At 38.1% G+C, this 144179-nt stretch overlaps 5 protein-coding genes, 1 long non-coding RNA gene and 1 other non-coding gene across 11 annotated transcripts in view; 3 read left to right on the top strand and 4 right to left on the bottom strand.

The window, feature by feature from the left end:
• The first annotated feature begins 14127 nt into the window (after positions 1-14127).
• Positions 14128-17219, top strand: LOC149011574 (fanconi anemia group E protein FANCE protein). The gene is made up of 2 exons (XM_089164106.1): positions 14128-14399; positions 14508-17219. The coding sequence occupies exons 1-2, from the start codon at positions 14191-14193 to the stop codon at positions 15808-15810; spliced, it is 1512 nt and encodes a 503-aa protein (XP_089020232.1). The 5' UTR covers positions 14128-14190; the 3' UTR covers positions 15811-17219.
• Positions 17220-17222: 3 nt separating this feature from the next.
• Positions 17223-19066, bottom strand: ACO1 (ACC oxidase 1). Its single transcript, XM_089164107.1, has 3 exons — positions 18964-19066; positions 18648-18871; positions 17223-17998 (listed from the first exon to the last, which is right to left on the bottom strand). Exons 1-3 carry the CDS (start codon positions 19063-19065, stop codon positions 17404-17406), a joined length of 921 nt encoding a protein of 306 aa, XP_089020233.1. The 5' UTR covers position 19066; the 3' UTR covers positions 17223-17403.
• Positions 19067-37158: 18092 nt separating this feature from the next.
• On the top strand, positions 37159-37239 carry TRNAL-AAG (transfer RNA leucine (anticodon AAG)). The gene has a single exon. It is a non-coding gene; the product is annotated as a tRNA-Leu (tRNA).
• Positions 37240-50025: 12786 nt separating this feature from the next.
• LOC149011571 (K(+) efflux antiporter 4-like) lies at positions 50026-96070 on the top strand. Of its 4 annotated transcripts, none has more exons than XM_089161090.1 (20): positions 50026-50518; positions 53036-53079; positions 64038-64096; positions 64262-64340; positions 64485-64546; positions 64637-64712; positions 64903-64977; positions 69318-69389; positions 69500-69583; positions 83986-84054; positions 86316-86393; positions 87305-87393; positions 88194-88290; positions 88425-88478; positions 89151-89246; positions 92620-92808; positions 92907-92984; positions 93608-93652; positions 94441-94533; positions 94851-96061. In XM_089161090.1, the coding sequence occupies exons 1-20, from the start codon at positions 50284-50286 to the stop codon at positions 94974-94976; spliced, it is 1800 nt and encodes a 599-aa protein (XP_089017216.1). In that variant the 5' UTR covers positions 50026-50283; the 3' UTR covers positions 94977-96061. The 4 variants fall into 4 exon arrangements, with proteins under 4 accessions (XP_089017216.1, XP_089017218.1, XP_089017217.1 ...); XM_089161092.1 differs by having other exon boundaries at positions 94798-94943; XM_089161091.1 differs by having other exon boundaries at positions 94621-94943.
• Positions 96071-100173: 4103 nt separating this feature from the next.
• Positions 100174-103014, bottom strand: LOC149011570 (transcription factor KUA1-like). The gene is made up of 3 exons (XM_089164111.1): positions 102545-103014; positions 101479-101675; positions 100174-101393 (listed from the first exon to the last, which is right to left on the bottom strand). Exons 1-3 carry the CDS (start codon positions 102846-102848, stop codon positions 100977-100979), a joined length of 918 nt encoding a protein of 305 aa, XP_089020237.1. The 5' UTR covers positions 102849-103014; the 3' UTR covers positions 100174-100976.
• An 8769-nt stretch (positions 103015-111783) lies between these two features.
• Positions 111784-118860, bottom strand: LOC149011569 (inactive protein kinase SELMODRAFT_444075-like). Its single transcript, XM_089162317.1, has 9 exons — positions 117111-118860; positions 116745-116887; positions 116531-116625; positions 115341-116377; positions 114744-114904; positions 113429-113505; positions 113198-113345; positions 112870-113019; positions 111784-112547 (listed from the first exon to the last, which is right to left on the bottom strand). Exons 1-9 carry the CDS (start codon positions 117289-117291, stop codon positions 112293-112295), a joined length of 2247 nt encoding a protein of 748 aa, XP_089018443.1. The 5' UTR covers positions 117292-118860; the 3' UTR covers positions 111784-112292.
• A 24408-nt stretch (positions 118861-143268) lies between these two features.
• The window catches only part of LOC149011568 (uncharacterized), a 6182-nt gene continuing 5271 nt past the window's right edge, over positions 143269-144179 (bottom strand). For both annotated transcript variants that reach the window (XR_016174748.1, XR_016174749.1), the window contains one exon: positions 143269-144179. This exon is cut by the window's right edge. This is a non-coding gene — a long non-coding RNA (uncharacterized LOC149011568).

Below are 144179 nucleotides of genomic sequence, written 5' to 3'. Positions count from 1 at the left end.
TGGACCTAAAATAAGAACTTCGGGTTGGAATTTTGGGGGATTTCACAGGACCCCTAACCTACTCTCTTTTTCTTTTTTTTTTCTTTTTTTTTGGGTGGGTGTGTGTGTGATGTTTATATTATGTTGACTATGATGCCTAATCCATACACCAATTCAGGAAAAATAAAATAAAATAAAATAAGAAAAAGTAACTTTCATTTGGACACTCTTAGTTTTGACCCAAGTCATTGTTAATTCAAAAAACATGACGTTTTTCATTTCCCTCCCTTGTATCCGAAGCCCAATTAAGGACACATTGTCATTTTTGTATGGATTGGTGTATGGATGAGGCATCATAGTCGGCATTAAATAAACAACATCACATAAAAATTATCCAAAGATTGAGAGTAGTTTGGGATCAGTATTTCTTATCCCAGTTTATTAGGGTCATGTTGGGCTACGGTTGAGCCATTGGATGCAAAGCTCTACCCGTTACATTTCCCTATGATATCACATGGTTACGAGCAATTACATTTCCCTATCATATCACATGGTTAAGAGCAATTAGGATTAGTTCGACCCAACACCGGCAACGAGGGCATTAAGGTTGGATTATGTTGACTATGACGTGGTTCCAATCTCCATTTCTTGGCATGATGGACACAATGAAAAATGCAAAAGAAGGCTAAATAAAATAACCAAAATGCAAAAGAAGAACCAAAAAGAAAAGCAAAATAACAAGTGAAAATGTAGTGAACAACGTCAGAATGCATAACCATCCAAGTTCTTATTCTTACTCTAAGATGTGCTCTGTATAAGTTATGCCAACAACAATTGCTAAATCTCTCTGAATTATTTTTTTTTAAATAACAAAATACCAAGAAAAACATTACCCATCCTCTCCAACATCCACACCAAGGAATTTTTGTAAGGATACAATGGTTTGATCCCATCGAGATTCATATATTATTGTTATACATGTACTTTTGTTATATCCAGAAAAGGTGACATTGTCATTTTTATGATTAAAATACCCTTTTAATACCCTTTATTCAACTTACCTAGATCTTGAACAAAGGAATGGAATGTCAACAACTTGATATTCGAGTAATCTTGTAGCTAAATATACTACCAAATGGTAAAGTGGTTAGGTGCACTACTTTGCCTATGATTTTCTTTGCCAAGTTTCATGATAAAATGCAGCACATGAAACTCAAGCAGACAACTCTGACTCAGGCACATGGTCTCCTCATCAACAACTTCACCACCACTATTCTGATTCTTTAGGCTGCATTTGTTTGCTGGAATAAAAGTGGGGTGGGAAAATTCTTGAAAAAAGTGTAAATTTCTTGTTTTTCCCTTAAATCCCAAAATTGTAAATTGTTTGGTTGCTTGGGATGGGAAAGTGAGAGATAAGCTTTCTTGAATCAAGGAAATTTGTCTGGTGACGTGGCAGCCGAACTTTCCTACCCCAAGCCATTTTAAAACCCCCACCAATTTGGTGGGATTTTGTGGAAAAGTTTGGAACAGTAAAAAGTGGGACCCACCACTACCACCTTTCCACAAAACTCTTTTTTTCCCTTTTCTTCTCCCTCACCCCACTACACATGGGGCCCACATTTTATTTTTTTTCCCACCTCTCTTTTTTTTTTTTTTTTTTTTTTTTTTTTTGATAGTAAAAAAAATTTTATAAAACTTACCACGTTACTACATACATGCATACTATAGTTTGTATGGGCTAAATTGGCTATGTATGTAAATGTTTTCTGGAGGGTAGGGGATTTAAACATGGTAATATGGGTCTTAATACAATCTTTTAGAACAAGCAACAAAGGTATAAGATTTAGAGGCCAATTTAAAGTCTTCATCTTAGGGTAGAAGTTGATTAAGTTTTCTTCATTGCACCAAATCTCCTTCAATTTGACTTTGTGTTGATCCGCCACCTTGAGTCCTTCTAGTATCCCCTGTATTGTGGCTTGTACCTTTGTCCCTTTGTGGATAATTCTTTTATTTAGATATTGTATTTTCCCATTCCAGTGTCCCTACACTCCACGCCGCCCTATCTGTTTGGTTGCTCGCCCGCATGTACTGGGTATACAGTATTATTGTATTCAATCCTGTACTTTCATGAGTCCGTTCTATCTGTGGGTTGGGTTGGATCCGCCCTCCGAGGTGGTTCTTGGGCTCCCGATCCATTTAGAAGTTGCTTGAAGTACATTTTCACAATTTGGCCCTTTCTTCGGAGTAGCACTATTCATTTCCTTCCATAGAAAGTAGCATGTGATGATGAAGACCGACATTGTCCATCTTGTTGTTGCTTTATCCATTCCCCACGCTCGAGTCATCGTTTCCATGGCCGGATGGATTCTGATTGTGTTGTGATATTTGTTGTTCCGGTCCCAACAATCCCGCGCCCATACTCTTTTAGTCCATTCACAAGAAATGAATAAGTGCCAATAAGTTTCATTAGTCTGTTGCACAACCTACACGTGTGGTATCCATCCAGGTGTTATGTTGTGGCTAGAGGTAACCCTTCGTTTAATAATCTCCAGAAGAATATCTTAAACTTTAGGTGTATTGGTAATTTCCATAGAAGTTTCCACCAAGTCTTGCTCCCTAGAATATTTGTGGTTGGGCTCATATTCTGTAGTGCTTCTCCCGCCAATTTGGTTGTTAGGACCCGCTAGGCCACAAGTGAGATCCGGTATCTTGTTCGGGTTAACATTAGTTAGGAGAAAGAGCAAGATGGATAGAGTACTCCCTGTTTTTGTAGGCCTGTGAGTTGAGTACACTCTCTACTGATGTGCTTGGCCAGGGACCTAGCTCCGGATCCCCTACAAGATGATTTGTGGTGTTTGTAATCCATGGGTCAAACCAAAAGGAAGTGTTTTGCCCATTGTTCACCCTCTCATCACCATCTCGTTGTAGGTTGGCAATGGCACATATCTGTTCCACGTCCACGATCCTTTATTCTTTTTTGTTTTTGGATCAAGGGAATGTTTTTGGGGTATTTTGCCTTCAACCCCCCACGACTCTTCTTCTACTAACATTCTCCACCCTTGTTTGAGCAATAATGCTTTATTCATGTTGGCACTTTTTTTGAACCCACGCCCTCCTTGGTCTTTTGGTTTCGATCGATTCCATGATTAGGGTCTTGCTTTTTCTGCCGGGTTTGCCGCTTGGTGATGCTCATTTGGGCCGGTTTGTGGTTTGAGGCTTCTGTGGTTTGGTTGTGGTTGAATGCCGTTTGATTGGACTTCCTTCCGAAGAGAGTTAGCGCTTTTCACTGGATAATTTTCTCATCATTCTATCCAATATAAATTGGAGATTCTTTACTTTTGATCTCCCATGGAATAAGTTTGTACCAAGATACATAGCATCTTTTCTCATTTCACTTATTCCGATAATCCCCAGCAGCGCAGCTTTTTTCTCTCTCGGCACATTTCTACTGAAATAGGCTGCACTTTTTTGCAAATTGATCTCTTGTCCTGTGAGATCAAAAAAGAGTTCCATTGCTGCTTTAATTGCAAGCACATCCTCCTTTTCAGCTCGATGGAGATATATCATCTGCAAGAAGATGAGAATTTCTGAGCTGTTCTGCCACCTTTATTCCTTGGAACATGTTGAGTTGCCTATATTCAGCAAGAAGTTTTGAAAACACTTCCATGATGATTAGGACCAGGTATGGGCTAAGAGGACACCCTTGACGTAGCCCCCTCGAAGCCGAACCGGTGATAGGGAGATCCATTAACTTGATTGAGAAGAGCGGCTATTAGGGATTGAATCATCCTTATCCAATGGAGTCAAATCCCCAAGAGCCATGCTTTGTTAGGATTCCCCATTCCACATTATCATAGGCCTTGGACATATCTAGTTTAAGGCCAAAAAACCTATCTTTGATTTTGTTTTTCCCATGAAGTGAAAAATTTCTTGCGCTACCATAATATTGTTCGTGATCCGCGTTGGGAACAAGCTGCCGGCTGGGGATATACATCGTGGATTGGCCTTACCTTCGTGCGTGTTTTGCGGTTTTGTTGATCTCGCCGGCTGTTGGTCCGTATCCCACATCATGGTTGTTCAATCTTGGGTTGGCGGCGGTGTGTTTGTTCCTGGGGGTAGGACTGGATTAATAAAGAAGCCGGTAACAAACTTGATTACATCGGTCTTTATTAGGTCCCGTGCCTGTGGTGGAAAAAAACATTGACCCATCCATACCCGGTGCTTTGTGAGGGGCTAATGAGAACACAATTTGTTTGATCTCATTAGGTTGTGGGATGGAAGAAATTCCTTGAAGCTGATGGTGATCAGAGATAGATGGAAAAAGGCTTTCAACAAATTCAGGATCAAGTGGGTTCGAAGAGACAGAGTTCTGCATGAATCTCAAACCTTTTGCAATTTCATTTGGCTGAAACACCGTTACCCCATTGATGTCTAAAGACATAATTTTGTTCCTATGGATGTTGATTTTAGATGAGAGATGGTAATACCTAGTGTTTCTGTCTCCATCTGAAATGTACATACTTTTGGATTTCTGAAACCATAATTGCTCTTCAGCAGCCAGGGCCCACATTAGAGCTTTTCTTTTTTCTTGAATTTTCTCCTCATCCGGACTTTTTTTAGAAGAGAGAGCTTCTATTTCAGCCGACGGATTATGAAAAATATTATCAATGTTCCCAAACACCTTCTTGTTCCAAATTTGTAGAGATCTTGAAAGGCCCGCCAATTTTGTTCCTAGGTTGGCATGTCCTATCCCTTCCCATGCTTGGTTAACAATTTCCGAGAAATCCGGATGGAAGTTCCAAGCTTTTTGAAAATGAAAGAGTTTCCGCTCTCTGAATGTTTTTTTTTTCTATACAAAACATGATTGGATTATGATCCGATCCCACTCTTGGGAGCCTTCGAATTTGAGCATGGGGGAATAAGGCATTCCAAGTGGGGCACGCAAAACATAGGTCCAATTTTTCTTTGGTTAGGTTTGGTGGTTTCTGTTTGTTAGACCAGGTAAAGTAATCCCCATGTCCGCAGTTCTTTGAAAGAGAATGATGAGATAAGATTTTTGAGAAAGGGTAAAGCAGGAGATGGCTTGAAAGGATTACCAATTTTGTATGATTGGGAAATTACCTCATTGAAATCGCCACTCAAGGTAATCGGTTTATCCAGCATCCCGATTTGGAAATGAAGTTTGTGCCAAAAATCAATTCGTTCAGCATACGAGGGTGGAGCATAAATACGGACGATACCGGATGATGAATTAGCGACAATGAGGATAAAAACCTTATCGGAGAGAGATAAATTTTGGTTCATTAGTGAGCACACAAATACCCCCCTTAAGACCCTTCGCCCCTTCAGTGTCAATGAAGCACAACAGTTCATACCCTTTGAACCTTTTTTTGTGGGTTTCCATAAATGTAAGATGATTCAAACATTTGGTTTCACAGAGGAAAGCGATGTAAGGGCGGAATTTTTTGAGAACTTTGGATAAACACTGTTGTGTAAACCTTCCATTCATACTTCGAACATTCCAAGACAAGATATTCATTTTATCTCCACCTAGTACCTTATTTAAAAACTATAGAACAAACCCGAGCACCAATTCAAAAGAAAAGAGCCCTACCACAAATATGGTTCAAAGGAAGAGTTTATACACAACAAGAGCGTACAACACAAACCACCTAAAAAACCAATAGCTGATAAACAAAGCAGAAATGTCTCCCACTTAGAAAAGTAAGTGCAATCCTAGGCATAAAAACTATTTCTAGACATAAAAGAAATATTTTTACTCCAACAATAAAGGATAGTGAGCAGGGGAAAAAAGAAAACCAAACAAAAATCAAAGAAAAAGGAGTAGTGGTGATAGGGGAAAACTTGAGGGGCGTGTGGAGCTGTTGCTGTCATCCCATCGTGAGCATTGTAGCCATGGACCATAGAGTTTGTAATGTCCTGAGCAACGATATTACCATATTTAAGGTGGACCCCACTAACAAACCTATTAAGGATAGCTACTGGTTCAGAGCGATTCATCAGAGTTGTTTCCAGATTGCAAAGGAGAGTGTCCACAGGATCAAGATTAGGAAGGGCATCCTGTACCGATGGTAAGGGTTCGGTAACTCTTCGGGGCTTGCGATGAGAAGGCCCAAAGCTCTCCGTTTCCCCACCTCCATCTCCAGTCATCCGTTCTTCCTGCCCCTTATTTGCCTTTCTAAACTTATTCCCGCTGTGCGAACAGTAGGTAATCGATTTAAAGATTACTGTATTTGCCCTAATTGAATAGATAACATCTTTCCCTTCCAGCTCGAATTTACTCATCATTTCTTGTACCTTTGGTTGAGTCCGGACTTCCACCTGAGAGGATTCGTCAACTTTTTTATCAATTTTTTCCTTAATACCATCTGGCAGCGGAATAAGGCCCGATATTGCCTCATCCGGTTTTCCTTTTAGGCTTGAAGCATCCTTCGGTTGACCAGGATCACAATTTTTTTGAACCAGATTAGCCATCTCAGTCACTTCCATACTTTTAGCACGGTCTTTTTCATTCATGGAATCATTCTTGTAGTAGATGTTCTTCCCTTTGTTGATTTCTGCATCAGGGCCTTGGTTCGAGGGATGGGATGTGTCCAAAATATGGACAGTGTTGCATATTGTTTGGTTATGCTTCAGCCCTTCTTCATCAGCTGGTAGTACATACATTTATCCCAGGCTCCTAGTTGAATGAAGCCTAGCCACCCCTGCAAGAAGAGGCTCGGTTGAAAGGCCAGCAAAAGGACCAGCATCAATCGAGTTAGGTACCTGCTCATCAGCTCCTCTCCCACCACCATCTTCCCCTTGATCTTCACTAGACTTGCAATACCTTGTTTGATGTATTTTTTTTCCACATCTGGAACATAACACTTTAAGTTCATACAGGACCTGAAGTGAAAGTTCTTCATCCTGAGCATTTCTTATAGAGACCGTAGGAATGACTGATTCATTGATGTTGACCATTATTTTCACCCTAGCCGCATCAACCGAAAGTCTAGCCACATAAGGTTGCATCTGGATGTCAATAACTTTGCCTAAAGTTGCTGCCGCCTTCCTGATCCTCTCATAGTTGTAGCAGTCAAAACTTATGCCGTTGAGCTGAACCCATAAAGCAATTGGTGGAAGATAGGTATTTCTCCTGCCTTCAGGTAGAGGCTCTAAGGCGAGATGGAGAAGGTAATGCTCCAACCACCAAGGAGAAAGTGAAGCAACTCCGTTTCTCATGTCTTCAGAATGAAACGCAGCTATGAAGGTATCTCTCCCAACACTAACCACCTCCACAGCTCCCAGAGGGATCCATGCCTCAGCGAGTCTTTGGCAAGTAATAGTGATGTGTTCACGAGGGTATCCAATCGCATATCCATACAGAGAATGATAGAGAGGCCTTCTACGATGGGAAGATTCACCAGCAAGCTTAGGATGGATACTTGAAGGATGCAGTGCCTTCGAAGTATCCGGAGCAGGGGAGTCTTTATCCACACGACTCGCCAGATTTCAGTTCTGAACATAGTGAGTATTGGAAGAGTTCGTGTGTTTGTGAAGTCTGCTACCATGATGTGGGGAAATGCGATTGCTTTGCCTTCCCATACTCACTGCAAGCAGAGCTAAAAACAAGCAAACACTCGACAGGACAAACGTTAGAGCAGATCTAGAAAAGGAAAAACTCAGTTCCAGGTAGTACCGAATCGGACTGGGGATAAGGGGTTTAAACAAAAAGAATTTAGAAGAGTTCGCCATAAATCCTACTGAAGTGGTGGTTGGTTGCGGTTTGACTTCGTACAAATCATTAGTCCTCAATAAATTCATTTGCAGTTCAGGTCGAGTTCTACATCAAGGCAAGAAAGAACAGAGTATAATCGGCTTCCACAGGCAGAAGGACAATGCTCAAGACATTAGATCGTAGGCTTGCCGCCGCTCACGATGGTAGACAGCTCCAGCTCGACGCCCCTCAGGTAGAGATTTACGCTAGGTTACCGAATTGAGCCGAGGAGAAGAGAGAGAAGACAGCAAAGGAAAAGGAAGAAAAGAAAAAATAAAGAGATAGGGCTTTGGGTCGGTGCATCGTGGCTACTTGACAACTCTCTTTGAAATGCTAAAGAAAATTACGTTGGTTCCTCAGCATTTCCCACCTCTTTTTTCTCACCTCACCTTTGCAAACAAATGCAGCCTTAGTGATTGGTTTTACGTTCCATTAATTAAACCTATGTTTCAAACCACATAATCATATCTCCATCTATCAGCTCCTTTTTTGTATACAGAGTACTTGTTCTAATAAACCCAATGTAAAGAAATAGAAATAAATTCTCAAAGCAGAATTCGAGAAGGTAAATAAGCAAAAATCATTGTAAGATACACGACAAAATCAAAAGAGGTAATAAAGAAAAATCCTTACCTCCAACGAAAAGCTGGGAACTGATTCCTTTATTACAGATGAAAAGCGAAGGACAAAGAGATGATAAGCTATTAAATTATGATGGAGAGACACCTAAAAAAATGTGGTATTCATCTAGTGCCTGAGTGGGAACAATAAATAAGGATCTCAACAACAAGGAAACAAAGCAAGCCTAATATCCTTTTCGAGTGTCTATTGGATTAGTTTTTCCTGACCTTTATTGGATTTCAAGTTTCAACTTTAGTTCAGCATGATCGTTACTGGAATCCAGCTTTGCCGGTGAATATGAAAGAAAGATAAAATCGATCTTAGATGGAGAAAATTAGATGCAGAGTGAAGGCAACAAAAAACATAAGCAATACAGGTAAGCCCAATAGAACTTGTAAGTTTAAAACACAGTTTTCAAAGAGACATTAGTCCCTTCCTCTAACTGCCTTCGAGAATCTTGAGTGAAGGTTTTCCTTTTTTTTCTTCTTCATTTTGAGAATTTAATGCCGTTTAAATGGCAACCAGCTATAGAAGGTTAAAATAACTAATAAATAAGTATGGGGAAAAATTAAAAGATGTATTGGACGAATCTAAATTTAACTCACAAAATGTGATGGTAGATATTTAGAAATGTTCAACTAAAAAATTCTCACGTAGGTTGGACTTTGAGGGTGTAAATGGATAACCGAAATCCGCTCTCGAATTCACATCCATGGTCCGATTATTAATAGGATGCAGATATGTATTCGTCCGATAAAATTATCCAATTAAGTTACTTATTTGAATTTATTTTTGTTGATTTTATAGGTTTTTACTTGAAATATGTGATTATTTTTATTATTTTTTTCTAAAATAACTACCAAATTTGTTAAATTCTTAAATTTCAAACCTAACCTCACAAATAAAATGGTAAAATTTCAACAGGTAATCGAAAACTTATATTTAATCTGTATACACGGTCATTTAGAAGAATCTATTTTAAAAAAATAGGGTAATTTTCATCTGGACCCCCTGAGGTTTGGTCCAGGTCACTTTTAGTCCAGTTTAAGTTTTCTTTTGCATATGGCTCCCTTGTGGTTTTATAAAATGATTAAATAAGGACACACTTAACAAAAATAGTTAGTTTAATAAATTTTGTGACAAAAATACCCTTGTGTCTGTTGGACTTCTTTTTATTATATTAGTTTTAATTTATTAAAATAGATAATATCAAATTACCCTTCCATTCACCCTCTTCACCTCTTAGCTTCTCATCTTCTCCTCCACCACCACCACCGGCATCACTTGCGACTGCAATTGATCAACCGACAACACCAGAATCGCCTTCATGGTTCCCGGGTAGCACCACTTGAATTCCCGACGAATCGAAACCCCCACCATGCCGAACTTCGCCAGAGAATTCGCTGAAAAATTTTCTGCTTGAAGACGTGGGTGAATTTAAATGGGTTTCTTCTGCGGTGGATAGCCGGGAGGGTGAATTCTCCGGAGTCGTCTTAGGTGGGGCTCCCCTTTCCCTCCCTTTGCTCAATCTTAGAGTTTTTGTCTTTCAGTAATCGAATCTTCAATCCCGACTTGTTTCTTTTTGTGTAATAACACAGGAACATCAACTTGGATTCTCTTAGTTGTTAGTAATAATAATAACAAGGACAAGCAGCCATTGAGAGATAAATAGCTTCCGATCCCGAGGGGTCTTCACTCTCAACGATAAACCAAAAGTCAAAGATTCTGCAGGTTTTTCCCCCCAATTTGCATTCCTAAAGAATGATTTAGTTGTTGCAATGAAGTGCAAAACGATAGCATAAATGTAGAATCTAACCACCATGTGTAATAACGTTGAACCCCTTCTTCTCTGATGGGAAGAATATCAAACCAAGAATACAAATTAATACACAAACCTCTCTCTTTCTCTCTCACCGAATGTGTTTTTCTCCCATTTTCCTTCTGGGTTTGGGGTTGAGGTTGAACGACCGTGGTGGGTGTTGGCGTCAGAGATGGGTTTTGATTTGAGTTTAGGCTTTGAGACAGATGTGGAGCCGATGAGGATGAATACGAAAAGGAAGGAGAAGGACCAGATTAAAATCGAGCATGGCCGATTCAATTTAGAAGCGGAATCACCTTCTTAATCTTGGAAACTGTGAAATCTGTGATTTCTTTGCATTCTAACCGGTTCCACCGCTACGGGTTTTGAGAATTTTGATGGGAGAGTATAGGAATCAAATGTTCCAACTCCATTAGCAAGTTAAGAGAGCTCAAACCTTAACTACTGCACCAGTTCTTTTCCCAAGATGCAACTATCACCAGGTTAAGAGAGCTCAAATCTCTGTTTCAAGTAATAAATTAAAATTAAAATAATAAAAAGAAGTCAAACAGACATAAGGGTATTTTTGTCACAAAATTTATTAAAATAACTATTTTTGTTAAGTGTGTCCTTATTTAATCATTTTTTAAAACCACAGGGGAGCCATATGCAAAAGAAAACTTAAACTGGACTAAAAGTGACCTGGACCAAACCTCAGGGGGTCCAGATGAAAATTACCCAAAAAAATAAGAGTAATTTTCATCTGGACCCCCTGAGGTTTGACCTATATCATTTTTAGTCCAAATAAATGGACACTTTGCATCTGTCTCCCCTGAGGTATCCAATAAGTTCAATTAAGGACACATTATGATTTTTATGACCAAAATACCCTCATATTAATTTGTATCTTATAAATTTATGAATTATTAAATCTTTGAATATAAAAATTTAACGATTTAAAATTTGTTAATTTTCTTCCCAATTCTTACTTCTTCATCTTGGACCCTTCATCTTCTTTGATCTCAATTTCTCTCTGTTTCCATAGCCACAGATCTTTAAACCCTAAATGTTTCAACTTCAAGCGTCCCCACCACTACAGCCACCCACCGGCACCATCACTGCCACCTCCAAAGCCCAGGAAGCAGAACAGATTATACACCACCACCACCATTGCCGGCGCCGAGGACCCAACTAAGCCACTTCTACTGCCATTGTTGTTCATAGCATTCTCTTTCTTGGCAAAACTTTGCTTGTTTTATACATCCACACCTTCAAAACGCCCTTTGATTAATGACACTGAAAATCCCGCAGCTGAACCCACCTACCTGGAGGAGGAATCTGTTCTCCATTGGTTCACGATGACCTGAGAAGTTTCTTACAGATAATGAATTGGAAAGATCATCTTGAGTCTATCCCACTGCACCCGATCGAATTTGCTCTTAGCTACATTTTTATATAGCTAGACAACAGAAATTCAATCAGTTCCTCTTCACAAATCGACCCTGTCAAGAGAAAGGAATCACAATATCACATATACAAGTCAAAATCAACAAATATACAAGAAGGGAGATGGATGAGTTGTTTTGAATCGATCAACTGGCTGTGAAACAAACTAAGTTACCTTCATCCGAGGTCGCTTCTCAGCATTGAGCTTACGAACTTCGTATCTGTTACGCTTGGAGAAAAGTCTACTTTTATTCTTCCAAGGCACACGGAAGTTGGACGGTGCCCAACTTCGGAATCGCCGATTCGAGATTGAATTTACACTGTCAACGATTGGGCGGGATAAATCCAAACACAACATTTTTTTCTTCCCACAACCTTTTAATTGCGGTAGAAGTGGCTTAGTTGGTCGTCGGCGCCGCTGCGTGGTGGTGTGTATAATCTGCTCGCTTCGGCTTTGGAGGTAGTTGGTCGTCCGGTGGTGGTGGTGGTCGTTAACTGCTCGCTTCCCGGGCTTTGGAGGTGGCGGTGGCGGTGCGTGGGTTTGTGGTGGAGATGCGTAAAGTTCATGGTTGAGGTTGAAACATTTAGGGTTTAAAGATCTGTGGTTATGGAAACAGAGAGAAATAGAGATCAAAGAAGATGAAGGGTCCAAGATGAAGAAGACGTAGGAATTGGGAAGAAAATTAACAAATTTTAAATCGTTAAATTTTTATATTCAAAGATTTAATAATTCATATATTTATAAGATACAAATTAATATGAGGGTATTTTGGTCATAAAAATCATAATTTGTCCTTAATTGAACTTATTGGATACCTCAGGGGAGGCAGATGCAAAGTGTCCATTTATTTGGACTAAAAATGACATAGGTCAAACCTCAGGGGGTCCAGATGAAAATTACCCAAAAAATAATTATCCGATTATCATCCGAATCTAACTAATCCATCCGTTAGGATATTATCTGGATCCGTCGGAATATAATAAGATGTAGATATGGTATTACCACTATCCGATTTGAATCCGATCCATGTATCGGACTCCCACCTTCTCCTTGTTATTATTATTAAAAAAAGAGTAATTTTCACCTGGACCCCTTGAGGTTTAATACAAGTCACTTTTAGTCAAAAAAAAAAAAAGGAACTTTGCGTTTGCCTCTCCTGTGGTATTCAAAAAACCCCAATTCAGGACATATTTATTTTTTCATGACTAAATTACCCTTATACATTTTTAAGCCCATAAGTATACTTGTATTTATATTTTTTTTGTTTTACATTCGAGGGTTTCTTAAATTTCAAATTTACAGGATTGAGTCCTTGACTAAAACTAGATGGAAACCCAGTGAAAAAATGTTCGTCTATACCATTACATCCACCAATTTGCCAAGAACAATGAACTGGGAACAAAACCCCAAAAGAAGAAAAACAGGGGAAGGGAGTGTGAAACAAAATCTTTTCCTTTCGACCTTTTTGGGCAAAAACGAAACTTTCTTGTATGCCCTTTTCTCGTTTAGTTGTTTGTGAGGTTTTACCATATGTGAGATCTGATGAGTTTTATGGGTTTCTTCGATTGAGTTTGGTTTGATTTTCTTCCGGTAGTTGAAGGTGGAAGATTAACAAATGGAACTAGAAATTGTCCGTGGCTGAAAATTCTGACCTAATCATTTTCGATCCAACTCGGATGAATTTGAAATATGATTTTGGTGTCGTCAAGTGTTCACTTATTTGTAGGGGCTTAGATGGTAGTGAAAATCATACCTCAAATGGTGCACACAAAGCTTTCTGGTTCAGATGAAGGATTTGGTAATCTCATAAAATAACTTGAAGATCTGCAAAAGAAAAGGGTGCTGAAGCAATCGAACCACATTGGTTAGTCAATGCACCATAGTTCATGCTAAGGAGAAACCCTTATATAACCCAATTTTTGAATTAAAAAAAAAAGAGAGAAAGAAAGTGAATAACGGTGTCTTCATAGATTCAAATGACACAGAAAATATTGCGGGCTCTTCACTAAGCCAATGCACCATATTAAGAGAAACCATTCATTATTTGCAGGAAGGAGGTTTGAAGGACAGGAGCTGGATTCCTGTACATACTGCTGCAAAAGTGAAGGGTGCATCGTAGATTCAAATGACACACCAACAACCATTTCATTTTCCCCTCTTTTTATTCTTTAGGGCTTTTTTTCGCAGCTTCCTGTCCTTTAAATCGGTGAATGTAATAGGAATGAACAGGACAAAAGATATAATTGAACATTTTTTCACATTTTAAGGTTTCCATCTAGTTTCAGTCAAGGACTCAATCCTGTAAATTTGAAATCTAAGAAACTCTTGAATGTAAAATAGAAAAAAGTTTAAATATAGTATACTTATGGGCTTAAATAAAATGTATAAGAGTAATTTGGTCATGAAAAAATCAATATGTCCTTTATTGGGGTTTTTTGGGTCCAGATGAAAATTACCCTTAATTTTTTTTAAGAAGAAGAAAGAAGGAGAGGAAGAAAAGAAAGAAATAACCCTTTAAGCCTCTCGCAGGCTCTCTGGGTCTGGCAGCTTGAGGGGAATCCGAAGAAGATGACAATGGAGAAGTGGGTTCCTCTATTTGACATCTTCCTTAACTCACCTTCTCCTGAAGGAGGGGCGTCTCTTTGGCTACAACACTCTTTCGATGCCTCCGCACCCACCTCCACCATCACCGCCAACTCTTTCCTTTCGCTGCTTTCCAGGTCCTGCGACACTGCCGTCGTCGACCCTTCTCCTTCCTCTTCCTTACCCACCAAGAGGTAAAACCCTTTCAACCATTTCTCTTTTTTTTCTTTCTTCCTCATTGTTTTCATCCATTACCCACAAACCTATGTTCCGTCAATACTAATCGTGTTCGTTTGCCACAGTGTTATGTGGATTCAGACTCTCCCAAATGCGGTTCAATCTCGAATCCTTTCTTTCCTTGCAGTCGAGAAGCAGAGATTCTGCACCCGAGACCTAAATGCATTGGCCACCAACATTTTGAAAGCAAACTCAGAACTGGACTTTTGGGTCAAGAGAGCTGCCCTCAACCTGCTCGATTCAATAACTAACTTCAACTCCAGCTCTAGTTTGGGTTCTCTTAGCGATACACAAGAAGAAAAGGAGTTCCAGGCTTTACCCGATTGGCTTCAAGATATGACGAATACTACTAGTTCAATTCTTCCATGGCTCCCTCTATCTCCTGATTTCAATTCGACAACGTTGCCCGGTTGTTTTGCTGATGCTAGTCCAAACCAGGATGAAGATTCGTTCGTTGAAGGTGGTGAAAGAATGGAAGAGGATGGTTCGAATGTGATCCAAAATTCGGCGGAACCCAAGATTGTTAGTCCAGCAGATACACCTCTAGACCCTGAAATTCAAAAGAAAGCAGCTTTTTTTAAAGCTCGGCTCTTAAACTTTGAGTCTACTTCCAAGACTGTGAACCTTGCTGACGAAATTCGTCTACTCTGTTTTGACCAAGGGGTTGGAGGAGTTTCTTTAATGGTTTTGGGTTTGATTGAACCTTGGGAAGCTGATGAAGAGACTGCTTCCATCTTGTTATCCCACCTTTCAAAAGGGGTGGATGAAGACTTTGCTTGGTCTGGCCAGGTTCTTTGCTCTGTTATTCTTCCAAAGTTGTTGATTCTCAAGGAGCCTGCTTCTCGTGTGCTGTTAACTGCAACAATTGAGTATTGCAAGCTCCACCAGAGGGCTGCTGTTGATGCACTCTTATTTCCGTTGATCCTTTGCAAGCAGGGAATCAATATCCCTCTCTGTGATGTGGTCACAAGAATCATCAGAGAGTGTCTGCACCCAGTTCATGCATCTGCCTTCTGCCAGAAGCTCCTCTGTGGAGAAGTGGAAGCAAGACGTTTTGTCTGTCTGCCTTGCCATCGTAGTCTAATATCCAACAAATTGGTATGGACTGAACCATTGTTTGCTCTGTTCCATAACATTTTGAATCGGAATGTTCATCTAACACAGGATTCTATTGATCATCTTGTTTCTATGGTTGCGGAATTGTCTAATGGATTTTCAAATTCTTTGAAGTTCGGGAACTTCTTGTTATGTTTGGTTACCAAATGTGCTCATTTAGTGAAGCCTCATAAGGATTTGTTGATTGAAGTAGTTGAATGTACCAACACTTTCATGACCAAGTCTTTATTGTCAAAATTGGCAGCACTGTGACTTTGATATATTTACTAGACTTCTATTTCATTGTTTTCTGACTTTCTGAATTAGTTACAGATAATCAAAAACTGGTTTTGTGCTTCTAAACAAATATCCATTCCGAAATAGCTCAGGGCACTACTGGAGTCATTGTCTTAGATATTCTTTCAGAGCATGGTTGTGTACCCCTCTTAAGTGGTTGCTAAATTCTCTTTCACATCCCTTGATTTAAAAGGTTTTACATATGGTCCTAAAACTATATTCCATTCTTAGAATGGCAAACCATTTTTTTTATCTTTACCATAGAATTAAGCAAAGATTGTATAGCCTGTTGCGTGCTTCCAGGCAGTTGAACCGTGGTGGTTAGTTGGTGACCAGCTCAGCCCATACTTCACATATGTTAGTTCAGATCTTGACTTTATTTGAGAGTCTTTCAACATATTAGATTCTTTCTTTCCTTAACAGACTGAAATTACACTCTAGCAATACAACAACAAAGAGGACTGTTAAAATTTTTTTACAAATATACTTTCCAAGAGTCTTTGATTGGAATAAAGTTGATGTAAAAGTTACTTGAAAAAATATCATTCAGAAAGGAGGAAAAGAACCAACTCACAGAACACACAACTTTGCATGGCATCCTAGCACATAGAAATTTTTAATGTAAAATTTATTGATTTTATTTCATTTATGGTCAATTTCACTTGCTGACTTTGTTTCATCCACTTTTCCTTTTTCATTGTAACAACTATCATTTTGTTCTAGTTTCATTATATACATAGCAGAACCTAAAAGTTACTTTAACTAATTTGGGGTTGGAATTTTTGGTACCGGTGGGTAATATATACACCAACCATGACCATATGACTTCTCCAACTTATGTTGGGTGAATCCTGTGGATTTTATATATTTTCTTTAATAAAGTTTATCTTGTTTGCCTTGAAAGCAAACTCTGGATATATAGAGAGAGAGCCAGGCTTGGCAATCCATGAGGAAGAAAAGATTCTTTTGAGCTTTTCCTTGAATTACTTCATCTAAGAATCTCGAGAATCTGTTTCAGATTTTTACTAATTGAGGTCATCCTTCCCGTCTTTGTTCTTTTGGATGTTCTCATAGACTACTACATATAAACAGCTTGAAACTAAAATAGAAGATTACGTGTTCACTCCAACAAGATCAGGCAGAATAGTATTATGGGAAGGAGAGGGCTGGGGAAGGAAGAGACAAAATATTATTTACCTTTCTGATGTAATGAAAGCAGTCACAACACTAAGAAGCAAAGTAATACATATATGTTGGAACAAAGGACAAGTTCTATCAATACCCTCTGAAGTGAAGCCTATCATCCATGATATATAAGTTTTTGCCTCCGAGTTTTCTAGGTGTATAATTCAGCAAATTCCAAGTTAGGCTAACTGTGTAGTCTAGCTCTATACTCGGTCTTAGGAGGCCCAATTCTTTGAGTGATAAGACCATTTAGTCAAATTCCATTCCTTGGCTTCACAATCTGTGAAGTGAAGCCTTATGTCTCAATCCTCAATAGATTTCTTCCTATCAAAGAAAAAGGGGGAAAAAAAAACATACATATACGTAGGAAATTTCTGAATTACTTTAGGCAAGAAAACCATTGTTCCCATTGGCCATCTTCTTCATGGATTCCATTCTGGGGCCCTTATCTGTGAACTTGGTCTTGGCATAAAGATTGAGATAGTCTTGAAAACGGTAGTGGCCAGGATATTGAAGCCTAAGAGCTGGAGAAATTATCGCATCGCCAGCAGGGTTGTAGAAAGAAGCAATGGAGAGTCTACTGCCATTCTTGTTGGCCATGACACGGTGCAAGGCACTCTTGTATCTGCCATTGGTCAACACTTCCACCTGATCACCTGTGTTTACAAACATGGTATTGTTCTTTGAAGGTGGAATTGCTACCCATTCTCCATCTTTCAAGAATTCAAGACCTGGAACTTGGTCATCTTGGAGTAGGAGAATGATCCCTCCTGCATCTGTGTGCTCACGGAGTCCCCTCACAAGTTCAGGTCTAGGACATTCAGGATACTTTGCTACCTTCGTCCCCACTGAAGGACCTGCAGCTCCTGAGAATGCCTTCTTAATGTAGTTGCTTTCCAATCCCAGATTCTCGCACATGAGCTCTGAAAGTTTCTCTGCAAACTTAATCAGCTGGTTTATGTATTCATCCATTGCTTCACTGCAGATATGCATCATTAATCTGTCAGCATGTTGCGTGCATCCATAACCCAGAAGTATATTGTGTGTGTAGAAGACTATGATCATGCAAGTGAAGTTATGCTGAAAAAGAAGTTTGCCCATCAACAGATTACTGAAAATACAGCTAACAACCAAGGCAAAGATATTCTTCATATCTTTCTCATGCTGCAAATAAGTTGCAACAGAGAAAATAGATAGCACTAGCATTTAGATTTAGATGAACCAGATAAATTATTTCTGGCAGTAAAAAGTCATTGTTAAGTGTAAAGTTTTGGGAATAGTAGTACCAAAGATGTCTTGTTATACCAGTTGGGTGTTTCCACCTGCCAAATTAAGGTTTTGGGTTGGACATTTCAACCAGGTCTACCATTAATGATATGTCCGTCGCATGCCACTTGTGCTGCCACCCGAAAGATGGGCAACATGTAAAGTGTCAGGAACAGTAGGACTTTATATGTCTCATACATTCAGCCACTCCATCTGATAGCTTAAGCTTTTAAGTTGACGTTTTAAAATATCATATGCTCCATTTTATACTCGCTCAGCAGGCACAGAATATGGAACTAAAGTATGAAACTATTCATTGTCACCTAGATGATAAAGAAAATCCTGATGGATAAACGTCTCACCAAAGTTCCTTTGAGATGTTCGGAAACTCATCCATGTTTGATTTGGGTCTATGCCAAATGAAGAAGCTGCTTTCCCAGTCTATTTCTGATGCTGTGCTTTGGTTGTCCAAGACCTTAGTTATCTCTGTGTTATAGAAGCTGTTCTTCATACAGTTTTCATAGTGCAAGTTTACTAATTGCTTCACCTTCAGCATCAGTTCCTTGTCTATTCCATGGTTTGTAACCTGCACATATTTAAAAATAGTTTGCTGAATGAAAATTGAAAGTTCAAATGAATTAAACCAAGCAATTGAACAAAGAAAACCACAAGCCTTACCATGAAGAACCCAAACTTCTCGCAAGCCTGGTCCAGTAATGCCATTGTTTCGCTCCTCTTCTCTCCATCTAACCCGTTAAAGTCTATCATAGGAACCTCCATGTCTTCTTTCCCTTGATTAGAATGATAAGCATGTAAACCAAGTGGAGTATATATAGACTTCCTAACATGGGTAGTGGTTTTCTTTTCCAAGAAAACTGTCATTGCAGCAAGTAAAACCATAGACTTCTGGGTGACTTCTGGGGTGTGGTGGAAGCATAGTAGGGCCGATTAGATCTTGAAAAGTAGCAGTCCTGGATAAGAAAATGGGTCCAAGTTGGTTCTTGCTTATTCATTTGTTTTTTTGAAACACCTCTTTTATTTTATCAATTCTTCTTTGATACACTCTGTAAAGGTTGACAGTCTCAATCCTTGCCTTCGGATTTCCATTCTTTTTTTATTTACTTTTTTTTTGGGGAAGTATTGCATAATGCTTCCAAGCAACCTAGCAAGACCTGTGAGGGAGGAATCTCACCTTCTTCCAATGGGCGCCTCTGGATTGTAAATTCTAGTCAAAACAAGTGAAATCTTGCAGTGGGCGGAGAACAGAGTTTTTTAATAGTTCCATAGACGATGCATGTGATTGGTCAATTGCAGGAAGTTTCCTATTGGAATACTTGGATCAATTTGGTGTTGGAAAAGAAAGAAACAAAGATTTGGAAGTTTCTGGGTTCTTGATTCAGTTGATATAGGTGTCAACTTCATTGAATTTATGCTATCGTAGTGACTAAAAAATTTCTGTAGATCAAATCTTTTGTTGCGTGGCTCTGCTAATGGGGGAGAGAGAAATGAATATGAGAGAATTTTTTACCAAGTCCTGATTATGTTGTTTGTTTTCTAAAACCATGCATTGTTTGAAATACATGGCAAGGTCAATTTTCTTACATCTGGTGGCCTTAAAGATCAATGAGTAATATTCAAGTTCTATTAATGTGAACTACAAGCCTTGGATGGAAATTTTAGCTATTGGAAATAAATAATTCCTTTCTGAATCGTAATTCCAAGGAAGAAGTGTCCATGAATACTTGATCCGTCCCAAGGGCATCCAACACATGCTCAAAAGCTTCTAAGGGCCTGTTTGGTTACATGAATCCAAGGATGAGATTTTAAATGTACGGATTCGTTGTTCAAAAATTAACTATTTGGTTAGCCTCAAATCTATCGAAGTTCATAGAGTTCCGTTGGGTTACCCATGTAATCTGCAAATTTTCATCAATTTTATACTTATGGTGGAATCTTTGGATTTCACCCCAATACCTAAAAATGGCTTAATTCACATTTTTAGGCAAAAAATTGAAATCCTTGGGTTTCATGAATCCAGGGATGTTTTACAACAGATCAAATAAGTCTCCTATTCATGAATACTGGGATTTGAAATCACAGGATTCAGATAACCAAACAGGCCCTTAAAGAAATTAGTTTTATCAAAACCCAAGACCATCAACATTACTTAGCATTGGAGATGATTGTGCCAAGGCATGATGTAGCAATCAAATTAAGAAATTACTTACTAATGAGCACTGGGTAAGATTTGTGGACATGTTTATAACACGATAGTAGCAAGCTCTTGTAGATATAGCAAGATTAAGGAGATTTCAAATTTCGGGCCTTTGTCCTTCTACACCATTCAAAATTGGTGTACTTCTAATATAATGGTGGCAATCTCTTATGTATTATAATACAAACTCTTTGTTTAAAAACTAGAATCAGATATTAATCTTGATTTTCTTTGGTTCTCGACCACAACACCCAAAAACATAATAAGATGATGATGGATCCAAAGCTGAAAGTGAATACAGATTGTATTGAGACGGCTATTAGTCTCATGAATTCCAACTTTTTTTTTATTAAATTTTGGCAATCTATGTGGTTTTTGGTAGATGAAATTTTAATATGTTAATAGTAATCCAAATACTCTAGGATTAAGATGGTTTACTTTGATGTGATGCTTCAGCGGCCTCATAACTATGAGCATACGCTTTATTTTCAACAACTTTTAGTTAGTGATTCTTTTTCAGTCAAGATCATTGGAAATAATTAATAAATATAACTTTTCCCAACAAATATAATTAACAAAACTTTCCCATAACAGTGAAGGCAAAATAATTTGCATGGCAAGATACTTGTTTTACTTTTAGCAGATATTTTGTAATTCTTATTGAAGAGTTTGAATCCTCCACTCATATGAATTTGAATATTCTAATTCATGCCAAGAGTCAATTTGAAAAACATGATCCATCTTTTAAGCAAAATTAACATAAATAGGTTTGTTGTTATATTAGAAAACATATTTAACGGTGATTTAACACTAGCAAGTTTGTTTATGTTAATCTTGCTTAAAAGAAAGATTGTGTTTTTCGAATTGACACTTGGCAGCCATCCACCCATGTGGATTGGAATTCCAATCCATCTGGTTGGAGGATCCGGACTTCTTATTGAATGTGGTAACCAAGTTAGGATTAGCTCCCTTAGGAGAGTGAGGGGCATTGATCCATGTTGACCATGGGGTCTAAACCCTAGGGGTGCAAGTTTGGCTAACAGACCAAACTTGTCCTAAGCTCATATAGGGCGTGGGCTCAAAATTCTAGCTCTCGTGGTAGGTCCAGTTGGTCTTAGATTAGGATTAAGGTCGGATTAAGATTGCAGGTTTGACTTGGTTTTCCTTGACTCTACTCTATCACCATGTAGGATATCTTTCGTAAGGTACCAATATGGAATTATGAATTCTTTTATTGTTTTGTGGTCAGGGTTGAGTGTTTCACTTAACTTTGACTCAACCCGTTAATTTATATTTAATAAGTATATTTATTTATTATATATTTAATCACATTTTTATAGAATTGATTGTGTGTACTTCAATGAATCTTTAGGTTGACCTCCCCCCCCAAAAAAAAATCTTCAGGGATTGGCAATCATTAATTTTGAAGTTTTTTAGCAAGTATGTTGTGGGGGAATCATTATTTTTTTAGGCAAAGGGTAGGAGTGAATAATCTTCCAAATGGTAATGTTATGTGTGATCCGAATTCTTGTTTCCGGTTTAGAAGATGGGTCCACCCCAAATATTTTGATGATCCAAATTGACTGGATTGTGAGATTTATGATAAAAGCAAAGCACTTGAGCCGACACGACTCAACCCAACCCAATGAGTTGATTCATTTTTCCGATTAACTTCTATAAATATGTACCTTAAATCATTATGATATTTGAGATTTTTGTCTTAGAGTTTTGAGTGAGAGTTTGTGTAACTTCGTTGGGTTTGAGATCTCCATTGTAATCTTCTTCATACATTGTAAAAGTTCTTCTTCTACACCCATGAATATATCACAGCACTTTAGTATGTGAACCATGTTAAATTTCTATGTTCCTTCAATTTGTTTTTGTTCTTTTTCGTACTTTATTGATATTCGTTCAAACATATAATAATAAAGAAAAATTATACCTGGAGAAAGATGTCTATTGCGTATATAAGAGACCAATGGAAGAGCAAATGGTGACATCAACAAAGTAATTAAAATTGTCATTTATGGGAATGAAGAGACCATTTTGCCCTCCTATGTGTTTGGTACATGAAAAAAACATTTTCCAACTCTTCCTTGATTCCAAGCATCCATTCATCATTCCTAGGTGTTAGCATAGAAACTACCCACAAGGATGGAGAATTGTATTCCCCTCATGCCTATCTACTACATATTTAGGAGAATGGTTCACATCAAATTTACCTTGTCAATACTCAAAGATAAACCCCTTTCTTAAAGTTGTGATAGAAAAATATATTTGAGAGGTACAAAATTTTTATCCTTAAAAATAGAAAATCTCATAGGAGGTCAGAATTCGAATCCCCTCAAGGCCAGGGGCGAAGCCTCTTCTATATTAATTATATAAAAGTTCCCTTGAGGATGTGAGGATGTAGTCGTGGTTCCCACAAGCTGGCCTGGATGAACCTCAGATCCAAAAAAAAATTAGAAAATCTGGACGTAGTTGACAATGGTGCACTTTCCTTTCTAGATAATGAGAAAGAACCAAGTAGGTCCACCATCATGTATCTTCTCTCTTTATCCTCTGAAAATCCCTCATGGATAATACCTCTCTTCATACATCTCATCTTTCTATATACAGCACTACCAAAAGAGAAAAAACTGTACGCCTCTCTTGATGCTGCTAGCTATCTTCTCCTCAATAATAACATTATATTTAAAAAATAAAATCTCTAATAATATGAAGAACAAAAGAATGAAAGTGGACAATATTTTATTTTAATTATAATTTTTTATTTTTTTGGTTTTTGGTGCAAGGTTCATGGGGCTGCTTATGCGTATCTCGACCATTTTCTCAGGGAAGTTTTTATAATTAATGTAGGCAGGGGCTTCGCTTATGGATCGAAGAGATTTGAACTCTGACGTCCTATGTGGAAGCATTGGTCTTTTTCAAACTGAACCACTAAGCATTGGCCCTTTAGGTAATATATTTCAAAGCATTGCATCTCAAACTGATTCTCTTGGGTTGGACCACAAGAACTGGCCCTGGAAATCCAATATGCACTTAGGTGCGAACTTAAATGGCGAACTGACGAATTTTGCCGATATTTTGGGCGACATTTTTCCTATAATATTGTTCAATTCGCCCCTTTACTCCTTTGTTTTATTATTTCTAATATTTCAAACATGGATTTTCAACGTTTCATGCATGGTCGTGTTCATGTATGGCTTAAATGGGCGGTTGCTAAAAATGATGGGATTGTATTTTAAAAGGATTTAATTGGATAATTCACTTAATTGAAGAATCTTCTGGTTCTTCAATGGATAACAAATGAATTTTCAATAAAAAATTGTTTGCTTCATACTTGATCCAGGATGGTCCAACCGATCATGTCAAATAATAAAACTATTGGAATCAATGTTATTTTTATTTACTCAAGCATGTGTTTCAATCATGCAAATATTCGTGTAGTACAAACTGGGAGAAAATATCTAATACTTTTGTAGTAATGCATAAATATTTACTTGTACCATCATTTGTACTCTTTATCATTTTGACATATATTTTAGAAACTTAATAAGTTTCTTTGAAACTTATTACAAAATAATGCATTATCTATAACTAATTGATCTCCTAGGTAATAATAGATTAGCTCTTCTAGAGCATTCAATCAATGTTGTACTATCAATTCTTGTATGAACATTGACTTCTGCGTCATCAAATAAGATAAATAATTTTTTTTCTTAGTATAATATGTGTCATAACATATTAGAGAATATTTACAATATTCATCAAAATGAAACAAAATACATCAAAAAGATATATAGAAATCAATAAAAAAAAATTAGAAATGAAAAAGATTAAATTTAAGATAAATTAACATATGAGATAAGATTTGAATGGAAAAGAATTACAAGAGTAACATAATATTATTTTTATTTTTATTTGAACTCTAGTAACATAATCAAATCTTCAATTATTATATTTAAAAGAGTCTGCAGCATTTAGATGTGTAGTATCTGTAAGGTCGTTAAAATCATCCGCGTTATGAACAAAATTTGTTTCAGTGTCATTATTTTGAAAAGTCATATTTATCTCCATATTATCTTCATTCATTTTGATTGAAGCTTGACAAAACTTAATAAAATATTGTGGAGTATGACAAATACGTGCCCAATAACATTTCATACCACATCAATGACATATATTATCTTTACTCTTTGAAAAGTTATATTAAAAATCTTTATTATTCTTTTATTTATTTTCATTATAAAAACGGTAATATTTCCGTCTTTTGCCTCTTCCACTTCCACAGTCATGACTATAGTTATAATTTTGTCTTCTTTTAAGCATTATCATGAATTGCTACATTTACTTCAGGGAATGAAGCAGTACTAATAAGACGAGCTTCATGACTTTTCATTAACAGTCCATTATTTTACTCAACCACAAATAAGCATGATATCATTTAAAGTATTTCTTAAAATTCATTTTACAATATTGCTAGTGTAACAACAAATCTGAAGCTTAAAAATTTGCTGTCATATTTTTATCAATAATATTTTCTCCACATAATTTCAATGGAGAATTAATTTCAAAAACTGTAGAACTGTATTTATTAACAGTTTCTGTTAATGACTAAAATGGTCATTCTATATCCCCCGGTCTGAACCAGCGGTTGCACGGTCCGACCAGGACTACAACCTAACAAGATCCGGCCAGGCGGTTCATGGTAGGACCGACCACACTAAAAAGTCCATCTTTATAGCAATATGAGATGGCCTCATGAAGGTAGACTCCTACCACCCAACAACTGGAAAAGAGAGTTAGTTAGGTGAAAGGACTCTTCTAAAAGAGTTACTCTCCTACAACAACTCATAGCAGGGTTATTCCGAATATAACTCTATCACCATACACTATATAAAGACCTCTGGTAAACACTAGAGGGGAGGTAATCATACTTCTTGTGATCAATTACTTGAATTTTCTATTGAGTAGTTGAGATCAGATTATTGGTACTGACTTGTTCGTCGGAGACCTACCTCGACCCTCCAAGGTCGAGCTCGTATCTTGCAGGTTCTTGACAGGGAAGGACGAGCGAGATTCCGTATCAACAATTGGCGCCGTCTGTGGGAATTGCATCAAAAAGTCATGGTGCGATCGAAAGTGAAGGTCAGTAAATCGAAGGAGGTGGAGGATGATGCTTCGAAGGGAATTCCTCAACCTGAAAAATCGGTAATTCCCGACCAGGTGGAAATTAATTCCGACCATGTGGAGAAAAATACCGATCAAGGGGAGAAAAACCCCGAACACCCGAATCATGGGGCATTAGCAAATCAAGTTGAGACACTCCAGAAGGAACAAACAAAGCTTCGGGAGGAATTATCCTCCATGAATGAACTACTCAGGATGGCCGTGGGTCATATAATTGCCCCTAATGCAGATCCTAAAAATACTCAAAAAATATTTGAGGGAAGCAAGAATAACCACTTGGTCCTTCCTGACCGAACGCCTCGACCATCTCTAGAAGACGGACAGAAGTCAAAAGAGAAGGTAGGCGAAAAATCCCGGGCATCTGAGAAAGAAATTCCAAATAAAGATCCTCTGTTCAATGAAGATCATGATCGAGGAAGTAGCAACGATCCTCTCAAAGAACCAAAAAACAAGAGGGTTGAGTCCGGACCGAACAAGCGGGAAGATCGTTTGAGCAAACAAATCAAAGAGTTAGACAAGAAGGTAAACAAGTTAAACGATCCAAAGAAAGAAGAGCTATATGCTTTTCTAAAAGAGGATCCTTTCATCCAAGCTATCTCTGAGGCGGAAATACCAAAGAGTTTCAAATGCCCAACTTTCATACTGTTTGATGGATCACAATGTCCAAAACATCACATCACTCGCTACAGATCGACCATGTCAATTTATAAGCATAATGAGGCAGCCATGTGCCAAAGTTTTGCAGCCTCTTTAACCGGTTCCGCATTGGACTGGTTCTTGGCACTGCCAAGCGGTTCGATTATGAGTTTTGATCAACTAGGACGAGTGTTTGTGCTGCGCTTCCAGGGAGGAGTCGGATTGAAGAAAAGAGAAGATACTTTGTTTTCTATAAAACAAGGTAGAACGGAATCTATCCGAAGTTTCCTTCAGAGATTCAATAATCTTACCATGCAAATTGAAAGCATGGACGAGAAAATTGCCTTTCATGCGTTATACCAAGGAATTACTCATGAAGGATTGCTAGAGCGACTGCTCCAAGATATGCCAAAAACATATGCGGAACTGAATGAAAGATGTCACAAACAAGCAGAGATTTCGGAAACCATAGAATCTCGAAAAAGAGAACCAAGGGCCGAAAGAAGAAGCAGTCGAGAAAGGGCTCAACCGACCAGGATGTTAGGGATAAGCTCGACCAAGAAAGGTCGAGCAGAATCTCCAAAAAAAGCAGGAGATTAGTAATCTTCCACCACTGAATACAAGAATATCCGAAATCTTGATGCAAATCAAAAATCAAGGGCATATGAAGTGGCCGGATAAAATCCGGGCACCGCCAGGAAAACGTGATAAACGAAAATATTGTGAATATCACAAAGATCACGGCCATTGGATGGACGATTGCAAAAATCTAAAGACGGAGATAGAAAACTTAATCTCCCGAGGACACTTAAAAAAGTATATCCAATCTAAAGAAGATGGCCGACCACAGGACAACCCTATCCCGAAGAGAGAAAGGTCGAGCCACAGAGAAGAAAGAAGAAGTCCGGCCAAACGCCGACCTGAGGCGGATGAAAAACAAAGAAAAAGATCTCCATTCTATACTGTATTTGGTGGTCCGACAGAAGAATCAAATCGACAAGCAAAAAGAAAAGTACGATATATTGGGAATACTAAAACCCATAAAAATATATCTACTGAGCCAATAATTTTCTCTTCCGAGGATCTACGGGATATCGCAATCCCTCATGATGATGCATTGGTAGTCAAAATTCTCCTGGAAGGAACTGAAATTCATAGAGTGCTGGTGGATACTGGATCGTCAGCGGACATATTATCTTTAGATGCGTTCAAAAAGATGAAGCTAAAAGAAAGCATGCTCGTCCCATGCGAAACCCAGCTTTATGGTTTCACGGGATCATCAACCCGAGCAGAAGGAACGATCCGATTAGAGCTACGGATTGGAGAACACCCACGAGATAGAATCATACAGACTAATTTTATGGTCGTACGAGATTTATCAGCATACAATGCAATCATAGGACGACCAACCCTCTGTGCACTTGAAGCAGTGGTCTCCTCGCTACACATGAAAATGAAATTCCCGACCACTGAGGAAATTGGAGAATGTGTAGCCGACCAGAAAAGCAGTCGACAAAGTTATAACGACTACATGCGGAAAAAGAAAAGGACGAAGTCGACCATGACCATTGAAGTTAGGGACGACCGCGATGAAGAAACCTTGCAAAGAGCTGAACCAGTGGAAGAACTAGAAAGAATCCACTTCAATCCCGACCAGAAGGAGCAAGGTACCATGATCGGTTCCGAGCAAGAAACAGAATTCAAATCAGAGCTCACTGAGTTTCTAAAAAAGAATTCTGATGTTTTCGCTTGGTCGGCTGAAGACATGCCAGGGATCGACAGGGAGGTGGCTGAGCATAAACTCTATATTGATCCACAGGCAATCCCGGTTGTTCAGAAAAGAAGAAACTTCGCCATTGAAAAACATGAAGCCATTCGAACTGAAGTGCAAAAGCTAAAACAATCTGGCTTTATAAAACGCACAGACCACCCGCAATGGCTAGCTAATGTTGTAATGGTCAAAAAAGCAAACGGGAAATGGCGGATGTGTACTGATTACACAGATCTCAACAAAGCCTGCCCAAAGGACCACTATCCACTACCAAGAATCGACCTCCTTATAGATGCAACGGCAGGACACGAAATGCTCAGTTTCATGGATGCATATTCGGGATACAATCGGATCCTTATGCATCCCGATGACGAAAAAGCATACGGCATTCATGACTGATAGGGACAGCTATTACTATAAAGTAATGCCTTTCGGTCTAAAAAATGCGGGAGCGACATACCAAAGAGCGGTAAATAAAATTTTCAAACATCAAATTGGTCGGAATATGGAAGTGTATGTGGACGACATGCTGGTGAAAAGCATCTCAAAAGAAAATCATCTAACTGATTTGGCAGAAGTATTCAAAGTACTCCGAAAATACAAGATGAAGCTCAATCCTGAAAAATGTACTTTCGAGGTATCTTCCGGTAAATTCCTCGGGTTCATGGTATCTCAAAGAGGAATCGAAGCCAATCCTGAGAAAATCAGGGCAATTTTGGATATGAAAGCACCCAAAACCATTAGGGAAATCCAATGCCTAACTGGTAGGGTGGCAGCTCTAAATAGATTTATTTCTAGATCAGGGGAGAAATGTCTGCCATTTTTCAAAATTTTAAAGCAGGTAGCAGGTCAGAAAGGAAACATCTGGAATGATGAATGCCAGGGAGCATTCGAAGACCTAAAAGACAAACTATCCCGACCACCCTTGCTTGTTATGCCGACCAGAAAGAAGGAGCTACAACTATATTTAGCTGCTTCGTCGGTAGCGGTTAGTGTAGTCCTCGTACAAGAAGAGGGTAACATACAACAACCTGTCTACTATGTCAGTCATGTCTTGAATGATGCCGAAACTCGTTACCCAGAAGTGGACAAACAAGCCCTGGCACTGGTTATAGCGGCCAGAAAACTCCGTCCGTATTTCCAATCTCATCCCATTACAGTGCTGACGAATTTACCACTCAAAAAAATCCTTCACCGACTAGACCTAGCAGGAAGGATGGTGACATGGGCAGTGGAATTGAGCGAACATCAAATAGAATTCAAACCCCGACCAAGCATCAAAGCTCAATCCCTGGCAGACTTCATTGTTGAAAAACAAGAAACAAGTCAGGAAGAAGACGAGCAACGGGTAGAATCTATCAAAAGATGGACTCTGTTCGTGGACGGATCGAGCAACTCGCAAGGAAGTGGAGCAGGCCTATTAATGAAGAGTCCTGGGGGATTTGAAATAAAATATGCCCTTCGCTTCAAGTTCAAAGCATCCAACAACGAGGCTGAATATGAAGCTATGTTAGCAGGACTCAGGATGGCAAAAGCTCTAAGCATTCAACATCTAGAAATCAAAAGTGATTCACAGCTGATTGTAAATCAGGTGAAGGGAGTTTATGGAGCCAAAGAAAGAAGGATGGAGAAATACCTGAACCTGGTCAACAATTACAAACAGTACTTTAAAGAACTAGAAATAACTCAAGTACCAAGGGTTGAAAACGACCAGGCTGATTCATTATCCCGCTTGGCTATGGAAGGAATGAATGTCCAAGCACCAGTGATCTACCTTGAAGAACTGGATAGCCCTAGCATAAACAAGGTCGACCACATGCAAATTTCAACCGACCTGGGTTGGATGGAGCCGATCATACATTATCTTGACAACGACCAACTCCCAGATGACCAAAAAAGTGCTCGGGCAATAAGACAAAGAGCAGCCAGGTTCACCATCAGGGACGAACTTTTATACAAAATATCATTCACTCGACCACTTCTAAGATGTTTGGGACTAGTAGAAGCTACAAATGTGTTAAGAGAAGTTCATGAAGGAACCTGTGGATCTCACGTAGGATCCCGAACACTCTCTAATACAATTATACGCCAAGGATTCTATTGGCCGACCTTAGAAGAAGATGCCAAAGACTTCGTCAAGAAATGTGACAAGTGCCAGGCACATGCAAAGATCTCCCATATCCCCGCAGTCCCTTTAACATCAACTCTATCCCCAATACCTTTTGCAAGATGGGGAATAGACCTGGTAGGGAAATTACCTAATGCATCGGGAGCAAGAGAATACTTGGTAGTAGCAATAGACTACTTTACAAAGTGGGTGGAAGCTGAACCCCTTGCAAGTATCGATGCTTGAAGCGAGATGAAGTGTTTTGTCAAGAATAACATATCGTACGAGATATGGAGTTCCAAAAATATTAGTAACCGACCATGGAAAGCGATTCGAGAATGCAAGCATTCTCAACATTCTCGCAAAGAACAAGGGATCGAGCATAGATTTTCTTCAGTAGCTTATCCCCAAAGTAACGGCCAGGTCGAGGTTACTAATAGAACCATGCTCGACGGACTCAAGAAAAGGCTCGACCAGCTAAAAGGGAGATGGGTAGATGAACTACCTAGTGTACTGTGGTCGTACCGAACAACTCCAAGGACGACCACAGGAGAATCTCCATTCCGACTAGCATATGGAGCAGAAGCTAGAGTCCCAGTAGAAATCCAAATTGGATCACTTCGAGAAATAGAATTCGAAGAAGAGGCAAACATCGAAGGAATGCGAACCAATCTGGATCTGATTGACGAAGTAAGGGACAAAGCTCAGTTCCGTCTTGAAGAATATCAAAGAAGAATAGCGACATATTATAATGCCAAGGTTCGAAATGAACAATACTTGCCAGGCGAACTAGTACTTCGCCGAACAGCTACTTCAGATCCGACCAATCAAGGAAAGTTGTCCCCCAATTGGGAAGGACCATACATAGTCATACGACAAGTCGCTCCCGGAGCATATCATTTACAAGATTCGGAGACGAGCAACAAGATCCCTCGATCATGGAATTCGTACAATCTCAGGAAATACTATCAATAAGAATAGCATCTGAGAAAGTCGTAAACACGACAAATTTTGAGCGTTTTATTCCAGTTTTGTCATTTATTTCAGTATGTAGACAACATGGGAGATTCATAATCCCAAGAAGTCATATTAGTTTTTATATATAAATAAAGACATTCATACAAATTATTACTCGACTTCAACATGAAAATCTCAGGCAAAAAAGACCTGAAAATCTCAGACAGAAAAGACCCGAAAATCTCAGGCAGAAAAGACCTGAAAATCTCAGGTAGAAAATACCCGAAAATCTCAGTAGAAAATACCCGAAAATCTCAGCAAGAAAAGACCGAAAATCTCAGGCGAAAAGACCCGAAAATCTCAGGCAAAAAAAATCCTGAAAATCTCAGGCAGAAAAGACCTGAAAATCTCAGGCAGAAAAGACCTGAAAATCTCATGCAGAAAAGACCTGAGATTCCAAGGAAGGCCCTACGAATCTTAAGGCACAGAAGACCTAAGATATCACTTAGGCAGAAAAAGACCTACACTCAATAGGCAATAAAGACCTAACATTCCTTAGGCACGAATACTCCAAAAAGACATACCAAGTTATCATGCCCGGGAGGTAGGGGTTATGGACGAACAGCTGTTGACGAACACCTATTTAGTTCATGGCCGAACAAACCCTACTATACCGAACAGCATGGCTTGGAATGATACAAGCACATGACAAGAACTAGCACATATACCGAACACAGATACTCTCACGACCAAGTAAACTTGTACAAAGGAGGGGAATATGCCAGAAATGATATATAGACCGAACAAGTACACTTGGAAGAAAATACAAGTTGACTAACAAAAATGTACATAGGCAAAATAACCTATGATAAATTATCTATTACAAAATCATCATTGTTTAAAGATGAACAGCAACAACAGATTGCACAAAGTAAAAATAAAGCTATTCAGCAATTACATCATCCGAGGTGGTTTGCTTGGCAGGCTCGGTGCTCGGCTCGGCACTCGGCTCGGCAGGCTCGGTGCTCGGCATGGAAGGCTCGGTGATCGGCGTGAGACCGGCTTCATCCTCCTCCTCAGGGGCCGGCTCCCAGTCGGAGTCAAGAAAATCCTGAACGGGCACATCCTTGGGCAAACCGAATGGTTCTTTCCCCACCGCCCAAGAAGGTCGAGGGATTTTCAAATCATCATAGATGGCCGGATCGACGAACTTCTCAAACTTAGATAAATCAAGATCCTTGAACTCCCCAATGATGCTCGAGAAAGCCGCACGCCGACCATACCTGAATCCAGGGGCAGCCACTCTTGCAACAAATTGTTGGCACCCCTTAGTCCGAACCCACCTACGGATGACTTCATGCCGTAAATCATTTGAAAGATCAGCAAAGGTGGCCGGAGAAGCTCGAGCAAGTTGATCGGTCAGATCTTTGATAAACTGATCTTTCTCCAACTTCTCTGCTCGGCGGCGAGAAGAGACTCGGATCTTTGCTCTCCAAAGATCCCTTGAGAAAGTCAATCTGATGTTTTGCAGATTCAGCCCGAGCATCTACTTTCAACTTCTCACTGGTCAAGCTCTCCACCTGAAGGCTCAACTCCTTGACCTTGTCTTCCAGCATACGAATGGCAGACAAGTCTCTCCGGGTAACCTCTAAATTTCCCGCCCATGCCTGTGTTAAAGCACAGACCAACCTGAACGGCAAAGGAAGTTAAAAACAAAACACAATAAATGTGGAAAAAGGAAGATCTTGATCGGGAAGAAGATACCTTGTCATCATATCTTGAGTGCCAGAGGAGCCAACACCAAGCAAAAATTTCTGGTCGGCAGGAAGAGTGACTCCCGGCAACCAATCCTTAGCCACCTCAGTTCCATTCTTGTGATTGCTTAAAACATGTGAGGATGAAGTAAGCGACCAAGAAGGTCTAAGCACGGGAGAGGATACTGTAGCAGCCTCAGAAGCAGAGGGTAATACATCCCCCTCAAGTGAGCCGGCCATAAATGACATGGGAGCTTTCTTCTTCGCCGCCCGAGGAGGCAGATCGGATTCACTTGAGGGCCTTTTTTGGGCTGCAGAAACAGAAGTCTGCTTCCCTTTTGAACGATTCCGATCAACCTTGGTCGGAACCTTGTCCTCGGCCTCAGCAGCATCTTTCTCAGCAGCCTCGGCAACATTGCGGTTAAGCCTCACTGCACAAAAAAAGAAAGAACATGTACACACTGTCAATCCCGAACTGAATGACTTGGTCTATAAACCAAATAAAAAGAAGTACCACTCACCGGGAAGGAACCCCCAATGACGCAAAATATTGGGGTATTCCGGACAGTACCCGTGAACGGCAAACATGTTTTTATCTTCGGAGGGAAGATTGCAAATCTTCTCCCTAGCACGCTCCTCGGCCGAAGTCGGCAAAGGAATGTCATTTGAGCCCCAAGCGGTCCTCGGACCCGATAGATTGGAAAAGAAGGTTTGGAAGGAGGTCGGACAAAAAAGTATTTGGGACGCCACCCTCTAGTGTTGGACGGGAGGGTTCCAGTCCCGACGAAATTACCTTCCCAACCACATTGGGAGGTTGTTCGTTTTGACAAATAAAACCACCCATCCTGCTCTTGCTTTTTGGTCATAAAAAAATGAAGGAAAAGAGCAAGAGATGGTCGGACATTAACATTCCTCCCCTGGCAAAAACCCCAAAAACAAATGACATTTCTCCAACTGTTCGGTACGAACATTCCAGGACACATACCGAAATGGACACTAATTTCTCTGAGGAGAGGGTGGACGGGAAGACGAAATCCACTCCTTAAAGCATCTTCATAAAGAGCAAATTCTCCAGGCCTTGGAGAATTTGCCCGTTAATCAGGGCTCGGGACACGAATGATATGATCGGAGGGGATGTCATATTTTTGACGCAGGTACTCTAACCTCTCTTCGGTCATAGATGATGGAAGGAAGTCAGGACCCGAAGAGTATAGATCATAGTCTATGTGATCGGGAGTGAGATCTTTATTCTTCTCAATTGTGTACTCTTCTAGGGATAAACTATCTTTCCAACGTCATCTATCAGCCTTAAAACGAGCTCGGGCACTTTGAGCTGCACCTGGACGGGATTCTACATCTCCTTCACCATCATTACCGGGAGGTTCTCGACCACAGAAAACCTCTTGGGTTTCTTCGGTCCTGGCATCATTACTCTGGTCGGGCTCTGATGACAGCTCGGGCTCATCAGAGGGCTCTGCTTCTAAGTCTCTCCTACGTCTCAAAGACGAGGACCCCTTCCTTACTATAACCATGGACCTCTATGGGACTAAAACGAAGGACCCTAAGCAGAAAGAAGAACGTGCCAAAGACAAAAGAAAAGAGGGACAAAAAAAAGCAAAAACACAAGCTTTTAAACCTCAGCTTTAACTACCGCAAAAACAGAAGAAGAACAGAGAGACAAGGTGCTAGGGACTTACTTGTTGATGATCGTACAAAGAAGAAGAAGAAGAAAACAGGTAATACAGCTCCCTTAAGCACAAAACCCAAGCTTGAAAGCACAGCAAAGTCACACGTCCTCAACACGAAGCTCACAGTGGCAGAAACGAAATGAAATGCAGAAGACGAAGTGAAATGTAGAAGATGAAGTGAAATGCGAAGATGATATTATATATATATATATATATATATATATTTATATATATATATATATATATATATATATATATATATATATATATATATATATATATATATAAGGGTTTAGATGCTAATCTAAGGGATAATACAGAAATGAAATCAACGGTTGGAGCTTACCATCACTACATATCCTTATCTAACGGCCAAGATGGATAGTAGAAGATGAAAAGTCTATCCATCAACTCATCATACCTGTATCCAACGGCTACGATCTCACATAGGTGGACGGTGAGAGATGAACGATCACATCATCATAATGGCAGACATTTATGATGAAGTGACAAGTGTGACACGTGTCAATCACGCACGAGCTTCTAAGGACTTGTTTCGATAGTCGTGCGAAATTGACGGCTACTCATGAGTGGGACGTTACAGATTTCAAGAAAGAGGGTATTGGTCGGTTCGACCAACCCCCAAAAAAGAAAATATATTCCCTTTAGCCGATCACAAAGTTCTCGACCACAAGGGACTAGGGGGCTTATGTTAATGACTAAAATGGTCATTCTATATCCCCCGGTCTGAACCAGCGGTTGCACGGTCCAACCAGGACTACAACCTAACAAGATCCGGCCAGGCGGTTCATGGTAGGACCGACCACACTAAAAAGTCCATCTTTATAGCAATATGAGATGGCCTCATGAAGGTAGACTCCTACCACCCAACAACTGGAAAAGAGAGTTAGTTAGGTGAAAGGACTCTTCTAAAAGAGTTACTCTCCTACAACAACTCATAGCAGGGTTATTCCGAATATAACTCTATCACCATACACTATATAAAGACCTCTGGTAAACACTAGAGGGGAGGTAATCATACTTCTTGTGATCAATTACTTGAATTCTCTATTGAGTAGTTGAGATCAGATTATTGGTACTGACTTGTTCGTCGGAGACGTACCTCGACCCTCCAAGGTCGAGCTCGTATCTTGCAGGTTCTTGACAGGGAAGGACGAGCGAGATTCCGTATCAACAGTTTCAAATCTTACAACTTTATGTGCATCTGTAGAACTGTATTCATTTATAGTTTCAAATCTTACAACTTCATGTGCATCTGCAAAACTGTACTCATTTCCAGTTTCAAATCTTGCAACTTCAAGGACATCTACAGAACTGTACTCATTTACAGTTTCAAATCTTGCAACTTCAAGTGCATCTGCAGAACCTGTACTCATTTACAGTTTCAAATCTTACTATTTCATGTGCATCTGTAGAACTGTATTCATTTACAGTTTCAAATTCTACAACTTCATGTGCATTTAACAATATTTGTGTTGCAAGACTAATAACCACTATATACAATAAATAAAAGAGAAAATTGCACTGACACCCCAAGATGGAAGCCTTAAAGCACTGACATCACACTTTATGTTTAAAAAACACAAAGACCCCAAAATTGGATTTTCATTTGATATATTTGTCTAATTTATCACTAAAAACAATCCAAATATTGTTTATTATACATATATTTTTGAATTGAAACAAAATAAATATTGATTTAAGTTTTTAGTGATAAAATTGGACAAATATATCCAAATAAAAATTCAATTTTGGGTCTTTGTGTTTTTTAAACATAAAGTGGGGTGTTAGTGCTTTAAAGCCTCCATTTTGAGGTGTCGGTGCAATTTGCTCTAAATAAAACCATTATGTTTAGATTGGTTAATAACAAACCACAATTGTTAAGACAACCTAATATATTATTTGATTCTTATATTCAATAAAGTATGTGTTTTTTTATCACGATGCACTTACATTTCAACATCAGATAAGGTAAACTCCATTATTTACAAAAACGCGCGAGGAGGTCGATCATTCTTTTCACTTTAGAATAGAAAACATAATGATACATAGTCTGGTGTCTTTCTTCTCAAAACGTAATACTTTGAGCAGAGTCGTTCACAATTACTTTGAGCGAAATCGTACTGATAACGTGTTATAAAATAAAGAAATATTAAATACAAAAAAGAAAAACAAGATGAGTTCAACTCTTCTATTGAGTTAGTCATTACATATTTATAATAAAACTAACATCTTCTCTGATATAGTAATATCATAGTCTACAAAGAAATACAATATATGATTCTCACACAAAATAAGATGATCTTAGATTGCAATCCAAGATAGAAAGTGCATAGAATGGAAATATTGACTGTCAACATTGTATGTTAAGATCACTGTGATCTTCAATTAAGATGGGAATGTGAATCACTAAGATTGCATGCAGAGATAGTTAAGATCTTCAATTGAAAATATTGTCTATTTGGCGGTGATAGATATCCACAATCAATATATATATATACATATATATACACATGCAAATGGGGTAACCTGTTGAGATGGCCGAGTTGGTCTAAGGCGCCAGATTAAGGTTCTGGTCCGAAAGGGCGTGGGTTCAAATCCCACTCTCAACATTTAAATTTTAATTTATGTTCGACCGATTAAAATTTTATTTTACTACTTGCATGCAGTTGCGGACTATCACCTTTTTGTTTCCCTGAATGTGCACTAAAAACATATTGGAAAGATTACATGATTAGTCACTTTAATATACCCTAGATAGCATTGATAAGGAGAGAACTTGATTTAAAGGTTGTCACCTTTTTGTTTCCCTTAATGCGCACTAAAAACATCTTGGAAAAATTACATGATTAGTCACTTTTAACAATAGTTTATGCTATTAGAGCAAACTGATGTTAATATACCCTAGATAGCATTGATAAGGAGAGAACTTGATTTAAAGGTTGTTGGTCGCTCTCGTTTCATATTATGTTTCATTATCTATGATTATTTGAATTGGATCCAGTGAGGTTGGGTGTATTTGGGGGCAACTGATGTTGCGAGTTTGAGGGATGACACTTTGATATTATGTTTGTCATTTTTCTTTTCGCTTTTAATACTGGCCCTTCTTAATGGTTTTTTTGGGCCCGGGTGGGGGGGTGGGGGGGCCTTTTTTTTTTTTTTTTTTTTTTTTTTTTTTTTTTTTTTGCGGGGGGGGGGGGGTTTTTGGGGGCGTGTGGGGGTTGGGGGGCTTTTTTTTTTTTTTTTTTTTTTTTTTTCTTTTTATGACCCTTTTAGTGAAAAAAAAATTGAACATGGGGGACTGCGACTTTAATGAATCAACTAATTTTAAAGCCTCCATTACCAAGCTGTCAAATCAAAATGCATTTTTATTGAAATTTTGAAAAGAGGCTGTGTTTTCAAAAAATATTAATAATTAAAATTGAAACTCACATTGACATGACGTATAAAGTAATGAAATGCATTTCAATTTTTAAAAATTACACTTCTTCGGGAAAATATGCAAGTGTATCGACGATATAAAGTTTTTCTTGTGATATATGCCAAAAATTCAGCGGTTTTTTTTTGTATTTTTCGTTTTCGCCTCGTGAAATGTTGCTATTACCACCAAATCGGTCAAAATTCACTGCAAAATGTTGTACTATGTATGCGCTTGTTTAAGGAAGAAAAACAATGAGGGCAAGTCGACCATGTTGGCCAGGTAGCCACCTCCCACAGTCAAATAAGAATGTAAAGCAATACCTTCCTCAACAGATTATATGTTGAGAAAAAACAAGCTTGTTTGGTGACATGACATCCCACTTTTCTCATCCCCATATCTTTTGATACAAATTCCACTAAAAAGTGGGACTTGAGAGACTTGCGAATGGAAATTGGTTGTACTACTACCCAAACAACAATCAGGCTCTATCCGATTTGAAGCATCACAACGGTTTTGGGCGGGAATAATAAAAAACATTGTTGGAAAAGGAGAGAAGTGATAAAAATGAAATCCATATTTCCAACCTTTTCATAAAATCCTTTATTTTCTTCCTGTACCTCACTGACAAACATGCATTTATTATTATTTATTTGAATTAAATTCCCATACTTAGTTAATTAAAATAGAACTAATTGAGTATTTTTGTGTCTTTTTTAGGAATAAGGTGATTTTGGTGATTACAGATAACGTGGAATAAAGTTAGCAAATATATTAGATATTGGAGGATTTTAATCAAAATAAAATAATTACTTTATTCATTTATTTGATTACTCCTTTTGAGACATTGGATTTATGTAATTTCCTTTTACTTAATTATCTAAATTATTCAGGCTCTTGATTTATTGCTATGTGTATGTATTGTCATTGATGAGTAAACCGTGGATTTTGTGATTGTGAATTGCACCAAAGGGTTATTGGGCGGCTTGATACCAGTGGGTGGGGTGTGACATAAAGACTCATGCTTCTTAGTAAAGAGGTTTTGTGTTCAACTTTTGCAAACAACCATGTAATACTCTCATCCCTATATATAAGAAAAAAATCTCTTGTTATCCAAAAAAGAAGAAGTCTTCAGTGCTATATTGACAAATGTTTTTTAAAATGTAAGATCTAGATGACACATGTTTACTATTTTTTCAACACTATTGAATTTGTAATTTTCAAGGTGTTAGACGTTTCAAAAGTTGAAAAACCCAATCTCCCCGGCGTTGGCTTTTGTGTTAGAATTTTAGAATACTTCTTGTTGGATAAACCCGAATCTAAGACCTCTCGGTGAGCGTACAAATTTACCATATGTCTTTAGTGCACATTAATTGGGAGCTAACCAAAGACTTCTAACTTATCAGAAAAGAAAAATAAAAATGAAAAGACTCCGTGTGTGGTGGTTCAAGTGGCAGCTCTAGCTTTTAAATTGTTGCTACTTGCTAATTATGAAATGCCACCTCCCTTTAGGAATCCTTGTCGGGAGGTGACATTGACAGACACAACCCAACCCATCCGTGGGCTATAGAGGTGTCCATACAAGTTTCAAGTTTAATTGGATTTACTTTATCCTTAAAATTACTTAAGTAGCAATTATACAGGCTATTAGTGTCTAGCACTGTTAAACCATATTTGTATTCTACGGAGGATTTAGAAGCAAAATATATGAATCATTGTAGGAGTGTGGGATGGTTAAACCTGCTAAGGTTAATAGTGTTTATACAAAAAGTTAGGTGTAGCAAAATCAGGACATAATCTATCGGTCATTTCTTGTGTTTCAATGGTGAGAGTAGATCAAGTGTTTCTTCCTCATTGCACCAAATCTCATAAATTTGGATATTGGGGACTTTAGCTTGCTCTAATCCGTTTTGTAAACCCAACAAAAGTGCCTCCATGATATTCATTTTCCCTATTCCTCTTGTGCTGATGTATTTTAGTTGTCCACCCCAAATCAGCCCCACACTCCATTTGATGCTACTGAAATATGAGTTAAGTACCCTTGCACACATCAGAACTGGTAATTTCTTTAAGTAAGTAATACTTTCACAAAAGCAAATATAAGGTTTATAACATTGTGCTTGTGTCATTTTGTGTGTGGATAGTTGTGTTTCCTGTGTTATGAGCTTTAAGTCGTTAATCCAAGACATTACTTAAAACTCTTAGGGGATTGGGGGGTTGCTTATTAAAGACTTTGTTATTTCTTTCTTTTCAAACAAAGTAACATGTGAGTATGAAAACAGACACCAACCATCGTTTAGATTTTTTGTCCAAATCCGTATTTGTTATGAAAGAGTGGCATAAATCAATGATGGATGTCTCTGTAATTCCTTCTGTTTGAAGTCCAAGAGGACTTGCCGCCCATATTCTCTTTGTCCATTCACACGAGAGAAAAATGTGCCAAAGGGATTCTACACTATTCCGCAAAATTCACATTCTAATGGTCTTGGTGTCCATTAAGCAAGTGTTGCCTTGACTGGTAGCCTTGCATTCAGAAGATGCTAGAAGAAAACCTTAAATTTAGGGTGGAAAGGTAATTTTCAAAAATATTTTCACCATATGGTGTGAGTAGCAAGTTGAGATGTTATCCTTATTTGTAACAAGGATTTCCCAGCCATTTTGACTGAGAATTCTCCATTGTTTGAAATAAAAGACATCCAAGAGTCATCATCATCTGAGATATTCAAATTAAAAAGATGAGAAAGATGTAAGTTTAGGGGAGAAGTTAACTCCCTGTGAAGGTTTAGACTTGATATAGCCACTTGTGCTCTTGGGATTGCCACTTGTGTTGTTGACGCTGCCATTGATGCTACTGTTGCATGTCTTTCCCATATATCAAATTTGCGTTGTGATGTTGAACGATTATCTAGGCATTTAATCCATAGGTCGTACCATAATGATGTAGTTCTTCCGTTGCCTATCTTTCTCCACACCATCTTTTTCAATTTTGTGATGATACTACAAATGCTATTCCATGTCCATGATCCCTTCTGCATCTTGACTTTTGGATCAAACAGTGTAGTATTGGGGAAATATTTAGCCTTCATGGTTTGTACCCACAGTGCATCAGAATTTTTGAGAATTTGCCATCCCTGCTTGAGAAGTAGTGCCACATTAATGTCCTCCATTTTCTTTCGGTAGGCAGCATTAGTCCCAAGAGATAAGTGTAAGTTGTTTTGCCTTTGATGGATTCCCCAACCAGAATTTCTGGCATAAGGAATCAATTTTTTTACGCATTGTTCTTGGAATTTGAAGCATTGCATATGATACAGTGATTGTGATTGGAGAACTGACTGAAGTAATACCCCTCTTCCTACAAAAGAAAGATTTGAGGCCTTCCAACTAGCCATTTTTTGCTTCATCTTGCATATAATGAATTGTAAGTTCTTCACTTTGGATTGGCCCTAGAACATGTTAGTACCAAGATATATTGCATCTTTCTTCATTTCACTGATTCCCATAATGGACAAGATCGCATTTTTTTCACATTGGGGGACATTTCTGTTGAAGAAAAGCCCCACTTTTCTCAAAATTAATTTCCTAACCCGTTATGTCTGAAAAAAGCTCAATAACAGCTTTGAGAGCCTGAGCATCTTCTTTGTCTGCATGACAGAAGAGGAAGGTGTCATCAGCAAAAAACAAATGGGAGATGCTCTTCGAGCAACCTTAATGCCCTTGAACAAATTAAGAGATCTCTATTCATATAGTAGTCTGGACAGGATTTCCAAAATAAATAAGAAGAGGTATGGGCTCAGGGGCAGCCTTGCCGCAAGCCTTTAGATCCCAATAACTAGAAGTAAGGGTTTCCATTATGTTTGATGGAGAAGGAGGCAGTTGAGATTAGTGCCTCAACAAGTTTACACCATTTAAGGTCAAAACCAAAGAACTTAAAAAGTTTGGTCAAAACATTCCATTCAACCCTATTATAGGCTTTATACATATCAAGCTTGAGGGCAACATATCCTGTCTTTCCTCTCGTTTTCCCCATAAAGTAGAAGATCTCTTGGGCAAGCATTAAATTTGTCTATTTGCCACAAAAACCCCTTGACAAGGGGGAGATGAACAAGTTCAAAAGAGGTTTTAATGTAAGGGCTAAAATTTTTGCCACGATTTTGTAGCTCACATTGCAGAGACTAATTGGCCTAAAGTCTGCAACATTTTGGCAAGTTCTTTCTTAGGAATAAAGCACAGGAGATTGTGATTAGTCCCAAAGGGTAGAGAAAAGTTATTAAAAAAGGACTGGACCCACCCAAGAAGGTCATTACTAAATAGGTCTCAATGCATTTGATTCAAGAATAGCATTGTTGTCCAGCTTGGGGAACAGACACTCAACAAAGGATGGGTCTAATGGCTGTAAAGAGGTGAACAAGGTTTGCATGTAATCCGAGAAGGCTTGAGCAATTTCAAAGGGAGAATTCACCATTTTACCATTATGTTTAATGGTCTCGATCTTTCCCATGTGGAGATGGATTTTTGAAGAGAGGTGGTAGAATCTTGTATTTCTTTCTCCTTCTGAAATGTACTTGCAACGGGATTTTTGGAACCAAAATAATTCCTCAGCAGACAGTTCCCGAGAGGGCTAGTTATTTTCCATTGATGAGCTCCTAATCAGGGTTAGGGTGACTTTCAAGCACCTCAATTTCTTCAAAAATGTTGTGAAAGATATGATCAATGTTCCCAAAAACATTTCGATTCCAACGAATTAGGAATCAAGACATCCTTGCGAGTTTGCAATCAAAGGAAGCATTACCTTCACTTAGCCACTTTTGTTCAACTGTGTTCAACTAAAGTGGATGGAGTGACCAAGCATTTTGAAAATGAAAGAGCTTTCGCCCTTGGATTTAGTTGCTGCCGGGGAAAGGAGAAGAGGGTTATGGTCGGATCCAGTATTTGTCAATTTTTTGAGGGTTGCATTGGGAAAAAGAGCAATCCACGAAGGAGATGCCCAAGTGCCAAGTTCGATCTAATTTTTCTTTCACAAGATTGGGAGGTTTTTGTTTGTTTGACCAAGTGAAAGGTTAATCGTGGAACTAAATTTCCTAAAGATCCAAACCATAGATTAAGGTTTGGAGGGTAGGGAGGGCATGGGAGGTTTAAACTGTCCTCCCGACTTATCATCCTAAGTCATGACTTCATTAAAGTCACCGATGATCAAGAAAGGTTTTGATATAGATTGAATGAAGGATCCAAAGTCACTCCAAAACACTTTCCTGTTGGCATAAGATGGGGGGGGGGGCATAGATGAAGACCGTAACCCATTCCTTCCCCTCAAAGGAGCAATTGATGGCCATAAACGAGGTATCCTTCTTCAAAAGGGAGCAGCCCGATCCTTTCCGTTGAAGGGTCCAAATCCCACCTTTCAATCCCTTAGATCCCTAACTGTCAGCGAAACCAATGGAGGAAAAGTTCCTCACAAATTATTCCATTTTATCTTTTTCTGAAGGGCAGAGTGGTCAGAGCATTTTGTTTCACATAAGAAGACCTGACTCGGTCTATATTTTTTAAGTAATTTTGAAAGGCATTAAAGAGTGAAGTTTCCATTAGTCCCCTCACATTCCAAGATAAAATGTTCATTTTTAAGCTCAAAGGATGATAGAAGAGTTCCTTACTCACAATTAGGACCCATAGTTGGTGCTATAAGAAAAAGTGTAATAAAAACCATAAACATAGTCCAAAGGCGGTAACGAGATGGGACAAAGAATATTTTTGATACACAACAACTGTAAAAGTTAAAAAGAACAGAGTATAAGAAAAGAAATGACAAGCTACAGTCCTACACCAAAACACCCATAGCATTCTATGAGGCTTTTATAGCAGAAGTAGTATAACAAGTAAAGAGAAGCAAAAACGTAATTAAGCCAAGAAGCGGTTCCTAGATTTAGGTAGAAGAGAAATATGTTAAACCAACAATAAAGAATGGCTAACAGTAGAATGAAAAAGACAATGCACTAATCAAAAAAGTCGGCGTAGAGGTAATAAGGAAATATCTGGGGGGGGGGCCCATAGGAGCTTGGTTCATCATATCTACTTGATCTTCGGGTGTAGTTTGTGTGTCAGTGTTACTCTCATAGAACTGGACACCTCCACAATTTGTAGAATTTTTCATGCTGTTTAGGTTGCTGAGACTTGGTGGCAGGCTTCCATTTCACTCTTGAATTGATAGAACACAGTTAAGAGCTCGGTGTTGTTTTGAAGTGTGGTATCAAGGTTGAGACAGAGGGAAGCTACAGAATTCTGGGTAGGTTAAATCCGCAAATCTTCATCTGGAATTATAGTTAAGAGATTCCAGATATGTATCGACTCCTTTGGCTTTTCAAAATTTTCATTACAAAAAGCGAAGGACCCTTGCTGTGGTAGTGAAGCAGTGGTTATGTTTACCGCTGCATCGTTTGTATGAACTCCATATTGAAAGTTTGAGGTGCAGCAACTTGTTTTGATGCACATTTCTCAAGGTTGTTTATCCTTTGCACGAGATTCAAGAGAACAGGGCTGCATGACTCCATAACTAAATCATTTTTTTTTCTTCCGAAAGTAATTTATGCTAGGCCTCAACTTGCATTTTGAGTAGTTCTTCTATGTTGGTTTGTTTTTTCATAAGCAGTTGTAGATCAATAAAGATTTCTTCATCTTGTTCACACGCTAGATGCTTGCTTTTCTCCTTGCTCCTGGCCTTTTTCATCTCCTCTTTATTTCTATTTTTGTTGTCCTGCTCATTTTCTTTTTTCATCTTGCTGATTGGCTCATTAACTAATTCCACAACTTCTCTAATCTCCTTCTCTTTGTTAAGTTTTACTGCTGAATTTTCCATCGATCTTGACTCCTCTGATTTCCCCACTTTGTTGGTTGAACCTTCACCAGTGGATAAGGCTTGAGCCTCATCAGCAACTTCATTAATAGCATCATCAGCAACGGCCAATTTGGGTACCAATTGAGCAAAAGAACCATCTTCCTCAATATCAATAACCTGTTCAGCATTTGGTGACAATGGTAATGACAGAATGCTGCGAAGACATTTAGTGGACAGATTTTTTAAAAGACCTCTAGCCAAGGGTTCAGTTGTTACCCCTTCAAAAATGCCCATTTGAATGGCATTGCGGTGATGGGAATCGAGTTTTCAGCTTCGTACCTTTTACAGAAGCCCATTTGATGGGAGATTTTCCCACATCGAAGACATAAAATTCTTACTTCATACTTCACATCTATGGGTACCCATTATGTTTTGTAGGTCTTAATAGATGTTCTAATCTGGACATTTTTGTTAATATCCATAACCAATTTCACACGAGCAGAGTTGTGGGGTAAGCCCAACTCTCTCGGATTTAATTGAACTTTAACAATTATTCCCAACTTGGATGCAGCCAACAGAATGTTTTCATGAGTAAGGCAATCTGATTGGATTCCTCTGAGTTGGACGCAAACATTTATCGATGGCAGGGTCACATTCTTCTTACATTCTGGGATTGGTTCTAATGCCAAATGCAGAATGTGGTTACCGATCCACCAAGGAGACAGAGAAAACACATTGTTTCTATGTTCTTCAGAAATAAAACTGAGCTTGAAATTTTCCCTCCCAGTGCTAGTAATGGAGATGGCTCCCAACGGAGACCAAAGGTCCACCAGTTTCTTCTTAGTAACAGTAATGAGTTCCCTTGGGAAACCCAATGCATAACCATACAAAATGGAGTTCACAGCATTTTCCTCATGGGTCAGCACACCTAGGTGGTGAGTGGGACATCTAGAAGGTACCACTGCCTTTCAAGATTCCGCTCTAGCACCTCTCTTAGCCTTAGCAGTTCTAGATACGTACCTGGAAGCTCCTGCTATTTGGGGTCCATAAGGAGAAGTCGATCAAAGGGAGGGGTTGTTAGGTGATACCCATCCACTTTGACGATTCATCCTTACAAGGAGATGAGAAGTATTGTAGGAAATTCCTACTGAAGAAAGCGCAGTAAACAGAGGTGGGGGACAAACCGAAATTGGGTTGTTTGACGTCAGCTATTAGGACAAAAGTTATGACGTTTTCTACTCCAAAAAAGAGGTGTATGTTTGGTTTCAAATTGGTATTGTCCAGGTGGTTGTTGGGGGTGAAAGAATTATTACAAGTTACTATTAATGGAAGTGTAAATGAGATGGGATGAAGTGGTTGGGCAGCAACACACTATTCATAGAAAGTTTGGTAGAAGAAAAGGCCACGCTTACCACCTTGCCACTACACAGAGTACACCGACCTACATCCCTCAATCAAGTTACGATAAATGAACTTGCTCCATGGCCCCTTGGTATATCCTTAACCTGCAAAAGAACCTACACAAGAAATGGGAAAGAGTAGACCAGATAGACAAAGAAACCAAATTAGATGGAAATAGGGAAGAGGAGAGGACTTAGTCATATTTGAGTGCTCTCAGCAGATCAACTTAGAGAACACCTTAAGAAAAGGATTTAGCATATCGTTTTTCAACAATAGAGAACACCTTGGGATTTCATTTGAAGTGTTAACCTTCAGAATACTAGGGAGTTGTTGTATCATAGATGTCAGAATACTAAGATCAACTTAGTTTACGCAATAAGAAGGTGTCAAATACCCTAAGAAAAGTGCATCCGTTTGCGCTTCAACTTGATCACAATGTTTCTTGTTCTATATCTAGAATCAAGGTTCTATCATTATTTGCCTTCTTGTTTGCATTTCTTTCTTTGTTCTACTTGGTCTTTCGTGTTTTTGTTGTTCTAACCTATCCAGTATCACGTGTGTGCTTATTTCTAAGTTTTAAAGAGCAAAACTGACAATAATATATGTAGGAATAAATAAAAATATGTTGTATTATTTTTAATATAATATAATATGTTTCATTTTATTGGATTTGTAAGTGCGGAAAACTTTCCTTAATTTATTTTAGGAAAGTAAGGAAAGTGTATTATTATATAGTCCCACATTGGAAACCGAGGTGTCGAAATCCAGGTTAATTAATAGGTACTACCTATTAACTTTAATCTATAATAATGAGACACGCCAGTGTGTGTGCAGTGTATGAGTGAGGACGGTATACCGTCCGAGCGCGCACGCGCGGCTTGGGCTGTGGGCGTTTGTGGCGCACGCACTTAGCAGGCTTGCATTGCTTCGAGTGAGATCAGATCTGAACCGTGTGTTATGATCAACGGTAGATCTAGGGCGATGGAAGTAGATCCATAAATATACTTTTGATGGTTCAATATGGAACGTTAGATCGTGCGGCCGAACGATCCAACGGCTCATATCTGAACGTCAGCATTCGTATCCCTACAGAGAGGTGCACCCATACGAACAGAGTCATGAACTGTTCAGTAAAGGCACCTCAATGCCTATAAATCCGTCTTGCATCGCTTCGAGCGAGATCAGATCTGAACCGTGTGTTATGATCAACGGTAGATCTAGGGCGATGGAAGTAGATCCATAAATATAGTTTTGATGGTTTAATATGGACCGTTAGATCGTGCGGCCGAACTATCCAACGGCTCATATCTGAACGTCAGCATTCATATCCCTATAGAGAGGTGCACCCATACGAACAGAGTCATGAACTGTTCAGTAAAGGCACCTCAATGCCTATAAATCCGTCTAGCTTCACAACAGCAGAACAAGAGAGAAAATCCCGAAGTCTTCTCTATTCTTGAGTTTTGCGAGTGCTTAGCAAAACTTGAGAGATTCAACTCAAAGTTGGGCTTCTTTGTATCCTGGGAGACGGTTCGCAGTACCTCATAGCACCTTGGTGTGAAGGCGAATTACGTCTTAAGGAAAGCGACGTTGTAACGCGCCTAGAAGTTCCAGCTCAAATACTGTGACCCCTTTTCCGTTTGTTTTAACAAAATAGATTATTCACTAATCCAAATATATATATGTCTACTCATGTTTACACCTATCAGATTTATGACTAAGTGTATCAATTGTGATAAACATAAGATTAGGGCTACCCAAACCCTAGTCATGACTATCAATCTAGTAATACTACGTAAACACACTCTGCCTATAACATTTGCATGGAAACATGAATATAATAAATTAAAGTACATGAATATTTAATTAAAATAAGTACGAATAAAATGGACACATACATCGACTAGTTGCTCCTTCAACCTCTGACTTTGATGTTTGGATAAAAAACTGGACGAACAAACCAACGGGGTTGGTCCAAGAGGTAAGCAGCTTGGTCCGCTTAAGCAAGGTCCCGGTGTTGAAATCTTGTGAATGCAAAAAATCCCCGCTGGGAGACTCACCCACCACAGCCAGGTGTGCGACCCGGCCCGAACACCGGATTAGTCAAGGCAAATTCTTGAAAACCGGAGTTGGCAAAAAAAAAAAAAATCTAAACGAACATAAAGTAAGAATTTTTTTTTTGGTAAAGAGAAAAAGAAAGAAATTGCAGCTTGTACACCCGTGATTGTATAAATCCATTATCCAACTATATCTCTTTAAAAATCTAAATAAGTTGGACTTTTTTTTTTTGGTAATAAATAAGTTGGACTCAATCAACTGAACTTTGCGGCATGGACTAATTCAAATGAAACTAATTAACTGACTCATAAAGTACAGATAGAAAGCAAAAATAAAAAGCAAATAATTAGCTATCATTTCAACAAACCTTATAAATGAATTGAAGCAAACCCAAGTATAAGAATCATTTGAAAATGAATTGAAGCAAACCCAAGTATAAGAATCATCGATTCTGTGAACCTTTCACTAAGAGGTGCTGAGTAGATCATTATTGATTGAGCAACTCTTAGAACGATTTTTCTTCTTTTTTGAGTCAAAAAAAAAAGAAAAGGAAAAAGATTTCAGTTTCTTTTCCTAAGATATCATTTAAAATTAATACCAGACCTTAAGTTATCCAATTTATACCCTTACTAGACACCATTTGTAGGCTTTGGTTATTGACAAAAATCCTTGGCTAGTCTTATTAGTTCCTATTTATCCATTGTCAATATTATCACCATATCCTTTGGGAAGAAAATAGAAGAAGGATAGAAAAGCAAAAAAATATCCATGAGAGAATGAAAATCATACAAAAGATGCAATAATGGAATAAATGGTTGTGGACAGTAGAGAAAAACGAAGATGAATCGAGCATAATGATTTTTGTTGAAGAGTATTATTATCTATTTGAAAAGGAGGTGTCATTGATATATTTTTCTCTTATAGGGCATTTGACTGATAAATAGATAATTCACGAGTAACATTATTTTTAAGGTAACTCATGAAATAACGCTCAAAATTTTCAAAATCTCCTATTTGGTTACATGAATCAAGAGATTTCAAATATTTGGATTCACAAATGGGAGATTTATACCTGTTTGGTTGTGTGAATTCTTGGATTCATGAAATCTAGAGATTCACATTTTTATACTAAAAACGTGATCTGTAGATTTATAAGTATGAGGTGAAATCCAGAGATTTCAACTCTACTATAAAAGCATTAAAATATTTGAATCATGATTCTATAAATGTTTTTTTATGATGAATGTATAGATTTCATTCCAAAATTCACGCTAACCAAACAGTTAATTTTATGAACCATGACTCCATAAATTTAAAATCTCTAAATTTTTTAAATCTCCAGACTCAAGTAACCAAATAGGTCCTTAAGAAACTAAGCCATACGTACAAAATTATAAACAAAAAAAATGCTTGATGGTATATTACGTAATATTTTTTAATATTTAAAAAAATCACCAATTAAAAATAAAAATTAACATGTATCAATCACTCCAGACCTGATTCCAAGTTTCAACTTTCAAGTCTCTCTATGTGTAGTGTAGATGTAGTTTAGTTTCTCCGTCATATATTATAATATATACAATATCTTATTTTTATTTTCCAGTTAGCTATTATTCTTTTTCGGGTAAATGTTTTGGTAAGCTATTATAATATATAATATTAGAGAGAATGAAATATCAAATCGGTGACGGTTAGTTAACCCAACCTCCTTGGGTTACTTTTTCTAGTTTTCTTCGCTTTCTTCTCTGCCCTCCATTTCCATTTCCAAAGAAACACAAACGAAGGCTCAGAGTCAGGTGGAGAAGCAGAGAGAAGCAAATTTCGTCAACAGCGATCACTACTGCACTCCTTCGTACAGCTTTTCGATTCGATTCGGTTCGGTTCTGCTTTCTGCATTTAATCTTATTCAGAGGTGTCAGGGTGTGGATTTCCCATTCTCTTCCCTTTTCTGAAATGAGGAGAAGTAACCCATCTGACTTTCCATTGTTCTACCAATCTCTTGTTCTTCTTCTCTGCTTTGCTCCTTTCCCTTCTCTTTCCACTCCTCTTGTCGATACTGACTTGGATGTGTCGCTAGTCTCCAATGCCACTGATTATAATAGCTCAAGATCCAGAGAAGATAGTTTCGCTGGTATGATCGATCGCGCATTGGAGAAGGAATTCCCAGAAAACGAACAGTCCGATGCAGGTTTGCAGATCTGACCTTTCCCCCTCCCTCTCTCTCTCTTGCTCGCTTCCTCTCTGTTTTCAATCACAAAATTTCGTTTTAAAGATTTGGTTCGTCTTGAGCATTAGCTAGGTCTAGGTCTGGTGGCTTTTCTCTATTTTGAGTTGGTTCGCCCATTTGCACTAATTGAAGCAGGATTAGGAGACATTTCGGAGCTTGGATTTGCGAGATGAAAGGAGGAAGACTTTTGGCCTTCAACAAGAGAGTATGCCGTTACCTGGGAACAGAAAAAGGGTCTAGAACCACTGAAATTCAATTCTTTTGAAAAATGAATTACCCACAACAGAAATAGAACCAAAAGTCAATACGAGATGAACTCTATATTTTCTGATTTCGCTTCCTCGGGTTTGGGTTTCCTTCATTATTGTTTTGATATGCCCTCTAAGCCGCTAGTAAACTAATGCCCCCTTTCACTGAACTTCAGCAAATCCACTAGCTTCAGACAATACAGTTAACTTCTTTAATTTTCAGTTCATGGGAGTTCGTGTCCATGAATAATGTACTTTGCCTGGATTCACGTTGCTTTCACTAGGTTTGTTCATGTTCCAAGAAAAACAAGTACACCTTGTGGATCTTTGGAGGGGCTGCCTTTTTTAAAACTGTTGTACGAGAACAACAACAACAGCAATATGCCTTTTCCCAACTAAATGAGGTTGGCTTTATGGATTCTTACCCTCCAATTAGTTTGGCCATGCTAGATACAAGTCTTAAGCTATGCATATCCGTTCTCACCACTTCTCTTAAGGGTATAGGTTTGCCCTAGCGCTCTTAGTTCCTTAAATTTGGATTATATCATTTCTCCATACATGGGCATTTGAATGCCTTCGTTGAATGTAGATGTGTCACCTCAAACGACTTTTTCATAGCTTATCACTTATGGGAGCAACTCCCAGACTAACTCTAATATGATCATTCTTTATTTTATCCTTCCTAGTTTTGCCACTCATCCATCTTAGCATCTTTATTTCTGCTATACTTAGTTTATCTACATGATTCTTTTTAATAGTTTAACACTTTGCACTATACATCATAGTTGGTCGAACAACGGTCCTATAAATTTTTTCTTTAAGTTTTAATGGAATACGTCGATCACACAAGACCTTGGACCCACCTCATGACTTCATCAACACTATTTTGATTCTTTGGGAAACATCATCTTCTATGTCACATCCTTTTATTTATGAGTGAATCAAGGTACCTAAAACAATCACTTTGAAGAATCTCATTATCTTCAAGTTTCACAACTTCATTGTCTGCTTGATTATGACTAAAATTATTAACTAGATATTTTGTTTTCGTTTTACATAGTTTAAAACCTCTTGATTCCAAAATTGCTCTCCATAATTTTAACTTGGAGATAATCCCTACTTGAGTCTCATCTATCAATACAATATCATTAGCAAAAAGTCTACACTTAGGAACTTCGTCTTGAATGCCTTTGGTTAATTCATCCATTATATGTACAAATAAATATGGGTCTTAAAGTTGATCCTTAATGTAGTTCAATTGCAATTGAGAATTCATTACTTTGTCTCCTCACTGTTCTTACATTTGTCATTGAACTATCATATATATATCCTTAACTATGTTCACTTATTTATTTTTCACCCTTGTTTTCTCTAGTACTTGCCAAATTAATGCTGTAAGAACTCTATCATAAGCTTTTTCGAGGTCAATAAATACCATATGCTGGTCTTTCCTACACTCTCTATACCTTTCCATAAGTCTCCTAATTAGGTAAATAGCCTCTGTTGTAGATCTTCCCGGCATAAACCCAAATTGGTTCTTCGTAATTGAGGTTAAGTGTTTTAAACTAGCTTCAATTACTCTCTCCTTTAATTTCATAGTATGAGTCATTAGTTTAATGCCTCTATAGCTATTACAACTTTGAATATCTCCTTTATTTTTGTGAACTGGAACCACGATGCTTCACCTCCATTCATCTGGCATTTTTCCTGTGCTCATAATCTTATTAAATAACTTATTCAACCAAGCTAGTCCGTGAGTTTCTAAGCTCTTCCATACTTTTATTGGGATTTCATCAGGGCCTTGTGTCTTGCCTAGTTTCATCCTCTTTAGTGCTTCTTTTACTTCGGACATCGAAATTCTCCTGATATGTGTTCGAAAATTGGTGCTTTGGTGGATGGTGTAATCGCCTGACTCCTAGATACTTGATTAAAACTGCCATATATTCTTGAAAATAGAAAAGAATAATGGATTCTACCGAGTGTGTGCCTCCTTTTGAAACTAGTAATAACCCTTGCAAATTGAAACAATGAACAAAAACCAACAAAAAGCGACACACAATAGACAACAAATGACACAATTGTGGATTTTTACTGAGTGTGTCCGTTCGAGACTACTTTCATTCTTGAAAAAAATAACTACAAGAACACCAAACATTATTTCTAGTACTAAATGATTTTAATAATAATGTGGTGAAATTTTGAAGCACTTTAATTGTTGCTTATTTTGCAGATACTGATGCTGGCAGCTTCAACAACAGTGTTAATGAACAACAGGTCCATAAACATCTTCATTGAGGATTTTTATCAATTCTATGGATAACATGGGAACAGTACTTTATTCTTTATCCACTTGAAACATGATATACTGAATGTCTACTTGCTGTTGGAAATGCAATCTTGAGTTCGCTGTTGAGTGTTGACAACATGTTTGTCTCCATTGCATCTTCAAGACATTGGCTACTGGATGCGATTAAAGTTCTTGTGATTGAAATAAACTTTAACCTATCTGCGATTGTAAAGTTTTGTGATTGTAATAAACTTTTAGCTATCTTTGGCATAGTTTATATTTCTTTTATAACCTATTTATGAGTAATGAGTTATGATAGTAGGTTGTGGACTTGAACAACAATCATATTGTTGCTAGTAAGTCTGATAGATTATCTAATAATAATAAGTAGGAGAGAGTTAAAATACTTATTTACATAGTTTTGATGTGCTTATTAAAGTTTGCCATGACAATAACAATTAACTCTTTGTCCCAATAAATCATAAACAGCCCTCTCCGCCCCATATGAATTTCACTTTATAATCTTCTATTTTAAATAGGAATAAGGACTATAAAGCATACTGAACATGGGTAAGAGCATAAGCTAGTGATGCTTTCGGTTATTGTCGCCATCTAGGGTGCAGTACTCCACCGTGAGAGCCTTAGTTAGTATAAAACCTGTCAAATATTTTACTTGAGTTCCAGCTCAGCTGTATCTGTTTGGATGAGCTTATCCCTTGCAGAGTTCAGAAACTTTGCCCTACTTATAGAGTTATATCCAAGAACAGCAACAATAAGAACAAGCCTTATCCCAACTAAATTGGGTTGGCTACTTGGCTACATATATCCTTGCCTTCTAGTGACCTTTATTTGGGGCCATACTAGATTGAGGCCTAAGCCATGCATATCCTTTCTTGCTACTTCTCCTAAGGTCATCTTAGGTGTGCTTCTAGTTCTAGCTCTAGTTCCTTCGATTTGGAGTGAATCACTTCTCCATAGAAGGGCATTTAAGGGTCTCCGTTGGACGTGGCCTTGCCTCCTCAATCAACTTTCTCTTAGTTTATCATTTATTGGGATGATTATTCCTTATCTTATCATTCCTAGTTTTGCCACTCATCTTGATGTGAACACAATGACCCCCCTGGCTGAACCCTAAAGTGGAGCTGCAAGGCCCACCAATCAAGCTGGCCGAACCCTATCACGAGTATTTTGGGCATTTTGCCCCTTTTTAATGCTGGAATTATTTCTGGATTAATTCTAGTATCTTATTTGTGTTTAAACTCTTTAAGTTCCCCCCCTTCTTTCTCTCTCTTAAGTTAGTTGTGTGTGGATTGGTCTTTGTTTTGTTAAAAGTTGTTTTGTTGAGTCCTTAATTATCTTAATTTGCACATGTACTTAAGAGTTCTAATTAAAAAAGAATTCTGCATGTGCTTATCTAATTTTAGCATGTTTCTTTTATTAGTAGATTCCAAATCAAGAGTCCCTGTATGTGGTGTGATTCTAATCTATAAAGGAATCCCACCTAGAGTTAAGGTCTTTTATTTAGTTAGAGTTCCAAGATAAAGAGTTTAGGTCAAGTGGTGGGATCCTTGTCTATTAAAGATTACCACATAGGGTCAAAGTCTTTTAAAGGCTATAATTTCATTGTAGTTCGCAGTTTTGATGATTGAATAAAGTTATTGAGTTTGGGATCAGGGTTTTCTAGTTGAGGGGGCCCCTGTCTGAGTAAAATTTGTTCAAGTTAATCTTCTTCTTCTCATTCCAGCCATCATCAAGAAATTAAGCAACTTCCTTCAAGAGATACAGCAGTCCACAGGCAATTACAGCAGCCCCAAGTAAGTTCAAGACCTTCCCCACCCCTCCCTTGCCTCCCCTCTCATTCGCACCCATCACTGCCCTTTCCCCTCTTGCGCAGGCCAAGAAACCCACCCCACCCCCATCGCACCCTCTGTCTCTCCCTCTTCCCCTTCTGTTCCAGCAAGCCCCCACCCCTCCCCCTTGCATCTGTAGGCCCCTCTCCTTCCCTGCGATAGCATCAGACCACCACGCCCCCCCCCCCCCCACATTAACCCCTCTTCCTCATCCCCTTTAGCCTTCTTTTCCCTTCCCCTAGGATCACACCTAGCCCTAGGCTTTAGTTCTATAGTATATCCTCAATTCAGCCTATTTTCCTTAGTCTAGAAATTCTCCTTATCATCTTCTTCCTTAGGAAAAATTCTGCAGATTTTTCAATTTAGAAATTTCTGCAAGTTCAAAACTTCTGAAATCTGAAACCTAACTCTATTACAATTCAAGCCCTTCCCATGCTCCAAAATCATTAGAATAACATCAGAACTTCAAAGGCAGCAGGTGCAGGCCCTTCCCTAACCCTAATTTTGAATTAGAGTCAAAATTGAGACATGAACTACTGTTACAACAGGGTTTTTCAGAGCTATAGGATACTCAAAATACCCTGAATCATCCCTCCTCTTTGCTGGAATTCTTGGGCAGCCCGTTGATTTAGGGAAATTTCCAAAATACCCTTAGCCCCTAAATCTGGGTTTACATCACATCTGTCTTAACATCCTCATTTATGTTACATCGAGTTTATTGACATGATGCTTGTTAATAACCCAAGACTCTACACTACACATCATAGCTGGTCTGGTAAATAACCCAAGACTCTACAGTACACATCATAGCTGGGTGTTGATGGCCCTAAAGGATTTTTCGTTGAGCTGTAAAGGAATACATTAATCACACAAGACCCCAGACACACCTCTCCACTTCATCCACCCTATTTTAATCTCTGGGAAACATGATCCTCTCTCTCACTTTTTTAAGAAGTATTTTTAGAGGATTAATAAAGAAGGTATAATAGAGCAAATTAGATTTTCACCCGCTGTGTTAGTAGACAATTACGTTTACACCCCCTAGAATTCATTCTATTTCAAACATCCCCTGTGCCTAGCACCGTTGGTTTTAAATATTAAAAAGACATATATAATCTAAGTATTAATATAAGTTTAAAAAATAAAAAAATACATAAAAGTCTATTAATTATTAGGGTGAATGAACACTTTTAGGAAATTGCTTTGAAAAAGTTTTTTTTTTGGTAAAAGACACAATTATAATAAATTTAACAAAATAATAGAAAATATATGTTTCCTTTTTTTTTTCTTCAAGTTTTGAAATAAAGAAGGGTAGTTTTGGGAATTTTGAAAATTAAATACAAAATTCAAAATATTAGGGGTATGGATGTTATATAATTCAAAATATTAGGGGTGCAAACGTAATAGAATGAATTCCAAGGTGTAAAAGTAATTGTTTACGAACATAGGAGGTGTAAATGTAATTTGCGCTGAATTATATTCCTCTTCTGAATGTCCCCTGCTATAACTTCACTCTGTCCTTTGCTTAATGTGGTTATGAAGATCTAGCATTGATTGGTACATGGGTATGTGCATTTAGGAATTTAAGTAGGAACTATGATCAAGTTCTAATTAGATTAAATGGGTGCTGTGTTGCATGGTTAATGATGGCCAATTGGGTTCTTAGGGATAGGGTGATGTAGATATGATGCCTTTGACCAATTCGAAGATGAATTGGGTCTAATTTGAGTGATGCGTTTAATAGAATTTTTGTGAAAATAAAGTCTTTGATTTTTTGTTATTTTAGTAGTTAGATTCATAGAATACTTTGGTTCCTAATTCTTTTACAGACCGTTTGTTTGATGGAATCAAGTGGGTGGGAAAAAGCAAGCCTTTTCCCTAAATGGAAAAATTTGGGTTTATTTGTTTAGATGGGGAGGGATAATGGAGAGACAACCCTCCACGATTTACTAGAAATGTCTGCTTAGGTGGTAAAGCAACTTTTCCCACCCTATCTCTTGTTAAAGTTCATACGCTTTTAGGTGGAACTTTGTGGGAGAGGGAAGGAATGAAATTTTTTTTTTTTAATTTATTTAAGTACCCACATTTTCAACTTTTCAATGAATTCCTTTCTTTTCCTTTCCTGTTCCCTCACCTTGCTACCAGTGGGTCCACCTTTTATCTTTAGTGTTCTTATTTGAGTTAGCATCTATGTTAGAGAGTTAGTCTTATTTTAGTTTCCTTTGTATATGAAGTAATACCCCATCGTGAAAGACAGGTTGGAGAATATGAGTTGAGTTTATGGTTTGAGAGCCTATGTGGCTGTGTGTACATGTGAGCGCTCTTCTTCCTCCCCCACCCTTTTGCTTGGCCATTCTTCCTTTCCCATTCTTCTTCCTATTCCTCCACTTTTTATCTCTAGAGCCCACCATGGCAGACCCCTCCAAGGTCTACATTGTAGGGCCAACATCTTTGCCAAGATTTATCATTTTGGGAAAGTGAATTTGATTGTATTAGACTGATCTTATGAGAGATGCTTTACTAAAGTCATATTGGAGAGACTACAATGCTATGCTATTGACTCAGCTGCTGTAGAATCCAAGCCAATTTCATCATCATAGGCTGCACATTCAAGCTCCTTCCAATATTAATAATGGTAGCGCTGAGTATTTCATATCCTATGTTAGTACAAAATACAGTTCAAGCCAGTGATATAGTCCAAAATTGTAGAAAAGCACCACTGCTGGTTTAAGAAGCTTAGGACAGGGATTGGATTGAGTGCTAATGGGAGTTTTTATTACTTTTGGGGGGGGGGGGGTTGTGGATGTAGAAGGAAAGGGAATTCTGAGGAAGGGATTGAGAGATAAGAAGTATAGGGTTTTGGGGAAGAGGAGGGATGTCCAAAGGGTATAGGGAGGGGATGAACATCAATGATGTGAACAAGAGCCCAAAACCTAGCGTGGGCCCCAAGACCTCACCCAGGTGGTGCACCTTGGCTTGGCCGAACATCAAAAAAGGGACGTTTTGGGTAGTTTTCTAGCCCTAATTTGCTGCTGATGTTACTTTCCAAATTTTAGTTTAAATTTTTAGAGCCCAGTCATGTCTTGAAGTCTTTGTTTGAGTTAGTATTTGAGTTCTTGTGTCTTAAGGAGTCTTTCTTTAAAGTAGGATTCTTTAGAGATAATAAGGTCTTTTATTTCAAGAAGAGTTCTTTTATTTATGTGGCTGTTATTTAGTTGTAGAGGGTATCCTAACTTATGAAGGAAACCCTAGTTGAGTTAGTTTCTAAGTCCCTAGTTGAGTCTAAGGCACTCTTTGGAATGGTTTACATTTTTTATTTTTACCTATTTTCGAAAAATCAATGCAATAAAATCATTTTGGGTTACAATGAAAAAATTGTTTAGAAACCAGTAGGTGAAATAGATTTTCTTTCTCCAAAATGTTTTTTTATAGGTCTTAAAACTTGTATTGAATAAAAATGTATATAAATCCTCTCCTACCATGAATGGCAGATCATAATAGCCTTTCACAAACTTAATACTGAATTGTTGTTTAAGTATAGAGAAAAAGATCATGAAGTTGCAATCTTATGGAGAGGCTCGAGTTTTGCACGTACTGCAACATGTATAGGGGTTGGAGTTGTAATACAGTTAAATGGGAAATATGGGTGAGATTTTGCAGGACAGAAGGATGGCAAAACGTTAACTAGTGGGGATGGGAACAGGAAAACAACAGAAAACACTCAATATATCAATAGCAAGAAGAATATCAAACAAAATATTCACTTGAACGCCAACTCTGAATACTGAAAATCCATAATAAAGCCCATGCCTATCCTGAGAGACTTGGGAAAATTACTGCTATCACATAAATTTATTGAATCAAATTGAAATCTCAGCCTTTAAAATGTAAATCATCCAATATTTGCAGTTGGATTGTTGAATAAAGGAAAGAAGATGAACACTAGTATGGGATCAAACTGAAATTTCTATCTCTAAAATAAAGATATCGTACCAGTGCATTAATCCATTTTAAACCATGAGAGATTCTGTAGGAAAAATGATGCCTTATTGAACATTCAGAATATGAGGCTGATACTGATGTTGAGAAATGCGAATTGGCTTGATTGGCAGCTTGCTCGTCAGTAAATTAGGAATTAAGCCGACAACAAGAGTGTCTGGTAAAAAGGTAAAACCACACCAAAAAGCATGCCCTGTCTGGGGTGTGAGAACTGAGAAAAGCTGCTACAACCTCCATAATCCCTAGTGCACCATTTGGTAAATTCCCTGGTCGGGAATTCGAATTAGAAATAACAGAACTATTATCAGACACCACGCAGATCCTTGTATAGCCAGAACCAGTAGCTGACCTATGCCCTGCACGCACTGCTTCTGCCTCAACTACAAGCACTTCTGTGTATAAAGAGAGGGTAAATACAGCCTTTAAAAGCTCATTTGAAGCACTCTTAATTACAAATCCTAGACCATCCATGTGTCAATCATGTATCATGCTGGCATCACAAAATGTGACACCTTGGAACTGATTTCTTAGAAACACCTGGATGTAGAGGCCGACTTGAAGAAGCAGCTGCTGAGTTATCATGTGATGAAACCAAAGAAGGCGCACCCGAACTCACTAATCCACGGAATTCCTCTGCTGCCAATGATGCACTTTAAATCACCGTCTCTCGGCCCTGAGTTTTACTGATACTAATAAATCCTGAAATTCAGACTTGTTCGTATGCCTGAAACAAGTTTGGAGGGATTTAAATAGGAATTATAATAGATGATGAATTTACTGTTTTAATTTCCCTTATACAAGTTAAAAGCACATGGGTATTAAAAACCACCACCAAAAAAAAAAAAAAAAATCAAATGAATTTCCATAGAAAACTTAAAAACAGTTTGAGACCCATTTTTGCCTTTTGTATTTCTTCAGTCGTCTGCAAATAGAAATAGAATGTATTGTATCAAACACCATCAATTCTATTTATTTGGGTAAAGATTGAAAGGGAAAACTATACCAACCACTGCCTATGTCTAGTTCCCAGTTTGAGTCAAGTTCTTTCTTGATGTAAGGCTATAAGTAGGCCATTCTTTCATTGTAAAGGCAGAGTGGATTCAACGAATTTAAGCTGATTTCAGTAAAAGGTTGGGTCGTGGCCTTGTGAGAGGGCCAGGGTGGTTGTCTAGGTTTCTAGCTTCCTAGAATTCAATCAAGACTTCAACTTCCAGTATCTTCTTCCTGTCTCCTGCATTCTTTCACTATTAAGCAGTAATCCAGCCCTAAACAAGTAAGTGCAACAATCAAGAACCCCTTCCCACCTTCCTTCCTTCTGGTGCAATCCTCCCCAGCCCCTCTGAACCCTGCAGCAGCATCCCTGGTTCCCTCCCACCCCTTGCGATCCCATTTGGATCCCTCCCCCACCTCTGCAACAGCATTCCCAACCTCCCGTAACCCTTGCGGCACCCCCTCCCCTTTCTTTTCTCCCTTGGTCTCCTTGCTAAGTCTTGCAGCAGATCTGAAAACCAGAAAGAAGAGAAAAAAAGAAATGAAAGAATGAAAGAAGAAAGGAAAGAAAGGAAAAGAAAGAAGAGAAGAAAGAAAGAAAAGAAAGAAAAGAAGAAAAAAAGAAAGAAAGAGAAAAAGATCAAGAAATATTTCCCAAGAACTTACCAAGAAACCTTCCCTTCTCTTTATCCATCCCTTTTTCATCATCCCTAAACCCTCCCATACTGAACGATGAGCTTCCTAGGTATCCTTAACACACCCTATATGTATTTGTTACATAACTTTTTAATTTAGGGATGTCTCAAATCATTCCTTTTTTTTTTGGATGAATAAATAAATATATTAAACAAAAGGAAACAAGAGAACAAGGTCTTTAAGTAGAAGACCAAAAAGAGGAACTAAGACCCCAGGAGACAACAATGAGCCTGTTCCTTGGGGTATCGTCAATAGGGGGATGGGGCATGGCTAACAGTCTAGAAGATATATCAAAATAGATGGCGTTCCAAATCCTGTCTATAGAGCGGGATTTGACAGTCCATCTCCGAAGATTGCGCTCCCACCAAAGGTGATGGATTAAAACACAATACACTAGCTTACCAATCCGATCGCAAATAGAAGGGCCTGAAAAGTTTTTCAAAATCCAAGACCAATCTCGAAAAAACCCATATGATCGTCTCGAGCGGGGCCAAATGGAAGCAAGGGCTTTTCCCCAAATAGATCTGGAGAAGGGGCAAGAAAAGAAAAGGTGCTCAAGGTTTTCAAAACCGTTCCAACAGAGGATGCAGTTGGGGTTAGCGGGGATGTGGCGGTCAATGAGGAAGGATTGGGTGGGGAGGGCATGGTCTCAAATCATTCCTTAGGAGCTTATACTTTTTCCCTTATCAATCCCGTTAATTTTAGGAAACCCTAACATCTTTCCAACCTTCCCATAACCCTTCCCTTAGATTTCCAAGTTATCTTAAAATCATCTGTTAGCCTTTTGGATCTTATTTGCTGGTTGGTCAAAAGACTCTGGGTAAACCCCAAATTTTGGGGAATTCATCCAAGAAACCCTAACTCTAAAATCGGGTTTACATCAAGTAGGGCATGAGGAGGGAATGCTGAAATTGATGATATGAATTGTTACTCATCTGTTTTAGAAGGTCTCGGGATGGAGGACTGGAAGTAGACCAGCTGCTCTGCCGAATGGTTTTTTCTTCAATCTGAAACCCTAGAAAGCTCTATTTGATACCTGAACTTGCTGCAACAAACTTCTCAATAATTGTATTTTCAGACAGTCTTTTTGTTACAAGCATAGACTGTCTTTTTATAGCCTTTATTAGTTACTCCTAACAGTACTTAAACATCAAAAACAAAATTCCAATAGGACTTCTACTTATCTTGACCTAGACAGACTCAAATAGCAATTTAATAACGGATTTAGTCTCCTAATGAACTCATAATTACAATTAGGCCCAGCTGGTTGTTCAAATTGGACTGACAAAATTACCAAAATACCCTGGCATCGAATTACATTTCTAGTGCTGCTGGGCGACAAGCCAAGTTCTTCTTTCGGGCCTTGGAACTCTTCTTGGGGTGGGTGTGGTGACCTACATGATCCTTAAACAGCGTTGGTGCTTTTTGTAGTCCTCCTATATGATTTCAGGTGCCTCTAAATTAACAGTAGGTTCCTGGTGAGAAAGTTCCCTTGTTTATTTTATTTCATTTCAATTAACTTTTCAATGCCAGACACTACACATGTTTTTCTAATTTTTTTAGTTTTTGACTAGTATTATGTAAGGATGCAAAATGCAAATCTTGGTTTCGACCAGCCAGAATCTGAGACATGGTCGGAATTGGTCAATACCAGGTACTTTTTACCAGCCATCTTAAGGTGTTGGTTTTGACACCCCAAGAATGGTTTTTTTCAATCTGATTTTCTATATACACCAACCCATTTTCATATTTTTTAACACACTACATGAACCATTGGGTTTGAAACCCTAGTTTGATAGTGTTTGTTATTCTCTGACATTAGTTGGGAAACCCAGAAAAAATATTTATTTTTGCTTAATACGGTTTATGTTTATTCAAGACATTGTTCATAAGTAAGTAAATATTCCCTGTTTGAATCCAATAAAAATAGTGAAAAAATAAGATTCTAAAAGAAAAGAAAGTTTGTTCTCTAGTTCAAGAACAAAAATTAGATTTTTTATGGCAAGAGCAATTTTCAACTTTCTAATATTGTTGTATTTCTCACGTCTAGGAATTTCACGAATAATAACATGTTGTAGAATTGCATGAAATGGAAAGTGCAATATTCATTTGTTTTGATGTCTGAATTTATATTTTTATTTAAAGCTATTTGTATACATCAAATTAAGTTTGACAGAAACATAACCTAACAAACTCTTTATTACTTGATTTTAATTTATATTGAAGGGGTTATGTTTGGTCAAATTTAATTTGGTAAATGTGAAATGGTGCGTAAAATTGCTGAGTGGAAGTATTTTTTTTAACATTGACAAAATAAAAAAAATTTATACCTCACACAGTTGGTCTGTAGCAATTTTTTTTCCAATTTTAAAATTTACGAAAATTTTAGGTGTAAAACTGCACTATTAGAAGGTTGAAATTTGCGTCTATCTTTGAAAACCCAGTTTCTGTTCTTGAACTAGGGGCTGTCTATTTTTCCCTTAAAATTTTAAGTTCTTAACTATTTTGTTGGATTAAATAGGGGGTATTTGTTTATTATGAATAATATTATTTAATAAGAACATATACTCAAACAATATCAGGCATAAATAAGTGCATGTGGTTATTAGTGATACTTCCCAGGGAGGTTTCCACAAGTTTCAGTTAGGTTCAGTCAAACTTGCACAGGTTTTTTGGTCGAAATTTGTGAAATCTGCTCAAAACATGTGAAACATGGTTGAAATGATCGGAACTTGATCAAATCATTGTGTTTTTTTCAGAGTACCTGGTATATCTTGGCCTTCAGGCAAAACTAATTTTTTCTTTGGTGGTGTTATGTATCCACTTTGTGATCTTCTTGTTGACATAACTTTATACTAAACTATGGCCAACAAGAGTTTCTAATTTATTCCACAAATAAGTTAGAAATAATGAAAAAACAGCAGCTTAATACCCCTATAAGTAAAATAAATTCTGTTCCTTCTTAACTAAGATGTACTTTAACCTAATGGAAACACATCCAGGCCACATATCTGGTTCTTAGAGTTTACTTATCGTGTATCCTAAGTTGCTGATGTTTGTTGAACTGCTTGTACGATGGTGGTGGAGTTTAAGTTTCTACATTGTACTCATGAATTATGAATCAAGTTAAATAGTTCTTTTAATTCAGTATGTATGGCCTATCTCATGATTCCATCTGCCGTTGGTTGGTTAGTAATTCCTCTTCAGCCTTTCCACTTGTTGCATGTTATTGTGAAGATTGTATGATGGTCCTGGGATATAAGTTGGATCTGTAATTCAAGGCTGGCCATTATGGGTTGAGAACTTTGAGCACACTAATTCTTTATTATTATTATTATTTTTTTTGGGGGGTGGGTTGCTGTGTTTGTATATGTTATTGAATACTTTCTTTCTGTGTTTTTGTTCATCAGGCTGTTCTGGAAACTGTTGCTAGAGTCAAGCCCAAGAAAAATGAATCCAAGGAAGAGAAGTAATTCTTTTTATCATGTGAATAAATACAATAATAGTGATAATTGATTCGGTTTTTATCATGTCGGTCTTTTTTTAGTAGCATGTGGGGGATATGAATTCGTTTGAAATGTTCTGCCTTTGTATACAAAATTTAACTTTCCCATCTTGGTGGTTCTTATGGTAGGTCATTTCAGCTTCATGATGTTTTTAATTTGGATAATGAGAATCGAGCAGAAGATATGCCAACCCTGATTGATAGGAAGGTATGGTCCTGTCTTCTTTCGCCTGGTTATATAATGTTGCAATGGTTTTTGGATTGTATCAAGTATGTTTGTTTATGCATGCATGCACGTAACCAGGCCATTTCAATGGTTAACAGGTTTTTGCATCTTTGCTGATTTTTCCAGGACAATGTATTTATTATTTCTAATCCCAAATCAAAATATCCTGTGCTACAGTTGGACTTAAGGTAAGGTTATCAGTTTCATACTTTCTGTTGTCATTATCATTTCCCTTTTACTAACATTAACTTGTCAGCTTTTCCAAACTTTTTATGCAGATTGATATCAGATCTGGTAGTTGTCATTGTAACGGCAACCTGTGGTGGCATTGCTTTTGCATGTGCTGGACAACCAGTATGGGATTCTGTTTATCTTGCTTTTGTTTGTTATTAATCCAATTCTTGAAGGAACTATGACACATTACTTGAATATGGTAGTTTAGATAATTATCCTTACAAAGTGTCTTCAAATCCATATGGGAGTTCTTAAAGATATGCCTTTTTAATCAATAAAGTTTACTTACTAAAAACACAATTTTTTGCAGGTTATCACTGGATATTTGCTAGCGGGATCCCTTATTGGACCAGGCGGGTTAAGTTTTGTCAGTGAATTGGTTCAAGTATGTTGCTTTTCTTCATTAGAGCTATAACGTAAGCCATCTGGATGTTTGTCCTGGTGCTTTTGTCTCAGTGTTTGGATTCTATGGTGTTTGTCTCTTTTTGACCTGATTAGTAAAGAAGTATATGAACAATTCAACCTCTTAAGTTTGTTTTATTTTATTGGATAGTTGTATGCCTAATTTGTTATTTTTGGTAAGTGATAGGAAATATTGGTTAATGTACGTAGCATAGATTGAGAACTCCACGAGATCTTGGTAATTTCTCCTTTTTTCAGGATTATGGGACGAGATGGCATATGAGTTAATATCTCTAATATCTTGGTATCTCGGCGAGGTCTCAATATGTTTCAGTGGGAATCTTGGTATATCTCAGATTTTTACTGTAATTTATGCTCCCCACCCAAACCTGACTTTTGATTCCAACCAAAAAAAAGTAGGCCCACTTGGCGACATCTTGGTACAGCTTGGTTTTTGGCTGACTGAGTTGAGCTATGAAACCAAATTCTTGAACTATGGTAAATAGCGGTTACAGATTTTGATGTAGCCCCAAGTCAATGAAGGCCAATTTTTCCAATATCTTTAGATGATTGGCAGTGCATAAACTAGGGTTGATTGTATCAAGTTATTGTTTAGGGCTAAAGCAGAATTCTGACTTTGAAGTTGTACCCTCAAACTAAGCCTTTTGATTTATAAAACCGAACTGATTTACCAATTATATTCTCCGTTGACTTGTTGAATCCATGTAAAAAAGGGTTTGGTTGGATTTTTTCGGTGCCGGCTGCCGACTGGATGCACCAACCCTCCTTTACTTGGGGTTGGGACCAACTGAGTGATCATATTAGAGCTGGTCTTGGAGCAGCTCCGATAAATGATTAGTTACGAGACATTCGATTGAGGTGCATGACCACGTACATTGTAGGCCTTTAAATGCCCCTACACGGAGAAGCGATTTAATCCAGATTGAAGGAAGTGGAACTGTAGAAGAACTACGGGCAGACCTAAGATAACCTAAAGAGAAGTGGTGAGAAAGTATATGCATAGCTTAGGCTTTTGTATCTAGTTTGGCCTCAAATATAGCTGCTGATTGAAAGGCAAGAATCCATGCAGCCAACCTCATTTAGTTGGGACAAAGGCTTATTGGTCATTGCTGACATTTATTCTTTGCTGACTTGTTCATATGACAAATTGTTAACCTGAACTTCTCAAATCTGGACATTAGGGTTAGGGTTTTAAGGGGACTTGAATGGGCCTCTGTTTTGGAGTTTTTAGAAGTCTCAGGTGGGTATAACAAGGATTTGTTTAGGGTTACAGAGTTAGGGTTCTAGAATGAAAAGTAAGTAGTTATAGAGATAGAGTTTTGAAGGTCTAGGGTTTAGGATTACTACTTCAGAATTAGGGTTTTGAGGGATTTCAACCAGAATCGATTCAGGCCCCTGTTTAGGGTGAAAAGAGTGATTCAGGTCGGATTTATTAGGTAAAGACCCCTGTTACTGGACATTTTGTATACACGAATGCTGGGTTGTTCCCCTTTGGATGTTGGCTTAGGGTTAGGTATCAAGGACATCGGACCAGGATTTGGGTAGCTCTAGTTTATGGTTTTAGAGGCCTCAGGTTAGGGCTGTAAGGGGTCTAGGGTTGCGCTACATAATTATGATTTGTGTTTGGGGTGTAGGATTAGGTCTTCATAGTTTTAGTTTGGGACGTAGGGTTTTGGAAGGGTGAAAGGCCTGCAATTGGGATTGAGTGACAGTGGAGGTAGGGTGTTAATGGATCTGCAATGTGGTAGAATTCTGGTGGAGGGATTAGGAGATATTTATTCTATAGTTTATGAGGAAGAAGTGGTTGAATGGGGTTGGGGTGTTCAAAACAGAAATCAAAGAACGGAAGGAAAATAGAGTGAGTGCTGACTTGTTATGTACCTCTAAGTCTGTAACACAAGTCTGGTAATGGCTGACATGGTACTAAATTTCACGAGATTTCTGTCATGTCGAGCCTAGAGAGATGAAATATGGTCCGAAACGAAATTCAGTTTAAATTTTGGTTTTTCTTTGAAATTTCAAGAACATCAAGGGGTTGTAATTGTAAACTATATTTGACTACTTCTCAATATTTGTTATTGCATTTTAATGGAAGTTTCAATGTTTTCTTGTATATTCATGTTTTGATTTGTGAAAATACATGATCCAGTTTCCTCTGCAAACAGTTGGGCATATGTGAATCAAGTGATCAATTTTTGTTAAATTTTTTGCAAAAAATAACGTTGCCGTTGTGTTTATTGGCCTAAAATTAGGCTGTACACAAAAAGTTAGACCCAAAAATACCTAAAACCCACTGAAAATGCAGCCGAAATTCTCCAAAAGTTGGTCGAAATTTCAGTATCTCGGTGTTTCAACCGTGTGGCTGATATGATGATGGAATAGTGAAGGCAGGCTGCAAGCACTACCGAAGGAAAATCCTTCAAATAGGAAACTCTATTAACATCTTACTCTTAGGTGGCAACACACTCTTTATTAATTATATCCTCCAATATGAATCTGTTACATGCCTAGGTGTTGTATTTATAGCTTTGAACTAACTTTCCTCGTTGTACTCAAAATGGCAACTAACTTGAATTTTAATGGAACTCTTATTACTGACCTACTAATCTAATAAGGACTGTTCACTCATGTGTATCAGGCCCTTGATAAGGATTATTTAATAAAGGTATATCAGGGCCTGATAAGGTTATTTAATAAGACACATTACTCTTGATAGACATGACCTAATTGCACTAAATAAAATCCTATTTTTGTACTTGGCCTGAATACTAGCGTATGGGTCCATAGAACTAAACTTGCTAAACAAAGGCCCAACACATATTTATCAGCCCTAAGTTGATTCAAAGGGAAATTGGCCAATTTAGTTGGGGCCTGCATCAGATTCTTGCTGTGTTTTTTTTCTGCATTTAGCATTTCAGTTAAAATATTCGACAAGTGTTTCTCTATGTCATTGAAACAATTACTTGAAATGTTGGTTTTGTTTAGTATTTTGGTCCCTTTGGAATTGGGTTATAGTTCGCCATAGTACAAGTTTCACAAGAGTCATTGGAAACGATGAAAGCGGCATTCGTAGAACTTGTCTAAGTATTGTCAAGTAATACGATGCAAATTGGAAATGACAAAAGAAAAACAATCATTATAATGGTTTAAGGAGGCCAAAACTTAGTGAGATATGTACTGATTTGGGTCTGAAACAAGTTCGTTTCATTCGCTTGTTTTCAATATAATACATTTATCACCTAATTATCATACAGTCAATCTATGGAGTTGGCTACTTGAATCCTGTAATTCTGTTTCGCATTCAATTCTGTTTAGTGTATTTTTTGTTAACAAAAACAACTCAACTTGGCATTATCCCATTGGGTTGACCACATGGATCCTATTTCAATAATCTTTTATATTCATACAAAATTCCAATCCTAAGCTATTCATGTCCTTCGTTACCATTTCTTCTGTAGTTTAATGGGCCTACCTCAAGCGTTTTTAGCTCCTTCAATTTGGAATACAATTTCTCCCTACTGGAGCATTCGAAGGGCACCTTTGCATATTGCAGTGCCACTTATGCAAATTACTCATGACTTATGATGACCAGCGGTGACACCTAGTTTTGCTCTAATTTGCTCATTCTTATTTTGTTTTTACTGGTTTTACGACTCTTCCACAACATACTCTATTAAACCACACTAATTTTATTTTTAACTGCCCTGCATTCAACCTCATGTGTCAATGCTGGTTGTATTACTATTTTATATAATTTCTCTGAGTTATAAAGGGATACAGTGATCATAGATGTCAAACTGTTGCCAATGCAGTAACATGGTATTGGATGGGCAAAGTTGTGCTACACTTTTTTCTTTCTTTCTTTTTTTTTTTTCTTTTTTCTTTTTTCGTGGCAGTGTGTGCTTTGTATGGCAAGGCATCACCTTAGTGCTTAAGTGAAACCTTGGTACTCCATGGTCCAAAGTAGTCCCGTTATTTGTTTTTTTTTCTTTCTGGTATCCTATTTATTAGCTTTTCATTGGCAGGTTTATGCCAAGTTTGTACACTGAGAAACATGGGTTTGGTACTATAGGCCGTGGGTATCCTGCTTGCTCAGAATATATATATATATAGGGACTTTCTGGATAAGGCAATTTTGTATATTTGTTAGAATTTTTTGTTTCCACCATTTTAAGTATGTGAATATATTTTGAAATACCTAAAAACAGCATTTAGAACCATCTGGGTGTTGTAGTGGGGAATTGCGAATCAGTTGAACTGGTTGCTATTCTTGTCCATCTTTATATTGATTTGTGCTTGTAGGTGGAAACTGTAGCTCAGTTTGGGGTCATCTTCCTTCTTTTTGCATTGGGACTAGAGTTTTCGGTATCAAAGGTTGGTTTATGCTTATCTTCATGTATGGCCACTGTCTCATATTTAAAATTTTTGAAACTTGTGAGTTATACTTAGAACTGATATTCAGACTCCTGCCTTGACGTTTGCAGCTTCGAGTTGTTCGAGCGGTTGCAGTTCTAGGAGGCCTGCTCCAAATTTTCTTATTTATGTGCTTGTGTGGTATAACTGCCTCGGTGTGTATAGTTTATATTGGTTACTTTTTTTGGTGTTTTGTTGCTGAATCATATGATGCTTAACTTTTTAGTTTAAATCTTGGAGATTGTGGATTCTTGAGAATTGTCTAATTCTATCCCCAGGCAGATATTTTTAATTACTAACAGTTGTTTTTCTTTGTAAGATCACAAGTTATCACCTTGAATGTAGATAATATGAAGTTCTGCTACTTTTACTATGATAAATTGCTTAGCAAAGATTCCTTTTATGTCTTTCAGTGGAGGCTATATGGTTGGCTCTGCTGTGCAAACAAATACACCAAATGAAAACTACAAACTCAGCCTTGTCCCAAATCAGTGTACCAACTCATATTCCTTAAAACATGAAAAAAATCAGCAGAACTAGCAGATTTGTTCATTTCCTATTTCAAATGCCAAGTTTGAGACAGAAGGGATTTTGGTGCAATCCAGGGTACCAAACTCTCAGTTCACCTATGGGTCCACCCAGCTAATGAATGAATCAGTTAAAGTGTGCAGTGATATTCCTTATAATCCTGTAAATAGGTGGAAGTTTCAATAAAAAAAGAAGGGAACAGAAGGGAAACATAACGTATAGGGTGTCAAGGGAAAACTTGGAATGTAAAAGAAATTGATGACAAGAGGTAGGAAAGAAGAGAGGGAGGGGTAATAAGGAAAGTAGGGGTAGAAAATAGTAATATCAAAGGAAAAAGTATCATCTTCAACTTCTAGCACAAACCAGATGTAGAAAATCAGTCCCAGATGAGTTTTCTCCTAACACCACTGACCTGATTCCCTGAAATTTCAGTTGAATGGAACCAGACTCCCAATTCCTGCTTAGTCCTACTAATATCAGATCGAAATAAGCAACATGTTTCAGTCAATGAATGGTTGCAACAAATCTGGTGGAAGGCTTTCAGTTAGATCTGATTCTGATTGCTGCTCATGATAGGGAAGCCAAATGGGTAAGGAATCTACTGTTAATTTCCCAAGGTAGGGTTTCTTTCAATCCTAATCTCTGGGGAAAGATAATTAAGGCAAATAGAGGCCCTGCTGTTACTGCCCGGAGCAGAGGACTAAAAGAAGAAAAGTTTGGGAAGAAGAGAAGAATTGAGTGTTGCAAAGAAGGGATTGGGCAAAAGAAGAGCTCGTGGAACTTAGAAGACAGTAGAAGGATCAAAACATAGGTAGAAGAAGAGAAGAAGAGGGTTTTTTTTTTGGGGGGGGGGGGCGGTGTTGAACCAGGCACCCGGTGGGGAATTTATAGGTTACATTTTGAGCAAGTCCTGCTTTGAGTAGTAAAAGAAATATAAGCACTAAAGGAATAGAAAACCAATCTAGAACTGAAATGGGAAATGAACACAGGGTTGAGAATAAATAAAAAGAGTTGAGTCCTAGTGCAAATAAAAGAGAGATGCCTCTTGATCCTAGTGCTAGCGCTAGATCAAGAGGGACTTCTTGTCCTTTCAACACTCCTCATGTTGGGGCATGGATATCACACATACCCAATTTAGTTAAAAATGGATGAGACACTCTTCACTCGTACATGAGGATAATGGATAACCCTTTGGTATTGGCTTCAATACAGAAATGATCATGTGGAGATAGATAACAACTTTGCTTTGAGTTGATTTCTGATAATCAAGATTTAGAAGATGGCAATCATTGACTCACATTACTAACTGCAACAGCGATGTCAGACCTTGTATGAGATAGGTAGATTAGCTTTCCCACTGGTTGCTGCCTTGCTGGTACCATCCTTTATCAATTGGTTCCCCTTCTTAATCCTTGAGTTACGTAGCAACTTTTGGAGGAGTATCAATTGTGTTTCAGATAGCAAGTCTAGGATATATTTTCTTGCAGAAAGAAAATGCCTCGAGCTAAATAAGCAACTTCAATCCCTATAAAGTATCTTCGTTTTCTTAGGTCCTTTATATATCAATTTATGATTCAAGAGCCTTTTCAAATTTTGAATTTCTTCACCATTATTACCCGCCACAACCATGGTGGGAGATCTCGCCACTCCAGAATAGCAACCAAAATTCTGGCGTAATCTTGGTGGGTTTTAGGGCCCCGGTTGGGCTGAAACTCGGTATTTAGGATATTTAAGGCCTTTTAAACACATTGGCGGCCTTAGATTTGTGAGAAAATAACCCTAAGTATGTCTTCTAAGTCAACCTTATGTGTAAAACCGAAATGCTGTGAAATGCAAGGTTAGACAACATGTAATGTAGAGATATCAAGTAAGTCGTGTTATCAACTATCAAGTATCAAATACATTACACATCACACTATCAAAGAACTTAAATGTTTTCAAAATTTTACAACCATAAGAAGTTTTAGACTCTTAGTAAGTCATAAATCATAATCCATAAGTTCACAATCACAAGAATACGAGAGTAACAAGATTACAAGACTACAAGACATCAATAGTATCACTTAGCATTCTGCATCAACTGATTCTGAACTGTGGCCACATGTGACTCCCAAGTCAACTCATCATTGTAGCATGTCACATATTGGTTTAAATGTCACATTAAATTTGTTTCCATGAAAGTGTAGATCAAAGCTAGTAGCAACAACAACAACAACAACAACAACAATAAGCTTTGTCCCAACTAAATGGGCTCGGCTACATGGATTCTTGCCCTCCAATCAGTTCTATTCGAGGCCATGCTAGATACAAGGCCTAAGCTATACATATCCTTTCTCACCACTTCTCTTAAGGTTATCTTATGTCTACCCCTAGATCTTCTAGTTCCTTCAATATGGATTATATCACTTCTCCGTACGGGGCATTTATAGGTCTCCGTTGAACGTGGCCGTGCCACCTCAAACGACTTTTTCGAAGCTTATCACTTATGGGAGCAACTCCTAGACCAACTCTAATATGATCATTTCTTATCTTATCAATCCTAGTTTTGCCACTCATCCATCTTAGCATCCTCATTTCTGCTACGCTATTTATCTATATGATTCTTTTTAACAGCCCAATACTCTGCACCGTACATCATAGCTGGTCGAACAATGGTCCTATAAAATTTTCCTTTAAGCTTTAATGGAATACGCCGATCATATAAGACCCCGGACGCACCTCTCCACTTCATCCACCCTATTTTAATTCTTTGGGAAACCTCATCCTCTAAATCTCTTTATCGTCAAGTATCACCACCTCATCATCTGCCCGATCATGACTAAAGTTACAAACTAGATATTCTGTCTTCGATCTACTAAGTTTAAAGCCTTTTGATTCTAAAGCTACTCTCCATGATTCTAATTTGGTATTAATCCCCACTTGGGTCTCATCAATCAAGACAATATCATCTGCAAAAAGCATACACCAGGGGACCTTATCTTGAATGTCTTTGGTTAATTCATTCATTACCAATGCAAATAGATATGGGCTTGCTTGAATTGGTGGTGCAGCTTTAACTACCAAAGTCTCTAACTTTTTCAAAATGTTATCTATTTGTACTTCCTTATGAACTTGGCTATCAACAAAATATCCCCTACTAGTCCTTTCAGACTCTTGGGTTGACTCCCATTCTTTAGTTCTATCTGCTAGGTTTAAAAGAAAATTTCAAGCTTCGGAATCATCAATGAATGATGTAAATCCTGTGGGGCACATTGATTCCAAAAGTTGCTTTGTTTGGTAATCGATACCCTCATAAATTATTTGGCATAAATGCAATAATTCTATACCATGGTGAGGGCATTCTTGGAGAAGGCTTTGAAACCTCTCCATTACCTTAGCAAATGACTCATTGGGTTTCTAACGAAATTGAAGTATATCATTTCTTATTTTGTTCGTCTTAGAGAAGGAAGATTTCTTCAAGAATAGAATAGTAAATTGTTTCCATATGATAATGCTTCCCTGGTGCTTGCCACTTTTTGGCTTGGTCCTTTAATGCGGTAATAACGTAGCTTCGAATCATCGTGAATGATGTAAATCTGGGGCACATTGATTCCAAAGTTGCTTTGTTTGGTAATCGATACCCTCATAAATTATTTGGCATAAATGCAATAATTCTATACCATGGTGAGGGCATTCTTGGAGAAGGCTTTGAAACCTCTCCATTACCTTAGCAAATGACTCATTGGGTTTCTAACGAAATTGAAGTATATCATTTCTTATTTTGTTCGTCTTAGAGAAAGGAAAGAATTTCTTCAAGAATAGAATAGTAAATTGTTCCCATATGATAATGCTATCCCTAGGTAAGCTATAAAGCCACTTTTTGGCTTGGTCCTTTAATGCAAAGGTAATAAACCGTAGTCTTACGGCATCATCATTAAGTTGTTGTACCTTCATAAGGACACAAACCTCCTCAAACTCCCTAAGGAACAAATATGCATCTTGATCAGGTAGCCCATGAAATTGGGGTAACATAGATAGATAATGAGATTTGAGCTCAAAATTATTACCCATCACTTCAGGTAAATGTATACAGGAAGGTTGTGCAGATCGGGTAGGATAAAATCTATCCCTAAGACTCGTGGAGGTGGTGGAGGTAGACCTTCCATGGTCAAGGTAGACACTCGGACAATTCTATTTGTAGAATCACGAGTCCAGACACACATGCACTAACCACTTAATGCAATTAATGGCTCTTATGAAAGAATGAGATTTTTTTTTAATAAAAAAATAAATAAAGTACTAAAGAATAAAAGAAAAGAAAATAACAAAAACGAAGGGAAAGTAATGAATTTCCCACCACAAAGATTGAAACAATGATTCCAAAGCTGTAAGGTTGCCGTATAGTTGAGCGCTTATAGGTTTGACAAAGAAGGGAATCCGTATAGTCTTCGGAGCCACCTACAATCGAATCTTGGGGATTACTGCAGAGAGTGGGGACTACTATACGTTTTTGTTTCTACTCAAGTTAAGAGTAATATCTTTGAATTTTATTTTTTTATTTTTAAATCACTTCGATTTACCTAAGAATTAAAAAAACAAAGTGGACTAATACCTCCCCGGCAACGGCGCCAAAAACTTGTTTGTGAAATTTAAAAATTACCGCAAGCGCACGGTATCGTGTAGCTAACGGGTCGATCTCAGGGAGATATACCACTTAGAATTGAACTTCTTAATAGTAATGCGAGAGTGGAATGATTCAATTTTTGTTAACTAATTAACTAAACTAAACGATCCTAATCTATATGTCTAATGCAATCGAATTGAAACGAAAAATAAATTAAACACAATCAATGCATAAATAAAAGACAGGAAAAAAAATGCGAACAATAACAAAGCAATAAACAAAGCAATAAACAAAGAAATAAACAAAGCAATAAAAGGAAAATGAAATAGCTAAAATGCAGATGCAACGCCACCCGTCACCAGAAGCAGAGGCACGACTGTAGGCTTGCTCCGGTTATGTGGTCTAAGATGATGAATGAATAGGCAGAAAGTAAATAACAGAAAGTAAATAACAAAGCAATAAACAAAGCAATAAAAAGAAAAAGAAATAGCTGAAATGCAGATGCAACACCACCCGTCACCAGAAGCAGAGGCACGACTGTAGGCTTGCTCCGGTTATGTGGTCCGAGATGATGAATGAATAGGCAGAAAGTAAATAACAAAGCAATAAACAAAGCAATTAAAGGAAAAGGAAGCCTTAACCAAAGAGAGGCACGACAGTAGGCATCTCTGATCAAGGATCCAGGGGAAGGGAGAACAATAAATAATGCTGAAAGTAAATCCTAAATTAAGAATATGGAGGGGTAGATAGAAGCGGGATTGGAGGGAGGAGAGAAGATTAATAAAAAAAAATTACTTACTTGCGAATTGAACAAATGATTCGAATCTCAACCAACCCTAACAACCAGATCTAGATCTAGAATGATCTAAATCTGCAATTGCTAGACCCAGAGAAAAACGAATCTAAAAACTTGAAACTTGAACTTGAATTGCATTACATAAAAATTAAATCTAAACATTGAATCTAGAAATTTAAAATCTCACAACTGCAAGCAAAGAAAACTAGAGAAAGCCTAAATAAACTGAAGAGAGAAGAAATAATGCTTCTACTAAGCTCTAAGACACCTTTTTTTTTTTTTTTTTTAATGGAGTATGTTCTCCTTTTATAGAGTTTACATGAGATATGAAGCACGGCTGAATTTGAATAAAACTCAGGGTTTCTATCTGACTCAATCAATTAGGGTTTTGACGTAGTAATCGCGCCAACTTAGAGAGGTCAGATGCATAATTCCACCGTTGGATTTGAGGTTTAAGTAGTCTTGAAGCTCTCCTCCAAAAATCAGCACGATCGGACATCGGATGACCGTTCGATGAAGGGTTTGATCGAAACTGGACAGAGGCATTCAAAAACGGGATTTTCCCTCTTTTTCTTTCTGAATATAATTCTTTTTCCTCTTTTTCTTTCTTTAATTAAATCCAAGATAAGAGATAAGATATTGAGGTATGCAAGGACTCTTTTCCATTTGGACTCTCTCAATAATATCTCTATAGATTTGATTTAAAATCTCAGCCGTAGATCAAATTTGCCTTCTTTATCTCTTCAGTATTTCGGAGTTGGCCCATAATCACACATCTCTAGCCCATCATGCTCCAGATCAGGCCCATTTTCGCATTTGAGAATTTGAATGGACTTCTTGACGTGTAAAATAGCATGATTCAAGCCCAAAACTCCAAATATTTGCTTAAATCTTGAAAAGTCCTAAAATCTGCAAAAACAACATAAAACTCAAGGTAACTCCATTCTAAGTGTATAAAATGCATGCTTTATGCCCTAAGATTTCACACATAAATGTGCTCATCAGGGCTTAAAGCGACCCTTGATGTAGCCCAACTGTTATTGAGAATTCATTACTTTGTCCCCCCACTGTTCTAACACTAGTCACCGAACCATCATACATATCCTTAACTATATCTATATATTTACTTGCAAAACTTCTTTTCTCTAGTACTTGCCAAATTAACGCTCTAGGGACTCTATCATAAGTTTTTTCTAGGTCAATAAATACCATATGAAGCTCTTTCCTACATTCTCTATACATTTCCATAAGTCTCCTAATTTGGTAAATAGCCTCCGTTGTAGATCTTCCTGACATAAACCCAAATTGGTTCTCTGTAACTGTAGTTAAGTGTCTCAAACGAGTTTCAATTATTCTCTCTCATAACTTCATCGTATGGCTCATCAATTTAATGGCACTATAGTTATTACAACTTTGAATATCTCTTTTATTTTTGTAAATTGGAACCACAACACTTCTCCATTCATCTGGCATTTTCTCTGTGCTCATAATCTTGTTAAACAACTTAGTCAGCCAAACTAGTCCATGGGTTCCTAAGCTCTTCCATACTTAAATTGGGATTTCATCAGGACCTTGTGTCTTGCCGAGTTTCATCCTCCTTAAAGCTTCTTTTACTTCAGACATCGAAATTCTACATATATAAATTCGGATATTGGTGCCTTGGTGAAAGGTGTAATCGTCCGAAACATAAGTGCTTGAAGAATGCTCATTTAGTAAACTAGAGAAATAGGTTTCCCATCTTTTCTTAATGTCCTCCTCACAAACTAATACTTTACCATCTCCATTTTTAATACATCTAACATGGTCAAGATCTCTACTCTTCCTATCCCTCATCTTAGCTATCTTATAAATAGATTTTCCCCCTTTCTTCGTGCCTAACTTATTGTATAACTCTTCATACTTCTTTTCCCTTGCTTTTCCCGCAATTTTCTTAGCTTAATTTCCATCCAACCTATACCTTTGAAGATCCTCAACATCCTTTGTTCTTTGCCATGTCTTAAAACTAGTTTTTTTTTATTCTTAATGGCAGCTTGAACCTCACTATCCCACCACCACGTCTCTTTATAAGAATGGAGCTTTCCTTTTGATTCACCTAGAACATCTTTAGCCACCTTCTTAATACACATAGCCATCTCATTCCACATTGCATTGGAATCCCCTTTTCCTTATTTGACTACTTCATTAATGAAGGAATTAGAGTACTCTCCTTTCAAATTCCACCATCTTATTCTGGGATAGTTAACCTTGGACCTTTTATGTGTTCTTGAGACTAAGCACATATCCAAGACCACAAGTCTATGTTGTGCAATTAAGCTTTCCCCCGCTATCACCTTGCAATCCTTGCACAACAATCTATCAGTCCTTCTAGTTAGGAAGAAATCTATATGGCTTCTATGTTGTCGACTTTTGAGGGTAATTAAATGTTCATCTCTCTTTTTGAAGTAAGTATTTATAATAGATAGATCAAAAGCAGTAGCAAAATCCAAAATTGAAATCCCCTCCTCATTCCTTTCTCCAAAACCATATCCTCCATGTACACTCTCATATCCTCTTTGATCTTTTCCAATATGTCCATTTAAATCACCTCTTATGATTATCTTTTCTCCTTGACGAATTCCTTGCATTAATCCATCCATATTTTCCCAAAATTCTAGCTTTAGACTTTCATCTAATCCTATTTGAGGTGCATATGCACAAATTATATTTATGAACTCTTCTCCATTACAAGCTTGATAGCAAAAATCCTATCACCCACTCTTTTAACATCCACCACATCATTTTTTAAATCTTTATCCACTATTATACCCACTCCATTTTTATTTGTTTTATTCCCGGTATACCAAAGTTTAAAGTCATCCAACTCTTTGGCTTTTTTACCCCTCCATCTAGTCTCTTGAATGCAAGCTACATTAATCATTCTTCTCCTCATAACATCTATTAATTCTAAGCTCTTACCAGTTAAAGATCCAATGTTCCAAGATGCCAATCTAATCCTATGCTTATGGACTAGCTTCTGTACCCGCACTCGTCCACGGCGCGGGAACCCTTGCCTACTTATCACCGGATCCGGGCGTCGATGCGACGCGTCGCTTACAGGGGATGCCCTAGCATAGCTTTTATCATATAAGGTCGAATCCATGAAAAAGGTTTGGCTAGATTTTTTCCGGTGCCGGTTGCCGACATGACACACCAACCCTCCTCCTTTACCCGGGCTTGGGATCGGCAGCAAAACACTAGCGGAGAACATATATTTATACTAGACTCACACACCCATTGTAGAACATTCTATTTTGGAAAAAAATTCAAATTTGGGGGAAAATCTTATCTTTATTGAAGATCTAGTTGAAATAGGCTTGAATGATGATAATTTAATGTTATAGATGTCATAAGAATGTTTAGAAGTTGAATCCCCAACAAATTCCAGCAAAAAATCAAGTTTCCGGCATGTTTTGAGGGTTGTAGGGAGAGAGAGGCAAGATATGCCTCTCTCGAGCGAGATAGGGGGTTTTAAAATCCCCTAAACCAGGTGGTTGGAACAGAGATGGCGAGATCTCGCCGAGATGTGGCTAGATCTCCCATCTCTCAGATCTCATCTCTCCTCTCGTCTCGCTATCTCAAAATAGCAAGATATCACGTGAGATCTCCCACCATGGTCACAACTATATTTTCAATAGACAATTAGAATGGTAGCTTGGATACTTGTCTTTTTTTATGAAGAGGGTGATGTATCCTGGGTTGTTCCCCCCCCCCCCCCCCCCCCCAAAGAAAAGAAAAAAGGGCCAAAGCCCAACCATTAGTTAGGGAGGCCGATTCCATCCTAAGGGTAGAATGGTCAATTCCAACCCCTGGATCGAGCTATAATGAAAACCAAAATCTAGTAAATTAGTTTATTTAGAAGTTTTGAGAGTCAAGTCATTATTTATTTCCTTTTGTCTTGAAGTTTCAGTTGGACAGAGTCATAGAGTTGTGTTAACTTAGGAAATAAAAGTTTCCTTTCTAAGAAATACTACTTTGAAGGATAACTTAAACTATGAAGAATTATTTCCTTTTTGAGTCCAGTCAGTTTGTAATTTGGTTGCTTAGATCTCCAGTTATCTAATTAGCATTACGTGACTTAAAGAGTTTAAGTGAGATCTCAGATCCAAGTGCTAAGATCACATAGTAATTAGATTCCTTTTGATAAGTGTTTCAGAGTACAAGTTAAGTTGTAATGGGATCCTAACAGTTAGGATATCTCAGTATGAGTCAGAGTTCCTTTGTTTCAGGCTATAAATATCCTTTCTATTGTAAGTTATTTTCAGTCTTGATTAATGAATTGATTTGAGTTTGCGAATTTGGCTTTGGGAAAGTTGTGGGATTCCCCTTGGAACCCTGCCGCTGGGATAGAGTGCTCTTGTTTCAAGTTTTGAGATTTCTTCATCATCTTCAAGCTCCTCTGCAGATTTTCCAGCAAGCTCACCACCATTCAAGTAAGTCAAGACCCGCACTCCATCCCCTTAAGTTGTAGCCATTCCCAAACCCTAACCACAGTAGCTCCTTTACCCCTCTTCTTCTTCCCCATGTTTTCAGTCCTAACCCCACTAGGATTACTCAATCTGTGCCCTAAAAACACACCTTGTACCTTCTATAGGATCGCATAATCCTATATAACCTAGTCCTAATCTTAAAACCCCCAAAGCAGCCCTAATTCTGTTGTTCAGAATTTCTGCACTTCATCTTCTTCCTGGAGAAGAGTTGCAGAATTTTTGAAGTTTCCAAGAAAACCCTAATTTTTCCAAACCTGATCCCCTTTCTCTGAACAGTCTCTAACTTACAGATTAGTAGTATTACTAATTCTGAATTACAGAAACAGCAACCCCTAACCGAAACCCTAAATTTCAGAATTCAAATTTGAAACTTGATATCCACCAAACTTGAAATTCAAATTTTAGACCTCTCAACCCATCAACCGTAGCCTCCAGCGACCTCAGTTAAGTGCTGGAATTTAATTAGAAGATCCTGAAGTTAACCCTAAACCTGGGATTACATCAGTGGTATTAGAGCTAGAAGTTCCAGCTATTTCTAAGAGTCCACATCAGATATAAGCCAACAAATACTGTAGATTGTTGCACAATTAATTGAGATGAACAACAGAATTACCAACTTTGAGCACCCCAAGACAACTGACAGCACATACTCCACCACCCCTCCCATAATCAATTCCCAAGTTTATGTACCACATGAAGGAGGAGTCAGTGGAGCAAGAAGATACAGAGAAGATGATCCAGACTATGGCCATCCTGGGAGATCCAGAGAAAGGAATGGGCACAATAGAGAGTCTAGGCATGAGAACCCACTTTATGATAGGTATGAGCCAGACAAAATTCTACCAAGGAGGCAGCCATTACCCCCCCCCCCCCCCAACCAATCCTTCGAAGATATTATGATGGCATACTTCAATAGAGGACAAGAGCCAAGAAGCGGAGCAGATCATTACAAGATGAAGCTTGAATTGAAGGATTTCAATGGGATCCTTGATCCACAGGTATTCTATGATTGGAGGGCAGCACTCGACGACTACTTTGATTGGAATGACCTAACAGAATAAAGGAAGGTGCAACAAACCAAAACTAAATTAATTGGTGCAACCAGGGAATGGTGGCGTACCAGATCAAGAGAGCTGTACCTAGATGACAGAGAGACCCATACTTGGCACTAGATGAGAAGAGAGATGACTGATAGATACCTTCCAGGACATTACAAGGCCAGGCTCCAGGAACAATTCTAGACTCTAAAGCAGGGTAACCTAATAGTCTTTGAGAGTATATTCAGCAATTTGATACTTTGGTTTCTGGAACTGGTACTATAGAAAGCCCATTACAGTCTATGACTAGGTTTAAATTGGGACTCAAACCTGAGATCCAGTTGGCATTGGGTGTTACTGATGTAATTGACCTAGGGGACCTATTTGATAAAGCTCTTAGGCCTGAAGCCTTGCAGTTCCAAAAGAAACCAGCAAGTCAGGATGTCAGAAAAGACCCTGCCTTACCCTCCTCAACACCCAACTCTAGCCTTAATGCACCACCACCTAGGATGAATGCAAGATGGAGTGTTCCCAATACTATCAATCCTGGAGGATGTTTCTATTGCCATGAGAAAGGACATTATGCCAGAGATTGCCCACAGAATAGGGGAATTGCTGTATTTGATTCTAAACCCTAGGAACAGGAAGAAGTGGTATATGCTCCACTAGAAGAAGAAGGCACTGAAGAGGAGACATGGCAGCATCACCTTAATGTATTGACCAAGCAGGATACCCATGGCCTATAGTACCAAACCCTATAGGCAAAAATAAGAGGGAAATCAATACTTAATAGTGTGATAATATAATGAAAATTAAATTGATTCCTAGACTTAACAACTCAGCAGCCTTATGTAGTGGATGCTGCAACAGACTCCCATCTAGTTTGGATGATGTTGAGGATTTTCTTGTTGCCCTTTGGGTAGACATGAACAACTTGTTGCTTCACCCTATCTACTGCAGCCCATATTGTGGTAGAGTAGTTCTTCTTTGTTGATCTACCATTCTCAACACCTGCACCATAGGCTCAAGCATCTTCACCACTGTCCTCACTTTATTTTAGAAACCGTCATCGAGTATGGTCAATTGTGCTCTCCTTCCTCCTACAGATGAAGAACCCTCCCGGTTAAACCACTGCTCTTATGCAAAAACATGCTCCTAATGACAAGTTTCGATTTTTTTTTCTGCCACGCCATTCTGAGCAAAAGTATCAACATAGCTGATCTGATGGAGAATACCATGATCTGCCAAGTATGCCTGAAAACAGTGCTCCATATATTCTTTGCCATTATCAGGGCGGTGTGCTTTGAATTATCTAGGATTGTAAGATAACCAAATGGTCAGTAGTCATTCTTGTTAGGATTTTCAGCTGTAGTACACTAGTACTTATAGGTTCTTTTGTTGTAGACTTGTAGTAGATTCTGATGTAGACATCTTCTTACATGACCAGATCTAGGATTTCAACTAAATCAGAAGTACAAACACTAACTAGGCCTAAAAGAGGGGGGGGGGACTACAACCTTCAAAGATCTGAACTCTTTTACTTAATATCTGTCTGGAATACAGCCCTAAAATAGATCACTAAAAAGAGAAAATTACGACAAAAATATTCCAAACTGTCAGTGACTTGAGCCCTAAAAAGCAGATTGTAAATGTGTAGAGACTGCTAGGTATACATATTTTTCAGACCTACCTCAAGGTTAGGTATCCAAAAAAGGAAGATTGCCGAAAAAGGGTAGAATCTTCAGGTATTGAGGAGAGCAGTATCTGGGCAGGTCTTATTAAAAGGTTCTAGATCATGATAATGGAAGGAGGGAGGGCAGCAGTTGGATCCATCTATTTCTTTTACTGCTGTCCTCAAGGTTGGGGTTAAAAAAAGGGTCATGGCTAGGGTTTTCAGCAAAACAAAATTTGTAAACCTACTCGGGGATTTAGGAAATGTAATGTCCTTCACCAGATTGCTGAAACAATACAACTAGCAGTGATGTTTGAAGAAGTAAAGCTGGTGAAGATCGCTCCTGCGATTTGGCTTTATAATAGAGACAACAGCATAGAGATCTTCAGTTATATGGATCGAGTGTAGAGCCTAGGGCTCTGATACCATGTTGTAAACTGAGAGGTTATTGCTGGTGGCTCAGAGTAAGTTGAGTTTATTGGTGGCCCCCAATGCGGAATTTATAGTTTACAATTTGAGCAACTCCTACTTTGAGTAGGAAAAGTCACATAAATACAAGAAGGAATAGAAAACCAATCTAGAACTGAAATGGGAAACAAAAACAAGGTAGAAAATAAAAAAAGTAGGAACCCAAGACTCTAGTACGATATAGGAGTGAAGTCCTAGTGAAAATAGGAAAGGGATGATACCTCCGATCCTAATGCTGGATCAAGAGGGACTTTTTGGTCCTCTCAACAAACTCCTCTCTTGTTTGTCCGCCCATATATATAAAATAAACTGAAAAGATTGCATCCTGAGCCCCCTTTAGACTAGAAAACAAGGTTGGATCAGTTGCATATGGCTTAAGCCTTCAAAGAGGTTGTTATTCCAGGCAGGCTAAATCAACTCCATTAAAATTATTGTGGTTCTATTTTTCATCCGACCTTATACCAACTTTTTACTGGTTGCCTTATCTATGCGAGCCCGTCATGAATATCAATGATGGTCTGATAGAATTCGTATTGATATTTTTTTCAATACACGTTTTAGTATCTTGTACTTTGGGACAAATAGCATATCATGATGTCAGTTACTCTTCTTTTTTTTCCGGATGTCAATTACTCTTGTTCCCTCATTTCTTTGCCAATTTTTTTGAGTTACGAGATATCTATTTAGGTAGGTTAAAACCATTTTTCCCTACCTTTTATAACCTTTAAATTTGTTCTATTAGGCATTAAAGTCTCTTAACTTTGTGTTCTATTCTTATATCAACATTTTAACTTTCCAACCTTCTGGGAAGTAAATTTGTTTTTTAATTTTCTTATCTTTGAAGAAAATTGGGAGAACCATGTTATGCTTTCTTTTGATATTTTGTTGTTTGCAGTACTGATTTGGGCAATTGCATGCCTTCTGCAGTTGTGTGGTGGTAAACCTTCTGAGGGGGTGTTTGTTGGTGTATTGTTATCAATGTCTTCGACAGCAGTGGTAATTCTCTGCTATTTTTCTTACATTCCTGCCTTTTTATGTATTTTTCAGATGTATTTGTAAACAATCCCAAGATCTGTAACCACTACTAGGTAGAGAGAAGAAGAAAGAGAAATTGAGGGAGAAGAAGAGAGAATAATATGAGGATAGGGCTGGCTGGTAGAATCTATGTATTCTATCATACCAGCATTTATTTATAATGATCTGAAATAGAATTACAAAAGGAAATATAACTCAAATATAACTCTTAACTCTTACCTAATTAAGTCTAATGCCTAGTAGGAAACTCACTTAGGTTAGGACACTAATAACCATAATCTAAACCAATAAGGAAACCATGATAGGGAACTCCCCTTATCATGTTATCTCTCATTATCTCTAACCGTATTCTTAGTTAGTGAAGTGGTTTTGGAAGACCTTTGGCATTACTTCGCATATGCGAATGTTTCTACATTATGGTTGTGCAAACCTGAATACTTTTAATTCATTACTTCCTAAATAATAAGAGTTCTTATATAAAAGTCACCTTTTCTGTGCCCAAACTAATTGGAGTTCTCTGTATGGATGTTTCTCAATTTGGCTCTTTTTGAGGTGAGTTTGACGTATCAGTATCAAGTATTGTATCGGTCAAGTGTTTTAAGAGATGTATCGTCTTGTATAGAGTATTGTATTATACTGGCCAGTGTATTTTAGTGCAATCCAATAGAGACATATCAATATGTACAATATCAATTGCATCCAATATGGATACGTATTGGCTAGTATCGTATTATATCGTGTGATATTTTAAACCTTGATTTGAGGTAATCATTGTTACTTAGCGTGGACCAGCCATGTTTCTCACCTTTTCACCCCAAGTCGATATCTTTCAACCTGTTCGTTCCTTTAGCTTTCACCAATCACCATATCACTCCATCTTACTAGTGTTTGAGTGGCTGCAGAGATCCTTGTATGCATTATTAATATATAATTGCATAGATTAATACAAAAATGATATATACCAGGGATGAATGAAGGATACTTCAGGGCTTATTTCAAGTCTTGCTGGCTTTCCATTAACTGTCTTTTGGTGTGACTCAACTGCGTAGTAAGTAGTGGTTCAGATTGCCTCACAATAAACTGATATTATGTATCGTGCGGTGATAATGGTAGAAATTTACCAGTGTGACTGAGCCGTCATAGTTTTTTTGGTTTCCTATTTATTAGGATTACATGATTTAGGTGGGGCTTCCTGTGTGGTCAACATGATCTATACTCTAAATTTTGTTAGTTTAGAACTTGGAGTTGGGTGTCTGGCTATCTGCACACCCACCCGTGTAAAGTTTGTTTAGATTTTGGGTGAACTCAAGGTCACTTGCAGAATCCCCTATGATTGAAGATGCTGGGTGATTGATAGATTTTAGGGCTCAAGGTGTGAGAGGTGTGTGGTTAGAAAGGCTTATTTTGTTTTTAGATGTGAAAGTACCATCACAGTTCTCAGTCACTTAAAGTACCAATTCTCTTCACTGTAATTTTAACTTAGTGTTTCAGAAAACATAAAAGCAAGTTGGGTTTGCTTTTTAAATTATGCTTTAGGAGCATGAATGACCATGAATTTGCTTCAAAAACATTGGAAACGAAACAACTTCATTCAACATTTTTTGTGGTGTTTTTCTGTTTTTTGGGGCAAAAGACCCTTCATCGACTCATGCTCAAATGGTCTGGCAAAAAGTTCAATTCAGGCTGCTAACCTGATGCGACCATCCTTTGTTTATGGTTGGGACTAACAGTGCAAAAGCACTTGCATTAGCTTAATGTTTGTCTTAGGGCATATTATCATTGAAGTGTGAACTAGGTTTATTGACATTTGTTGTTTCTCCTGTACATATATTAAAGAGAAAGCTTTTCCACTGCTGCTTCCAAGCTCATTAGAGGGTCGTGGCAAGTCTGTTAGCCAACACTAAACCTGTGGCCAGATCATCTGACTGTGATCTCTCACTCACTTTTCAACACTGTGCTAGGGCCTGCCCAGGAATTGATGTGCTTTATTGTTCACCTGACCGTAGCTAGAATCTGGTAAGGTTAGTGCAACCCTTTAAATGAACGATGCTAGCATCTGATTGCACAGAGAAGTTAGCTAGAGCTAAGTTGTACAAGTGTTGGTGACATATTAGCTAGTTCAATAGAGTAGGACTGACTGTCTAACGTGAAATGTGGTGATCTTGATATGGAGGTGTATGTAACTAATTCAAGAAACATCTGACATCTTATTCGGCATGCAGGTTTTGAAATTTTTGATGGAAAGAAATAGTATCAATGCTCTTCATGGTCAAGTAACAATTGGAACCCTCATTCTCCAGGTATTGAATTACTTACCCAAAATCTTGTATTTGATTTCATTCCTTGGAAGTCCTTGTATGATGTCCCAAGTATGTGGATATTAGGCTTGTCACCACTTGCCATATGGCAGTTATGCATCGGCCCACTGTACGAAGGACCCACAACCACATTAATGGTCAAGCTTCACCCTACACAAGGCCCCGGGTGGGGGGGGGGCATAAAATGGAGTTAGAAGTAATACAAAGTCGCCCAAATGCCACTATATTCCTTTTTGGTGAAATGTCATTCTTGTAATTCAATTGCACTTGCTAACCTCTTTGGATGCTATCTTCAGCGGGATCATGAACAGGGAGAATTCTGTGGGTTTCTTTCTAAAGATGGAGCCACTCACATCCATCTATATATGGCATATGCTATGTGGTCAGAAGTCTGCATGTGGGGAACATTTAGAGTTTCTCTAGAAATATTATTGCCAAAGTCTGGAAATTTTTGTCTGTTTCTGAAAAAGAGAGAAAAGTATTCGTTTTTTTTTTCCTTCCCGGGGAACATGGTCATCCAAAAATATTAAGTTTGCGATTCTTCATCCACCGATGTGGAAGATCCAGTTCGTTCTCATATGAGGCCTGAAAGTTTATTTGCTACAGGCTGGGATGGGATATTTGTGAACCACAAGGCATGCAAGCGTCCTGGATTCATCACAAGAACTTGGGATGGCTGGGACAACCATCAGGCATCTCTTAGTGTCCTGGATGACATCCTGGACATTGCTTTAAAATAATGATTATCTTTGGCCTTCAAACTTCTATTCCCCCCCCCCCTTTGAACTTCTGTTAGCTGGACAATAAAAAATTGGGTGTATTTGGTGATCTCCATAAGACCAAATATGTATAAGTTATGTCATGCATTAATTGTGAGTGTTCTTTCTGTGTAGGATTGTGCTGTGGGTCTGCTATTTGCATTGCTTCCAATTTTGGGCGGTACTTCTGGGATTCTTCAAGGAGTAATGTCCATGACTAAGTCGTGAGTAAAATAATCTGTTTGTCCTCATTCTCTTATTGTAATATCTTTTTCACTCAGTTTTTGACAATTTTGGTTCAAGACAACTGAAATGGTATGAAAACACTAGCCTCCATCTTGTGCAAGTGTCCATAATTATTACTTCATTTCCTACCACAGCTCGGTGTTGATATCTGGAGGAGATAATACAGCTATGCATCTCTATTCTTTTAGCAGTTTTCACCTTTCTTGTTTGAATGCACCTTAACAAAAAACTATGTTCTCCCCTATTTTCTTGAGCAATATCTCTTCTTGTGACTAAATGCTTTGAGAAGCCCTTGTTGAATGAAAGCTTCTCTTGGGATGATTTCTTGATTTTGGATTATTCAGTACACCATGTTTCCTTTCCCTTGGAGAGGAGGAGGGGGGGGGGGGGGGGGGCATGATAAAATGGACAGTGCTTTGGAGGGTATGGACTTTCCAGGACACTGTTCTTTTGCCTCTGCCGGAGTGGTGACTGAAGTACTATTCTTTCTTACTTTCTTATCTAGCTTTCTTATCTAGCTTGATGGGCCTCTTGTTTGCTGGATATTGGGAGTTGCTCTTTGTATCGTATGTTAGAAAGCGCACAGGAACGATTTTAGCTGCTTATTTTCAGTGGATTTAGTTAGTACTCAGCAAATTTTGTTCCCATTAGCATATTCTGATGCAAATATAGGCTTTTTAAATTTTTTGTGTGCAGAATGTGGGCTCTTGGTTGATATCTTAGTCTGATGTTCTTCCATGAAACACTGTATTTAGAACTTATCCTTCTTTTTGATCAGGTTGGTTATCTTGATAGCATTTCTGGCGATCTTGTCAATATTATCTCGTACTTGTCTACCATGGTTTCTTAAGCTGATGATCAGCCTGTCATCACAGGTATGAATCCCTGGGGCTAAATTGTAGAATTATGGAACTACATGCAGAGAACTATGATTTCTTCTGATGCTAAATAGCTGTTTAATGTTACAAGTAATGTTCTAACATGGTTTTGACCATTATCTCTTGGGCAGACCAATGAACTCTATCAATTGGCTTCAGTTGCATTCTGTTTACTTGTTGCTTGGGTGAGTCTGCCACTATTACTACTTGGACCAATATTTTCATTTCTTCTTTTGGTTTTACGTGCTCCTGTACTCTGTCCTCATTTTTACCCTTCTCAGCATCATCATTTTGTATTCTTAAGGCACTGTTTTCCCTTCTTTTTGGAGTTTCTTTTCATATTTTAAGATGTGATCCTCTTGCTGCCATTCTTTTCTGTCCATTTTTCAATTTCATTGAAGTCGGGTAAGGGGAAATAGCCACGTGAATTACACCAGCCTTTTCTGTTGGTATGCAGTAGGTGTGTTTGGTCAAGATGGCAGGTAGAGTTTTTTATTAGACTGCTAAATTGATCATGTTCATGTCAGTGAATGCAAAAATTAAGAAAATTATAGGTATATGATCAATGGATGGAGAAACCTGTCCAAGTAGGATTTGTTGCTGACCCCATTTGGTCAGGTTGAGGCTGAGTTGATAGATATATGATCAATTGATGGGGAGACTCGTTCAAATTGGATTTGCTGCCAACTTCATTTAGGTTGACTTCTCATATCATTCTTCTGTGTGCTAGGATTATTGCATTTCTTTGCATCCCTTTCACAAAATTTCACAGCTAGTTATCTTCATGGATTTTAGTGATCCTTTTATCATTGATGTGAAACAAATTTACTGAGACGGATGGATGCTTACCATTTCAGTGCAGTGACAAACTTGGTCTAAGCCTTGAACTGGGTTCTTTCGCTGCGGGTGTGATGATATCAACAACTGATCTTGCTCAACATACACTTGAACAAGTAAGACCATTTCCTTTTGTTTTATAATTAAAGTAGTGGATATGTCCTACGACTTCTACTGGTTCAGTTTTCTGCTCAAATATATCATAATTTTGAGTTTTCTTTAGTATCATGCTTTCATTTATGGGACCCTTCATTTATTTTGGTAGGCAGTAGTTTGTTTGCTGCATTTATGGAAGCTCTGTAGTTGAGGCAATTCTTATAATTTCACATGTGTTTGCTTCAGAGTTTTAGTTTGCTTTTCATAACGTTTTATTTCTGGTGGAGACCATTCTTGTGGAAACCATTTTTACATGTTTCTTTGGTGAGTGACCATTCTTGTTTGGAAAATGGGCGTTTGATATACCCGTTCTAGAAATAGAAATATTCCCAATTGGGCTCACAGTCTGAAAAATCTAGTTTTCAAGCGAGGAGTAGGAGAACAAGGTGAAGGGATTTGCGAGCAAGGATGGGGGTGGGGGTGGTCTCAAGAGATCTTCACTGTTGGAACCATTTTATCAAGTCTGTTTCCCTGATAGAACATGTCTTGTGTTTTCATCAGACCACTTTACTCATTGGTTCATTCTTCAAGAACCAGAACAAACCATTCTATAACACCTATCACCTGTTCTTCTGTTCTCCGAGAACAAAGAATGGCTGTTCTCCTAGACTGTTACCAAACACATCAATCTCTTCTTCTTTTTCTTCTGTCACTTTAATCTAAAATCCTGATTCTTTTTGGCTTCATAAATGCGGTAGTGCTCTTAATTAGTCGAAAGCATCTTAATTGATGGATAGATCAGGGCATTTTATTCAGATGGTAATTACCAAGATCACTGTGTGCAATTCAGGGACATTGTAGATGAAGGAATTTATAGCTATAAGAAAAAATGATTTTATGATTCTTAGTGTTTAGAAAAGCCCCTACAAAGAGTCTTGCAGGGACACAAGAGGCCTGGCCTAAAACAATTCTGCAAGTATATATATATATATATATATATATATATAGGTTAATTTTCATTTGGACCCCCTGAGGTTTGGTCCAGGTCACTTTTAGTCCAGTTTAAGTTTTCTTTTGCATATAGCTCCCCCGTGGTTTTAAGAAATGATTAAATAAGGACAAGATTAACAGAAACAGTTAGTTTAATAACTTGTGACGAAAATACCCTTGTTTTTTTTTTTTTTTGATTTATTTGTTTTAGTTTTTTTTCTTCTTTTTAATAAGTTTCTTTCTTTTATTCAATTTATCAAAACAAAAAACAATTAAAAAAAATTCGCAAATAACTCCCTCGCAAAAATGAAAGTGAATATGTAGTTGAAGCTTTCAACCCCACCCTCTTCAACATCTCAAAATGAAGGCGAAAGGCAACAATGTATTTCATTTAGCTCTTCATTTTCTGGTATTGAAGTCTTGATTTTTAATCCTGCGATTGGAGGTTTTAAATCTCCTCCTGAATCTTTTATTCCATTTTGAAGTTCGATTTGGAAGCAATGGCAGTAGCAGTGTTTCTATCACCATGAAAGAGAATATGTTCAGAGAATTTCTAGACCAGGTTCTTAGCAAAGGGTTTGCAGGACTTTGAAACGTAATCCTTCATTTTCTCTGCGCCGAAGCAACAAGAACGCAGCAGCAAGGACGGAGATGAAAGCTGGGAGAAATCGCTGTCAGCGCCGCCACCTCTGTGTCGCTCCCCACCAAAATAAACACTATTTTTTGGAACCCAATTTTATTAAATCTGATTTCTCACCAACCCACCAAAACTAAACACTATTTTCTAGAACCCATTCCAGTCTCAATATTAAACGGAAAACAGAGCACTGGAGTATAAGAAAGAAGAGAGGCTGAGTTACTTCCAAAAAACCAACAAAAAAAAACAAAAAAAAATAAAACAAAAAAAAAAAAAAACAAAAACAAAGAATAGGGCAGAGATGGAAAATTGACGAAGCAAAAGTAAAGTCAGTTTCATTCAATTAATGGATTGGTACACCTACCCATCTGCATTGCAGGAAAGATCTCTTCAAAGCTGCAAATTCATCTTTCTTCGTCTCGATTAAGCTTCCCTGATTCGTTATACCCTTCTCTGTGATTTGCTTTGATAAGAGATTCTAGGGTTTCTGGGCTGGAGGAGGAAGGAGGTGGAGATATCTCTTCTTTGCTTAGCTCACTTGTGTGATTTTGAAAATTGTTCAATTTCAGCAATTGTGCCACTGCTGCTACCGCTTTCTCTCTTCCTTCATCTTCATGCTTTTCCTCTTCTTCTCCGATTGCTCGTCTTCGTCTTCTCTTCTCATAGGTCTTCTCGTAGGTCTGTTTAGAAGTGTCCACGGCAGCTCTCCCGGATGTCTTACCCAGTGGATCCGGCCTTGTAGACTTGTATTCGTTTTGAGATGTTGGAGAGGGTGGGGCTTCAAAGCTTCAACCTGCATATTCAGTTTCAGTGAGGAGAAATTATTTGCTGAAGTTTTTTTTTATTTATTTTTTTTTTTTTTTTTATTACGGTAGATTGAATTAAAGAAAGGAAGTTATAAAAAGAAAAGAATAAAAACTAAAACAAATAAGTCGAAAAAAAATAATGGTATTTTCATCACAAAAATTATTAACCTAACGACTTCTGTTAAGTTTGTCCTTATTTAATCATTTTTTGAAACTACAGGGGAGCCATATGCAAAAGTAAATTTATACTGGACTAAAAGTGACCCCGACCAAACCTCAGGGGGTCCAGATGAAAATTATATATATAGAGCACATGAAAACCTGTCAAGTCTCAATGAGATGCAAAACTGCAATTGATTGAGAAATCAATTTAACAAATGCCCTTTCATTCATTGTAAAAAAAAACCCTAGAAATATGGGTATTCAAAAGTCTCTGAACCTCCCAGCTAAACTGGTTGTAGTTTTTAACTTGTTAAGTGAGCATGCTTAATCAAATATATTGAGTTGCTCCCATAAGTGATAAGCTTCGAGAAAGTCGTTTGAGGTGGCACGGCCACGTTCAACGGAGACCTACAAATGCCTCTGTACGGAGAAGTGATATAATCCATATTGAAGGAACTAGAAGAGCTAGGGGTAGACCTAAGATAACCTTAGGAGAAGTGGTGAGAAATGATATGTATAGCTTAAGCCTTGTATCTAGCATGGCCTCGAACAGAATTGATTGGAGGGCAAGAATCCATGTAGCCAACCCCATTTAGTTGGGACAAGGCTTATTGTTGTTGTTGTTGGTATGGTTTTGAGGTTTATTTTTCTTGATTTCATGGAATTTTTACAGTTTTTTGCTGTTGTAGATTGCATTGTAGATTTATCTACATGTATAGTTGCTTTTAGCTAAAACTCCGGCTATCACATGTCAAATTGAGATGTTATGTGCACTAATTATTGTCATTTTTTTCACAGGTTGAACCTATTCGCAACTTCTTTGCTGCCCTTTTCCTTGCTAGCATTGGAATGCTAATCCATGTCCATTTCCTTTGGAACCATGTAGATATTTTGCTGGCTTCTGTTATATTGGTGATCGTAATAAAAACTTTTGTGATCGTTGTGGTTGTGAAGGGATTTGGCTATGGCAACAAGACCTCACTCCTCGTAACATTTTGACCATATAACTTATTATTTCTTGGCTTGCAATGAATCATATAATCTTGGACAAAAGATCTCAGGTTTCATTTCTCATGCTTGTGTAGGTTGGCATGTCTCTGGCTCAGATTGGGGAGTTTGCTTTTGTGCTTCTTAGTCGTGCTTCTAATCTTCATTTGGTGGAGGTTGCTCTCTCTCTCTCTCTCTCTCTCTCTCTCTCTCTCTCTCTCTCTCTCTCTCTCTCTCACTCACACACACACACACACACACACTCTCAACTGGTGCAAACAAGCAACTTGTGGTAACAAATTTTGACCTGGGTTTCTCATTGAAAACCAGTGGTCCTGACCATGTTTGTGCAGTCAATCCCTGTGTGACATGGGTACTGGTATGCTACCATTAGCGTTGTTGCATTTGTAAGTTAAAAACAAGAAGTAACAAGCATGTGCAATCAAATAATAATAAAGCTTGTGTTCTTATCATGAAATTCTGAAATGGGGTTGGCTTCATATGGTATGAGAGTGCAACCCAGTGCACAAGGCTCCTGCTACAGGGGGGGGTCTGGGATGATGCAACCTTACCCTCTATTTTTCCGGAGAGGCTGTTTTAATTTTGAACCCACAACCAACAGGTTATGATAGTGCAACTTAACTGTTCTGCCAATGCTCAGACAGTATGGTGTTATATAACTAAAATGTTATTATGCACATTTTATGCATTCAGTGACAAATTGATAAGGTCAAGCACTTTGGGTTCTATTCTCGTAAGTGCTCTAGTCAATTGGATGATATGTGTTATTATTTTGCAGGGTAAGCTATATCTGCTGCTTCTTGGTACAACAGCTCTTAGTCTGGTATGTCGCTCCTTTAATCATTTTTCCATGTGCTATGTTGATATTGTGTCTTTGCTGAGAAGCCTTTAATCATGAGAAAGAAGTCCAGTTTGTGCTGGTCCAAAAGGCTAACTGAATGTGGGACTATTTTTGTTTTTTGGGGTGAAAAGGAAGTAAAAGTTATTTTTGCCAGTCCCTTCTCATGTGGTCGTTGCGGTGGGGTTTTATGTCAGTCTATTAGTAGATACTAAATAGTTCTTCCTCGAAGATGGTATTCTCTGAAGTTTTTTATTAAAGTAAATCCTGTTGTGGAAGTAGTAAGTTTGGATGTGGGTCGTGTGCCTTCCACAATCTTTCTGTAGCCATTCTTGAGTAGTCTTTCCATTTCCAGTTGTTACTCTGGAATTACCCCTGAATACTCAGCTGCTGTGGCCACTCATTATGTTAAATATGCTGCTGAAGCAGTGGGAGTGTCTATGCCCTACCTTTAGTAAATTCAATGGAGTTTGTAAGAGATTGTGGATATTGGCACACGAGCATGTATGCGTACACTCAAAATATTTGGGAAGAGACATTGGAATCTGTATTGGTGCACAGAGCGTGCATCTTGTCCACAGTATTTGGCCAAAGAATTTCTAAAACCCTGTACAAAATTTCTTTAAAAATTTCATAGCATGTACAATCAGCCACAAGAAATGAGATTGTTACTGTCAATTTGGCTTTTCTTTATTGGTGTTTGTGACTTCCCTATTCTGTTGGTTTATGTTTTATTGCCCAGGGTGCAGATTACTTACCAAATCGTTGTGCAGGTGACGACTCCATTACTGTTCAAGTTGATACCTGCTGTCGTGCATCTTGGAGTGCTATTACGGTGGTTCTCTTCTGATAGTAGCCAGAATGAGGTACTGAGTTTTTTTTTTTCTCGTGTGCATTTTCTGGGTTTTACTGCAGTAAGGGTTTCGACTTCTGAATATGATTTCGATTTCCAGATTGTGTTTAAAGGAGAGAGCCTTCGTGCAGACACTGCTAAGCGTATTTCATTGATGGTCCAAGGCTCTCATGATTCATGAGTTTTTAAAAAATAAAAAGAGAAGAAAAATAAGAATTAAAACAATGGAAATTTCCAGGTTTTCCTGATGGGTTTTATTGATACTCTTGGAGAACAGGTAGCCAAGAGTTCAAAGGAGGTAGACTGATTCACAATTTTCCTTTATTATAGAAAGCTCTTAATGATGTCGGCCAAACCGCTTACAAAGTTTCAAATGAGGCAATCTCTGCTAGGAGAATGGAGAGCTTGGAAGATGGGATACGAAAGAACAGGATCCAGTTGTCAATGAATCTTTGACACAGTTGAAGCTTCACCTTTGATTCTGACCTATTGTTACTAACCGACCCTTGTGCCCAATTTTGTGTAAAATAGTTTCCACCATGTAATGTAATTCAATCTAGTTTTTGATCCCCTTACTAGGCCTGGTTGGAAAATGAAACCAGCTTTGTTGATGCTGAAATGTAAAAGTTTTAGTTCACCTTCCCCCCCTATTGCCAAGTTTCTGACTGAATTACTTCAGATCTCTGCCGCCCAAGTTGCTTCAATATGATGGGTGATCATTAAAAAAAAAATTAAATGAAACAAGTATAAAATTAATCATGTTTGTTTCATCTTCTGCTTGAAATTTGTTGTGTCCATCAGTTCATTTTGATGACACTGCTGCATTTCGGAGGATATGAGAAGACAGAAGCCCTCCTCGGTTTTATTCAAGCAAGAATTCTATTTTGGCTGATTGCATTACTTTTGTTGGGTTGCACTCTGTGTGGCCTGAAGCACACACATGAGGTAAGTTGTCTCGTATGGGCTGGGAAAGGGATTCTTGCTCTTTGACTAAAAATCTATGTATGTAGTTTTACCTACTGATACAGAAGAACCATATGGCCAAATTACCTCTAAAGCATCACTATCATGGATCATGACCTTACTTTACGTTTGAAATAACTCAATATGATTGATTATTGGGGTATGGGAAGTGGATAATATTCACATTTGTGAAGATTGAATCTGGACACAAGAATGATGGCGATGTTGAATTCATCCTAAAGCTCTATCATGAGTGAATTTCATCGTAAAGCATCTTTGGAAACTTCATTGTCACTGGAACCGATTTTTATTCGGCATCAACTGATAAGATCAAATTTTAGAAAACAAATTCCTTGCAAGAAAACAACGAATTTGATAATCAATCAAACAGGGATTTGATTTGATTTGATTTGATTGGAGGAAAAGAGAGAGGATAGACGACCAAAGAGCTATTGGCAATTTGGCATGCATGATTTATCTAGGGTTTGCTGCTTAAAGTGAAGCAATGGTTGAAACCATTGTGAGGTCAATTTGCCTCGGGAAATTTCTGTCTCTTATTTATTTATAATTCGATCTGAGGTTCATCTGTGTTAGCACGTATGTGTAGCTGTGTAGGGTGTACCTTAGTTATATTTTTAGGATAGCAATTATATATAATATCTTCATGTAGAGTCAAATTCATAATCTCTCCACTAAAATGTGTTAGGTTATTGCTAATTGAGTAATCCTTTTAAAGTAAATGAAAAATGTCATTATATTTTAGAGAATACAAATTCTAAATATGGTCACTATTAAACGCATATCATATGTTTGTTGTTCAAAGTAAGAAAAGCTACATATGAGAGGAGATTGATAGAAAATTTATCAGGTCAATTTCTGGCATTCCCTTATAGATGTGTATCATGTGTCCCAACATCACATCAAATAGTTGAAAATTATTTATAAATCACATCAATCACTCATTTGATCCGACTTATGAATGGATTTTAATAATTTGATGTAATGTTGGGACACATTGTCACAAATCTACAATGAGATGGACCTGATATGAGTCCGTGGTTGACATGGGTACTTATATAAATTGGGAGACCTGCATTTTTTTATTTTTTTCATTTCCTTCCAATTAATGGGGTGTTACGGCCGTTTAAGTACATCTTAAGTACATCTTAACTGATCTATAGAGAAGAGCTCATATATAAAGAAGAGGCTTCCGACTCCAAAGAGATTTCAACTCTTCAACTCTTATAAGTTTTGGTTGTTGCCAATTAAATTCATCATCGTAAATTTGTAAAGAAATGGACGTGAGGACAAGGTTTAAAGTATCTCACAACACAATACTAGCAAATACGTATCTAGATTGGAAACAACTAATACATCTTAAAATCACCTGATTGCTACAAAGTTCAGAGACAGATATTTTAAACCTTGTGTGGGGTTACCTTTGGAGGTGGTGGTCTAGTGATTCCAAACTCACTCTCATGCGATTTGATCTGGGTATAGGATTGCTACCGGCTTCTATGGACTATGCCAGACCTCAGTTGAACTCAAAAGTCCGAACAATACATAGCGGGCGCACAAGTTGCTACTATTACATCCCCTCGTTGGGTTAATTAAAAGTAATAATAATAATACCTGACCAGAGTCTCTTTTCAAGCAACTTCACTTTACTTTCTGAAATGGTGGATTAGTAGAGCGGTTTAAGGGTGTCAATTGCGTACCGAAACCGTTTAACCGCGCCGTCTAAAACCGCATCGTACCGTACCGTTCAAAATTCGGTATGGTACGTACCATACCGAATTTTGAACGGTACGGTTCCGGTTTTAGGTACTCATACCGTCGGTACGTACCAAAACCGTACCGAATTGGTACCGTACCAAATTAAGAGATATAAATTGTAAATTTACAATTAAAACACTTTACCTTTTCCCAATCCCTAATTCCTTATTTCAATTTTTTGTTTCATCATTCACTCCTCTTCTTAAATTTACTTGTTTTGTCTCTATTAATTAGAATTATTTGCTTCATCTATGTTAATTTCAAATTATATTGATTGGTTGATCACAACTTCATTAGGATCTTAATGAACTAATAACTAAAGTGACATAAGTTCACTCGTACCAAAATTGTATCGCACTAGATACCGTGTTTAAATCATTTTCCCGTACCAATTTAATACCAAAACCGTACCGAACCATTTTTGTAAATATTGAAACCGTACCGTACCGTTTAAATTCGGTACGGTACGGTTCTGGTTTTAGGTATTCAAAGTTGGTACCGTACCGATTGACACCCTTAGAGCGGTTAAAAGCCCAACTTCCCACGAGGAGGTCCTGGGTTCACACTCATCCGGCGGCACCTATATTAGTAATATTCCCCCCACCCTATATATAAACTCTTCGGATTCACAAATATATATATATAATAAAAAATAAAAAATGAAAACCCAGTTCCATAAATTGGTGCAGCCTTAACACTGTCCCCATTTGTTTTGTCATTTATGGAAAGTAAAATTAATAATATGGACAACATCAAATAGGATCCGGTGATCTTGTCTCCAAATGGTGACATTGTCCTTTTGTTTATTGAGTATTGACTTTAACTCCACCACCATCACCTCTTAAACAAAAAAAAGCAACATTTCATCAAAAAAAAACCAAAACAAAAAAGGCAAAATTATTGCCACTCCCAAGTCGCCAAGTCTTCAATTCTGCACCATTTGCCTCTTATCTCCATGTAATGTATCAGTTCGTCTCTTGATTTATGCTTTGATAGCGACTCAGAGGACCACTGCACCCACTCCCCCTCTTCATGTTTCTTGTTTTCAATTGATTAGAAGAACAAATGAGGGTTGAAACATTGAAAGAAGGATAAACCATGCTTTCAAGTCCTGGACTTTTACCCAGAAAAATGAAAAAGAATAAAAAGGTTCTGCACAATAAATGCGCAACATGTTGTTCAGCGAAAGTTATAGTTGTCGGATCGAGATCTCGATCTAGATTTTTATTTTGGCCGTCTGTTTCCTAGCTATCGAAACTTTTGATCTCGATCAAGATCTCGATCCAACGGAGTGCATTGTTCAAACTAAACAAAATATACATGACTGAAACAAAATCCCTTGAAACATTCATTCTCCCCTGACAAAGATGAGCTTATCAAAAAATTTTGCTGGACAGATTTGCATCACACACAGTGGTCCAATGGTTATCCATCAGCTCCCAAATGTGGCTGATGACACTTAATGGGTTTGGTCCCAAATTTGGAAAAATAATTTAAAGATCTTCTTAATGATGGTAAGGCATTGGATGGTTTTTAGGAGTCTCCACATGACTTTACCAGCCAGGACTCAAATCCAAAAAAAAATGTCATATGATTTGATTCATATGGAACCTCTCATGAAGGAGAAGGACCCACCTTCTGTCCTTGTGTATTTTGGCCAGATGTTCATACGTCTCTGTGTTTTAAGAGCCACCTTTCATTATAAAGTGTACTCATGCAATGCATATGGACATTCAAATTAGTAAAGAATTTGACATTTCATAGACAATTACAGGTAGTAAAGAAAACATGCCTGGCTGTTCATAGGTCACTGTTCCTTAAAAGATCCATCTAATATGACAAATCATTCCTATTCAACTTGTAAAAGTTCAGAGAGAGAGAGAGAGAGAGTCATTGTTTATAGATATCAAATTTAATTTTCCTTTTAGAATAAAGAAAGATAATTTAATTCAAGATATTTCTGTTTCTTACAGATAATCTTATGGTATCTTGAAATTTTTTAAAATAAAATAAACAAAGTCATTATTTCGTTATGTTCCCTAACTACCATACCCATGATTCAAAATTAAATTTGATTCATCTTGGTATGTAAACCTTGATGGGTTCAAGACATAGTTTATATTTCATCGATCCAAGACTGTGTTTTTTAGAGTTAATATTTCATAGCATCAATGCAGTAAAAAAGAACTTTCTACTATGTAGACTTAAAAATCAAGTAAACGGGTTTATCCATCTAGCAGGGTTGTAATTTGCTAACATATAATTTCCCACTACTAAATGGTAAGAGTAACAAATTTGTCGAGTAAGATGCATTTTATGTGAATTGAGAGCGTGAATTGCATGGAAGAAATTTGAGTATATATAAATAAAATCAATAATCTAATGTTGTGGGTTCTTGTCTCCCAAATCTTATATTCTGTAAGATGCTAACCTATGCACAGAAGACATGAAGCTTCCATCACAAATCTCCAAAATCAAGTAAACTCGATCACTCACCAAAATATATCAATCATGTAGATGATCCATCTTTGAAATTGGGTAACAAAAAGTTCTGATCACACAACATAATTCATACAAATAGAGATTACCATAAAAAATAATAAATTTTTTTTTGTTGGGCCATGTTCTTTTATTTTCTATTTATTCAAAAGTTGAACAATGAGGACAGGGGAAAAGACAAACAGGTGCCCCCACCATGAGAACACAGAGCGGTCCCCTCTTCCCCCAAAACCCTGGGAAACCTAAACGGTTTCCCAAGGGAATAGCAGAAGGAGGCAAAAGCAAGAGATGGGATCAAAAGTTTTAAAGGTTAGGTTAAAGGTACTATCTCTTCTACAAGTTTTGTGGACAATCTTGCTTCTTTGAGTCTTTCTCTTTCCTTATCTTTTGTTGAATGTGTGAAGGTGAGCATTTAAAGTATCTGGAGGGATGTGTATGTTTCTCAGTCATACATTTTAGGAATACTAAGGTCTTGCCTTTCCGAATAGGTGCAAAGCAACAATCATAGAGATATTTGGACAAACCTGGTTGGACATGGGAATCTTCTTGTTCTTTTGCATAAAAATTATATTCCAATTCAAGCTCCTTTCTGAGAATGCTAAAATGAAATGCTTTCAGTCAGTAAAATACAGAGAAATCATTGTAACCTAATTGTGGAAATCTTTGATGTTTTTTCCCAATTCAGTAAGTTTGTGTGTTATTGGTGTATAATATGCTCATGTGCCATATGAACATCTTTTGCTTCCTTTCATTTTGTTTTTGATGTATCAGCACAGAAACTACCCTTTGTGAATCCAACCCATTTCTTGCCTTAGGGTAAAGTTACCTTAATTGATAGGTCTGTAATTCAATCAGATGTTACCTTGCATGATTCTTGTGAGCATTGCTTCATTTTTTTTTGGGTACATTGAGCATTGACAAAATAAAAGACGAAGTTTAAGAATAATTCCATTGTTATCTTATAACAGAGTAAGAAACTATATGGATTTCGAATTACTTGAAGATTGTTGATTGCCATAGCGTTTACAAACCAATTTAGACATACAAGAATTCATTTTTCTTTGACAAGCACTGTCCTTAATGTAAGGCACCACTAGATTGTTCATTTGGATATAAGGCTCAATCTGGTTGTTTGTTGATTCTTTTAATTGGTTGTTCCTTGCCCTATAGGAGCTTAGGAACATTGACGGGATATAGACCAATGGCTAACAGAAGTCATCATATCACACTAATGGGTCCAATTGAGAGTGAGCCTGCAGATGATTTATTTTGATTGATCGACCTTGGGACAGCAAGAGTAAGCTCTAGTTCAGGTGACACATTAGGAGCTAAGGCATTCTCTTTGTTGGAAGGTCTTATCTCAGAATCTTCATGTCCCAAAACAGGCACCAGAGGAAGAAGGCATGAAGTTGATGTGAAGCATTTCATGTCTTGGCATTCCCTTTCTAACTTTGCTTCTTTTCCTACCAAATTAAGGTCTGTCAAGGACAGGTTGTCTCTATAACCTTCAGGCTGAGTAGCTACTCTTGTGAGAGAATGGGTTGTAATGGGCAATAAACCACATGAAATGGAGGCTTTATTACTCTTAGAACTGGTGCTACGACCATGAAGATGTACTGAGTTGTAGTTTCCAACCTGTCAAAATTAGGTAGCAAAGAAAGATGAGAAGTTGAGTTGATCAACATAAAAAGGCTATGATATTTGGAATGTTATATCTTACCATGTCAAAGAGGCTAGACCGACGCTTCTTCTTGTTGAGGTTGTTCTGTCTGAGGAAATATTTCTGTGCATGGCTTGCCACTTGAGTTGGAGTTCTTGTGGTGACAAAATTTCTTGAGATGCCTCTCCAGTCACCTTTGCCAAGCTTCTCTAGCCCAGTAAGAAAAGTCCTGTGCTCCTGCTCTGTCCATGGAACTCCTAACCACCCACAACCCCCAACAAGAAAAGAATTAAAATATATTAAAAAATAAAATCCATCACATAGACAGAGAACTGTTTCAGGAACTAGCATTTAAAATAGAAAGGACAAGTGAACATAAAGAGTATTTGGGTTAAATTTCACAGATTTGAATTTATATATACAAATTTAAAATAAAGAAACAACTGGTAATTCTATGACATGGTTTAAACAAGTATGAACTGCATGGGTCCCTTTTCTGCTATTTCCCTTTTTCATTTTAGGAGAGATGGCTAGTCTTCGGCTCTGTTTTTGTCTTTGACATTATTTGGTTCTATTCCTTTACTTATCTAGTGTATCTGGCTTTATTAGAGCTGTTGAAGGACTACGGTTTTGTGTTTCTTTTGATTTGAATGGATCTCTTCCAGTATCCAAAAAGGAAAGGAAAGCACAACAATCACAGGAATCATCAGCAATACATCAAAATTTTTACAAGGGTAGAAGCATGAAATAAATAACCATTAACAGAAACATATGAAGATCTGTTGGGAAAAATTTGAGGGCAACCTTCTTTTGGGGGAAACATAGTATGCTGGAAAAGTCAGTAGAATAAAACAAAATCACCTGCAACTTGTAGAAAATAAGTTGGTTTCTTTTCAATAAAATAAAAACAATCAAAACAAAGCCTTACTGAAAAATCACAAAACAACCGAAAAAGTAAAAGGGAAAGAACTTTTAGAACCCAACATCAGCTTTGACATGCTTTATTATGGCTAACCAGTACAATGAGACATCTTATTAAACACAATTATTTGTACTTGAAAATAATAGCAGACATATAAAGAAAAACAGGAAAGAAGGAAACAAAGTTCAATCAATCTTTGCTCACCTTTTTTCCTTTCCTGAGCTCTACCCATGAGACCATCTGAGAGATAACCCCCGGAGACTTTATCAGAATTTTCATCACTGGAAATATGAGAAGATGATGATGAGGAAGCAGGTGAGGATGACAAGATTGATGAAGTGCATGACAAGCAATCTGTGCTAAAACTCTTCTTCATAGCAAGTGAAGAAGAGGGTATCTCAAGTTGAACACCGAAAAGCCTCAAACCTCCAACAACACTTCCTCTGTAAATGGTGCAGGTCCTTGAATTATGCCCCATGTTCCCACAATGTGAGCATTTCCTACCCATTCTTGCCGAGACAAAACTTCAGAAGCTAACCACCGACACCCACACATAAAACCCAGAGAATGAAAGATAAGAACTATGCTCTGCTCACTACTTAGGTTTGGTGGTGGCTTATATGAATGTGAGTGATGATGGAGGAGGTAGCGTTTAATAAGAAGGAAAGTATAGGCAGGATAATTGGATGGACATAGTTTTTTTGTTGGATATTTTCCATTATGGATCTCCAAAACAAAAATAAATACAAAAGTTAAAAGAGAGTCCCACCATCATTTGTGTGGTTCTCAATTTTATTTATTTTTAATTTATAAGTATAGGGTAGCCCATTATTTACACAGTACACATTGTAGTGTTTATGTGGGGACCTTGTTAATTATTTATTGTCATTTACAAATGCATTTATCTGTTCTTCCATTTGGTACAAGTCCCACATTAAAATAATTTTTTTGGGTTCTGGGAATGAGATTCACATATTCCTGGTGCTAATGTATACCTAGATTTGTGCTTATGACCATATGCATCCCCTACCAATATGGACCTTATGATTAAAACATTTCAATTGATGACCCTTTGTAGCAGGTGATCGAATGGTGATTAGCTTTCAGCACCTGAGCTTCTTGTCTATTAATGGAAGACACGAACCTAGAGTTAAAGTTCTAAGATATCTATGGATATGGTTAGCTGGAAAGGCTAAAATGACTTAGAAAAGAGAAGGGTTATCTTGGAAGGTGGATCAACTAACACCACCTTTAAAGAAAATCTGTCAACACATACATGAAAATCTGCCAAAACATACATGCAATGGAGCAACTTTATTACTGTACTGAAGCACAGGATTCTAGCTAAATTCTACACCTTGTGCCTTCTCTCTCTCCACTAAGTTAACAGAGCTTGGTTTATACAATGTAATGTAGGCAATGTAGTCATCAATCTTAATGGCAGATGCTATGTTTGCCGCATGAAGGCTTGATTTGGTCATTTTAACAAACATCTTATTCCTCATATGCAACTTTAAATTAAGAAATTAAATCAATCATGCTTTGCATCTGACTGGCTAAGCATTAACTTGATATAATATTGTTTCCTCTCTGGTAGGCTAGAAAAGCCCCTTTTATTTAATAATGCTCTTAATTAGATCCACTGTTCAGCAGTTGTTTCCACTTACCAGAACTTATAAGCAAGTGGGCAGGTCCCTGTATACCAGTCAAGCTTCTCTGCAATAAAAGAAAGCTACAATAATTGAAAGTAAAACATTGATATCATTGGAGTTAAGGTTATCTTACCCAATACCCACATGCGAACTCTTCATCAAATGAACATTTTAGTTAGAATAGTTGCAATGGTTGCACGTTGCATTTACTAGGTTTCTGAAATATAGTAATCACAGATTGGACTGTTTGACAAGTTGCATTTTTGTCCCACTTCACTGGTTCATTCTTCCCACAGAGAGAATTAATAATACCTGAAAAAAATATAGAATTGAAGAGGGACCATTAGAAGCAGTTAGATACCACTCAAAGCCAATCTGCCTTTTTTCTCTTTTCCTACTTTTCTATAAGCCAATGAGTTCAGATTACCTACCATGATCATTTTTATAAACTACATGGGGGTTGAACAATGGGGTAGAAAGAGAAATTATATCCTTTTCTTGGACAAACTAACTGATAATAAAAACAAGATAATGGCTTGAGATTGAGATAAAATAGTACAATAGTTTAAGTAAGTTCTTGAAGGTTTGCTTTCCTGCTTTCTTTGTCTTATTCAAGAGGCACCATTGTTATGTTATCAACATATTTAAATGGGTTCCCTAATTAATCCACTTTATTTTCTCCCTGTTGGATATTTTAATGTAGTGCTTCTCACTATTTTTTTCTTTAAGAACCTCCATTTGCCTATTATATTCATATACTCATTTTGCAATATAGTAATGGAGTTGAATCTATTCAGAAGAAGAAATATATTTGATTAGTCTTGCAACTAGGTATTTACAATCACTTCTTATCTGAAACTTATCGTGCTTCTACTGCTTGTGCCACTAGTTGGGATTTTTCCTCTTGAGGATTGCTATATTTTGGCTTAAGATAAAAGTGTATCATTTATGGATTATCTTCTCTTATCTAGTGAAAGTCTAACTCATTTCACTCACTTTCCAGATTCAAGGAAGAGTTATGAGTTTCTTAATCATAAATTTATTGCTATTTTAGTTTTCTTCTACAAATCATTTGGTGGTATCAAATCTATGTGCTAATCTAATTTGCAGGTCATGGATGAAGATTACTGTGAGTTTGATTAAAATTATTGATTGGTTGAACTTTTTAAGGAACTTTTGTGGGAAAGCCACTTTGTAAGCTCCCTTTTCCTTTCTTTTTATTTATTTATCTTGCTCTTTGAGAAGATCTGAAATGCAGTACATCTATGCATGAAGGAGATGAGATCCACTTCCTTTTTTTTTTTTCTTTCCTGTGAAGTACAATGGAACTTTTGTAGTTGGTACAAAGGAGTATTTTAACTACAATTAGCATTTAGTGGATATAGATAATGGTGTCAACATGGGTTCTTTCAGTTTCTTTAGTAGGGAAGTATTTTAACTGCAATTAGCATTCAGTGGATTAATGTCCAGCAAATGGTTTCTCTGGCAGGAGAAAATACCTTGGGTAGGGGAATTCAATCCATAAACCAAATGAGCTCCATGAAAGATTATCAACCTCTTTAGCAACAGCAGGGCCTTGGCTATCTAATCTCAGTTGATTCAGGTAGTTCATTGTTCATTGCTTCAAGTCTTCTGAACATGGGTAAGGCTGAATATGTTCAAAATACTAACAGTCCTCAGATTTTGTGTTTGATACTGTTTGATTGATGCATTTGATGCAAGATAAAACACTAAATCTATGATGCCAATCAGCTATTAAATCTTGTTGGTGTACCCCTGTTGAGTGTGGTTCAAAATCTCTGAAGGCAGCTATAACGTTGCCCTCACACCTTCCTGTCTACCACACATTTAAGAGAGGTCCACCTCTAAAAACTGATAAGGTATGGATCCGAATGTATCTTAGAAGTTAAGGAATTTGACTCCAATATGGGTTACAAAATCCTCAAGAAAAATGCATAAAGTCTTTTGATATCATTCATCATGAGCTTTCTGGAAAGTCCATTAATGTCTTAATTGTAGTGGTTGAGCTCCATTATACCCAAAATGATGCATTAGGGGTACTATATTAATGAGAAAAACAGAAGATAAAGAAGAATCACAGAGGGTGTGTTGAAGTGCATTAAATCTCATGTCTATCCACCTAAGATTAGGATAAAGTTCATATTTCCACTGAGTTCACGACATCGAAACAGCATTTCAGCAAAAGTTATCGAGGTAAGACAGCATAGAAAAATTGTTCCTTTGAACTTTATCTATATAGAAGCCTTTGGCATCGAGTTCGCGCTTTTTATTTATCATAAACTACTCAACTTGGTTAATTAATTTTAAGGATCTTGTAACTAAATGGAGAGCATAACTTACTGTCACATTAACAAGGAATCTATAATATCTATCAGGCATTTAGGTCTGTTATTTTAAACCTTGCATCTTGAAAGGATTAAGTGGTAAACATGAATATGCTTGGTACTCCACTAAGAAAGGAAAACAAGAAAATGCAGGTCAATTTTAATTGATCACTAAGTACTAATTTTCAAAATGTTTACAGTGTTAAGTAAGTGGGGATGAGATGCTATGATGCACTAATTGCCATTAGTTGATTAAATTAATACTAAACACAACTGTAACTTGAAAGTTTTACTGGATTGAAAGGAATGTAAATCCAGGGAATAAATCCTTTCCAAGGCAAATTTTTTAGTGTTATTGTTACTCTTTTGATAGATATGAACCCAAAAGACAAAAAGAATTTATTTCTTTTCACTTGTGTAAAACACAACAAGGGGGGAAAATAATATGGTTTAAACAAGTGCTCTTTAATTAAGTAATAAAAAAAGTACCTACTCTTAAATTAGTAGTATTAAATGGATTGACTGAAATTCGAACCTAAAATTTCCGAAGTTTTCATAAGAGGTTGCTATCATTGTGCCAAAAGCACAAAATTTTGCCATGCTTAAATTTAAATTTGAAGGAAAAAAACTTTTTTGAGGGTTATTAGATGATACATAGTATGACCCAACATAGTGAATCAATTTGCTTTGTTTTTTTTTTTGTGTAAGCAAGATAAGAAAAAAAATGATTTTGCCATTTATTGTTAGGGTTATTAGGGAAGACTTCTTTCTATGACTTTTGTGTTCTAATTGTGTCCACAATACGTTTTTTTTTTTTCTTTTGTTACATTGCGAAACATCTTCAACTTTATCTTTAAATACCGTTTTACTTATTTGATTGGTAAGATAGTCGAACATGTATTGTTTTCAACAAGGAACGTGGTAGGGAAATTGTGTATCGCAGTCCAATCAATTCATCTAGTGCTTGTAAGATCACAATATGTGGTAGGCCTCATGGCTTTTGGTCCAGTTTCTCCACTCCAAATGGTATCTTTAGTGAATATATTTCCAAGGTTCTAGAAAAACTCTTTATGGTCCCCAATTGGTAAAAAGAAAAGGGAGAGGTGGAAGAACGGTCTCGAGTCACTGTCTAGATATGAACACGTAAAATTGTAATCTTACCTGCATAAATAATGGAATCTCATTCGTATTTTGTCACCAACACATACTCTTGAAACATGATTAGACAAAGATCTCTTCCTCAAAAATATTTTGTTATAGAAAAGAGATTTTCTACACGTGTACCAAATAAAGATAACATTGCATAAAAAATATGAGATAAAACAAAATATATGTTTTTAAATAGAATAAGCAATGCCATGTCTTTTGTGGTAAAAAATAGACCAAAGGTCGTGAAGATATTCTCATATCAGAATCTCTTAACTCAATTGTGTCATATCATAATCTTGTTTGCCTTCATTTTATTGAATTGGGTTCTATTTAGTCAGGAAAAATAATATTCCTCTGACTTTTTCTTTTATTATTTTATGTTGTTGGTGTATATAGAGAATATTCTATGGAAACAATGTTGCTTGATGAAGATTATATATACTCTATAAACCTATGTAGAATATTTTATTTTTTGTTGCATAATCAACACCATGGTTGGCATCTTTTAGTTCAACACCATATCACATTTCTTTTCCCAAAATGGTAGGGCATTTCATTGATCAAGCTCAAGGATAGAACAAGAAAGGGAAGTGTTTAATAAATTAATGAAAAAAAATCATAAATTAGATTCTTATGTGTGTGAAATTCTTGTAACTTTTTCAAAAATAGGGAATTTTAATTTTGGTTGGTGATGGCAACAAAGGGTATTGACTCAACTATGTGAATCCATCTAACTTCGAGTGTTTTCTTGCACTTTGTTGGGTAAATTGGTGTTCATGAGAGATCTCCATTGAGTCTTGTTCAGGGGAGAAGGTTCTCCAGACCGCCCTGGAGAGTATGTTAGCACCCGCTCTGAGAGTGTGTGGTAAGATCCATATTTCTCAGTGGAGAGGTCATGGATTTGACCCTTAACAAAGCTCCCTCTGAGGATGTAATCGAGGTATGCGCAAGTTGGTCCGAATAAACCTCAAACCAAAAAAAAAAAAAAAGATGTGTGCGTGTGAGAGAGAGATTAGTTGTATCCAATATAGATACGTATTGGCTAGTATCGTGTCGTATCGTTTGATACTTTAGAGCCTGTTTGGTTACTTGAATCCAGAGATTTCAAATCTCTAGATTCATGAATCTGAGAATTATACCCGTTTGGTTGTAAAAATCTTCAAATTCATGAAATCTAGAGATTTACCTTTTTACACTAAAAACGTGAATCTGTAGATTTATGGGTAAGGGGTGAAATCCAGAAATTTCAAAAAAGCTATACATTTGCACATTCACAAAAATCACGTCGACCAAATAGTTTTTTAGGATGAATCCAAAAATTTCATTTCACAACCAAACATTTAATTTTAAAAATTATGACTCTATAGATTTGAAATCTCTAGATATTTGAAATCCCATACTCATGTAACCAAACAGGCCCTTAAACGATGCAGGCATACGTCCCTTATAAAAAACAAAAATGAGACTAAGTGGTGGTTTGTTGTGAGTGTCTTCAGCCCATGCCCAATGCCCACCAATGGGTTGATTCTTGTCTAGAGTTGGGCCTGGCCCATACAATCACAGAGTCCAAATCAGGCCCAACCTTAAAATTATTTCTTGTTTTTTGGGTGGTGGCTGGGTGAGGTAAAGTTGTGAAAAGTGAATCGAAACATTTAAGGGTCAGCCAAAATTAACATAACCTATAAGGTTCTTACTTCAAATTTGGCTTTGAATTCAAATTAAAAATTTTTTTTCTCAGAAATGTAACCTAAGTTACACCTTAAGTCTTTTTGCTTCTTCTTTCCTCAATGTCACTTTCTTTACTATCATCTTTAATTTCCTTTCTTTTTTAACTCCATATGTGAATTCAAAGTCTAGACTTCTTTGGTTGGCAGCCAAAACCGACTTCCCTCGCAAGCTTATCAAATTAAAATTTTGGGCAAATATGTATTATAGAAGATTCCATGATCTTGGGCTACCGCCTGTCCAGGGTTGAGCCCTGGGATTTAACGGTAGACTTGAAAAGCCACCTACAGACGCTTTACGCCCAATCATTCCGGATAACATTTGCATCCTCTGTATTACCGCGGCTGCTGGCATAGAGTTAGCCGATGCTTATTCCCTAGAAACCGTCATTGCTTCTTCTCCGGAAAAAGAAGTTTACAACCCGTGGCCTACAACAGGGTCAAAAGAAGCCGACACTGATCTCAAATTCCTAGTCCACGTGGAAGGAAAAGCGAGTTTTGAAGAGACAATTGTATGTCGCTTTTATTTTCCTTTATTATACTCATTCAATGTTTAAAATATCAGGATCAAGTATTGTATCGATTTGGTGGTTTTAAAAGACGTATCACCTCCTATCGAGTATTATATTGTACTAACCAATACATTTTGATGCAACTTAATACGTGCCCTTAAGGAAGTATTGATATGTATTAGACTGGCTATATCCAATATGGATACACATAGAAGGTGTTCATTCAACCAATAAAGGATTGCTTCTTGTGAGTGTTTTCAGCCCATGTCAAAGCCCACCAATGGGTTGACTCTTATCTAGAGTTGGGCCTGGCCCATATAGTCACAAGAGTCCAAACCTTAAAACTCTCTCTTTTCTTTGGGTGGTGGGGTGTAGGTGTCAAAAGGGAATGGAACCATTTAAAGTCCAGCCAAAACCAAGATAAGGTATAGAGTTCTAACTTCTAACTTTAAATTTGGTTCGAATTTATTTATTTATTTTTCCCTTGGGCTATGAGTTTTGAATTTAAATTTTTAAGCTAATCGAATCTTAGTTGGAAAAATTTAGAGCCGCTACACTTTAAAGTAGTAGAAAACATTAAGAATCTGAAGTCTTTTTTGGGTCTTCTTTCCTAATGTCGATTCTAAAAGAACAACATTCTCACTTTCTCTACTATCTTCTTTCATTTTTTTTTTTTTTTTTTAACTCGCATTGAATTCAAAGGTTAGACTTGTTTTGTTTTGATCCAAAACCAACTTCCCGCCTTAGCTTCTCAAATTTAAATTTTTAGGCGGTTATGCATTATAGAAGATTCCATGATCTTGAGCTGGAATAGAATTCCAACGTTTAACAAAGCCCAGTGGGGGAGCAGGAAAAGGGAGTTTTTGTTCTTGTTTTTATTTTAGGGTTAGGAGATGGAAAGGTGTGGAACGGATGAAAGTTCAAATTCAAAACCTTTTTGATCGTACTACCTCTGCATAGAAGGCTGTGTAGTCAGAGGTACATCCACAAAAGGAGATAAGTCTACCAATCTAAGAAAGAAGAAAGAGAGAACTGAGAGAACTAGAGAAATTGTTTAACTGTACTGAACCACACCGTTCCAAATTCGAAAATGAATTTCTTCGGTACAGTTCCAATTTTAAATACTCATACTGTCAGTACCGAAACTGTACCAAATTGGTACCGTACCAAATTAAGGAATATAAAATGGAATTTTACAATTAAAACACTTTACCTTTACCCTATCCATAATTCCTTGTTTTAACTTTTCGTTTCGTCCTTCACTCATTTTCTTAGATTTACTTGCTTTATTTCTATTTATTAGATTTACTTATTTTGCCTTCGTTAATATTAGATTTTATCAATTGTTTGATCGCAATTTCATTAGAATCTTAATGAACTAATAACAAAAGTGGCGTGGGTTTGTTTGTACCGAAATTGTGCCGCTCTAGATATCGTGTTTAAACTGTTTTCCCACACCGGTTTAATACCAAAATCGTACCGAACTATTTTTGCAAATACATAAACCATACTGTTGCATATAAATTCGGTACAATACGGTTCTAGTTTTCAGTATTCAAAGTTGACACCATACTGAAACAGTACCGATTGACACCCTTAGTTTCTGGCAGTAGTGGTCCGATAAAATGTAGGTAAAAGATGGGTGAAGTTCTCCCTTCATCCACCTAAGGGTGGGTGTGTACAAGTTAAAATGGGGTAGATTGGTCAATATACTATAATTAGAGGAATATAAACATTTCACTCTTAACAATATCTTAGATGGAAAATAACGAACGTGCAATTCGTAAATTTAGAAATGTGTAATCATACGACTTAGAGGTTAAGCCTCATTAAAACGTGCAATCTGTAATTTACTCTAAAATAAAATAAAATTCATCCATACGAATTATGGAGAACCACTGATGTAGCTAAGACATGCAACATGCAGACAACACCATACTCTGCATTTTGCACAACCAGCAAAAACCCATCAAGTCATAGTTGACAACCTCCAGCTACTAGACACCTAGTTTTTTTGGTAATCTACCACTCACCTAGTTCTTATTATATTAAATTCAGTATTTTTTTTTTTATTATTCTATATATTTTAAAAATTTTGAGGTCAGTTGAACCGTTAAAGCTTTTCTCAAAGCTAAAATTTGACCAAGAAGAAGGTACGTGGGAACCTCGACCATATAAACATATCCAGCTCAATTCCGTTGAATTCATTCTTTCCGCCCAAACCAGTCATGAATTCGAATAAATATTCTCTCCTCTCTTTCTCTAAAGCTACCAACTTTAGAAAATCATTTCTTGATCCTCCCACCTCCTTTCCTTCTTTCTGCACAGAAAACTTTCAAAAGCCCTGTATTACTGCTTATATTTTATTCAGGAGACAAATTATCAGTAAAGTGAGACATTCGCATTTAGCATCAATTGTTCCCCTCACAACAATTGAATCAGGAATACTGTACAAGCTAAGAATCTGACCATAGCAAGTACTAGAAAGAACAGAAAAGATACAAAAAATATATATAAATATATGAGAACTGTAAATATTTGTCCTACGATGTCTAACATGTTTTATGGTTTTACTGATCATCCCTGTAAGATGTGCTCCTCGTCTTTTCTCTGTCCCGGAAAACAGCATTCAGTGCCGCATTCAGTGCCTCGTAGGAGGGATTCGAACGTATTCCCTCTGATGATGCTTCCTTCATCAGAGGACCACTGTAAAATTTCGGCTGCTGCTCTGGCCACATCCTTCCACTTCTGCTTCCGACATCTTGCCCGGGTGTTAACATGTTATGGGAATCCATGAACATATCACCCTCCAGTAATCGAAGCACCTTTTTCCATTGAAAAAGAAGACAGCAAAGGCAAAAGCAAGGTTAATAAAATATTTTCCCTGGAAGATGATGAGATAGATGCTCCAGAGATAAATTAGAGATCAAGATTGTAATCAACCAAGGTTCTATTTCATAGCCAACCATTAAAGGACCCCTAATACCGACCCACATTCTTTTGAACCATGGCCACATTTCTTTTGAGGAAGTTATGTAAACTACACAAGCTAATCAAATGAAACCTCCAAGTTCCTTGATGCTGTTGTACTAATCAGTTAATTTTGAATTTCCTATCCAGTGTCTTGAGGGACAATTTTGCAATTACCTGAGACATTCGCGGCCTAAAACGGGGATCTCGCCGGATACACAAGGAAGCAGTACGTAGCATGCAATAAACCTCATGCTCTGAATCAGGGTTGCCCAAGCGTGGATCCACCAGTTCATCAAAGGCATTTTCTTCTAATAAGGGGCGTGCCTGTTCCATATTGAAAAAAGTCAATACCCAAGAATATGCAGAACACAACATAATACATGGAGGAAAGAAAGTTGAAAACTACTTATTCTAACCACAAAGGAGAAGTGTCCCTAACTTTTCTTACAACCAACATGAATGTATGAACTTTTCTGGTTAATCTAGATTTGTCTTCACATACCCATTCGGTAAGACACTGCTGGCCTCTCGGCCGGTAGATGTCAAGTGCTTTCCGCCCGGTAACAAGCTCAATCAGCACCACTCCAAACGAATACACGTCAGCTTTTTCTGTTATTTGGCCGCTTTCGGCATATTCTGGAGCCAAATACCTACATGAAGGCCAAAAGCTGATTTCATCAGCCATAACTGATACCACAATTGAACCATAGTGTAAATCTTACAATAAGATTACCCAATTGTTCCAATTACTCTTGTATCTACACCCGTGTCTCCATTTGGCTGCCATCTAGCCAGGCCGAAATCGCCAACCTTCACAAATTAGAAGATAGTATTGCATCAGATAACAGCCTATATTATATTGTTAGAACATAAATGCAATAAAAGTAATTTTCCATCACTCCATGAGAACACAAGACAGTTGCATCAAGCATTATGTTGTTAAGCATTAAAGATTATGAGTTCTAGTCCTCTCATCCCTATATCTTCCATCTTTAGACATTTACCAAGAAAAATGATTTAGGTGAAGGTCTGACAATTTCTTGTCTTCTAAAGTAGAATTCTTTGGCATTCTCTTTATTTTTTTATTTCCATATACATCTAAGCAGGCAATAATCTCAGTAATGTACAAAGATTCAACCTCAGAATCTATTACACCTAAAAGAATATCTTAGTATCAGGAATATATTACATAACATTTGTGGTATCAGTCAGCATAAGCTGGACAAGTATCACCCCTATCATGATGGCCAATCTGTCTGATCCTTCCCAATCATTAAATCCTGGTTTCTATGGATAATCTCTTGCCTATGATAAATGTCATCAAAACTAATGATGCTAAATTACTGGAACATTTCAAAATTCAAATTGTGAAGTCATATTACATATGCTTTAGTGGGATATACTGCAAAAAGATAGAGAGCAGATCGTGCTTTGAGAATGATAGAAATAGTTCAAGTTGTTCAGATTCTGCCATTTCTTCTAAAATTGTTGGAACTTTCAAGTTGGTTTATTTTTCAAAGCAAGCATTCCTCTACCTATGAGAAGAACTTTAGCCTTTGAACCACATGAAGCATGGCATCTCTATGTAATCCCATTAATTGCTTCTAAACAAGTTATTGATTCAAATTTTGTAGCACAACTGAAACAGAAATTAAATAGAAATCAACCAGACAAGTCAAAAATTAATGTCTTCATATGTAATTATGACAAGTGGTTCTTTTTTCTCTCCGGTTCCTCCTAGAACACTTTTTGACAAGGTTTTACACTGTCAACATCCTAGAAGTTATTCGTGATTTGGGCAGATTAGTAACAAAAAGATCAGAGACTTCTCAAAGCGTTCTTCCTCTACCGTGAACAGAAAACTAATGCTATCAATCTTGCATGTTATTATGTCACAAGAAGCAATGCATCATTGCATCATTGCATCTTTGAAAACCTAAGAAACAGATTCTTATTCAATTTAGAATGTAAAACAGTTTTGACATGCAAATACATGTTAGTATAATCATCCAAATCTTTCACAAAGAGGAGAGGAGAAAATGCCATACCAGTGGTTCAAAATCATGGGTTATGAGGATATTGTTAGGCCGCATATCACGGTGGACTATACAGCCCACCCTGCATTCTTCATGGAGATAACGTAACCCTCTTGCAGCTCCAACTGCAATTTTCTGTCGTGCAGACCATTCTAATGGATCACGATTTCGTCCTGCAAATTGCCAGATCATAATTAATAAATTTTTCACCAGTTAGAATCTATAGTTTTATATCCTACAATTTCCATCAACAGTCATGATATGCTAACATATATGTTTTGCATAGAATAATACTAGCACTCGAAATTGAGTAAGGATTTGATGATGGTTGTTCCAAAAGGGGTACTGAGTAACAAAGCCACAAAAGGGATAGGACTTCTGATTCCTGATATCTATGTTGTTCTATAATCTACATCAATATGAAGCATTTAGGAAGCTCAAAAGCAACAAGTGACATGGAAATTAATGTATCCAATCAGTGATTGCTTTCCCTATCTTAAAGGAAGAAGATAATCAATGTATTGGATTTATGGCCAACTTTTATCCCATAATGTGCAAACAGTTGATTAATCATGATGGTAAATTTTTTATAGGCTGCAGAAAAATCACCATATAGATGAGCGTCCAGAGATCCATTGCAGATGTATTCATAGACCAGCATCCTTCTACCGTCCTCAACACAGAACCCAATTAACATCACAACATTTCGGTGCTGTGCACAACTTAGAACTTCCACTTCAGAGCAAAACTCAGGATCCCCCTGAGAACTAGCCAGTTTGTGTTGCTTCACTGCAATTGCCTGGCCATCTGGCAAGACACCCCTGTGTACAGACCCAAACCCACCTTCCGCCAAGAAATTAGCTTGCGAAAATCCACCTGTAGCAAGTTCTAGTTCAGCATAGCTAAACGACCGTGGAGGTTTTCCAAAAACAGGTGATTTATGCTGACATATTGAACAAAGCGGAGGTGGGCCAGCAGGCGCATTTCTGGATAGTGAAACAGCTTCTCTTACATTTCCACTGTAGTCAATATCAGGCCTATAGTTTACTCCAATTCCAGCTTCTCGATCAAGTTTTGAGAATTTCTCTACTAATGCTTTAGCTGTAGAGATCTGTGATTTATCATTGAATCTCTGTGAGCTTCCTTCAACATTCTTTGATAACTGGCGGCCAGAACGCCGAAGTTCTTCCATCCATGGCTTAAAACCAAATCTCGTTGAAGGACTCAAATCTTCACTTTCCGTGTCCGAGTCAGAATCTTCCAGATTAAATGTTTCCTTGCAAGCTATCGACTCTTCTTGCTTCACATTTCCATTTCTTTCAGCAATGAAAAATGGTGAAGTTCCAGGATCTTCACTTGATAAGGAAGAGGTTCCAGCTTCAGTGGCAGTGAATGGGGTTCCAAACTCTGGACTGCTACTAGGAGTTACTGCTGGCCCTCTAATGGAATTCTGAGATTCACTGCTGTCTTTTGAATGTTTTTCTGATAATTCTTCCAATTCAGAAGGCAAATGACCGGCAAGTTCCAGTTCCTTTGTAGGTGACCCAACCAAATTGAGACGAACAACCTTAGGCTGAGAACGTTTCATAACCACAAGGTTACACTGGAGCTCCTCAAAGCAGCGTTTCTCCTCATGTTTCAGCTGTCTGCATATAAAAAGGAGAGGATAATGAAAAGCTGAGGGAATTGCATATTAAGAACAAAATTCTTTGGTGTCACAAGCACTTATCACTTTATATTCCTATGTTTCCAAAGTTGCAAGATCAAATTAGTAACAAGGTGTTTCTACATGTAATTACTTGTCCAATACCACCCAGTTAACTTGAGCTTTCTTGGCTTCAGCAGCCACTGCTCCACATGGTGATCCAGAGACAACTTTTATTTTGACATTTACCTGGCAACCAATAATTTTAAAGCAGAAAATATTAGTCTGGGAACAGAGCTTGAAAACCCAAATTCTGTGATACTGGAGAAGCATGTGAAGTCATTATCAAGAGAAAAGGAAGGGCTCACATTGTTAGGATCATATACATCATGCAGTTGAAGCATCATTTGGGAACAGGAGTCTCTAATATCACACTTTTGCTCTAAGCTGGTTCCAGCTTGGCCGCTGGCACAATCTCCGGCAAATCTTGGAAAACCCCATAGCTTTCTCCCTGAAATCACATATAATGTTCCACCACCAATCAACCAAACTAAACTAGTTAGTTACCACAAAGCCAAGCCAAGAAAGTGAAACACAAACAGCTTTGAAATGCCAAAGATTAATCACAGGAAGCCTCTATAGTTTTCATTGCTTCCGGAAATGAAGGCCCTTGTAAGCCAAAAAAGGCAGAAAACGCCATGAAAAAAATTGTAGGTGAGCCAAAAGGACGATACCTGAACTCTGCGCAGGAACGACGACCAGAAGCGTTATACAGTCCCCTGGTTTAACAACGTGAGTCAAAGCCCACACAAGGGCCGTCTTGGGAATTTCTTTGGATGCCTTCACAGCGACGACAACCTTCACAGGGACATCTGCGCCCTTGTCTTGATTCCCATGCTTCGGTGGTGGATTCATCAGACCCAGGATTTTTCAAAAAGAGCTCCTTCAAAAGAAAATTCAAATCTTCCTCTTTCAACAGGTGAAATCTCTCAAACCCATCACGAGAAGATTTTGACTTCCCATTGAGAGGCGGAGCTCAGAGATTAATAAATCCACAAGTGGGAAAAGATGAGCAAACGGTAAACAAACCAAATACTAATCGAAGAATTCGTCCCCACCAAATTACTCAAACACTAAACACAAACCCTAATAAACGTGCTGACTTCCACTCTCCAATAATAGAAATCACAGATGACAAGACGCTTTTAACTTGCTTCAGAAGATTAAGTGTACCAGATGCTTTCACGCAACAGAAATGTAATTTCGATTTTCGCCTGATCAGAGTGTTTTCTCTCTATTTCTGTCTCTCTCCTATGAATAGAAACAAGTCTGAAACACCGCTGCACCCAAAAAGGTTTCTTCAGAACGAGGATTCTCTTACTTTCAACCCTTTTTCTTTTTCGCCTTCTCCTTTTTAAGAAAATTTCGCCAGAGTACCGGATAAAGAAATAAAAATCTTGAATAAGATGGCTCTGAGAGCAGAAAACAAGATAGCTCGAGTGAAGCAAGTACGTTTGCAATACTCAAGAATTTACTGAAGCAATACCACCAGAAGCTCAGCACAGCACAACCCTAGGGTAAATTAACACAGCGAAGGTGAATCTCAGTCTCTTCCACACGGAAGTGATCTTTCAATGGAACTTACAATACAAATCACATGGCCGTAAGGCCCAGAACTTCTAATGTTTCTTCGAGTAAATGAGCTGGCATCGAATCAACAAATGAGAAACATCCACCACGGAAGAAACAGATCAGATCAGGTCGCTTGTCTATCGAGTTCCGATCAAAACGATCAAATCACCGCTTTCTGTTTGCCGGAAGTGACATTCATATCTCTGCAAAATCCACCTAAAGAAAGATTTAAATGCAAAATGCTACTCAATTGAAACGATACCCTCTGTTCTTTAGCCAGATAAAATCTTCTCTCCTAAGCCAACCGCTTCAAACCAGAACAATCGACCAGTCTCACTTCCACTGCATTTACCGAAACCTCGAAACTATTGGGAAAAAGAACATCCACCAAACAAGGAAACAAGATCAGTTCCATCAGAATTCACAATTATTTTTTGTCCCCAAAGATATCACGTGTATGTGATCGATTACACTTTCTCTATCTCCCGTTCCTTTCATACCAGAAAGGCATGGTGGCTAACAGAGAGAAAAGAAGAAGCCAAGAACTAAGAAAGGTATCTGAGCTCTCTCAAGTCTCAACCATCATCAACACTACTGCAACAAAAAGGAAATAAAGACGAAGTCACACAAAATCAAAGCGTACCAACACGAACTACCATGCAGATTGAAGCAAATTTTCCTTTCACCTCTAGTCCGTAGTCCTTCCCCACACTCAAATGTCTCAATCGCTACTACAAATCTACGATCCTATAATGCTTTGTTGCAGAAACACGAAATTTCTGCAGATCGCCGTACAAATCGGGAGATGGAGTTGCAAAATCACCCTCGTTTTTGCTAAATTTTCGAAATTACCGTTTAGGTGCAATTTTTTTTTTTTTTCTTTTAAAGAAAAGGGTTTTATTAATTCCGGGTTGGGACATTAATATGCTTCAGCAAGAGACGCATCTTTTAATTTAACATTATTCATCACTCATCAGCCGATCCGTGTCGATATTAGTATCTCCCATATCGGTTCCTTGTCCAAGGTCTCATCGGTCTCCTCCAATATGGATTCAAATTGGCCTTAGAGTTGGACCAATTTATAAAATCTTTAAGCAAAGTTTAAATTATCAGTATCAAGCATCGTGTGTCTAGTAGTAATTTTGAAAAATTGTATCGTCTTGTATCGTCTTGACCAATGCGTTAGTGCAATCCAATAAAGAGACATATCAACACGTATTATATCAAATATGGATATAAATCGGCTATTATTATATCGTATTGTGGGATACTTTAAAACTTGTATTTAAGTGAATAGACGAGTCTAGATCACTTCCCTAACTCTTGATGTTTTCTCGATACACATTTTGTGTGAGATCTAAATTTAAAATTGGTAAAATAATTCAAGAGAGGCTTTACATGGACCTCATTCAAAACATATGGTAGAAAAACTTATGGGGGAGCACTTAGGTGATTCAAACTCTAATTTAGGGTGAAATCCCTATTGAGTCTCACATGAACTTTATACAAAATGTATGGTAAAAAAACGTCAATAAAGCAAATAAGTGATCTAGACTTAGAATAGACCCTAGGATTTTGGCCCTTCTTTTAAGGGACTCATTCAAAAGACCACATAATATGGCAATAACTGATACCAAGTGGGCAGAATCGTTCACAGATCCGGTTCCCGTTCCGGTTTATCATATCGATACCAAGTGAAAAGGGCTATGATTGTAAATAAATGCAGGACCACGGGGCTATTCACTATTCTACAAAAATAGGTGACCCATGCTGGGATTCCAATTTTTTTGAATTCGGCGCAACAATCGTGATTCGTTCGGGAGCAGTAGTACTGCTTCAGTGGGACCCACTCTCCGTTATCCATCTCCGTCAAGTTTTACATGACAGCTGACAACTGAAGCGATTGTGGCAGGCAAACACAGAAAACGTTTACCGTGTATAGAAACTGACGGTAACAGTAAATCCATAATCTGTCCGACTTGACTTGCCCCAGGCGCCAGGCCCCAGGCCCCAGCATGTGTGTAAATGTAATTATTAATTTATTATAACTTAAAGATTTAAAAAGTAATAATTTAATTGCGGACGGCGACCAAACGACGACGTTAATAACGGCTGACGTTGGGAGATATTTGGCGGTAGCTACGGATCATGTCCCATGCTGCCGCCATTAACCACAGGTTCCAGCGATCGAAGCTCTGACACAATTCAATTAATTAATTAATTAATTAATTATACGTTTCTGTCGAGTAATTAATTAAAGTCTTAGTCGCGTAGAACCAGAAAGTTGGATTAGATTGAGATGGCAAATTGGCAATTTGTTATAACAAGAAGATTAAGTTGCTTAAGTGTTTAACTAAGGTAGTTAAGCAGATTACTACAAAAGGGTATTTTGTCTTATCTTCATAGAAAGAGAATTAGAAGCTAAGGAATCACAGGAATGACGGATGGACGGTTATCGGGGCAAGTGGGGGCAAATCGACTTGAATTTGATATGTTAATCAATGTTGATTTTTGGAAAATTATCCTGAAAACTTAATTACAAATAGCCTCTACTATTATTATTGATTTTTTTAAACTATAAATATGTAATTCAATTACTATTAATTGAAAACTATAAATATAACGTATGCTGAAATAATAAAGAAACATTTGTAACTGATTTTTTAAGATATAATTGATTGCTAATATAGAGAGGGTTTATATGTAATTTGCCTTTATTCTTTTAGGTAAGTAGGTAACCGTTAGAAGATACTGCTTTACTGCATAAATGGAAATTCGGTCGGTTGGTTGGTTTGGTAAAATTGGACCAGCGGAAATTTGGCTTTTACTGGGTTTGGTTTTGCTCCTTTTTATTTTTAGGCTGTCGTTTATTTTGCAAAGGCGGGGTGGAAAAAAAAGGGTGGGAAAAAAAATACGTGGACTTCATATGTAGTGGGGTGAGGGAGAAGGAAATGAAATAAAAGGATTTATGGAAAAATGATAGTAGTGGGTCTTATTTTTTATTTTTCCAAACTTTTTCATAAAATTCCACCAAATTTTTTGGGGTTTAAAATGGTTTGAGGTGAAAAAGTTGGGCTGCCACATCACCAGACAAGTTTTTTGATTCAAAAAATTTGTCTCTCACTTCCCACCCCAAGTCAACAAAAAATCTACAATTTTGGGATTTAAGGGAAAAGTAAGAAATCTACACTTTTTTTCAAGAATTTTCCCAACCCACTTTTATTCTAGCAAATAAACGCTGCCTTATTTATTTTGTTTGCTTAGTTTGGTTTCTTCAAGTTTCATATAAGCTTTTGGCTCGGATTCGGTTTGGTTTGATTTCATACAATTGAGTTGATTGATTTGCATTAGTTTAATTAATTCATGTTGCAAATGCTACCTAAACTTTAGGATGTCAAACGATGTGGTATCAATAATACCTAAAGGTGTCAATCGGTACGGAATCAACTTTGAATACCAAAAATCAGAACCGTGCCGTATTGAATTTATACGGTATGGTACGGTCTCAATATTTACAAAAACGGTTTGGTATTAAATTGGTGTGGAAAAACGATTTAAACACGGTATCTGAGTATAATTCAATTTTGGTACAAACAAATCCATGCAACTTTTGTTATTAGTTCATTAAGATCCTAATGAAATTGTGATCAAATAATCGATAGAATATGATAATAACGGAGACAAAACAAGTAAATCTAATTAATAGAAACAAACCAAATACATTCCAAGAAGAAGTAGTGAAGGATGAAACAAAAAGCTGAAACAAAGGAATTAGGAATAGGGTAAAGGTAAAGTGTTTTAATTGTAAAATTACATTTATATTCCTTAATTTGGTATAGTACAATTTTGGTACATAGTGATGGTATGAGTACCTGAAACCGGAACCATACCGAAGAAATTCGGTTTCGGTATATACCGTACTAAATTTTGAACGGTGTGGTATGGTGTGTTTTAGACGACACGGTTCGGTACTGTTAAACAATTTCAGTACACAATTGAGACCCTTAGTTATACAGTACAGTATTATTATGGTGAAGAAAATCAGTACCAAATCCGAAGTTATGCCTTTACCATTTTCATATCAACACTTGCAAATCATTACCATACTGTGAAGTTACGGTCCAATTTTGGTATGAATACAATAGCAAATGGGTATGGGGAAATGAATGATATAAATACGATGTTAATGGTAATGCTCATTTACCCCTCTACCTTCTAAGCTCTTCAGCTCGAGTAACTAAAAGCACCTCTTGGGGTGATATTGTTCCTAAATCTGATTTGAACTTTAGAGGTGGTTAACTAACCACTTTATTCGACCCACACTTGCTTTCTCTCTCTGTGGACAAATCTCAAGCCAAAGAACCAAACTCAAGCATGGTCCACTCGAAGGGGTCAAATTTGGACGCAACACTTATAAATTGGTTCAACAACAATTCAAACCTAGTCACGAAAACCTTCATGATATATACGCCAGAGTAATGACTTCACCTTAGGTTGCATGTCCATTGCCCAAATCAAATTCCATGTTGAGCTCACAATGGAATGCACTCTAGAGCAGATTGATGAATGCCTCTTGTAAACCTTCATTCTACTATCTACCAATATAATGAGCATGGATAGAGCTTCCTTAGGGCTAGGGGGACATGGACTTGCTCTTTATGGAAGCCCATTTTGGACTTGCTCTTCTTTTTTTTTTTTTGTCCACCCCTATTATAATGAAGATTGATTAAACTTTCAAAAATTGTAATGGGACCTGATTTATTATTTAAACATTAGATTAACATTAGATTAGGCCAACGCAAAGCTGTTCTAGTGGTTGAAACCAACACCTCTTAGTGAAGAGATTGTGGGTTCAACTCTGATTGAGTCATCATATCTAGCTTTCAATGTTTTAATTTTAAACTAAGAGGTTGCGGGTTCAACTCTCTATCCTAATCCGGTGATAGATGCTTGCCTCTTACTACTATATACCAAGGGAAATATAGGTGTAAGTTTCGTAGTTGCTTTCTTCCAAACAACTATTTAGGCTTTGAAGGGGAAGGAGAAGGAAGTGAAATGAAAGAAAATTTTCTATTTTTTTCTTCTTATATTTTCTCTCTATTTATTTTTATTTTCAAAAAGTTTCACCATGAATACCTCGATAAAGTCAATTATTACCTCTTCCTTTTCCTTTATTTTTCTTAAAATGATTAAATTGTTTTTTGTTTTTCCTCTTTTAATTTATTAAAGTGATTTTTTTGATTTTTTTCTTCTTTATTTTTGTTGAGGATATGGATGCATAACAACGAATGAAGAAAGAACATAAGTAAAACACACAAGATGAATTTAACATAATTCAGAAAACTCTGTTTATGTCTATCAGAGAAAAAGAATTTTCACTATTTTCAGTTAACTTCACACAACTCTCACACCTAAAAAATACTACCATTTGTTTATTTTATTTCTTAGGTTATCCCACATAGACTATTTATAGGAAAACTTAAAATCATAACCTCAATATAATTATAATTTTAACTCAATACTAATAATTGACCCAAACCCTATTTCAACTTTCAGTTACAAATTCAATTCAAACTTTAATTACATGGACCCATAGAATATAAGGCATCAAAACCTAACAATCTCCACTTTGGCTTAAATTCGGCAAACCACATTGAAGAAAACCTTTGATAATGTTTATATGCAATCACCCATTTCTATGTATCCACTACACCTTACCACATGACCCACATCCTCTTCAGGGATGTTTTCCTGACCATCATCATTAAATTAGCATGACGCACCCCCCCCCCACTTGGGATGTTTAGTACAGTTCATCATCGGCCGCTGTATGATGTGATATGGCTCCACCTCTCCTTCAGTCACAGCCAGCTCTAAGAGATCATCGTCACTCACCAAATCTGAAACGAAAGTCACCCGTTTCTTTCCAAATTTGTCCTTGTTTGACGCCTGAACAACCTAGAAATTTTGCCTACCTATACCCCTTGCTCGAGTGTCACTAGAGCTTCACCGTTTTAACACTCCCTGCAAGCCTGTACAATTTACTAACCATTTTTCCCTGGTTGATCCTTTTAAAACCTTGATAAATCCACTTTTAGATGACCATCTGAAACCTTTAGAACCTAGACTACTCAATGAAATCATATTCTTCTTTAGATTTGACACATGTCTAACCCAAGTCAAAGTTCGCACAATCCCATCAAATATGCAAATCCACACAGTCCCAACTTCGACAACCCTGCTTTTCGAATTATTGTCAATTGACAGTACCACCCTCACATGCATGATATGTAGCAAATTGATCCCTAACTGAACATATGTGAAACGAACACCCAGAGTCTAAAATCCAATCTAAAGTATCCATTGTATGTGGGGTCTATTTCACTGGACACCCTATGGGAGATATCATCTCTGAAAATGATTCCTTGATAATGAAGTCAGAAGGACATCATCTCCTCCATCATCGCTCTTTTATGAAACCCATTGTATGTGGGGTCTAAATCCTTTTCAGAGATGATATCTCCCATAGGGTGTCCAGTGAGCCCTTAGAGAATGCCATGTGTTTGATTCCAATCTAAAAGTTAAGATAAAACAACTCCTTTTTTACTCAACTTGAAGTCCACACTATTGTAAAACCAAACTAATATCTCAAAACCTGATTTAGTTTTCAAGTTTTCCTCCACTTTCCAAATCATCTATCGTTCCATCTTCTTCAGCCTTTGTCTTCTTCACCCTTCACCCTGTTTCTTGTTTTTACAGGCTTCGTCTTCATCTTCTCCATTAGATCCAAATACTCTCTGAGAGGTCAATCTATTTAGATTTTAATTTAATTTTTTTTCTTTCTTTCAGTTGAGTTTTATTTTAACTCCAGTGAAACAGAACGGAGTGATTTCAACGTCTTCTTCTTCTTTGTATTTTTTAGTTGAGTTTTATTTGAAAAGTAGAGGGAAACTTAGATACTACATCGGGTTTAGGGATTTTAGTCAAGTTTTACAGTAGTGTAGGTTTCAAGTTGAGTAAAAAATGAGCTGTTTTATCATAGCTTTTAGATTGGAATCGGACACGTGGAATTCTCTGAGGGTTCATTGGGTACTCCATGGGCGATATCCTCCTTGGAGGGGATCCAAACCCTTCTATGTGATTAGGAGCAATCCTTTAATATTTTCTTAAAAAGCCTTTTGCCTCTTTTATAGGATTTTTTTTTTTTAACATTTATTTAATCGCTTCCTATAACATGAGTAGAAAGGGGAAAATAACAAAATAAAAGAATTCATCGAATTAGGTTTAAGAAATTCCTATGGAAGAAGTGAAAAAAATAAAAAATAAAACTACGAAAGAAGAAAAAAATAAAATAAAATGAAAACTACCACTATAACGGATTCCTATCAAAACAAAAGAATTGGAAGTAAAAGTTAAATAATAATAATAATAAGAGAGAAGAAATCATGGTGATAGAATGAAATGATAAAAATAAATGTAATTTGACCATTTAAAAATATTAAAGGAGAAGAAGAGATAATAGTTCATTTTTTCTTGAAGAATTAGAGATACAACTTTTCAGAAAAATATAAAAGTAAATAAGGATTAAGGCTCTTTTTTGTATCAATTCTTATTCTCTATTTTGCCTATTTAAAAGAACTAAGTACAAGAATTCATTATTAGTCAAGAATGAAAAATGATTTGGTGAATTTTGTCAAAAATAAATTATGGAATGAAAAATCAATTTGGTATATCAAAATAAAAATTGTTAGAAAATGATAGTGAGCAAGTAATGAAAAGAGAAAATAAAAAAAATATATGAAATTTATTAAAAAATATGTATTGACTATTTTACCCTCAGCTTAACTATAAAATTTAAAGTAAACCTTTGCATAAATGAAGATAATAAAATTCTCACCATAATCCATAATAAACAAAAAACCTATTATGGATTTTGGAGACTTTTTTATCATTTTAAATAAAAACAAAACTGATAATAGATGCCAAATAATTTAAAATAATGAAAAATTCTCATAATTGAGAATGATAATTGATACCAAAAAGAGCCTAGAATAGTTGAGAAAAATTTAAACAAAAGAAGAAACTCTTATAATTATAACCCATGTGATTGCATAAGCTACAGAAATTTGATATCATATTTAATAATGATAATATTTTACATGTAATCTTTGTTCATTTGTTGAAAGACAAATAGAAATACATACAAAATAAAGTGAAATTTAATGACCACATAGTGAATGATCTTAAGCTAATCATGTAATTACATAGTAATATATATTTAATGATATATAATAAAAGTTAACCATTTCTCCACTAAAAAGTATAGATATTACCACTCTACCAACTTGCGAAAAGAGTTATTAAAATATAAAAATAAATTAATATAGAATTTAATGTTTTTTTCCCTAACTTTAAAATTAATAAAAGCCAAAAGGACATTTTGTAAAGAAAAAAATTTAGGAGACATAAACATAAGTGTTGACAAACCTAAGGGTATATGTTAATTTGCTCATTAAGAAAAGATACAAGATTATCCCCCCAAAAAAAAAGTTTACCTCTTTCATGCAACTTTTCAATGAGGGTAAACCTGTCATTTTGCATAATAATAACTTTCTATTTTGCATTAAAAATGTCACATTAGGTATAGTTTAGGGATATGTTTTAGATTTCAAATTCATTTGCATATTGAAAAATTTTTTTTTTTTTTGAAAGTGACAATTTTTATGTATTGGAGATACGAGGTACTACATAATATACTATCAGATAGAATCGAACCCGTGTGTTGATCTCACCAACTGAGCAATCTACAATGAAAAATATTTTTTACTTCATATTTTTTTTCACATTTTTACAAGTTTGGATCATTTAACCTTAAAGAGAGAGGAAAGTAATTCCATATCACATTATGTAAACATACTTGTGTAGATTACTTGAACAAGATTACAATTTTGGTTGAGTAAAGATGGAGTAAACCCTTGATACAACTCAAATCTAACGCAATCTAATAAACCATTCCCACACTCAATTAGAACTCATATTTTGTACGGAAGTGTTTATTATAGGAAATGATTCAAAGTCAATCACTTTAAAGGTTGACCCTTAAATTTGATTGGATCTCATGGAACAAAAGGTTTTTATAGGAATCATGAGATATCATATAGTGGGCAAGATGGATATGTTATATGGTTCACCTTATGTACTTCTAAAAATAAAAAAAATAATGTGTGTATCTATTTTTCAGTTTTTTTTTTTTTTCGTCTAGATGCTTAATGCAAAATATGTTATTGACACAATATCGTGCTTTTTTCAAAAAACCCTTTTGATATAATATCGTTTATGTGTTTGACGTGATGTCAATGCAAAGAGGAATCATCCATATGACTTAAAAGACAAAAAATAGTATTAGTTTAGGCCGGTACATATTTGAACCCTACTTTGGCATCTTGTTTTGTTTGAAAAAACACATTTAACTAACTAGCTATCAACTTAGAGAGACATTAACTCGTACAAAAAAAAAAAAAACCCTAAAATGACATTGTTCGCCACCCCCCATTCATTTAATAAGAAAATTCCCTATATCTACTAGTTTCTACCAGACAAGAAAATGACTTCTAGAACGGTAGGGTTAGCTGTGCTTTACACAAGGTAATTTCTTTTTACATGAATCTATTTATTTTGTAACTACTTTTTGAATCTAGTAGATTTACAAAATTGTGTGATTTTCTAGCTCCATTGATGACATAATGTTGTGACATTACATAACTAAATTTTCAAAGAAATTTCACCAACATCCTTTTTTCTAACTTTAAGTGTCTAACACAGTCTAATCTAAATTCTCAAAAATTGAAAAAGGCAGTGAGGTGTGTGTGGGGGGGGGGGGGGATTTCGGACATATTAACTTACCAAAGAAACAATGATACATGAGAGGGTGTGTGGTTTTTCATTCTTGTTGGATGGTTTGCCAATGCCTTGCCCATAAACTTACTTCATAATCTAGTGAAAATGAAAAAATCACAAATACAAAATATATTATTACCTCTTAGTAATAATAAAAAGAAAACTACCTTTCAAACATTGCTAAGTTTTCATATGGTTTTCACATTAAAATTAGTCTTATAAAAAATTATTAAATTAGTTAATGTAGAGTTGAAAATTTATTGTCCTTACCATGTTGGCATGTTCCATCTTCTCAATTTTTTTGAGTAAAAATCTAGTTATCTATGACTTGACCTTTTCTTGTATATGCTAGAGGTACTTTTAAAATTAAGGTGCACCCAACCTATGTGGAGACCTTCGACATGAAGTTTTGTTGATAAGTAGGAGAAGATTGAGAAAATGTTAAAGAAGTCGAAGAGATTGTTAAATCATGAAAGATTGAGTGGCATATGACATCATGTAAAATGTTACATTTTGAAATCCATTCCTACCAACTCTAATTCAAAACCAGACTATTTTAATCCTTACCAACCTTTATTAAGTGTATTTTAAACCTAAATCTTATTTAGAACTATTCATGTATTTTTCTTCCATTTTTTTTTTACTATAATTGTGAGAAGACATCAAATTTTTTTTTTTTTTTGGAGATATGGAATGTGGGAAATAATAGTGAAAAATAATTATAATTAAGCTTTTGCCACACTTAAATATTAAGAAAACGAAAAGAAAAAGAGAGAAGTAGTGATATGGAGAGTTTATGATCAGACCGGGTTCATACCTGGTCCGACCCTCGACCCCGGTCGAGAAGGAGAAAACCGAATCGCTCCCGAGCGAACCGGATCCAGAAGACGGCTTGCTGAACAAGAAAGATTATTCTGCTGCAAGCGTGCCCTAATCTTACTTATGGATTAGGGTAATCACCCTGATGACAGCAGACTCAAACTGACGGCTGCGGATAATCATCATCAAAGGGATAACTATCGCATAACCTAACGGTTATCTCAGGAGTCCTCTACTAGCCCAAACTAGTAGAATTCTATCGCTCAACGGATCTTATTGATAAGATCCAACGACTACCCGAAGAAGGCTCGAGTGCATCCAACGAAGGAGATTCGAAGGTACACTCTATATAAACCTCACTACCATACAAGGTGAGGGACGGATCAATCGATGAAGGAGAATACTATCTGAGACTCAGGTTCAGATACATACTGATAGACCTCAACTATCAGCGTCCCGCTATCTAGATCACCTTTCCCGTTTCTTCATTCATTAGCTATGTGCTTCTAGCGAGCCGTTTGTGATTAAGTTCATCAACCGACTTAGCCTTCGGAGGTGGACTCCCGACCCCAGCGGTCGGGCCACATCTGACGCTTTTGTTTTGCAGGACACTACGTGGAGATCCAAGGGTTGAGCAGATTTTGGACGCATCATTTGGCGCCGTCTGTGGGAAAGACTTGAAAAAGCCATGGTGACTAGATCGGCGATCGCAGCAGCAGCCGCTGCACAACGCAATTCCGGTGTTCGGATACCCGGGGTGAATAATCCAGATATTCCCCGGAAAGCCAAAATCCTATCGAAGTGGATAAGGGCCGGGGAGGACGTAATCCTCCCGATACAATCCAAGATCAATTGGATCAGGTAAAGATTCAACTCTTGGAGGTGAGCCAAGCACTCCACTTACTCACCCGGACGAGTGGTTTTACCACAAGAACCCGATCAACACGATTCGGGAGACGTGCATTGCCACGTGACCAAAGAATGGTGAAGACCGGAATGTTGATCAGAATTTTCGTGAAGGAGATCGAGGACTTCGGAGGATTGATGATCAACTAAGGCGAGGCGATCGGTTTGATAGACCGCAAGAGAGTACAACCGATTCAAATACAAGGTTGGATTCTGGGGTAAGAACTCACTCACCCACCGTCGAAGAACCGTTAGTGATGATCGAGCGATTCGTGACGAGAGAAACGTTCGTGAAGGACGGGCTGTTCGTGATGATCGAGTAGTACGTGATGATCGTGTTAATCGAGGTCGTGATCGTATTGCTTGAAGATCACCCGACCCAGATTGGTCAAGAATTGGCCAACATCAATGAGAAGTTAGGGCAATTGGCTAAGGGAAGAATAACCGAGGATATTTACTCGGTCATTCGGAAGACTCCTTTTCTCGAGCCAATCGCGGGATATCGGTTTCCCCATAACTTCCGTTTGCCTACCTTCTCAACATTCGATGGCTCCGGAGATCCAACAGCTCACATTGGCTATTACCAACGAGACCATGGCGGTTTCGAGTAATTCGATGAAATTTTATGCGGGGTTTTCGGATCATCTCTAACTGGAGCGGCACAAAAGTGGTTTTCCAACCTCCCCTCGGGAAGGATCGTAAACTTTGACGAATTGGCACGCCAATTCATAGGGCGATTCCAGTGGGATACGGGTCAAGAAAACGGAAGAAACCTTGTTTCTTGTCAAACGGGGAAAGAACGAATCGATCGGAGAGTTTCCGAAAAGATTCAACAAAGTGACGATGGAGATAGAAAACTTGGATGAACAGTGGCCGGAACCGCTCTATTCACGGGACTCACAAATCGGAAACTCCTGGAGTTATTACTACATGACATACCCACGACTTATGCTTGAGTTGGTACGAGAGATGCCGAAGCGGGCTGAAGTCATGGAGATTCTAGATGCGCGCCAAGGAGATAATAAAGTCTCCAATAAGGAACAAAAGGCTCTGACGAAGCGAAGCCAAAGAAGAATGTTCGTGATCGGGTTGGAAGATCCCAACCTTGGCGCCAAAGATCCCCCGGTAGAGAAGTGAGTACACTCCATTGAATGCTCCTCGGGCCGATATTCTGAATATCCTCAAAAGAAAAAATATTTTGAAGTGGCCACCTAAAATTCTTTTGAAACCGGAGAGAGCGACGGGATCGGGAAAAGTATTGCCGATTCCACAAGGACTATGGTCATTACACTAATGACTGTCGTCATCGAAGGCGGATATTGAGAGATTGATATCTCGGGGACATCTGTCCGGTTTGTTAGCGAGAAGAAGGGAGGAGCCACGCGGGCCACGTGCGGCTGCCCCTAAAAGGAATCGTTCGGTCGGTTCGGGAACGATCAAGGGAGGCCCCGAAGTCCAAAAAAGGCAAGGAGGTGATTGAAGCTGCTACTCGGTCACCGATCCTTACCATCTTCGGGGGTCCAGAGCTCGAATCATTCCGGAGTTTAAAAACCAAATCCAAATTTGTTGGAGCCGGAGAGGCGCAGAAGCGGAAGAAGCTGAATGGTGAAGATTCTATCACCTTTAACGAAGAAGACGAGAGAGATGTTTGTTTACCTCATGATGATGCTATAGTCATCAAGGTAGAGATTGCATGGCGGGAAGTGCATAGAGTATTGATTGATACGGTCTGCAGCTGACCTAATTTCTTACGAAGTGTATCAAAAATTGAAGGTGGATCAAGATTTGATGAAACCTTCATCAACACACCTATATGGCTTTGCAGGGTCATCTGCAGTGGCGGAAGGATCGGTTCAGTTGGATTTATCCATTGGAAGTTTTCCTAAGGAAACAATTGTCCGAATCAATTTTTTGGTAGTTCGAGAACTACCAGCCTATAATATGATTCTCGGGCGACCATCTTTATCTAAGATAGGTGCTATTGTTTCGACAAAACACCTGAAGATAAAATTCCCGACTGATATGGGAATCGGTCAAGTCTCCTCCGACCCGGAAGATCTCTCGGCGGTGTTATGTTGCCTATTTAAAAGACAAGGAGGGTCCGAAGAAGGTTACTGCCCTCCCCATAGAAGTTCGAGATGATCGGGAAGAGACAGAGATGCAAAGGCCCGAACCAGTGGAGAAACTAGAGCAAATCCAGCTGTGTACCGAGGATGCGAAAAAGATTACTTATGTCGGGTCTGAACAACTGGAAGAGTTTAAAGATGAGTTGAAGTTATTTCTTCAACAGAATAAAGATGTATTCGCGTGGTTTGCTGAGGACATGCATGGGATCGATCGGGCCATTGCAGAGCACAAACTCTGGATAGACCCTAAGGCGAAACCAGTGATACAGAAAAGAAGAAATTTCCCAATCGAGTGATACAAACTCTTGAACTCTCTATTGAAAAGTATGAAGCCGTTCGGAATGAAGTTGAAAAACTTAAAAATTCTGGTTTCATAGAACCAATCGAGTGCCCAACTTGGTTGGCCAACGTGGTGATGGTGAAAAAGGCGAATGGGAAGTGGAGGATGTGTACAGACTACACGGATCTAAACAAAGCTTGCCCAAAAGATTGTTACCCGTTGCCTCGGATTGACCTCTTGATAGATGCTATGCGGGGTATGAAACTTTAAGTTTCATGGATGCCTACTCGGGGTATAATCAGATCCTTATGAATAAGGAAGATGAGAAATATACGGCTTTTATGACTGATCGTGAAAGCTATTATTACAAGGTCATGCCTTTTGGCTTGAAAAATGCAGGAGCAACATATCAGAGGGCCGTCAACAAGATTTTCAAAGAGCTGATAGGAAAGAACGTTGAAGCATATGTTGACGACATGCTTTGGTGAAAAGCTTTACAAAAGCAAATCACATTGCAGATTTGATCGAGGTTTTCTCGATGCGAGGAAACATCAAATGAAGTTGAACCCCGAAAAATGTGCCTTTGGAGTTTCCTCGGGTAAATTCTTGGGTTTCATGGTATCACGAGAGGGAATTGAGGCAAATCCTGCCAAAATACAAGCTCGATTGACATGGAGGCTCCCAAAACCGTTCGGGATGTACAATGTTTGACAGGGAGAGTTGCTTGCCTTAAATCGATTTATCTCCAAGTTTGGAGAAAAATGTTTGCCTTTCTTCAAGGCACTTAAAGACCTGAAGGGCGATAAGGAAGCAAAGTGGACTGAAGAGTGCCGAGAAAGCTTTTGAGGAATTAAAAGATGCACTTGGACAACCACCGATCCTGTCCGGACCGGGAGAAGGGGGAAATATTACAGCTATATCTAGCGACATCCCTTTCCGCGGTCGATACGGTACTTGTTCGGGAGAAAGATAAGAAACAGTGGCCGATTTACTATGTAAGCCACGTGTTGTTGGATGCGGAGACGAGATATTCGCAGATTGAGAAGCGAGCTCGGCTCTCATGATGGCCGCTAGGAAGCTAAGGCTATATTTTCAGGCTCATCCAATTGAGGTATTTACAACTTTTCCTCTTAGTAAAGTTCTTAACAAACCTAATTTGTCTGGAAGGATGGTATCCTGGTCGGTTGAGCTAAGTGAGTTCCAAGTGAGCTTTAAGCCCAGGACTGCAATCAAGGCTCAAGCATTAGCCGACTTTGTAGTAGAAACTACTGCACCAGTGGAACCCACCATTGAAGATCCCATTATACCAACCACTTGGGAGGTATATGTCGATGGTTCGAGTAATAAAGATGGAGCAGCGCTGGAATTCTATTAAAAAGTCCGGCGGGATTCATTATTCGATATGCTTTGAGATTCGCATTTGATGCGAGTAATAACGAAGCGGAGTACGAGGCCCTAATAGCAGGACTTCGGTTGTCAAAGGCATTAGCTATTACAGATATTACTATTTATAGTGACTCCCGAGCTTATAGTCAACCAAGTCCGGGGGGAGTATGGCATTAAAGAACCACGCTTGCAAAAATATCGGGAGATAGTGCGGGCATTTCAGAACCAATTTCGGAATTTGAAGATATCTCGGATTTCGAGGAATGAAAATTCGGTGGCGGATAAGCTATCCCGACTAGCCAATGCCAAGGAAAAGAATCTAGACCCTTCGGTCTATATTGAAGAGGTAACTTTTCCAAGTTATCATGAGAAAGAAATTTCTTATATTGAATCGGAACGTTCTTTGGATGGATCCAATAATTGAATATCTAAGAGATGACAAGTTACCCGAGGATCCGGTAGAAGCAAGGTTGATCAAGATTCGATCGGCTAGATTTGTCATTCGGAATGGGAGACTATATAAAAGATCTTATGCTGGACCCCTTATGAGATGTATAGGCCTCGAAGGAGCAAACTCGGCTTTGGCTGAGGTTCATGAAGGAATTTGTGGCGCTCACATGGGTGGCGAGCCACTGGCCCACAAAATTCTAAGACTGGGGTTATATTGGCCTAAGATCCAAGAAGCTGCTATGGACTACGTTCGTCGATGTAGTAACTGTCAAATTCATGCTACGATGTCGAAGCGCCCGGCGGAGATTATGACTTCAATTCTAAATCCCATTCCCTTTGCAATGTGGGGAATTGATATCATGGGCAAATTCACCAAGGCATCGGGCGGACGAGAATATCCGATAGTAGCAATTGATTACTTCACAAAATGGGTAGAAGCCGATTACCGGCGACAATTACTGAGAGAAAAGTGGAGAAATTTGTGCTTGAACAATCATATATCGCTTTGGGATTCCAAAGATAATTGTCACTCGACCATGGTACTCGGTTCACTGTCCACAATTTGAGCAATTACATGGAACATATATGATCGAGCATCGTATGTCCTCGGTGGCATACCCCCAAAGCAATGACCAGGTAGAGGTTACTAACCGAACGCTACTTGGAAGGAATAAAGAGAAGACTCGAAGGCTGACAAAGCTTCTTGGGTCGAAGAACTATATAATGTACTTGTGGGCTTATAGAACTACGGTTCGAACACCTACGGAGAAACTCCATTCAGGTTGGCATATGGATCCGAAGCATTGGCACCGGTGGAGATAATGGCGGGGACGTTAAGGGATCGTGAGTTCGAGGAAAAAACAAATGAACAAGGACTGCTTGATAGTCTTGATTTGTTGGATGAAGTTCGGGCAAAGGCAATAGCACGAACTCAACATTATCAAAGAAGGATAGCGTCTCATTATAATACTCGAGTGAAGAATCGTCGGTACTTAGCCGGAGATTTGGTGTTGAGAAACACCCTAGCTTCCGACCCGCGTCACCAAAGAAAGTTGGACCCTTCCCGGGAAGGACCTTATATGGTTGTGAAACCGGTCGGTTCAGGAGCTTACAAGCTGAAGAACATTGATTCCCGAAAAGAATTGGATCATTTGTGGAATGCTAGGCATCTCAAAAAGTTTTATCCTTGAAGATGATTTCAATTTTGTTCGCGATGTAATCATTTTCAACTCAATCAATGCAATTTTTGGTTTTCAACAAACTATCTTTTGATTGGGGGGCATCATACACCACATTCAAGAACAAGATCCAACTATAAGGCATCGGTTTAAAACCCGAGTGAGTTCCTTCTCAGACTTATTGTATTTCTCCGGAATCCTTAAGTGTAAGGTATCGGTTTAAAACCCGGGGCCTTCCGACAGATCCCGGATCCAAGTGGGCATTGTTTCAGGACCTAAGACCTAATACAACGACGATTCAAGTGGCTAGCAAAGTTCAAGATAAAGTAATTTCTTATTTCTTCGAGAAGATCCAAAGAGGCCAGTATCAAAACAATTACAAGAGCTGGGAGACAATCTCCGATCAAAGAAGAAGGTCATTACAGGTGATTGTTAACAAGTTATACAAGATCGATGCGACTTTGCTAGAACAAACATATGAGTCAAACATTGAGAGGAGTCAAGGAAAAGAAGAGAAGAAATGAGGATTACAAAAATATTCCAATATTCAGAAAATCCTCTGCGATTTCATACTCTTTGCCCAACTTGTCCGGGAGAAGAATGGTCCTTGACCAAACTCGCATTCGGCACAAGCTCGTCATAATTGACTTCTTCCAGCGGAGAATAAACAGGGAGAATCTTCTAGATATTGCATAATATCCGGATCGGAAGGTGGAGGATCAATCTTATCCTTGGTCCAGTCGGGAGGAGGAATACCCGGGTTGGTAAATACTTCGGGATGGCAAACAAGACCTTGTAGGGAGTAGTATCAAAATGAGGATCTTTCCTTAGTATTGATTCCCATACTTCGTTCTCACCATCCCGATGCGCCTGCAAGTTGTAAGCATTCAACATATCAACAAAAGACTTACTTGTGTAAATACTTGAAGACACGGGCTCTGCGAACATCGGTTGGAAGGGATTCGGGCAAAGGAACGACAACTTGCCTTTCGGGTAATGTTTCGGACCCTTTAGCTCCCGACTTTCCAACTGTCCGTTCCGATCGCCGGATCTTCTCCCCGGCATCATCCAAATCTGACCGAAGACGACCAATCATCGAATTCTTTTCTCCTGCCACCTCCCAAGCTAGATTCCGAAGGCGAGCAATCTCAACATCTTTAGCTTCGAGAGATTCCACTGAAGCCTAGAAACTTCATTGCTCAACCTCTGAGTCTAGCAACTGCTTCCACTTGGTTGTGGAAGTTACCGGCAAGACTCCCGCAAACAACTTTCGAGTTAGCGAGGAGCGAGAAAAGTAATTTTTCAAAATCACGGGAAAATGAAGAAAGACTTACATCACCGGTGACTTCGTAAAGACTTCATCCGGAAGTTTGGAAAGAACTGCGCTCTCGAAGTCATTCGAGCGAAGACAGTACACCATTCCAACGCTTTGTCAAACTCATTTGACACTAATTCGGGCGAAGGATGAGAAGGATGAGCTACATCAAGAGAAGGACGAACTACACCAAGAGAAGGATGAGCTGCATCACTTGTCATCCGACGGCGCTTCCTGGTGGCAAAATCCTCCAACTCGAAGGAGAGGAGGAGAATGCCAAACAAGCACTAGAGTTAGAAATAGGAGCAGCACTGCTGGGGCCACACCTTCATCGAGACGCCAACATAGTTGCCTCGGATGCCCGAAGAGTCTCCTTCGGGGGTGCACCGACAGGCTCACCAACAAGCTCACCAGCGGGATTGCCGCCGGGACCATCGGCAACGGAGTGATCAAGATCTTCTGGGAAAGACGAGCGATCACTTCGGGCAAAGGAGGCACGGGACGGCATCAACGAAGCTGCGGGAATCGACTTGAAGATTCACCGCCAGCGATCGCCTTACGCTTGGAGGATTCACTAGCTAAAACCACCGCACCGGCCCCAATCACCACCGACGGAACGCTATTCTTGCGAGATTTTGCTCGATAAAGTATGGGTTGATCTTAGGAGCCACTATACAAAAAACAAACAGCCGTATCGATCGAGAAATAAAACGACAAAGCAACAATGGGGAAACCCTAGTTTTCTAAAGCATCCGATGCAGACCAAAATACTAAACCCCAAGTATAACTACTGTGCGGTTTACTATTGGGGGGAAAAGGGGAAGGAGATGAGAAATCTAAAACTCACTTGTTCGAGAAATGGATAGAGCATGTCGTCGAAGTACGAGGAATACGGAGGCGGGCCGAAGGACGAAAGGTTGCTTTGGCACTTTAGCAAATCTATCTTGCGAAGTCGGGATAGATGGAGAGTACCCACGAAGGCTTTAAATAGCCTCGGGTATAAGACGACGGTTAAAGGCTAAGGACAACCGACGACCCGATCGAAATGACGCTTCGAAATCCGTAAAAAGCAAGATCGACGGTCGAAGGGATGCCACACAGGGAACATGTGGAAGCGAGCACCTGGTGCAGAGAAACCTCCAATCGTCGCACCGCCATTAAAATAATGGAGGTATTTTCGATTCATTGGAAATAGTGAATGGTACACAAAAAGCGGAAGACGTTTGAACTTCGCAGAAGGGAAACGTGCGGAATTTGCAATAAATGAAGTAGTGGGGAAGATTAACGCATCTTCCCGAAACATATCTTCACAATATTTCTACAAGATCATTATTCGGCGAGGAATGAAGAGTTAAGTGATAAGTTTTATCATTAATACTTTGATATTCAAGGCAATACTTCGGCAAGAGATGGGGAAATTTTGAGACCAACATGAGTAAAGAAATGTCTATTCATTAAAATGAGGGTACATCTTTACAAAAGAACAACACCCTAAGCCTTTTCTTCATTGTTGCCCGAGGGACCCTGGTCGGGATGACTTTTCTCAGGATCCTGAGAAGAGCCTTCCTCAAGAATATCATCGGCTGAATCCTCTATAGCAACAACTTGAGACTCGGCTTGTGATTTCTCCTCTGGAAGTGCCGGCTCGTCATCTAGATATGCCTTATATTGAGGGTCAGCTGGAAAAGGATCATCTACTCCCTGGGCCCAGTCTGGGAGATCCATACCAACTTTCCCAAAGACCTCTGGGTGGCATACCTCACGAAAATGAGCAGTGTCGAAGTCAGGGATCGTTCCAAGGATCTGCTCCCAAACGTCGTTCTGCCCCATGCGGTAAGCCTGAATGTTGTAGAAACCTAGCAATTCGGAGAAAGGTACGTTGTTCAGGTATTTCCGGATGCACTCCTTCCGAAGGTTTGGCTTGATATGCTCAGGCTTGCTAGGGATTGCCAACTTCAGATGTTCTTCGAGATCCCTACTCTTAATTTCAAGGCGGTCACCAAACAACGTGGCAGCTGCCTTTTTGCTTCCTGGCCTCGCGCTCGGCGGCGAGAGACACGAATTCTTGAAGCTTCAAGGGCTTCCTTGAGGGAGGTCACTTCTTCCTCATGCTTTTTCTGCAGCTCTCTGACAGAGCTGCATCCCAGTGATCTATTTCGAGAATTGGCCTTGGCCAATTTCTCTTCACAAGTTTGCGGCAAGGAGCTGGTGCGACCAACATGGCTCAATGCTTCCATGTGTTGATAAAAGCTCAACACAGCATTCCTGGGAAGACAGAAGATATCATAAGAAGTCATAAGAAATTATGAAGTCATAAGAAATTATGAAAACATAAATAAGCAAGAAAACCGTTACCTTGTAGATTGACTCACAAGGGAGGTGTCATCCAGGGCTTCAAACTCCTGGCGATCGAAGGAGCAAGACCGAGAGAGCTCCACTCTGCAGCTTTCTCAGGATCCCGAGTGACCCTGTCGGTCATCTTCAGGGTCCACTGGGGAAGGAAGACTTCCTCACCATCCGTTGAAGTTTGGATTTTTTGTTGGAGGGAGCATCAATTGTGTCATGCCTCCTCTTGGTTCGGACGGAGGAGGAGACGGTAGCCCTCTCCACCATTGGTTTCTTCCCTTTACCCGAAACATCAGCTACAGGCCTGATATTCCTGATACCCCTGTAAGAGGGGTCGGGAGAGGGAAGAGAAGCCTCTTGATCTGCAGTCAAGACCCTGGGCGATCGTTGTTCGGCTGTCACAACGGCTTTAGCGGCCTTTACCCGCAGGGCTTTCGGGGTTCGTTACGGGGAGGCACCGCAAAGAAGAAGGACAAGAATCGAATTCAAGACATTTCACTTCAGTCAAATCAAAGGATGATGGTTAGAAGCTCACAATGAGCCAAGCCCCAAGATCTTGTAGGATGGAGTTATACTCCATTTCATATCCATGTATCTCTTGATACCACGGAATGGATTTGATCTTCAAGATGGCCGCCTCGTCTTCTTTGGATAAGGGAAGGCCCCGGTTACTCTCGGACGAAGAAGTAAATCTCCTCCAGGTGGTCGGGAAGTTAAGATCTGATGGAGGCGCTCGACAGAAAAAATATCGTTCGTGCCATCTTTTGTGGTTAGAAGGGCAAGTTCCTTTGGCGAGGATGCTGCCCCTCCAATCAAGTTCAGCCCTATTGCGTTTGGAAAGAAAAACCCATCCGGGAGGATGGGAGATTGAAAGAACATGAAAATGTACAAAAAGAGAAAGAGATGGCATGATGCCAAGCTCAAAACACAAACCCAAGAAGCCGACGATGAGACGCCAGCTATTGGGGAGGAGCATTCCGGGACAAATGTTCCGGTGATTCAAAATCATGGAAAATAAAGGATTAAAAAAGGGAAAGCGAACCCCGCTTTCCGGTGTATCTATGTACGGAGAAAATTCACCCAAAGGGATGAATCAACCCTCTCATCAGGGTGGGGAGCCCTAACCTGATATGAGGAAGGAATGTCAAAATCTTGAACAGCGGAAAGAAGAGTTTCTCCATTATAAATGGAGGGAACAGAGCTAGGCCCACCATTAGACCCGGAGGTTTGAGGTTGCCTAGAGGAATCGACGATCTTGGAAGATCCAGACTCGACAAGGACAGGAGAAGTTTCGGTTTTTCTTTCAAAACCTTTTTGAGAAACTTCAGCGAACTCCTGCCGGAGGACGGTTAGGGTTTTGTTATCACTATCCGACTGTTCGGGGCGGGGAGAAGCAAAAGCATCACTTGCTATCACCAACATGGGGTACTAAAGAAGCCCTATCGTCCGCCATTACTCGTTTCAAGAAACTACAAAAAGAAAAGACCAAGAAACTTACCGATTCGGTGAGACGAAAGCTTGAGAGCAGGAAGGCGCGAAGTAGACGACAAAGGTTCAAATTCCGAGACGGAAGAGTGAAACCTACGAAGACAACGAACCGCTTTTAAAACTCCCGCACGAGTGTTCGGGAATCTGAACGATCGAGATTGATGCAAAATTGACGATCAAGATTCAAAGACGTTTTGAAAGTTTGAACTCATGAATCCGAAATAGGCGTTCGGAAACCGTCACTTGGATGATGTGAGCCACGACAGATCAACTGCAACGGAGACATGTGGCCTTACACTCACAACGCTCGAGGAAAAGTGACCACCGCATTAAATGTGATATGACATTTAATGAAGCACGCAGAGATCATCACTTGACGACGAACCCGATTTAAAAACCAAGCCCTCGGGATCGACCGAACGCTTGGTCTGGGGGGCTCGTGATATGGAGAGTTTATGATCAGACCGGGTTCATACCTGGTCCGACCCTCGACCCCGGTCGAGAAGGAGAAAACCGAATCGCTCCCGAGCGAACCGGATCCAGAAGACGGCTTGCTGAACAAGAAAGATTATTTTGCTGCAAGCGTGCCCTAATCTTACTTATGGATTAGGGTAATCACCCCGATGACAAAGAGACTCAAACCGACGGCTGCGGATAATCATCATCAAAGGGATAACTATCGCATAACCTAACGGTTATCTCAGGAGTCCTCTACTAGCCCAAACTAGTAGAAGTCTATCGCTCAACGGATCTTATTGATAAGATCCAACGACTACCTGAAGAAGGCTCGAGTGCATCCAACGAAGGAGATTCGAAGGTACACTCTATATAAACCTCACTACCATACAAGGTGAGGGACGGATCAATCGATGAAGGAGAATACTATCTGAGACTCAGGTTCAGATACATACTGATAGACCTCAACTATCAGCGTCCTGCTATCTAGATCACCTTTCCCGTTTCTTCATTCATTAGCTCTGTGCTTCTAGCAGAGCCGTTTGTGATTAAGTTCATCAACTGACTTAGCCTTCGGAGGTGGACTCCCGACCCCAGCGGTCGGGCCACATCTGACGCTTTTGTTTTGCAGGACACTACGTGGAGATCCAAGGGCTGAGCAGATTTTGGACGCATCAAGTAGAATTACTAGCAATTGCAATCCTATCCAATACTATTACTTCTCCATAACATACTTTTTTTTTTTTTTTAAATGGAGCTTTTTATTGAAGAGAGGACAACATGACAGGATGACATCTACAAGAAAGAGTATTTCCTGAGAGGAATTTACATATCTAGCTAATAAATCAACACATGTACTAATCTCTCGAACATGATGGACAAAATTACAAAGATTAAAATTCCTCTTAAGCTCCCTAATCTCCATGACCAAATCGATGACCCTCCAAGATGTAGAGAAATGTCCTTGTATTGATTGGATTGCCACCATTGAATCTGACCGAACTTCAATTCAGTCGAAGCCCATGTTTATTGCGGTCTCCATCCCACGCTTGATAGCAAATAGTTCCAAACGGGTAATATTATCCTCAAGAATCCCACTTGCCAGTGCAAAAAGAATCATGCCATGTTGATTCCGAGCTATGGATCCATCTTCACCAATATTTTCTCTACAAGATCCATCACAATTGGTAGCAATTCAGTTCAGTGCTGGCCTTGGCCATCTAAGATATAGGCATTAGGTATTGTGGAAGGTGACTGGAAGCTGCCATCAAGCAAAGTTCTTGTCTCCCTCCGCGTCTATGATTTTCGGGGAAACATTCAAATTGTATTTACTACCATTAGACTTTTATGGCTAATGATGCACACAATATTCTTTTTATAATAAGGGATAGAGACTATTACATATATGGATATACCACAAGAATGCTCGAATCCATGACCTCTTCAATAAGAAGTGCAGTATTACTGACTGAGCTATCTTTCGATGGTGACGCACCACAACTTTTATAACAGCATTGGATTAGATTAGATGCATGCCCATCCACTACAATAGCTGGAGTGTGGGACCGACATGAAGACAAGGTTGCCATGATGGTGACAATAAATAAATAAATAACTGGTTGATGAAAGATAGAGAGAGAATATTTAACACAATTGAGAGAGTGACACTTATCCCAACGGGGTGATCACATGCATTATTAGTTTCGGTGCTATAAATTAATCAATTGCACCCAAAATTCATGTACTTCCTTTCATGTCTGGTCGCGCTCATTCATACATCTAACTCCTGCAACAATTTATATATCTCCCTCTCACACACTGTTCCACCGCTAGCTCCTCGCATGTTGGTTATCCTTATCCCTATAAACGTTCCATTCATGTCATGTCATGCAAAGATAACCACTTTTACAAATTTTTACCATATATTTGAGAATTCATCTCTCGCCCCCATCTTGTCAGTGTTCAGAAGTAGAATTCGTATATGATGAAGAAATGTGAAAGTAATACATAGAGGGGAGAGAGAGGATCTTAGACTCAAATTTCAAATCTATGAATTATAAAGATGATATTGCTTGTAAAAATTAAAACCTATCAATATCATGATATATTTAATAATCCCCACACTCAATACGTATAAAATCCTCAAGTTACAAATAGAAAACCATCAATATTCTTTTTTTCATCAATATCAGGGCTGCAAAATGATTGGATTCAGTCGGCTTTTTTTTCTTCTCAGAAGCTGGGGTTTATCTGAGCCAACTTGTGTGCACCTTGATAACATCCTCAGGGTGGTGGTTGGGGGGGGGGGGGGGGAGAGTCTACAAGAATCGAACCCATGACCTCTCCACTGAGAAGTATGGATCTCCACCACTCTACCAATCCTACATTGGCAATTCAATCAGGATTTTCAAAACCCTAACCCCAACAGGTTTCAAGCCTGGCTCTGATTTAAAACCATAAGAATCCTACCCTGAACAACACTCAAGGGTTGGATGGGCTAAGCCTGATTGGCCACAAGATGATCAGAGAGAACAGAGAGAGAGATGGAGACAATTAAGATGGGCTTAGGTCGTGAAGGCCCAAGTCCATCCTGAGCCATTATGTTAATGGAACCAGATCTTCAAGTTACATTTGAGTCAACAAAAATGGAGAAAAGTTCCCCAAGTTTCATAGGGTTTGGAAGGATCAGCATGATTTGTTCCTCCAAGCAGAAGAGCACATTGAAACTACTACCCTTTATTTCTGGTCCTTCAACAAAATTTCCACTCCCACATCCACTTGAGACATGCAACACACGAAACTTCATTGGTAGTTAGAAGCATTTATAGCCAAAGCAGAACTAAAATACAGACTTAAGATGTTAAGAATATTGATCACATTAGAATATATAGAAAATATTTCACAAAACAAGTAACAAGACATACGGTTGGACACTCTGAACAACTCAGCTCAAGCAGAAGCATAAGCAACGATCTCAGCCCTGTAAAAAAGGACACATAAATGGACACATTGAACAGAAACTCATCCACAAGCAAGTTTCAAATCATCAAGCAAGTTCATTAAGCTATAAAGAATAGGTTTACAAAATCAAGACTAGGGTTAGTCCTTAAATTAAGCAAGCTCTTTAAGCTAATAAAAGACAGAATTTCTGTGCAGTTAGGAAATCAAATAATTCATGAAAGTTGCCGCTCAATCCAAATCCCTTGTCATATGCATTCCTACTTTCTGTTACACAAACTTCGACTTCAAGCAATGAACTAAATCCTTATCGACGCACTACTCTCTTTTCAACAACCCTCTTTGCAGTGCATGTCACAATTCTTCTAGTGTAATTCTGGCATTTGCTCTGGACAAACTCTGGAGAAGTCTAGAACTCAGAAAAGAACATAATCTGGATTTGATAAACCAACCTTAAACCATCCTATGGCAATCCTTGCTCAACATGATGAGAACAAGGTCACCTTGCTTTTGACATCATCATCAGCTGCAGAAACTTCTGTGAAGGTCACCAGGAGATGTGAAGG

Source organism: Hakea prostrata, chromosome 7 (assembly GCF_041222555.1).
Source record: "Hakea prostrata isolate BN-2017 chromosome 7, UWA_Hpros_2, whole genome shotgun sequence".
In the NCBI taxonomy this organism is placed as follows: domain Eukaryota; kingdom Viridiplantae; phylum Streptophyta; class Magnoliopsida; order Proteales; family Proteaceae; genus Hakea; species Hakea prostrata.
Note: the sequence above shows the minus strand (reverse complement) of the source record. Positions and strands in the feature narration are given on the sequence as shown.

Coding starts and splice junctions, on each gene's coding strand:
- LOC149011574 (XM_089164106.1), top strand. CDS start 14,191: ATGACAATGGAGAAGTGGGTTCCTCTATTTGACATCTTCCTTAACTCA. Junction 14,400..14,507: donor TCTTCCTTACCCACCAAGAG/GTAAAACCCTTT, acceptor CGTTTGCCACAG/TGTTATGTGGATTCAGACTC.
- ACO1 (XM_089164107.1), bottom strand. CDS start 19,065: ATGGAGGTTCCTATGATAGACTTTAACGGGTTAGATGGAGAGAAGAGG. Junction 18,872..18,963: donor AGAAGTTTGGGTTCTTCATG/GTAAGGCTTGTG, acceptor AAATATGTGCAG/GTTACAAACCATGGAATAGA. Junction 17,999..18,647: donor AACATCTCAAAGGAACTTTG/GTGAGACGTTTA, acceptor GCATATCTGCAG/TGAAGCAATGGATGAATACA.
- LOC149011571 (XM_089161090.1), top strand. CDS start 50,284: ATGAGGAGAAGTAACCCATCTGACTTTCCATTGTTCTACCAATCTCTT. Junction 89,247..92,619: donor CTCAACATACACTTGAACAA/GTAAGACCATTT, acceptor TTTTTTTCACAG/GTTGAACCTATTCGCAACTT. Junction 94,534..94,850: donor CTGATAGTAGCCAGAATGAG/GTACTGAGTTTT, acceptor CCTTTATTATAG/AAAGCTCTTAATGATGTCGG.
- LOC149011570 (XM_089164111.1), bottom strand. CDS start 102,848: ATGGGTAGGAAATGCTCACATTGTGGGAACATGGGGCATAATTCAAGG. Junction 101,676..102,544: donor AGCTCAGGAAAGGAAAAAAG/GTGAGCAAAGAT, acceptor GTGGGTGGTTAG/GAGTTCCATGGACAGAGCAG. Junction 101,394..101,478: donor GGTCTAGCCTCTTTGACATG/GTAAGATATAAC, acceptor TAATTTTGACAG/GTTGGAAACTACAACTCAGT.
- LOC149011569 (XM_089162317.1), bottom strand. CDS start 117,291: ATGAATCCACCACCGAAGCATGGGAATCAAGACAAGGGCGCAGATGTC. Junction 116,626..116,744: donor ATGTATATGATCCTAACAAT/GTGAGCCCTTCC, acceptor ATTGGTTGCCAG/GTAAATGTCAAAATAAAAGT. Junction 114,905..115,340: donor TCTGGACGCTCATCTATATG/GTGATTTTTCTG, acceptor GGCAATTTGCAG/GACGAAATCGTGATCCATTA.